The sequence below is a fragment of the Musa acuminata genome, chromosome BXJ3-5, assembly GCF_036884655.1.
Source record: "Musa acuminata AAA Group cultivar baxijiao chromosome BXJ3-5, Cavendish_Baxijiao_AAA, whole genome shotgun sequence".
NCBI classification, from domain to species: Eukaryota; Viridiplantae; Streptophyta; class Magnoliopsida; order Zingiberales; family Musaceae; genus Musa; species Musa acuminata.
In genome coordinates this window covers 16,770,951-16,915,129 of record NC_088353.1, presented here as the reverse complement: position 1 = coordinate 16,915,129, position 144,179 = coordinate 16,770,951, and the positions used below count along the sequence as shown (strand labels likewise).

The 144,179-nt window shown below is 39.2% G+C and overlaps 6 protein-coding genes and 1 long non-coding RNA gene across 8 annotated transcripts in view; 3 read left to right on the top strand and 4 right to left on the bottom strand.

Moving 5' to 3' along the window:
* LOC135638655 (heterogeneous nuclear ribonucleoprotein 1-like) overlaps window positions 1–7,181 on the bottom strand; it is a 12,092-nt gene extending 4,911 nt beyond the window's left edge. The window contains exon 1 of the mRNA XM_065151903.1: window positions 6,852–7,181. Coding sequence (XP_065007975.1) covers window positions 6,852–7,073 — 222 coding nt within the window. The 5' untranslated portion in view covers window positions 7,074–7,181. The remainder of the gene's footprint in view (window positions 1–6,851) is intronic.
* Window positions 7,182–28,428: 21,247 nt separating this feature from the next.
* LOC103985282 (uncharacterized) lies at window positions 28,429–31,036 on the top strand. Its single transcript, XR_010496504.1, has 3 exons — window positions 28,429–29,057; window positions 29,840–29,997; window positions 30,028–31,036. It is a non-coding gene; the product is annotated as an uncharacterized LOC103985282 (long non-coding RNA).
* A 43,870-nt stretch (window positions 31,037–74,906) lies between these two features.
* Window positions 74,907–75,835, bottom strand: LOC103985274 (uncharacterized). The gene has a single exon (XM_009402927.3). It carries the CDS (start codon window positions 75,827–75,829, stop codon window positions 75,005–75,007), a length of 825 nt encoding a protein of 274 aa, XP_009401202.2. The 5' UTR covers window positions 75,830–75,835; the 3' UTR covers window positions 74,907–75,004.
* Window positions 75,836–76,747: 912 nt separating this feature from the next.
* On the top strand, window positions 76,748–78,189 carry LOC135637987 (28 kDa ribonucleoprotein, chloroplastic-like). The gene is made up of 4 exons (XM_065150898.1): window positions 76,748–77,182; window positions 77,256–77,357; window positions 77,460–77,732; window positions 77,883–78,189. The coding sequence occupies exons 1-4, from the start codon at window positions 76,811–76,813 to the stop codon at window positions 77,934–77,936; spliced, it is 801 nt and encodes a 266-aa protein (XP_065006970.1). The 5' UTR covers window positions 76,748–76,810; the 3' UTR covers window positions 77,937–78,189.
* A 1,506-nt stretch (window positions 78,190–79,695) lies between these two features.
* LOC135638653 (uncharacterized) lies at window positions 79,696–86,814 on the top strand. Its single transcript, XM_065151899.1, has 10 exons — window positions 79,696–79,994; window positions 80,082–80,141; window positions 80,215–80,262; window positions 80,410–80,542; window positions 80,626–80,702; window positions 85,416–85,511; window positions 85,595–85,665; window positions 85,883–85,973; window positions 86,077–86,209; window positions 86,639–86,814. Exons 1-9 carry the CDS (start codon window positions 79,737–79,739, stop codon window positions 86,185–86,187), a joined length of 945 nt encoding a protein of 314 aa, XP_065007971.1. The 5' UTR covers window positions 79,696–79,736; the 3' UTR covers window positions 86,188–86,209; window positions 86,639–86,814.
* Window positions 86,815–88,878: 2,064 nt separating this feature from the next.
* Window positions 88,879–92,485, bottom strand: LOC103985278 (uncharacterized). Of its 2 annotated transcripts, none has more exons than XM_009402930.3 (2): window positions 90,962–92,483; window positions 88,879–89,213 (listed from the first exon to the last, which is right to left on the bottom strand). In XM_009402930.3, exons 1-2 carry the CDS (start codon window positions 92,393–92,395, stop codon window positions 89,187–89,189), a joined length of 1,461 nt encoding a protein of 486 aa, XP_009401205.2. In that variant the 5' UTR covers window positions 92,396–92,483; the 3' UTR covers window positions 88,879–89,186. The 2 variants fall into 2 exon arrangements, with proteins under 2 accessions (XP_009401205.2, XP_065009018.1); XM_065152946.1 differs by lacking the exon at window positions 88,879–89,213 and adding an exon at window positions 89,781–90,079 and having other exon boundaries at window positions 90,962–92,485.
* Window positions 92,486–103,137: 10,652 nt separating this feature from the next.
* Window positions 103,138–136,995, bottom strand: LOC103985283 (ammonium transporter 2 member 2-like). Its single transcript, XM_065151475.1, has 2 exons — window positions 136,354–136,995; window positions 103,138–103,269 (listed from the first exon to the last, which is right to left on the bottom strand). Exons 1-2 carry the CDS (start codon window positions 136,993–136,995, stop codon window positions 103,138–103,140), a joined length of 774 nt encoding a protein of 257 aa, XP_065007547.1.
* Between the last annotated feature and the right edge of the window lie 7,184 nt (window positions 136,996–144,179).

Here is a 144,179-nt window from a genome sequence, read left to right as displayed (position 1 = left end):
GCCATTTACTTTTATAAGCAAACTGCCTCTCCTTCTTACTATGCTTTTACTACGCCTACACTCCATGCACTTTCAAAGTTATTACCTTTACGAAACGGTTTTCGTATAAATCAAATTTTATCGTACGAAGGTTTTTCGAACCGACATAATTTTTACCGCTGCACTAATTCACCCCCCCTCTTAGTGCCGACCCTTTCCTAACAGTTGGTATCAGAGCCTTGTTTTCTCATTTGGTAACACTCAAAGAGAAATAACTATTTTCGACTTCCAAGAGGGTCACTCTCTCATTCGTCCTCCCTTTTTCAATGGGATGGACTACACTTATTGAAAAACTCGAATGAGAGTTTTCTTGCTTTCATTGAATCTTGATTTATGACACATAGTCGAATTTGGTTTTCAAATGTCTTCTCTTCCAATGAACCATTGGAATGATTTGAAAAAGAAGACTTTTTCTCTAAATGCAAAGGCTATGAATACCTTGTTTTGCACCTTAGATAAAACTGAGTTTAATCGGGTCCCTCCTAGAAGTTTGCCAAATGGCTTCAATTGTAGATAGATCTTATTCCTAAAGAGATGGAAGCTACTTGCTTATATAGGGCTCCAAACCCTAGCCCTAGGGGCTGCTTCCTAAATGAGTTACCCCTTATGCCCTTAACCCTAACTAACCAACCCAGTAAAAGGGGGCGACGACTAAGAAGCCCAAAGACCCAAATATAAACCCTAGCCACTCTTCTTTATAGGATAGAGACGGCTAGGTGGGGTTTATTATAATCTTAAAGGGTTTTATTAGCTACTTCTTGGTTGATTTTAAACTTTTTAATGCATGATTTTAAACTTTTTCATGCATATGACTCACTCTCGAAATGGCTGGATCTATGTGCGAAACGACTTTTGACATATGGCGCACTCTCGAAATCACACATGAAGGCACTAGCAAAGTTAAAAATTCGAAAATCAACTTTTTAATGCATGATTTTAAACTTTTTCGAATGAAGCCGAACGAAACCATTGTTGACATGTACACCCGTTTTACGGATGTCGTCAATTGTTTAAAAGCTCTTAGTAAAAGTTTTTCGAATCTTGAACTTGTGAATAAAGTTTTACGCTCACTCTCTAAAATTTGGGATTCGAAAATAACTGTTATACAAGAATCAAAAAATTTGAATACTTTTTTGATCGAAGAACTCATCGGGTCTCTAATGACCTATGAAATGATGTGCAATGCACGTGATGAACTCAAGAACAACCTTCCAAAGAATAGGAAGGATTTGGCATTTAGAACACATGAAGACCACTCGAGCATATGCTCAAGTGATGGTGAACTTGAACTACTAATAAAATTTATAAAGTTAATGAAACAAAAATTAAAGAACAAAAAAAACGCAACTACTTGCTATGAACGCAAGAAGAGGAAAGAACTTTGGGATGAATCGAGCTCCTCCGAAGACAAGAAGAAAATCAACAAAGGCGAGGTGGCAAACTACGCCTTAACGGCATTTTACAATGAGGTAAACAACTCAAACGAAACTCCTTTAATTTATTTCGAAATTACATGATGCTTTTAATGAGTTATTTTTAATTTAGTTTAATTATTTTTCTTGAAATTTACATGTTTAATGATGTAATGAAAAATGCAAAAATAAAATAGGATCATGCTTATCATGCTAGTAATTTTAAAAATGATAATGAAAATTACATGTTTTATGTTAAAGGAATAAAATGTTAGATTTAAATCTAATGATAATCCTACGTATGTTTTTCAAGAAGAAATAATGTATATCTTGATGATTTTCGTATTGATTTTCGATTTTGTTTGAAAATGTTTTATGCTCAATGAAACCATGATTGATGAATATGCTTTATGTTTTCTTTGGCTTGTATGCCTTATCATGATGAATGTTTTGAAAATAAATATTTGCATCATGTTTGATGATTTTTATGCATGAGGACTTGAAATAATGATTTGAAATCATATGTTTTGGTATTATATATTACACTTTTTGATCTTGATGATTTTTTATCTTTCCGTTTTAAACGTTGATGTATGGGTTTCATACGAAAAACTTGAGTATGCTTATATGAAATCAATCACTTAAAATGAAACACATAAAAAGGCAAATATATTATCATTGGAATTAAAATGATAAATCAAATCTCTTGTTTAAAGAAGCCTTATGTTTAATATATTATACTTTTTTGGTCTTGATGGTTTTTATAACGAAATATACTTTTCGATCCTAAACGTTGATGCATGTTTTTATTTGACAAAAATGAAAAAGACATACATCTATGAAATCAATCTTATGAATTGAATCACTAAAAAGAAGAAAGCTTTTTCCTTATAAAATTTCTCTACTTTATCGATTTTTAAAAAAGGAGAGACTAATGAACCTATCTTTATTCTTAGAATCTCTTGAAAATGATTTTGATTTGACGATTTGAATTTGAATGAGCTTTATCTTGAATTTTCGAGATTTATAACTTGAGATTTCTTATGCATAAATCAAGATATTGTATCATTTGATCTCCTATGTTTCTTTTTGCTATTTATAAAAAGAAAAGATTTGATTAAATAAATCATGTCTTGTGATATTCATGATTTGATATTATTATCTTCCATGACATGATGTGTAAGATCTAACATGTATTTGTATTCTTCCACTCTATTTCTTTCTTGTCTAAAATAACAAAGGGGAGAAAGAAAATTACTAGCTTAAATGAGAAACTTAGACCTGTTAGATATTTCAAATGCATAAATTCTTCTTATACATTTTCCGGAATATAATCTTGATCTCTTGAATTTTAGACTTGATCGTTCATTTTTTATGATTGAAATAATGATTGAAACATTAATGATATTAATGCATGAAATACTCATGATATTGTTTTGATGCTTTAGAATGATATAAATTTGCTAGCTTATGAGTATCATGTATGATATGATGATTAATTTATTTTTAGTATCATGCATAGGAGTAAGGATGATATGTAAAGTTTTAAAATTATACATGTTGTAAATTAAAACTATAATGATGCACAAACATATTAAAATAATAATTGAAACATTGATGATATAAATGCATGAAATACTCGTGATATTGTTTTGATACTTTAAAATGATATAAATTTGCTAGCTTTTGAGTATCATGTATGATATAATGATTGATTTATTTTTAGTATCATGCATAGAGTAAGGATGATATGTAAAATTTTAAAATTATGCATGTTATAAATTCAAACTATAATAATGCACAAACATATTGAAATAATGATTAAAACATTAATGTAATTATGAATGATGATTTGATATTATGCATGTAACACTTCAACTTATGAAAATGATGCATGCAATGATAAAATATTCATGATGAAAAATTGTTTTGACATTCATAACTTGATTCTTTGATTATTCATCCTTTGTCATGATTTGAAAATTATTGTAAAGGGAAAAAGAGATACAAAACTGTATTCTTCCCTTCTTTTTTACAACAACAAAGGGGGAGAAAAATTGCTAGCTCAAGATACAAAATTTGGAAACTTGCACATTGCAAAAGAAGCAAACTTGCTAGCTTGCTCATCTTAAAAGAGAAGCAAGAAGTGCTATCTTGCAAATCTCAAGACGCACAAATACAAATTTGCAAAATTTGTAATGTTGCACATCATTAAAATTTATGATGATTTAGTGATTATGCATGTTCTAAATGTTGTAAGATTCATTAGCTTGTATGATGTAGAACATGCTATCTTACTACCTTGCATATCTATAACTTGATAGCTTGAATGTTCTAAATATAATATAACACTTGTTAAATTTTCTAGCTTACAAATTGCATGATGATAAAACTTGATATTATATTTTTTATGCAATGATTTGAACTTGTATGTCTAAACATTTAATAAGTAGACTTCTCCTTTTTGTTGATGACAAAGGGGGAGAAGTATGATGATGTTATGCATAAGTTTATGATAACATGTTGTTTGGATTTTTGAATCCAAGAGTTCTATCAATATGGCATATTGATAGGGGGAGTTTGGTTAAACTCCGGGAGTTAAGGTTAACTCCGTCATCAATTGATTGTCATCATCAAAAAGGGGGAGATTGTTGAATCTCGAATTTTGATGATGAAACCAATTGATAGTGTTTATGATTTAATATGGGTTTTGAGTGACGCAGGGTGCTTCGATTAGGGAGAGACAACTAAAGCAGGAAGAATTATGTTGGGCCGGAGAAACATGTCAGAAGATTGGATGTCGGGCTGAAGGATCAGTCGACGTATCGACAGAAGGCTTCGGGTCATGGATTCGGGCATCGGGCTAAGAAGAGCGAATATTGCGCCAAGGATATCAAAGTTGCGGAGGTCAACTGGCCGATTGAGCAATAAGCCACAAAAGAGGACGATGCGCCGAAAAATCGGACGAAGTATCGATGGACCAATGACATGCCGGACGACATGATTTATGCTTAGTAATAATTGTCTAGATCGAAGTGTATTTTTATGTGTGCAGGATTAACTACGAAAGCAAGGTATAAAGCAAAATGAAATCCCAGAGTCAAGAGCGTGATTTTGTTGGAAGTTCGAGAGTTCGTCAAAAGTCGTTCATCGAAAGTTCTGTCGGAATTGACCGAGAAGTCCTGGTGCTTGCTAAAGAACCTTGTCGGAACTCACCAAGAAGATCGTCGTGAAATCTAGGAGCTTGCCAGGAGTCCGCCAGAAAATTGCCGAGAGATCGTTGGAAGTTGGCCAGAAGATCGCCGGAAGAAACCGGACTTATCTTGCTTAGATTATGTCTTAGGAATCGTAGTTAGCACATAATTAGAGTTGTGATTGGGAGGTAATCCCATCAACTCTGTTAGGGGCCAACTGGGCCCGAAGGTGGGTTGGTTTGGGCCGAATTTAAAGCCCAACCAGGGTGCTGAAACCCTGGCCGACGGTGGCATCGCTTGGGGAACATCACCCCAGGAAATCTGGGCGATGGTACCGCCGACAGCAATGCTGCCGATGATACTGTTCGGCAGTGGTACCGCCCAGTAGCAGATCTTGCAACGGTAGTACCGCCCAGGAACGATGGTGGTGTCGCCAGTACCCAGGAAACCTAGGATGAGACCTTTTTAGGCTCCAAGTTTGAATCAACTTGAAGCCTATAAATATCCCTCTCATCCCTGGTTAACAAAGACAAGCACAGAGAGTTTTAATGTGAGAAAACGTTGTAGAAATCACTTGATAAATCCCTCTTCTAGATCTAACTTTAGAATTTCGTTTAGAGAGGAGTGTGTGTTCTTGTAAGGGTTGTCTCCTAAACCCGGTAAAAGGAGAAGAAGGGTGTAAGAAGGAGGTTGATCTTCGCCGATTAAAGGAAGAACGATAGTGGATGCCGGTAGTCTCGACGAAAGAGGAATCGGCAAAGTGAATGTAGGTCATGACAACCGAACCATTACAAAAATCCGGTTTGCCTTTACTTCTTGCAATTTACTTTTATAAGCAAACTGCCTCTCCTTCTTACTATGCTTTTACTACGCCTACACTCCTTGCACTTTCAAAGTTATTACCTTTACGAAACGGTTTTCATAGAAATCAGATTTTATCGTACGAAGGTTTTTCGAACCGACGTAATTTTTACCACTACACTAATTCACCCTCCCCCCCCCTCCTTGGTGCCGACCCTTTCCTAACAAAAGCTAGTTGGATTTGATAGTCTCTTCTCCCTCGAATCTCTTTTCTTTTCCTCTCTAATCTCTTGTCTTACCTTTCTCCCCTAAAATTTCTCTTGGAAATTATCATCTTCCCTTGGTTAAATGTCACTGATGGGAGGTAATAAGTCCTATCAGTACTCTCATCAATATGCATCAAATCCAAAACAAAGAAGTATACTGCCTGATGTGCAAAGCACTATCAAAAAGAAAAGCAACTACACATCATATTCATAAGGGGCATGAATAGAGAGAAACAGCTAAGCTCCATACCACACAAGTTAGTACACATCAAAAGCAACGAGATGATTCATAAGCATAAAGAAGAAATACACAACATTCGAGATTAGCTGCTTTTATTCCTATCCAAAGTTCTACAAACATCCAACAACTTTAGAACCAAATCAACTTCAAACACATCATAAAGGCCATAACAGATATGCCGTGGCCAAGACTTGGACCATGAAAGCTGCAGAAGTACAAAAACCAGCTAGTTTTGTAACATGACAAAGAACAAGAACCCTAAAATCAGTTTATAGCAGACTTCACATATCACTCTGACAGAAGAATTTAGGTAATTGTAATCCACACTAGACAAATAGGCATACCAGAACAGGCAATAACTTTCAGACTCAAAAAAGGTTATAGATATCCCAAAATGTCAGAAAGACAATATAAACAAGAGAAAGACCTTTTTTTGTCAAAAGAACGAAATAAATACTCAATAAACATTACGATTTCGTGGTCCAAAATACTGAAGATACAAAGGAGAAAAAAGCCCAACTTTGAATTTAAAAAAGGAAAGAAAACCAAGAAAAACGTTCATAAATTAACGAGACAGAACCCTAGTTCTCATATCACAAGAGAATTTCATGGCTAGCATGATCAATAACCATTTAACAAAACCCTATTTCGCGCATCCTCATAAAAATCTAAGAAAGGAAAGCATATAACCACCACAAATCATCAAATGATCTACAAATCTAAGCAATGGACAAAGAAGCCAATAAAACCCCTCTCACCAAGAAACATTTTTTACATCGGATACAAACAAGACAAAACCAGAATCAACAAAATCCTTCCAAAACAAGTAAACATTGAAGGAAACAAGAGAAAGAAAAAGGTGTATGGAGAGAAAACAGGGAAAAGGGAGCACGCTTACGGTGCGGCCATCGATGGAGTGCTTGTCCTGGAGGACGCGATCGAGGACGGACGGATCGGCGAAGACGACGAAGCCGAAGCCCCTAGGCCGACCGGTGGCCTTGTCCCTCATGATGATGGCGTCGAGGACCTCCCCGTAGTCTCCGAAGTGATCCTTGAGCTTTTCCTCGGTGGTCTCCCACGATATACCACCGATGAACAGTTTCCCTTCGTCCGAATCCATGTCTCTCTCTCTCTCTCTTGTGGGATAGTGGAGGAGCGGCAGCAGACGGGGGAACAGAAGAGAGACAGGCGACGCCGCCGACCTTGGAAGCAAGGGGTGGAAAAGGGAGCCTCAATGGCGGAGCAAAATATTAGTTTAGTTTCCGATCCGACGGTCGAGATGGATCGACAGATAGAGGCAACAACAGCATCGTCAGGTCTCCATGCGCCCGTAGAGTCGGTGAGAGCGCGCACGATCACCGCGGTGCGACAATTTCTTCTTTTTGTTCTTTTCTTTTGGGATTATCATGGACAGCGGGTTTGGGTTAGAGCGGATTCGGATCGGGTGAACGTCTATTTTATCCGACTCAATCACAGATATATATATATATATATATATATATATTGTTGTTGCACAAACTCAACATCATTAGTTTAATATAATATAATATAATATAATATAATATAATATAATATAATATACTATAATATAATATAATTGTTTGTTTACATTCACAATCATATCCATCATACTTTTCTTCCAGTCTAAGGTGCACCATACTTGTCTTTTAGACTTTATTTTGGGATCCATTAAAATTTTTCATCAATAAATATATGATACATAAATTATAGCTTTTTTTTCTTATTTTCTTAAGAATTAAATCCCTCTTCATCGTTTACATTACTTTTAATTTTTTTACAACTAATTCTGTCAAGTCTTATCATCCAAATATTTAAAGTTGTTTACATCTAAAAATACTATTTATTAAATCTTAATAATACTGAAATATGCAAGAACTCTTGAAAATCTGAATCGATTTTCCAATCAATTAAAGTTTGTGTTTATCGATTATTGTTGTCGTGATCACTTTTGTATTTGTTGTATTCCTTTTTTTATTAGTGATTGTCGCAAAATACTAGAATTAGGTATCATCTAAATCATACCTTCTCTCGGACTATAATAATGTGAAAACTTTAATAATTCATGGGAAAGACACATAAGAAATACAAGAGAGACTGACCTAAAATATCTTTTTGTCACCTCTACATTTTTCTCAAATCATTAATCCCCTATTCTTTCTAAATTTATCTTTCGATTTGCTATCTCATGCGTTTAATAGACATAAGTTATGTATAAGTTTATGTTTTTAACCTAATCCACTTGGACTCTCAAAGCTAATTAAAATTCTAAAATTTTGAATTTAAGATTCCAACAAACATAACATTTCGAGAAAGTGCAAAACAAAATGCAGACACTTTTAACCTCCTCTATACCAAAACCACAGTGAAAACAAGAGAGAAGGGTGTATATATCTACGGTTCTCTCGATCTAATCATAGGTTTAGAATTCTCGATGCCGGTCTTTATTGAGACATCCAAATACTTAATACATTTTTGTGAAGATAATCGGTATTTCTTGACTCACAAAATCATTGGTTAAATCGGACATTTATTTTTTGAAAAAATAAAACTAAATATAGGTTAATTAAATAGTAAAACATGTATCTATTGAATCTCGGATTTTGATGATGAAGTCAATTGTTATTTGTTATCTAATCTATATGTTGAGATAAGTGTACAGGATTAACTACGATGAAAGTAAGATATGTAGCAGGAGTTGCGCCGGAATCAAGACAATGATCACGTTGGGAGTTCGAGAGTTCAACGGAAGTTCGAACAGTCGTCGGAGGTTTTGCGGGAACAAATCCGAGAAGTCCATGAGCTTGCCAAAGAAGCTCGTCGGAACTCGCCAAGTGGATCGTCGCAAGTCTAGGAGTTTACCGGAAGTCCGCAGTGTTAGGATCAAGAGCACTAAGAAGGGGGGGGGGGTGAATTAGTGCAGCGGAAAACCTTTTACGATTAAAATAAATACTGCGTTTGTTCAATAAAAGTGATTTCGATAAGAAAGCCAATTCGTAAATCACTTTAACTTTTGATTAAGCGAGATGCAGTTAAAGCAAGGATATAAAAGGCAGTTTGTAGTTATGATAGAAATCAAAACGTAAGCACAAACTGAAATATGATGATCGTATGATAAAACTGATTTACGTCTAAACGCCGATTCGAAAAGTGCAAAGCTTGAAAACCCGATCGTATATGTGCAGAAAGCAGTAAGCTTTAGAGAAGGTTTGCAGTAAAGATAATATGCTCAAAGTAAATGCAAACCGAGATTTAGAGTGGTTCGGTCAATCTTGACCTACTCCACTTTTGGCTTGCTCCACCGACGAGGTCACTGACATCAACTAGAGGCATTCCTTCAATAGGCGAAGGCCAACCACCCTTTTACAGTTTCACTCCTTTTGACGGGCTTAAAAGACAACCCTTACAGAATTTTCTCTCCTCTCTTTAAAGCTTAGAACTTGGAAGAAAAGAGGGAGAAGAACTTTTGGCATTTACAATAATTTTGAGCTCTAAAAATCATAGAACAAGATCAGGATTTCGGTGTATATTCAGTGCCCTTTCAGTGTTGAATGGGTGGGGTATTTATAGGCCCCAACCCAGTTTGAATTTGGAGCTCAAAATTGGCAATTCCCAGAATTTCGGGATCTAGCGGTTGCACCTCTTGACTGGAGCGGTTGCACCGCCTGGTAGAGCTCGAAGACTGAGCCTTTGGGCGGTGCCACCTCCTGTCAAGGGCGGTTGCACCTCCTGCCAGAGCTCGAAGACTGAGCTCAGGCGGTGCCACCTCCTGACTGAGGCGGTTGCACCGCTCAGCCAGAGCTCGGAAACCGAGCCCAGGCGGTGCCACCTCTGTTAGGGGAGGTTGCACCGCCCAGTCTCGCTCGGAGACTGAGCCCAGGCGGTGCCACCTCCTGGTTGGGGCGGTTGCACTGCCCAGTCTCGCTCGGAGACTTAGCCCAGGCAGTGCCACCTCCTGGCTTGGGCGGTTCAACCGCTTGGCAGAAATCAGGATTTGAATGGGTTGATCCATTCGGCCCAATTTGGGTTTTTCAAGGGCCCAATTGCCCCAAGATTAAGTTAATGGGATCACCTCCCATTTCCAACTTAATCATTGTGCTAACTACGATATTTCCTAAGACATTTACTACAACTTGCTCCGGTGCGTTAATCACTTCTTTCGGTGAGCTTCCGGCGAACTTCCGTCGATCATCCGATGAACCCTCGGTGATGCTCCTACGGACTTCCGGCAAACTCCTGGACTTACGACGATCCACTTGGCGAGTTCCGACGAGCTTCTTTGGCAAGCTCATGGACTTCTCGGATTTGTTCCCGTAGAACCTCCGACGATTGTCCGAACTTCCGTCGAACTCTCGAACTCCCAACGTGATCATTGTCTTGACTCCGGCGCAACTCCTGCTGCATATCTTATTTTCATCGTAGTTACTCCTACACACTTAAAACAAAACTTCGATCGAGACAATTAATCCTAAGCAATTAACCAAGTTGTCCAGCATGTCATTGGTCCCTCGACGCTTCGTTTGATTCTTCAGCGCATCGTCCTCTCCTACAGCTTATTGTCCAATCGGCTAGTTGACTCCGCAACTCCGATATCCTTGGCACAATACTTGCTCCTCTTGGCCCGATGCCCGAGTCCACGGCCCGAATTCTTCTATCGATACGTCGACCGATCCACCGGCCTGACGTCCAATCTTCTGATATGTTCCTCCGGCACAACATGATTTTCCTGCTTTAATTGTCTCATCCTGATCGAAGCATCCTGCATCACTCAAAACGCAAATTAAATCATAAACATATATCAAGTAGTTTCATCATCAAAATACGAGATTCAACAATCTCCCCCTTTTTTATGATGACAACCACTTGATGACGGAGTTAAACTTAACTCCCGGAGTTTAACAAAACTCCCCCTATCAATATGCCATATTGATAGAACCTTGAATTCAAGCTGAATTCAAGTCATTACAATATTCATCATGAATACTTGCAACACGTCATCATGAACTTATGCATAACATCATACTTCTCCCCCTTTGTCATCAACAAAAAGGAGAAGTCCAACTATTCTTGTGTTTGGAATATTAGTTAACTTATTGCATAAAAAACATAATATCAAGTTTTATCATCATGCAGTTTTGAAGCCAGAAAATTCAGCAAATGTTACATCATGCTAAGAACATTCAAGCTATCAAGTTTTAGATATGCAAGTTTTACAACATACAAGATAGCAAAAATTTCGAAAGCAAATGCAAGATAACTTTCTTGTGTAAGCTTATGATTCTTGCTTCCTATTGCAATGTGCAAGTTGCAAGTTTTGCTTCTTGAGATAGGCAAGATAGCACTTTTGCAATTTTTGTTTGGCAAGCTTGTGATATTCAAGATAACAAGCTCTTTATTCTCTTTTGAGAAGTGTCAATTTTGCTTTCTTTGCAAAGTGCAAGCTAGCAAAATGCCAAACTAGCAAGAGATAATGTTTTACATAAGGCAAGCAAACAATTCGGCAAGTGTTACATTTGCATCTTCTCTTTAGAAGAGTGTAATTTTTGCTTTCATCTTGAATTGTGTAAGCTAGCTAGTTTGCTTCTTTTCATGATGTCCACGCTAGAAATTCTTGCTCCCCTTTGTCATTGTCAAAAAGAAGGGAAGACCCCCTTTTTTTTCAATTTTCGGATTATGACAAAGGTAAGTATCAATTTTATTTGTGCATCATTATATATTCAAATTAAAACATACACAATTTCAAAAACCTTATTTTTCATGCATGATACCGAAAAATAAATCAATCATCATTAATGGGTATATCATACATGATACTCAAACATTAAAATTTTTAAGCATTTATCAACATGTTGATCATGATACCAAACATTCATCATTTAAAGCATTCATGATACATATCATATGCAATACATCATGTACATCATTGTCATAAGTATTGTATGCATCATTTCAAATTCATGAATATTTCATCATTGCATGCATCATGCCAAATCATAAAATATACAATCATCATTAGTGCATGATTCCTAATCATCATTTATTTTGTAACATGATGGTACCAAATTTGTCAAATTACATCCTACCATACATGATCGAAACTTCTTATTTGTATACATCAAAACAAATTAATAAATATTTCATGTATTCTTATCATCACATAAGGAATATCAAGAAGAATTATTAGGTGATGAGATAAACATTTCATGAATACAAGGAATTGCATAAAAATCATATCATAAGTATTTCATGTATTCATATTATCACATGAAGCATACAAGACAACAATGCAAAGAAATCTTGTCATGAAGAATATCAATGTGAAAATTCAGCAAAGATCACATGATACAATCGCAAAGCATGATATAATTATGCGATATATCATGAGATGATAATTTATCATATCAGTGAAAGATATCAATGAGGATCAATTGTTAGGATCAATTCGTGAATACCAAAGATATGATTCATGGTTCATTAAAATTCTTCTTAACAAGTTCACGATCAAGATTCATATAATTCATAATAAAGCAAATTGATGTACAATCATCACACAAGACATACAAGGCAAAGAAATCTTATTATTTCTATATTATGAAATATATGATATCAAGGCTCATGATTCATTTGAAAAGATATAGCACAAAGAGCAACTTGAAACATTCTTATCAAGATCACATTTTAAAATATTCCAAGTATCAAGATATCAATATGACATTTCATTGGATTCTGAGAAATCAAAAGACAAGTTATACTTCATTTGAAGAATTCTTTTTGATAAATGTAGGGAGCATAATGAACGATCTTGATTTATAAAGAACTTCATGTTATAATTATCAAGATCATGATTTTAATAATTATTTTCTTTAGCAAAGAATCACAAAAACACTTTATTTTTGCATAAGAAATCTCATTGTATTGTTAGGATCAAGATATGTACGTGAAACAAATCTTTGCAAGTAAAAACACTATCATCCATATTTCAAGATGGAATTTATAAGCAGAAATCATTTCATCAAATCCATTTCAGAAAAATATTTTATAATAAGTGTATGAGAAAATCCGATTGTTAGGATACCAATTGTTAAGCGAATCTGAAAATGAAATTAACACTTTCATGCATTCGGACAAGATTTTGCTATAGATTTTCAAGTTTAATCATGAAGATAAAACATGCTCATGATCATAAAAAAATTTTGTATCCAAAACACATAATTTCCAACATGTTATTAAGGCATGTAATAGTGTAAAATCATCATGGCAATTAAGTGGTTTGAACATTAAATCAAGAAGGTCCAAAAAATAATCTTAACAAGTTCATATATTCGAGCACATTTTTGCCATAGTTTTTCAAATACACTCATGAAAATAACACATGATTATCATCATGTATAGCTTAAAATCTCATGCATAAAATTGTTAATCAAAATATCATTATGCATTTCTTCAAATCAAACATGATTTTTTTAAATCAAAATCGAGAAATAACAATGGAAATCAATGTAATACACATTATTACTTTTTAACCATAATTTCATATTTTCAATCAAGATCATTTTATTTGTTTATCATAAAATATACAATATTATCATTTTCGAAATTACTTAGCATGATCATAATTTTTTTTAAAAACATGTAATTTTTAAGAAAATTAATTCTAAACTAAAAAAGAAAATACATCATGAAAGCATCAAGTAATTTCAAAATAAATTAGGGGGATTTCGATTACCTCATCATTGAAAGCGATTAAGGCGTAGTTTGCCACCTCGCCTTTCTTGATTTTCTCCTCGTCTTTAGAGGAGCTCGATTTATCCCACTTAGTGTTCTTCTTCTTTGGCCTCTTCCTTCGTTCAAGTTTATTGTTTATTTTAGATTTTTGTTTAATAAACTTATTAAGATTTAGTGTTCGAAGTTCAAGTTCATCATTGTCCTCATCACTTGAGTCATCGCTCAAGTGGTATTCATTTGTTCGGAGTTCCAAATCCTTCCTATTCTTTGGAAGGTGATTTTGTTCATCATATTCATCATGTGCATTGTGCACCATTTCATATGTCATCAATGAACCAATTAGTTCTTCAAGTGGTAAGTTGTTTAGGTTTTTAGCTTCTTGTATTGCAGTTACTTTTGAAGCCCACTTCTTAGAAAGAGAACGCAAAATCTTGTTTACGAGTTCAAAATCCGAAAAATATTTTCCAAGAGCTCTTAAACTATTGACGACATCCGTGAAACGGGTGTACATGTCGCCTATAGTCTCGCTTGGTTGTATTCGAAAAAGCTCAAAATTATGCAATAAAATGTTAACTTTCGAGCCTTTGACTCTACTAGTTCCCTCGTGCGTGATTTCAAGTGTTCGCCAAATGTCAAAAGCCATTTCGCACGTAGAAATCCGATTGAACTCATTTTTATCCAAAGCGCAAAATAAGGCATTCATAGCCTTTGCGTTTAAAGAAAAATACTTCTTCTCCAAATCCGACCATTCATTCATCGGTTTAGAGGGAAGTTGAAAACCGTTTTCAACGATATTCCATAAATCCAAATTCATAGAAATCAAGAAAACTCTCATTCGAGTTTTCCAATAAGTGTAGTCCGTCCCATTGAATATGGGTGGACGTGTAATAGAATAGCCCTCTTGGTTTCCAGCGTATGCCATCTCTCTTGGGTTTTAATCCGTTTGAGAGTTAACCCCGCTCTGATACAAATTGTTAGGATCAAGAGCACTAAGAGGGGGGGGTGAATTAGTGCAGCGGAAAACCTTCTACGATTAAAATAAAAACTGCGTTCATTCAATTAAAGTGATTTCGGTAAGAAAGCCGATTCGTAAATCACTTTAACTTTTGATTAAGCGAGATGCAGTTAAAGCAAAGATATAAATGCAGTTTGTAGTTATGATAGAAATCAAAACGTAAGCGCAAACTGAAATATGATGATCGTACGATAAAACTGATTTACGTCTAAACGCTGATTCGGAAAGTGCAAAGCTTGAAACCCAATCGTATATCTGCAGAAAGTAGTAAGCTTTAGAGGAGGTTTGCAGTAAAGATAATATGCTCAAAGTAAATGCAAACCGAGATTTAGAGTGGTTCGGTCAATCTTGACCTACTCCACTTTTGGCTTGCTCCACCGATGAGGTCACCGACGTCAACTAGAGGCCTTCCTTCAATAGGCGAAGGCCAACCACCCTTTTACAGTTTCACTCCTTTTGACGGGCTTAGGAAACAACCCTTACAGAATTTTCTCTCCTCTCTTTAAAGCTCAGAACTTGGAAGAAAAGAGGGAGAAGAACTTTTGGCCTTTACAACAATTTTGAGCTCTAAAAATCAAATAACAAGATCATGATTTCGGTGTATATTCAGTGCCCTTTCAGTGCTGAATGGGTGGGGTATTTATAGGCCCCAACCTAGTTTGAATTTGGAGCTCAAAACTGTCAATTCCCGAAATTTCAGGATCTGGCGGTTGCACCTCCTGACCGGAGCGGTTACACCACCTGGCAGAGCTCGAAGACTGAGCCTCTGGGCGGTGCCACCTCCTATCAGGGGCAGTTGCACATCCTGCCAGAGCTCGAAGATGGAGCTCAGGCGGTGCCACCTCCTGACTGAGGCGGTTGCATCGCTCAGCCAAAGCTCGGAGACCGAGCCCAAGCGGTGCCACCTCTGTCAGGGGAGGTTGCACCGCCTAGTCTCACTCGGAGACTGAGCCCAGGCGGTGCCACCTCCTGGCTGGGGCGGTTGCACCGCCCAGTCTCGCTCGGAAACTTAGCCCAGGCGGTGCCACCTCCTGGCTTGGGCGGTTCAACCGCCTAGTAGAAATCAGGGTCTGAATGGGTTGATCCATTCGGCCCAATTTGGGTTTTTCAAGGGCCCAATTGCCCCAAGATTAAGTTAATGGGATCACCTCCCATTTCCAACTTAATCATTGTGCTAACTACGATATTTCCTAAGACATTTACTGCAAATTGCTTTGGTGCGTCAATCGCTTCTTCCGGTGAGCTTCCGGCGAACTTCCGTCGATCATCCGATGAACCCTCGGTGATGCTCCTGTGGACTTCCGGCAAACTCCTGGACTTGCGACGATCCACTTGGCGAGTTCCGACGAACTTCTTTGGCAAGCTCATGGACTTCTCTGATTTATTCCCGCAGAACCTCCGACGACTGTCCGAACTTCCGTCGAACTCTCGAACTCCCAACGTGATCATTGTCTTGACTCCGGCGCAACTCTTACTGCATATCTTATTTTCATCGTAGTTACTCCTGCACACTTAAAACAAAACTTCGATCGAGACAATTAATCCTAAGCAATTAACCAAGTTGTCCGGCATGTCATTGGTCCCTCGACGCTTCGTTTGATTCTTCGGCGTATCGTCCTCTCCTGCAGCCTATTGCCCAATCGGCCAGTTGACTCTGCAACTCTGATATCCTTGGCACAATACCTGCTCTTCTTGGCCCAATGCCCGAGTCCACGGCCCGAAGCCTTCGGTCGATACGTCAACCGTTCCACCGGCCCAACGTCGAATCTTCTAACATGTTCCTCCGGCACAACATGATTTTCCTGCTTTAATTGTCTCATCCTGATCAAAGCATCCTACGTCACTCAAAACACAGATTAAATCATAAACATATATCAAGTAGTTTCATCATCAAAATACGAGATTCAACACGTAGGAGCATCATCGAGGGTTCATCGGATGATCGACGGAAGTTCGCCGAAAGAAGCTATTGTCCCACCGGAGCAAGTTGCAGTAAATGTCTTAGGAAATATCGTAGTTAGCACAATGATTAAGTTGGAAATGGGAGGTGATCCCATTAACTTAATCTTGGGGCAATTGGGCCCCTGAAAAACCCAAATTGGGCCGAATGGATCAACCCATTCGGACCCTGATTTTTGCCAGGCGGTTGAACCGCCCCAGCCAGGCGGTGGCACCGCCTGGGCTCAGTCTCCAAGCGAGACTGGGCGGTGCAATCACCCCTAACAGGAGGTTGCACCGCTTGAGCTCGATCTTCGAGCTCTGGCAGGAGGTGGAACCGCCTCAGTCAGGCGGTGGCACCGCCTGAGCTCGGTCTTCGAGCTCTAGCAGGAGGTGCAACCGCCCCTGACAGGAGGTGGCACCGCCCAGAGGCTTAGTCTTCGAGCTCTGCCAGGCGGTGCAACCGCCTCAGTCAGGAGGTGCAACCGTTAGATCCCGAAATTTCGGGAATTGACAGTTTTGAGCTCGAAATTCAAACTGGGTTGGGGCCTATAAATACCCCACCCTTTTAGCACTGAAAGAGCACAAAAAACACACCGAAATCCTGATCTTATTCTGTGATTTTTAGAGCTCAAAATTGTTGTAATGGCCAAAAGTTCTTCTCCCCCTTTTCTTCCAAGTTCTGATCTTTAAAGAGAGGAGAGAAAATTCTGTAAGGGTTATCTCCTAAGCCCGTCAAAAGGAGTGAAACTGTAAAAGGGTGGTTGGCCTTCGCCTATTGAAGGAAGGCCTCTAGTAGACGTCGGTGGAGGAAGCCAAAAGTGGATGTAGGTCAAGATTGACCGAACCACTCTAAATCTCGGTTTGCATTTACTTTGAGCATCTTATCCTTACTGCAAACCTCCTCAATAGCTTACTGCCTTCTGCATATTTACGATCGTGTTTTAAAGTTCGGTATTTTCCGAATCAGCGTTTAGACGTAAATCAGTTTTATCGTACGAACATCATATTTCAGTTTGAGCTTACATTTTAACTTTCATCATAACTGCAAACTGCCTTCATAGATTTCCTTTAATTACATCTCACTTGATTACAAGTTAATGAGATTTACGAATCAGCTTTTCTACCGAAATCACTTTTATCGTACGAACACCTTTTTAATCGTCGAAAGTTTTCCGCTGCACTAATTCACCCCCCCCCCCCCCCCCGTTAGTGCTCTTGATCCTAACAGTTGGTATCAGAGCGGGGTTAACTCTCAAACGGATTAAAACCCAAGAGAGATGGCATACGCCGGAAACCAAGAGGGTCATTCTATTACACATCCACCCATATTCAATGGGACGGACTACAACTATTGGAAGACCCGAATAAGGATTTTTCTTATTTCTATGGATTTTGAACTTTGGAATCTTGTCGAAAATGGATTTTCAAAGTTTTCTCTTCCGATGATCGATTGGAATGAATTGGAGAAGAAGGCTATCACTCTTAATGCAAAGGCTCTGAATGCCTTATTTTGTACGCTTGATAAAAACGAGTTCAGCCGTGTTTCGGTTTGTGAAACCACATTTGATATTTGGCACATACTCGAAGTGACTCACGAAGGCACAAGTAGAGTGAAAGAGTCAAAAATCAATCTTTTGATACATTCTTTCGAACTTTTCCAGATGAAACCGAGTGAGACTATTGGCGACATGTTTACCCGTTTCATGGATATCGTCAACGGTCTAAAAGGACTCGGAAAAAGTTTTTCGGATTTTGAGCTCGTAAATAAAATTCTAAGATCCCTTCCTAAGAGTTGGGATCATAAAGTCACTGCTATTCAAGAGGCGAAAGATCTAAACAACTTCCCTCTTGAAGAACTAATCGGGTCATTAATGACCTACGAGATGACTTGCAAAGCTCATGAAGAGCAAGAAGACATCCTTCCAAAGAACAGGAAGGATATGACACTTAGAACTTCAGAAGACCACTTGAGAGAAAATTCAAGTGATGAGGACTGTGATGATGACTTGGCACTTCTAACAAGAAAATTTAAAAAATTCATTAAAAGAAACAAGTTTAAGAATGAAACAAAAAATAAATTTGAACCCAAGAAGGACCAAGTTATTTACTATGAGTGCAAAAAGCCGGGACACTACAAGAGTGATTGTCCCCAAGTCAAAAATAGAATATCAAAGAAGAAGTCGCTCAAAGCAACGTGGGATGACTCGAGCGCGTCCGAAGAAGAGGAGTCCAATACCGAGCTAGTTGCTCATTACGCCTTAATGGCCATCGAGGAGGAGGTAACGAATTTAATAGATGCAGATTTATCATTTGACGAATTATTAAATGCCTTCCATGACTTATTTGATGAATGCAAGATTATTAGTAGAAAATACAAATTGCTAAAAAAGGAGCATGATAGTCTTACATGTAATTTTGATAAGTTAAAAACTGAATATCATGATAGTTTAGGTTCATGCATAAAATGTCATAATCTAGAAACTCTCCAAAAGGAAAACTTACTACTTAAAGACACCTTGAAGAAATTCGAGGTTGGTAGCAAGTCTTTGAACATGATCCTTGCAAACAAGGGTCACGTTCCCAAAAGAAGTGGAATCGGATTTGTGAGAAGTCCTCACCAAAATCCAACCACCTTCATAAAAGGCCCCATCTTACATATTCGACACCAAAGCAAATGCAACCTTTGTTGCAAACTTGGACACAAAACGTATTATTGTCCATTCAAGAAAATTAGTCCGAACAAATTAATTTGGATTCCTAAAGGGACCATGATAAATTCTATGCAACATGATAAACAATGTAGATCTATTTTTGAGGCACCCAAAAGCAAATGGGTACCTAAAGATCATCCTTTCTTGTAGAAACCTATACCCTTGCAAGCTAGGAGCAAGAGATGGTACCTTGATAGTGGATGCTCAAGGCATATGACCGGAGATCCATCTCAATTCTCTAAGCTCACTAGCATAGACGAAGGCTATGTCACCTTCAGAGACAACAACAAGGGTAAAATCATTGGCAAAGGAACCATAGGTAACAAATCCAACTTCTTTATTGAAGATGTTTTGTTAGTTGATAGTTTAAAACATAATCTCTTGAGCATTAGTCAATTATGTGATAAAGGATATATTGTCAGATTCAAATCTAATGCTTGCATCATTGAAAAACCACACAAAAATACGTCTATGATTGCATTAAAACAAAATAACGTATACACTATTGACATCAATGATTTGTGTAATGAAATGTGTTTTTCGATTTTGAATGAGGATGGTTGGCTATAGCATAGAAGATTAGGTCATGCCAGCATGAAACTAATCACTCAAATATCATTTAAAGAACTTGTAAGAGTAATTCCTCATATCAAGTTCATCAAAGATAATGTATGTGATGCTTGCCAATTAGGTAAACAAATTAAGGGTAGTTTCAAATCTAAGAATCAAATAAGCACCTCTAGGCCCTTACAATTGATTCATATGGACTTGTTCGGACCAATCTCTACATCAAGCCTAGGAGGTAGCAAATACGCCTTCGTCATTGTGGATGACTATAGTAGATACACATGGACTTACATCTTAAAATAGAAAAATGAATGCTTTAGATATTTTACCAAGTTTTGTAAACTTGTTCAAAATGAGAAGGGTTCTATGATTTCGTCAATTAGAAGTGATCACGGTGGTGAATTTCAAAACCATGATTTCCAAGAATTTTGTGAACTCAATGGATACAACCATAATTTCTCTACTCCTAGAAATCCTCAACAAAATGGAGTAGTAGAAAGAAAAAATTGAAATTTACAAGAAATGACAAGAACCATGTTGAATGAACATAGCCTACCCAAATATTTTTGGGCCAAAGCTGTAAACACTGCATGCTATATTTTGAATAGAGTTTTAGTAAGACCCTTACTTACCAAAACTCCCTATGAGTTATGGAACAACAAAAAACCCAATGTTTCATATTTTAAAGTCTTTGGGTGTAAGTCTTTTATCTTGAATGAAAAAGATAACTTAGGAAAATTTGATGCTAAATCTGATGAAGGAATCTTTCTTGGTTATTCTTCGGTTTCTAAAGCTTTTCGTATCTTCAATAAAAGAACTTTAATTATTGAAGAATCCATTTATGTTGTTTTCAATGAGATTTTCGAAATCAGGAAAAACGATTTTGATGATGATGTTAATTTTGATTCTTTGAATTTAAATGAAACCCCATCTCCAACTAGCAACTTGGATGCATCCACTTCCGAAACATCCTTACCCAAGGATTGAAAGTATGTAGATGCATCCTAAGGAGCTAATCTTAGGAGACACATCAAAGGGGGTTCAAACACGTTCTTCTCTTCAAAATTTTGGTGCCAACGCCGCTTTTCTCTCCCAAATTGAACCCAAATGTGTTGATGAAGCCATGAAAGATGATTCATGGATTATCGCAATGTAAGATGAATTAAATCAATTTGAGAGAAATGAGGTGTGGAAGCTTGTTCCTAGCCCAACTGACCATTTAGTTATTGGTACTAAATGAGTTTTTAGAAACAAGCAAGATGAATATGGTATTGTGGTTAGAAACAAGACTAGATTAGTGGCCAAAGGTTTCAACTAAGAAGAAGGTATTGATTACGAAGAAACCTTCGCTCCTGTGGCTCGATTAGAAGCCATAAGGATGCTCCTTGCCTACGCTAGTAGTAATAATTTTAAGTTGTTTCAAATGGATGTTAAAAGTGCTTTTCTTAATGGCTTTATTTCCGAAGAAGTCTATGTTGAACAATCTCCTGGATTTGAAAATAATAGCCTCCCTAATCATGTGTTTAGATTAACTAAAACTCTCTATGGTTTAAAACAAGCTCCGAGGGCTTGGTTTGAGAGACTTAGTTCTTTTCTTATTGAAAATAATTTCACAAAAGGCAAGGTTGATACTACATTGTTCATCAAGAATTTTGAAAATAATTTTCTCATTGTTCAGATTTATGCTGATGATATCATCTTTGGTTCTACGAATGAATCTCTTTGTGAATCTTTTGCTAAAACTATGAATCTTGAATTCGAAATGAGTTTAATGGGAGAATTAACATTCTTCTTAGGCTTACAAATCAAACAACTAAGTAGTGGCATTTTTATTAGTCAAACTAAATATGCTATGAATTTGCTAAAAATGTTTAATATGAATAGCTCAAAAGCTATTAACACTCCTATGAGCACCTCCACTAAGTTAGAAATTGATGAAAGTGGAGAAAGCTTCGATCAAAAAACTTATAGAGGCATGATAGGAAGTTTACTTTACCTCACTACAACTAGATCAGATATCATGTTCAGTGTAGGACTTTGTGCTAGATTTCAACCAAACCCTAAGATATCTCATCTCAAAGCAGTTAAAAGAATACTTAGATATCTTAATGGTACCACAAATCTAGGATTATGGTACCCAAAATCAGAGAATCTTCAGTTAATTGCTTATGCTGATGCGGACTTTGCTGGCTGTAGACTAGATAGAAAAAACACTTCAGGAACATATCAATTTTTAGGACATGCCATTGTTTCCTGGTCATCTAAGAAACAAAACTCGGTTGCACTATCAACAACCGAAGCTGAATGTATTGTAGCAAGTGCATGCTGTGCACAAGTTGTATGGATGAAAAACACCTTAGAAGATTATAAAGTTCATCTTAAAAATATTCCCATTAAATGTGATAACACAAGTGTAATATGCTTAACAAAGAATCCTATACAACACTCAAGAACAAAACATATTGATATTAGACATCACTTTATACGAGATCATGTTACTAATCATGATGTAATCATAGAGTTCATTGATACTAAACATCAACTAGCTGATATTTTTACAAAACCTCTAAGTGAATAACAATTTGATTTCATAAGAAGAGAATTAGGAATGTTGATGTGTCCGAATACATAAACTAGTTAAAATTATTTTTCGAACTTTATTGAATGATCAAATCACTTGATTGCCATTACATGCCTAAATAATATGTTGGAAATTATGTGTTGAATACAAACATTTTCATAACAATAAGCATGTTTTGTCTTCATGATTGTATTTGAAAATCTATAGCATAGTCTTGTCCGACTGCATGAAAGTGTTAATTTCATTTTCGGATTCGCTTAACAATTGGTATCCTAACAATCGGATTTTCTCATACACTTATTATATGAAAAATATTTTTCTGAAATGGATTTGATGAAATGATTTGTGCTTATAAATTCCATCATGAAATATGGATGATAGTGTTTTTACTTGCAAAGATTTATTTCACATACATATCTTGATCCTTGTAAAAATGAAGCATGATTTAATCTCTCATCGAGTTTAACTTCACTCAAAGTAAACTTACAAATAGCCTTCCTCCTTCATGCAAAAAGATTATAACAAATAAAAAGGAAAAAGTACTCAAAGCGATCTACATATCATGCTTTCCTTTATATGCTTGTATAATTGATTTCCTATCACTCACTATTGGAAAATAACATGAACCTAGTAAAGGCATGAACAATTATCACACTTATGCTCAAAATTTGCTTATATTATTCTCCCGGTATCACAATTACCACACTTTTTGTTGATGACAAAGGGGGAGAAATATATGAGTATTAATGCTATGCTATGCCTTGTTTGTATCGTGTCAAGATATCAAACAAAAAACTTGCATCGTAATTTTACGTATTGATATATTACTATGTGATGAAATGCAATAATTGCTAAAACATTTGAAATGTGTGCATCATGTAATGATATCAAAATCTTACTTCGCAGTTTTACATGTTGATATCTTACAATATGATGAATTGCTACTATTACCATCATTCAAACTTGTAATGTAAAATTTGAAAATGAATGTCAAGCCTTGACATCATCTTCAGAGAGAAACATCATGATGGGAATCATGATGGGAGTATTGATAAGTTTAAATGATTTTAACTTATCAATATATCTCTTGAATTCAAAGGTTTTGAATTCAAGAATGACTTATCTCAAGTATGGCATATAGACAGGGGGAGTTAAGGTTAACTCCATTATCAATTGATTGTCATCATCAAAAAGGGGGAGATTATTGAATCTCGGATTTTGATGATGAAGTCAATTGTCATTTGTTATCTAATCTATATATTGAGATAAGTGTACAGGATTAACTACGATGAAAGTAAGATATGCAGCAGGAGTTGCGCCGGAATCAAGACAATGATCACGTTGGGAGTTCGAGAGTTCAACGGAAGTTCGGACAGTCGTCGGAGGTTCTGCGGGAACAAATCCGAGAAGTCCATGAGCTTGCCAAAGAAGCTCGTCGGAACTCTCCAAGTAGATCGTCGCAAGTCCAGGAGTTTGCCGGAAGTCCGCAGGAGCATCACCGAGGGTTCATCGGATGATCGACGGAAGTTTGCCGGAAGCTCGTTGGAAGAAGCAACTGACGCACCGGAGCAAGTTGCAGTAAATGTCTTAGGAAATATCGTAGTTAGCACAATGATTAAGTTGGAAATGGGAGGTGATCTCATTAACTTAATCTTGGGGCAATTGGGCCCTTGAAAACCCCAAATTGGGCCGAATGGATCAACCCATTCGGACCCTGATTTCTGCCAGGCGGTGGCACCGCTTGGGCTCAATCTCCAAGCGAGACTGGGCGGTGCAACCGCCCCTGATAGGAGGTTGCACCGCTTGAGCTCGGTCTTCGAGCTCTGGCAAGAGGTGCAACCGCCTCAATCAGGCGGTGGCATCGCCTGAGCTCGGTCTTCGAGCTCTAGCAGGAGGTGCAACCACCCCTGACAGGAGGTGGCACCGCCCAGAGGCTTAGTCTTCAAGCTCTGCCAGGCGATGCAACCGCCAGATCCCGGAATTCCGAGAATTGACAATTTTGAGCTCGAAATTCAAACTAGGTTGGGGCCTATAAATACTCCACCCTTTCAGCACTAAAAGAGCACCAAAAACACACCGAAATCCTGATATTATTTTATGATTTTTAGAGCTCAAAATTGTTATAAAGGCCAAAAGTTCTCCTCCCTCTTTTCTTCCAAGTTCTGATATTTAAAGAGAGAGAAAATTCTGTAAGAGTTGTCTCCTAAGCCCGTCAAAAGGAGTGAAACTGTAAAAGGGTGGTTGGCCTTCGCCTATTGAAGGAAGGCCTCTAGTAGACGTCGGTGACCTCGTTGGTGGAGGAAGCCAAAAGTGGATGTTGGTCAAGATTGACCGAACCACTCTAAATCTCGGTTTGCATTTACTTTGAGCATCTTATCCTTACTGCAAACCTCCTCAATAGCTTACTGCCTTCTGCACATTTATGATCATGTTTTAAAGTTCAGTATTTTCCGAATCGACGTTTAGACGTAAATCAGTTTTATCGTACGAATATCATATTTCAGTTTGCGCTTACATTTGAACTTTCATCATAACTGCAAACTTCCTTCATAGATTTCCTTTAATTACATCTCGCTTGATTACAAGTTAAAGAGATTTACGAATCGACTTTTCTACTAAAATCGCTTTTATCGTACGAACACCTTTTTAATCGTCGAAAGTTTTCCGCTGCACTAATTCACCCCCCCCCCTCTTAGTGCTTTTGATCCTAACAGTATCACATCACATACGCGGAGGATGATAGAATGACAAATGCAACGGAATTTTTATCTCTTTCGCTCTTACAATAAAAATATTTGAATGTTCTTGAGAATTTAATTATATTGAATAATAAATAAAATATAAGAGGATTATTAGTGCTCAAACGATACTAGTGTTTGAGTGTTTGATTTTTCATATTTTATAACTAAAAATGGAAATTACTGCATAAATGAAAAAAAAATATTTAAGCCAAAGGCTAATACATAAATGAAGAATAAAGAAACACTATTACACATAATAAAGTAAAATAAAATTTAAATTTAAAAACATATTTGAGACGATGATTAATGCATAAATTGTGAAAGAAAAAAAATTTACGGAATTAAATTGATTTAAAAAGAATTCAAGCCAAGGCCTTCTAAACGTAAAGAAGATACTCACCTATGTTTAAAAATATTTTTTTAAGATGAATAAAAATAAAATATATCTCCATCTTTTTAAGATGCAAATGGGATCTAGTTCAATTCAAGTTGTATAATTATAATCTTTTAGTTAGAATTCATATTATTAGGTACATTATTTACTATCCGAGGTTGAAACCGATTTAGATCTAATTTGATCCTTTTTTAGACTTGACCTTAGGTTGAACATTATGAATCCTGTGAAACTATGTTGGGTCACTCTTGATAATATTACTTTGATGCTTAAGCTAATAAGTAAGTCGAACAAGTCAAATAGACTTTGAATTTCAATGTATGTTGTGATGTACTCGTGGAACCTCTTTTATTGTGGGTGCTTAATATTGTTACCTCTAAATGGTACGCTATTCATGTGAATATATAACATCATCTCGAGCATAACTATCACCCTACTATGTCGAGTTTGAGATTGCATAACATATGGCATAGATTGGATTGCAGAGACAGCCAATTGGCAGGAGAACATGGATCCATAGGGAGTTAATGTGCCTATCACGTGGAAGTCATCTACCGTGTGTTATGCCATCCTCATGAATCTTGAGACTCGATCATGTGGAATTGAGGTAGTGTTGAGGTGTCGATTATACATATTTAACTTGCTAACAATGCAATGCCACAATGTCTGTTATGTGGCATCGATATGTCAATCAAGTGGAGCTGGAGTGTCAATCTCGTGGGCCTAAGGCACAAGTCACATGGCACTAATGTGTTGTCTATGCAGAATTGGGATGTCAACTAAGTGCAACCAATGTGTTGGTCGCATGGTCCTAGCATGTTGATGGTTTGGTATCAATGTGTCGGCTATATTATGTTGATATGTTAGCCACGTGGCATCGATATAATCCTAACATGTTAAGATATGGTGTTGACATGTCAACTATATTGTGCTGTGACGTCGACACTTCATTTTTTTATAACACATCGCCCCTCCCTACTTCTTGAGTTAAGAAGCATGGCAGAGTTAGATCAGGAAGTATTATTTGGTTTATTATCGATGTCGAGGCCTAGAGAGGTGTTTGTGATTAACAAGGGCTAAGTTGCATGAGACGATGCTCGATGGGCTTATAGTGTCGTGTGTAGTGGGTCGACTAGACCACATATAGCAATGCCAAGTGGACCAACTAGGTCGAGTGTGATAGTGCACACTGGGCTAGGTGTGACGATGCATGATGAGTCGACTAGACTAGGCATGATGGTGCACGATGGGTTGACTAAGCCAGGCATGGTGGCACATGATGGGCTAACTAGGCTAGGCACAGTGGTGAAGTCAAGAGACATGCATGCTCTCCTCCTCGATGGCCATACAAATAGGGGTATGATCTAAAACATAAGCATGCATACGACCACCTATGATCGGGTTGACATAACGTGGTTTTAGTCATTCTAAGTGCCTAGATTATGGCAGATTTAGGGAGATCACAATCATGATCTAAAATTTTTTTTGGCCATTCGGATTGTGCCACGCACCTCTATGCTATCTAGATTGAACCATGTTGCCTCCTTTTGAGGCATTCAAGAGCTGAATGGGTGATCGGGCAAAGAAAACAACACCCTCAATTCCTATAAATAATGGACCGATCAACCTCCAATCCCCACAACTATCCAACTCGGACTCCTCTAACCAAGCATTCGGCTCTTGACTTCTAACTTTTCAAACCTCAAGGTCGATGATATCTTTATCTTTCTCTACCAATAGTTTCTCGAACTCAAATAGGACATTGATCCTATCACCACTCTCGGTGTTGGTAGTAGAATCTTCTTCCTCGATGAGAATCGAGTTGACTACTTCAGTGGAGGTTGCCCCTTCAAAGATGGGGCTTTACACATTTGACAATCCTTTAATTTAGATTCGATCATTTCAAATTTCAACTTAGACATAGCCTTGAAGGTCTATCACATATCGACCAAGTTCAAGGCAATTGGTGCTTAGCCGATGACATAGTCCATAGGACATTGTTTTGGATAGAAAAATAATAGCTTAATTGGCCAGGGGTAGATGGGTAAAGTAGCATAGTAAGGACTTTTTTTAAGAATTTACTTGTGTTTTTATTATATTTTTATAATTTAATATATTTTTACATATTTTAATGATATAAATTGATATATATTAAGTAAATTATTTAGTATAATTTATTTTAAATTGATCCAAGTTTTAGATTGGTTGAATCCAACTAATTGTATAAATTATATTTTTATTGTAAAAACTAAACTTTCTAACAGAATTTTTTAAAATAGAAACACATGGAAATTTCTCAAAAATCAGATTTTTTTTTTCAAAAATTTACTCATAAAATAATTTATGAAATTATCACTCAATTTCAATAGCAACATACTATATTCGGGCTACGTATTGTATGATGGGTTAGTCAATAACCACATGTCACGTTAACTCAAAATGGCGGTCTGCATTTGGCACACTTGGGCGGACATTTCGAGATTGTTGGAAGAACGGATAAGGTTGAGGATAAGATCGACGTTCGTGTCACCCGCTCCCGGCACATAAACTTACATCGCACTACTGTGAGGCCGGTCGATCCTGGCTCCCTCTAGTTCCATCCGTTCTCACCGTCGCATTCCTGGGAGTATTTGTCTCAAGCATTCCCTCTTTCTTCTGTCGTCATATTTGTGAGTTCTGTTCTGGTAGATTTTGATCGTCGAACGAGCACCCGCCTAAAGAGGAGTTTGTCTCTGCAATGAATATTCCAGTAATATTTGGTCATCTTAAATGTGGTTGATGGAAAGTTTAGCACCTTTAATCTCAAGCCTGAAGTTCATATTATGTTTGAGAAAGAGTCGGAAGGATATTCTCAAAAGACACACACACACAAACACAAAAGATACTATTTTGGAATGTTTGTTTTAGTTCAAATTATTGAGCTGCATGCATTTTTTTTCCTGGTAAATTCAGATCAATTTTTTCAGCTATTTTTGGATAATAACTATTATTTTCAGGGAAGAAATGAACCCTTTTACATGACTGTATAACCGATGTGCAATAACTATTCATACAAAAAAGAAAGATGTGTGTAGTTACAGATTTGACACATTTTTGATAATGGATGGTGAGATGCATCATCTGTTATACTTGTGAACCGATAATAAAAATATCTGGCATCCTTTTTTTATTGTTTTTTGGGTAGAGTAAAAGATCTCAGGCTTTGTTCCTTGGCTATGCACATTGTTCTCAGTTGTGGAGAAACTGATGTCATCTTGATTTTGAATCTCATACATCTTGTGTCACCTTCTTCTTGTCTTCTTTACATGCAGAAATAGGTAATTTCTGCTTTCCTACTGGTTGATTGACATGGCTGCTGGGAGAATCATCAGCCAGCAGCTTCTGAGAAAGAGGCATCACATTCAATCATGTGTAAGCATCCCCACCATCCTTGTTCCAGCTACAGATATGTATAGCATTTTCCTGTTTGGAACATCCTGAGGACTCTCGTCGGCTCAATCATAATCATTTTCCTGATAGAGTACTGACATCGAGTATTCGTGTTCTCATCGTGATAGTCATAATGATTAAGATCACTTTTGTTCGATTGGAAATTGCTAATTGTAGAATAAGTGTCACATTTTCTTGCAGTTTGACTTTATAAGTTGTCAGAATTTTGTTGCAGGACCAGTGTGTTTAGTAGTTGATCATTTCTTTCATCGCTTAAACTTGTGTTGACGAGCACAATGGAATAGCGGGCACAGCAGGATATTAAACTTTTAGACCGCAATTGATCTTCTTATTTTGATAGAATGTGTGTATATGATTCACTAAATGCTTTAATCAGATTTTGACGCTTATAGTGGTCCAATGCAATATGAAGTTGCATGTCCATTTAGGAGGATACGAAGTACTCGGATGGCTAAGCCTATAGGCAAAAATTACATATGCATCCCTATAGCATGCTTCGTGAGTAATAAACCATTTTTATTATGTTCACGAGAAAATATTGGCTCACTTGCCATGCTGAATAGATTGATATATTTTCCAATGAACTGCTGCTCTAGAAATATTGTTCAGTGATTGATTGATTGATTTCTCTATTTTGTTAAGGTGAGTTTATTAATTTGTCCGAGTCACATTACGTAATTCAATTTTCATGCAAATTCTGTAATTTGGATATGACATGACATCGTTATGTGTTGATCGAGCAGAATTCGACGTGGCCAACAAGTTTACCAACAATCTTGTGCTTCTTGTCATTCATTTTCTCTGTTTTCATATCGAAATCTGGTCGGTGTGGTATACGCCGAAGAAGAGAGAAAGGGTGTGACTGCTGACATTGAGGTGGTCGACGGACCAAATGATGAAGGTGAGGTGGTCGACGGACCAAATGATGAAGGTGAAGCATTCGTACGTCCTGGCAAACTATGTGACCCTTTCCGTCGGTCACATCAGATTGAACGAGCAGCAATGACTTATAATTCAGACTTAAGCTTCATAAAAATGGTAATGCTTTTAACTATATGCATCTCTTCTTATCATTTTTTTTTTTTTGTCTTTGTTTCTTCTCCAGTATTGCAAACTTGACCTTTTCATAACTATTATCTTTTCCCTACTCGCCGGCTCCCGTCATCCTACCGCAGGTGTCATTGGTAATATTCTTGTTTAAATTGATATTTTGATTGAAAATGACTTCCATTGATGTATGACTTTTGACTTGTCAATGTTCAATTGGAGAGTGCAGTCTTATCTTAAATTATACTATTTTCTGGTGGCTCTGCCGTTATCTTAAATATAGAAAGGAAATATATAGCACTTTTCATCCTTTTATTTGTTTTATCGTCCATATTAGAATTTTATACATTATATTATGATTCCACGTATGACATAGATCCTATCTAACCATTGTTCCGTCATCTTATCTAAATGTTCTTTTCTTCTTTTGACGCTATATATTTTATACTCGATCGACTTATTCTTCTCCCATTCATTGTATTGATTTGTTTACTGTCATCGAACATCTACTATTTTGGAATCTTCACGTTATTCTACTTTCATCTAAGATTCTTTTTATAGTTTCTTGATGATGATTCGTCTAGAACACGTATCTTCAGTGAATATTGCACCTTTAATATATAATCAGGGAGACAATGATTATATTAAGTGGAGATTCCATTTCAGTATCATATAAAAAAAATATTTATCATTATGGCATCTCAGTAATAATGTTGGGATTAGTAATACTGTTGCCCAAAAATATTTATCCCATCAGCGATAACATATTCATCCATCCATCATTCTCTAATAGGTTGAACCATAATCTTTTGTATGCTTTTCACTACACTTAAATTTTCATTTGCTTGAAAAGCGTTGATTAATAATATATGTGGAAATTCAGATTCAAGAGTGCTTGCGGACACAAATGATCCGGTCAATGCCACTCTTGATAAAACGAATAGAATATAAGAAGAATTATTGAAAAAATTTTAGCTTAAATATATTAAGTTATCCCTCTCCTATTTATACAGATTAGTAGGAGGAAGAATTTTTCTCAATTGAACGAAGAATTTTTCTCAACAAAATAAAAATATTATTTACATATCTAATACCACCCATTTTTCTCGTCCTTTTCTTATTTATACAGGAAGGATTTCCCTCGACTATCCAATACCACCCAGTTTGACTTGTCAAACTTCATCAATTATATATCTTATATGCAAACATCACATAAGGAGAAGGGGAAGGATGTTGTGACATTGGCAACAGAACCTGAAATGAAAGAGAGGAGGCTGGTAAGATTCACCTTTTCTTTTTAATTTGTAGAACAATGTCTTGCTCATCACTATACTTATCAAGGTTTAAGAATAGAATGACAATCTCCTTTAATGTCCAGACGGGTTTCAAATGGATCTTTGTGTTGTCGCTTCTTCTTCTCCAAGCTGCTTGTTATCGGCGCTTGAACGGATCAGTTCTCAAGTCGAGAAAGATGGCACTCAATGGTGTTAACTAATCCACTTGTAAATGTAAAACTACGCTTATGAACAAATGCTATGCTGTCAAGCAGTTCTTCCTGGAAGATTGTTGTTTATGTGACTCTTGTATGTCGTAGTTATTGCCATGGGATGATGTCAGTCAAGCAAACAAGTCTATCATTGATTTGTGAAATAGATGTTATTTTTGAAGCACTTGGTACAAAGATGTGTATATATATATATAAAAGAAAATAATAACTTATAACTTGTTATTCCCACTGAGATGTTGCTCAGATAACAAGATCTTGGGATCAAGTCTCTTCATCACTATTTATCATTTATATATATATATATTAAATTCTTCAAACCAAAAATGTTAATTGGTATCACCAAAAGATTTAGTTTTGTTATGATGTTGATTTTCAATGATCCAAACTCCTTTCTTACATATTGTGACATAACACATTATTATTGATGAATACAAAAGACAGACAGATTTATGAGAAAAATGGATACGATGATCCAGAAATCATAGCATAAATATAATATATATATATATATATATATATATTAGGGTAGTGTTTTATTTTGAACATTTAGATTTATATCATGACATTTCTTAGATCTTTTGTCGCTTGAGGAATAATTTCAAAATTGATAAATTTCTTACATCTAACATTTATCATTTGTTAAAAAGTAAATAAATATCAATTAATATAATTAATAAATATATTAATACGAATCATATCTTCATCATTTATTCTTTAAAAAATAACATCACCGAGTTTATGACCATTTGGTACTAAATGGATTTTGGTGGAAGGATCATGGGTATTATGGTAATCTTGGGTGGTGCCTTCAAACTCCGGAAACGCTGCACGCCGACTGCCTCACAAGTCACAAATTCGAGACGGAGACACCGCCCCCTGACCAAGACACTCGGCTTCGCCCATCTACCCTCTGCTGCCAAGATGGCGAAGCGTGGTGAGGAGGGTCTCTCTCTTCTTTACTCGGTTCCTGTTTCATTTATTTCCGTTTCTGTAAATTTTGTGTGTAGCTATAGCGAAGGCTTTGTTGCTGCGATGTTCTTTCTGCTTTTGCGTGAGATCTCATTTCTAGATGTTGCTGTAAATTTCCGTTTTTGTTGCTGCGAACTGTTGGGCTGATAGCCCATATTCAACCCATATGGGCTAGGGTAGCCCACAGCCCACACCCCTTCTTAACATAACAATAATTAGGATTAGGGGGTGTGATGGCTACGTTTTAGAAGTAGAAAAAGGCTATAAAAGGCGGCATCGAGGCAGATCTTGAGTGCCACGGGATTCCAAAGAGAAGAAGGAGAACAAGGCAGAAAAGGAAGAGAAAGAAAGAGAAGAAGACAAGGACAACGCAGAGAAACTGTTCTCAATCATCTAGCAGTGTTCTCATCTCAGGTTAGATCAAATCTACTGTAGACTTTTGCTGTGATTACTTGGGGAGGTTTTAGATATTGTGGGCAGTGACGTGATCCTTATATCCCAGTTATTCTCTTGTAGTTGTTGCTAGGGTTTAGGGCAAGAGATTGAGATTTATATATTCATTATTCTCATAGTGGATTATCTCTAGTTTGCCCCGTGATTTTTACCCTTCACATTGAAGGGGTTTTCCACATATATCTTGGTGTTCTGTTTGATTGTGTTTCTATTTAATTCCACTACGTATTATGGTTTTCTAGTATTTGTTCATATACAAAGGTTATTCCTCTTTATATCTCCATCAACTGGTATTAGAGCGGGGTTTTGGTGATTTAATTTTTGTATTTGAACATGGAGGCCAGTAATATTTCTCGCATGATTAGTTTGAATGGAAATAATTGGATGATATGGAAACCAAGAATGGAAGATCTCTTGCATTGCAAAGATTTGTATGGACCTTTGCAAGGGGATAGTGCAAAACCTACAACTATGACAGATGATGAGTGAAAGAGGTTAGATCGAAAAACAATTGGGTTTATTAGACAGTGGCTTAATGATAGTGTCTTTCACCATATTTCTACTAAAATTTCTGTATATTCTCTTTGGAAAAAATTGGAAAGTCTCTATGAAAGAAAAACAACTAGCAACAAAGTTTTTTTGATCAGAAAACTTGTGAACCTAAAATATAGAGAGGGTGCTTCTATTGCTGAGCATTTGAATGAAATGCAGAGTATTACTAACCAGTTATCTTCTATGAAAATATCTCTTGATAATAAGTTACAAGCATTGTTACTTCTCAGTTCATTACCAGAAAGTTGGGAGACCCTAGTGGTTTCCCTTAGTAATTCTGCGCCAGATGGTATTGTCACTATGAGTCAAGTAACAAGCAGTTTGTTGAATGAGGAGTTGAGAAGAAAGAGTTCAGCAACATCTCAGAATGATTCACAGGCACTTATCTCAAAGAACAGAGGAAGGTCAAAGTCTAGAAGCAATTCACGTATGGGTAGGAGCAAGTCAAGATCAAGAAAAGATATTATTTGCTATAACTATGGTGAGAAAGGACATTACAAGAACCAATGTAAGCAACCTAAGAAGAACAAGAAAAAGGGAAAAGAAGTGGAGTCTACAGAGTCAAAGGATAATACTACATCTATAGTGCAGGGTGGTGATTATTTGATTTTGTCTCCTTCTGATGATATTTTTTCTTGTGTGTGTTAGGATCTTGAGTGGGTGATTGACATAGGTGCTTCTTATCATGCTACACCATGGAGGGAGTTTTTTGCTACATACAGGTCTGGAAACTTTGGTGTTATCAAGATGGGCAACTATGGCACAGCAGACATCATTGGCATGGGTGATATCCATTTAAAGACCAACCTTGGATGCAAGTTGGGGCTTAAGGATGTGAGGCATGTGATTGACTTGAGGCTGAATTTAATTTCAGTTGGAAGACTAGATGATGAAGACTATGAAAGCAGATTTCACAAAGGGCAATGGAAGCTCAGTAAGCGTTCTCTTGTTATAGCTAGTGGAAAGAAATGTCATACTTTATACAGATTGCAAGCTAAAGCTTATGGTGAGCAGTTAAATGCTACAGAGAAAGACTTCAGTATGGAGTTGTGGCATAGGCGATTGGGACACATGAGCGAGAAGGGGCTGCAAGCTCTTTCCAAGAGAGAGGTATTGCCAGATCTCAGAGGTATACATCTGAACCCTTGTATTGATTATTTGGCTGGTAAACAATATAGAGTTTCATTTGCTAGTGCTGCTTTGTCTAGAAAAATGCATGCCTTAGACCGTGTTTATACAGATGTATGTGGTCCTTTGAGGACAAAAACTCTTGGTGGATCTATTGATGTTCTTGGTATAAGTGGTGCACTTTATTTTGTCACTTTTATAGATGATTTTTCCAGGAAAGTTTGGACCTATGCTTTGAAGACCAAAGATCAGGTTATTAATGTCTTCAAAGAGTTTAATGCTAGGGTTGAAAGGGAGAAAGAAAGAAAATTGAAATGCATAAGATCAGATAATGGTGGTGAGTATACATGATTATTTAATGACTATTGCAGGTCACATGAGATCCAACATGAGATGACAGTTCCTGGTACACCTCAGCATAATGCAATTGCAGAGAGGATGAACCGCACCATCATGGAAAAAATTAGATGTATGCTTTCATAGGCCAAGCTACCCAAAAGGTTTTGGGATGAGGCTTTGAGGACTGCAGTTGATGTGATCAACTTATCACCATGTACAACCCTAGATGGTGATGTTGCAGAGCATGTATGGTCAGAGAAAGATGTTTCCTACAGGCATTTGAGAGTATTTGGTTGTCGCGCATTTACACATATTCCAGACAATGAGAGGTCCAAGCTGGATGGTAAGTCTAAAGAATGTATTTTTCTTGGTTACTCACATGATCATTTTGGTTACAGGCTTTGGGATCCAGAAAAGCAGAAGGTATTCAGAAGCAGAGATGTAGTCTTTTTTGAGGATCAAACCTTTGAAGATTTGAAGAAGAAGACACATGCCAAAACTTCTGCAGAAGAATTAGCAGATTGTGACCCAGTTATTCCTCCAATATATCATGGTGATGGGGGAGATGTCCAGGAAGATAGTGTAGAGCTTGATGTTGATCTACCTGCAGGACATGTTGAGCAAGAAGAAGTAGGAGAGCAAGTTTCAACAGAACCTCAGTTGAGAAGATCTTCTAGACAATGTCAACCTTCCAGAAGATACTCTACAAATGAGTATGTGATGCTTACTGATGCAGGTGAACCAGAGAGTTACCAGGAAACAGTTGAAAGTGAGCAGAAAGAGAAGTGGTTACTTGCTATGCAGGAAGAGATAGATGCTCTTTAGAAGAACCACACTTATAATTTAGTGCTGCTACCAAATGGCATGAAGACCTTGAAGAACAAGTGGGTTTTTAGGTTGAAGACTCAAGAATATTGTTCTCAACCAAAGTATAAAGCTAGATTGGTTGTGAAAGGCTTTGGTCAAAAGAAAGGTATTGACTTTGAAGAGATTTTCTCTCTTGTTGTTAAAATGTCTTCTATTCGTGTTGCTCTTGGTATTGTTGTTAGCCAGGACTTGGAGGTTGAGCAGTTAGATGTAAAGACAGCTTTCCTTCATGGTGATTTAGAGGAGGAAATTTATATGGAGCAACCAGAAGGCTTCAAAGTCAAAGGTAAAGATAATTTTGTCTGCAAGTTGAAGAAGAGCTTGTATGGGCTAAAGCAAGTTCCAAGACAGTGGTACAGAAAGTTTGATTCATTTATGATAGAAAATGGATACAAAAGAACGGCTTCAGATCATTGTGTGTACATCAAATGGTTTGGTGAGGATTTTATTATTCTCTTACTTTATGTTGATGACATGCTTATTCTTGGGAAAGATATGTCTAAAATTGACAGGTTGAAGAAGGAACTGAGTGAGTCTTTTGCAATGAAGGACATGAGGCCAGCAAAGCAAATACTAGGCATGCAGATTTCCCGTGATAGGAAAAACAATAAGATTTGGTTGTCATAGGAGAAATACATCGAGAAGGTATTGGAAAGATTCAGTATGAGCAACGCAAAACCAGTTGGTTCTCCTCTTGCAGGTCACTTCAAGTTGTGCTCAGAACAGAGTCCGTCAAGTGACGAGGAGAAGGAGAAAATGCAAAAGGTTCCTCAGTTGGAAGTTTAATGGATGCAATGGTATGTACGAGGCCGGACATCGCATATGCAGTGGGTGTTACTAGCAGATTTCTTGTAAATCCAGGCAAAAAGCACTGGGCAACAGTGAAGTGGATTTTTAGATATCTCAGAGGGAGCTCTAAGGTTTGTTTAAGCTTTGGAGGTGGACCACATGTGTTGACAGGTTACACAGATGCATATATGGCAAGAGATATAGACACGAGAAAGTCTACTTCAGGTTATGTACTTACTTTTGCAGGGGGAGCTGTGTCATGGCAATCCAGGTTGCAAAGGTGTATTGCTCTCTCTACCACAGAAGCAGAATATATTGCTACTATAGAGGTATGCAAAGAAATGTTATGGATGAAAGAATTCTTATAAGAATTGGGGCTGAAACAGAAAAATTATGTGGTGCATTGTGACAGCTAGAGTGCCATCTATTTGTGTAAGAACCCAATGTTTCATTCCAAATCAAAGCATATAGATGTCAGATACCACTGGATTCGAAATGTATTTGAAGAGAAGCAGTTGCAGCTTCAGAAAATTCATACAGATGACAATGGAGCAGACATGTTGACGAAGACCTTACCAAAAGAAAGACAGGAGATATGCCGACAGCTGGTCGGCATGGCTTCACATTGAGGAGTCATGGGACAACCTCCCTTATGGGCTGAAGGGGGAGGTTGTTGGGCTGATAGCCCATATTCAGCCCATGTGGGCTAGGGCAGCCCACAGTCCACACCCTCTCTTAGCCTAACCCTAATTAAGATTAGGGGGGTGTGGTGGCTGCGTTTTAGAAGCAGAAAAAGGCTATAAAAGGTAGCAATGAGGCAGATCTTGAGTGCCACGGGATTCCAAAGAGAAGAAGGAGAACAAGGCAGAAAAGGAAGAGAAAGAAAGGGAAGAAGACAAGGACAACGTAGAGAAACTGTTCTCAATCATCTAGCAGTGTTCTCATCTCAGGTTAGATAAAATCTACAGTAGACTCTTGCTGTGATTACTTGGGGAGGTTTTAGATATTGTGGGCAGTGACGTGATCCTTGTATCCGAGTTATTCTATTGTGGTTGTTGCTAGGGTTTAGGGCAAGAGATTGAGATTTGTATATTCATTATTCTCATAGTGGATTATCTCTAGTTTGCCCCGTGGTTTTTACCCTTCACATTGAAGGGGTTTTCCACGTATATCTTGGTGTTCTGTTTGATTGTGTTTCTATTTAATTCCACTGCGTATTATGGTCTTCTAGTATTTGTTCATATACAAAGGTTATTCCTCTTTATATCCCCATCACGAACAACTTTATACCGTGGCCTTGGGGCCAACGCGGCTAGGTTCGGGTTTAGTCGCACCGGTGGGTCATCGTTTCCTCCGGGAAAGGGGCTCCTCGCTTGAGCCTCGAGTCGAGGGCGCCTCGTCTTCTTACCTGCACACAGGTCGAATCGGGATGCTCGACCCGACCCTTCCGACGATCAAGTTAGTAGATGGTCGCCGAGGGTTTTTTTTTGTCCTCCCTCCTCCCTCGGCAGGCAAGGGGTTTTATAGTGAAGGGTTATCGCTATCCGGTGTGACCGTTTGCAGGGAGCAGTGCTATACTTCTGGTAACGTCTAGCAGCAGCGTTGGCGTGGCGTGTAGGGCCAAGCCCGAGTAGGGTGTTAATGTACCTCGGTTGGTGTTCCGGTCAGTTTGACCGAGTGTTGTCGGGTCGATCGAGGCACGAGGCATCATCCAGGGTAGCTGATGTTAATCAGGTCGTGTCGCCTTTGTTGCCCCTGTTAGAGGGCGTCCTTTCGGTTGACCTGGCTTCCGCGGGATGGCGCGTGTCACCAACTGTAACGCTGTCGGGTCCCCTAGGGTATCCCTCATCACTTCCCCCACCACCCCCCCCCCCCCCCACCGATACAGAGGCGTGTCGTGTGGTTTTTGAAAATTGCGTGGACGAGAGGCGCACCTAGGTCTAGATTCCTCGGACGTGCTGGTCATCTGTAGGGGGGGGGGGGGGGGGGGTGAATTAGTGCAGCGGAAAACTTTCTGCGATTAAAATCGAAAGCTGCGTTAGAACGATAAAAACAATTTCTGTATGAAAGTTGATACTAATCAAGGTTAAAGTCAAACTAAGTAGGCAGTTTGCAGCTATGATGAAAACCAGAATATCGGCGTAAACTGAAATCCGACGTTCGTACGAAGAAACTGATTTACGTCTAAATGCTGATTCGTAAATCACTTGATTAGATAAGATGTAGTTTAAGCAGGAGTATAAAGGCACTGTGCAGTATTGGTAAAGCTCAAAACGTAAATGCAATCTGCATTATGATGATCATACGAAAAAGCAGATTTACGTCTAAACGCAGATTTACGTCAAAATGCAGATTTACGTCTAAACGCATATTTACGTCTAAACATTGAAACTTATTCGTAAAATCGCAGAGGGCAGTAGCTATTGAGAAGTTTGCAGTGAAGGTAAAATGCTCAAAGGAAATGCAAACCGAGATTTAGAGTGGTTCGGTCAATCTTGACCTACTCCACTTTTGGCTTCTTCCACCGATGAGGTCACCAACGTCAACTAGAGGCCTTCCTTCAATAGGCGAAGGCCAACCACCTTCTTACAGATTCACTCCTTTTGACGGGCTTAGGAGACAACCCTTACAGAAGTTTTCTCTCCTCTCTTTACAACTCAAACTTTGAAGAACAGAAAGAGGAGAACTAGCAGTTTTGAGCTCTAAGAACCATAGAAAGACAGCAAGATTTTGAGTGTGTGTTCTGTGTTTTCAGTGCTGAATGGGTGGGCTATTTATAGGTCCCAACCTAGTTTAAATTTGGAGCTTAAATCTGTCAATTCCCGGAATTCCGGGATCAAGCGGTTGCACCTCCTGACTGGGGCGGTTGCACCGCCTGGCAGAGCTCGAAGACTGAGCCTCTAGGCGATGCCACCTCTGTCAGGGGCGGTTGCACCTCTCTGCCAGAGCTCGAAGACCGAGCTCAGGCGGTTGCACCGCCTGACTGGGGAGGTTGCACCTCCTGGCAGAGCTTGAAACTTGAGCTCTGGCGGTGCCACCTCTTGACAGAAGAGGTTGCACCGCTCAGCCTTGCTCGGAGACTGAGCCTGGGGCGGTTGCACCGCCCAGTCTCGTTGGGAGACATAGCCTGGGCGGTGCTACCTCTTGGCTTAGGCGGTTGCACCTCCCACATCAATCAGGGTCCGAATGGGTTAATCCATTCGGTCCAATTTGATTCTTTCAGGGGCCCAATTGCCCCAAGATTAAGCTAATGGGATCACCTCCCATTTCTAACTTAATCAATGTGCTAACTACGATTATTTCCTAAGACATATTCTGCAGCTTGCTCCGGTGCGTCAATCGCTTCTTCCGACGAGTTTCCGACGAACTTTCGTCGATCATCCGACGAACCCTCGGTGATCCTCCTGCAGACTTCCGGCAAACTCCTGGACTTGCGACGATCCACTTGGCAAGTTCCGACGAGCTCCTTTGGCAAGCTTCTGGACTTCTCGGATTTGTTCCCGCAGAACCTCCGACGATTGTCCGAACTTTCGTCGAGCTCTTGAACTCCCAACGTGATCATTGTCATGACTCCGGCCCAACTCCTGCTGCATGTCTTACTTTCATCGTAGTTAATCCTGCACACTTATCTCAATACACAGATTAGACAAACAATTGACAATTGACTTCATCATCAAAATCCGAGATTCAACAATCTCCCCCTTTTTTATGATGACAATCAATTGATAATGGAGTTAACCTTAACTCTCCCTGTCTATATGTCATACTTCTTGAATTTAAAACCTTTATAAATTCAAGAGACATATTCCCATCATGATTCCTATCAAGATGTATCTCTTTGAAGATGATGTCAAGGCTTGACATTCATTTTCAAATATAACAAGTTTGAATGATGGTAATTATAGCAATTCATCATATTGTAAGATATCGACATGTAAAGCTGTGAAGCAAGATTTTGATATCATTACATGATATACACATTTCGAATATTTTAGCAAGTGTAGCATTACATCACATGGTAAGATATCAGTTCGTACGATGCAAATTTTTGTTTGATATCTTGATACAGGGCATATAGCAATCATATATTTCTTGGTGATGCAAGTATAGCCTAATCATAGTAATGATAGCAATCATATATTTCTTGGTGATGCAAGTATGGCCTAATCATAGCATCAGTGATAGCAAACATATCAGCATCAGTGATAGCAAACATATCAATTCATATATTTCTCCCCCTTTGTCATCAACAAAAAGCATGGTAGATGTGATTCCAGGAGAACAATATAAGCAGGTTATCAAGCACATAAAGGAAGGCATGACACGTATAATGCTTTGAATACCTCTTCTCCTTGTATGTTATAATTCTCTGTGCATGAAAGAGGAAACTCATTTTTCCAAAAAAAAATTTACATAAGAGTGTACAGGAAAATCCAATTTTTAGCATTCAAATTGTTAAGCAAATCCGAAAATGAAATAAACTTTTCCATGCATTCGGACATAATTTCCAACATGTTATTTGATCAAGTGATACCAAGGCATGTAATAGTAATCAAGTGATTTGATCATTCAATAAAGTCCGAAAAATAATTTTAACTAGTTTAAGTATTCGGACACATCAACATTCCTAATTCTCTTCTTATAAAATCAAATTGTTCTTCACTTAGAGGTTTTGTAGAGATATCAGCTAGTTGATGTTTCATATCGATGAACTCTATGATTACATCATGATTCGTAACATGATCTCGTATAAAGTGATGTCTAATATCAATATGTTTTGTTCTTGAGTGTTGTATAGGGTTCTTTGTTAAGCATATTGCACTTGTGTTATCACATTTAATGGGAATATTTTTAAGATGAACTTTATAATTTTCTAAGGTGTTTTTCATCCAAACAACTTGTGCACAGCATGCACTTGCTGCAATATATTCAGCTTCGGTTGTTGATAGTGCAACCGAGTTTTGTTTCTTAGATGACCAGGAAACAAGGGCATGTCCTAAGAATTGACATGTTCCTGATGTGCTTTTTCTATCTAATCTACAGCCAGCGAAGTTCGCATCAGCATAAGCAATTAACTCAAGATTCTCTGATTTTGGATACCATAATCCTAGATTTGTGGTACCATTAAGATATCTGAGTATTCTTTTAACTGCTTTGAGATGAGATATCTTAGGGTTTGATTGAAATCTTGCACAAAGTCCTACACTGAACATGATGTCTGGTCTTGTTGTAGTGAGGTAAAGTAAACTTCCTATCATACCCCTATAAGTTTTTTGATCGAAGCTTTCTCCACTTTCATCAATTTCTAACTTAGTGGAGGTGCTCATAGGAGTGTTAATGGCTTTTCAGTTCTTCATATTAAACTTCTTTAGTAAATTCATAGCATATTTAGTTTGATTAATAAAGATGCCATTGCTTAGTTGTTTGATTTGTAAACCTAAGAAGAATGTTAACTCTCCCATTAAACTCATTTCGAATTCAAGACTCATAGTTTTAGCAAAAGATTCACAGAGAGATTCATTCGTAGAACCAAAGATAATATCATCAACATAAATTTGAACAATGAGAAAATTATTTTCAAGGTTCTTGATGAATAATGTAGTATCAACCTTGCCTTTTATGAAATTATTTTCAATAAGAAAAGAACTAAGTCTCTCATACCAAGCCTTTGGAGCTTGTTTTAAACCATAGAGAGCTTTAGTTAATCTAAACACATGATTAGGGAGACTATTATTTTCAAATCCAGGAGGTTGTTCAACATAGACTTCTTCGGAAATAAAGCCGTTAAGAAAAGCGCTTTTAACATCCATTTGAAACAACTTAAAATTATTACTACTAGCGTAGGCAAAGAGCATCCTTATGGCTTCTAATCGAGCCACAGGAGCGAAGGTTTCTTCATAATCGATACCTTCTTCTTGGTTGAAACCTTTGGCCACTAATCTAGCCTTGTTTCTAACCACGATACCATTTTCATCTTGCTTGTTTCTAAAGACCCATTTAGTACCAATAACTAAATAGTCATTTGGCCTAGGAACAAGCGTCCACACCTCATTTCTCTCAAATTGATTCAATTCATCTTGCATTGTGATACTCCATGAATCATCTTTCATGGCTTCATCAACACATTTGGGTTCAATTTGGGAGAGAAAAGCGGCGTTGGCACAAAAATTTTTAAAAGAAGATCAGGTTTGAACCCCCTTTGATGTGTCCCCTAAGATTAGCTCCTTAGGATGAGCATCTACATACTTCCAATCCTTGGGTAAGGAAATCTGGGAAGTGGATGCATCCAAGTTGCCAGTTGGAGACGGGGTTTCATTTAAATTCAAGGAATCAAAATTAACATCATCATCAAGGTCATTTTTCCTAATTTCGAAAATCTCATTGAAAGCAACATGAATGGATTCTTCAATAATTAAAGTACTTTTATTGAAGATACGAAAAGCTTTAGAAACCGAAGAATAACCAAGAAAGATTCCTTCATCGGATTTAGCATCGAATTTTCCTAAGTTATCCTTTTCATTCAAGATAAAACACTTACACCCAAATACTTTAAAATATGAGACATTGGGTTTTTTGTTATTCCATAACTCATAAGGAGTTTTGGTGAGTAAGGGTCTTACTAGAACTCTATTCAAAATATAGCATGCAGTGTTTACGGCTTCGGCCCAAAAATATTTGGGTAGGCTATGTTCATTCAACATGGTTCTTGCCATTTCTTGTAGATTTCGATTTTTTCTTTCTACTACCCCATTTTGTTGAGGATTTCTTGGAGTAGAGAAATTATGGTTGTATCCATTGAGTTCACAGAATTCTTGGAAATCATGGTTTTGAAATTCTCCACCATGATCACTTCTAATTGACGAAATCATAGAACCCTTCTCATTTTGAACAAGTTTACAAAATTTGGTAAAATATCTAAAGCATTCATTTTTCTGTTTTAAGAAGTAGGTCCATGTATATCTGCTATAGTCATCAACAATGACAAAGGCGTATTTGCTACCTCCTAGACTCGATGTAGAGATTGGTCCGAACAAGTCCATATGGATCAATTGTAAGGGCCTAGAGGTGCTTATTTGATTCTTAGTCTTGAAACTACCCTTAATTTGTTTACCTAATTGGCAAGCATCACATACATTATCTTTGATGAACTTGATATGAGGAATTCCTCTTACAAGTTCTTTAGATGATATTTGAGTGATTAGTTTCATGCTAGCATGACCTAATCTTCTATGCCATAGCCAAGCATCCTCATTCAAAACCGAAAAACATATTTCATTACACAAATCATTTATGTCAATAGTGTATACGTTATTTTGTTTTAATGCAATCATGGACATATTTTTATGTGGTTTTTCAATGATGCAAGCATTAGATTTGAATTTGACAGTGTATCCTTTATCACATAATTGACTAATGTTCAAGAGGTTATGTTTTAAACCATCAAGTAACAAAACATCTTCAATAAAGAAGTTGGATTTGTTACCTATGGTTCCTTTGCCAATGATTTTACTCTTGTTGTTGTCTTCGAAGGTGACATAGCCTTCGTCTATGCTAGTGAGCTTAGAGAATTGAGATGGATCTCCGGTCATATGCCTTGACCATCCACTATCAAGGTACCATCTCTTGCTCCTAGCTTGCGATGGTGTGGGTTTCTATAAGAAAGAATGATTTTTAGATACCCATTTGCTTTTGGGTGCCTCAAAGATAGATCTACATTGTTTATCATGTTGCATAGACATTATCATGGTTCCTTTAGGAACCCAAGTCAGTTTGTTTGGACTTATTTTCTTGAATGGACAATAATGCGTCTTGTGTCCAAATTTGTAACAAAAGTAGCATTTGGTTTGGTGTTGAACATGTAAGATGGGGCCTTTTATGAAGGTGGTTGGATTTAGGTGAGGACTTCTCACAAATCCAATTCCACTCCTTTTTGGAACGTGACCCTTGTTTGCAAGGATCATGTTCAATGACTTGCTACCAACCTCGAATTTCTTCAAGGTGTCCTTAAGTAGCAGGTTTTCTTTTTGGAGAGTTTCTAGATCATGACATTTAATACATGAATTTAAACTATCATGATATTCAGTTTTTAACTTATCAAAATCATAAGTAAGATTATCATGCTCCCTTTTTAGCAATTTATATTTTCTATTGATAATCTTGCATTCATCAAATAAGTCATGGAAGGCATTTAATAATTCATCGAAAGATAAATCAGCATCTAATAAATTCGTTACCTCATCTCCGATGGCCATTAAGGCGTAATGAGCAACTTGCTCGGTGTTGGACTCTTCTTCTTCGGATGCGCTCGAATCATCCCATGTTGCTTTGAGCGCCTTCTTCTTTGTTGTTCTCTTTTTGGCTTGGGGACAGTCAGTCTTGTAGTGTCCCAGCTTTTTGCACTCATAGCAAATAACTTGGTCCTTCTTGGGTTCAAGTTTATTTTTAGTGTCATTTTTAAACTTGTTTCTTTTAATGAATTTTTTAAATTTTCTTGTTAGAAGTGCCAAGTCATCATCACAGTCCTCATCACTTGAGTTTTCTTTCAAGTGGTCTTCCAAAGTTCTAAGTGCCATATCCTTCCTGTTCTTTGGAAGGATGTCTTCTTGCTCTTCATGAGCTTTGCAAGTCATCTCGTAGGTCATTAATGACCCAATTAGTTCTTCAAGAGGAAAGTTGTTTAGATCTTTTGCCTCTTGAATAGCAGTGACTTTAGGATCCCAACTCTTAGGAAGGGATATTAGAATCTTATTTACGAGCTCAAAATCCGAAAAAAATTTTCCGAGTCCTTTTAGACCGTTAACGATATCCGTGAAACGGGTAAACATGTCGCCAATAGTCTCACTCGGTTTCATTCGGAAAAGTTCAAAGGAGTATAACAAAAGATTGATTTTTGACTCTTTCACTCTACTTGTGCCTTCATGAGTCACTTCGAGTGTGTGCCAAATATCAAATGCAGTTTCACAAATCGAAACACGATTAAACTCATTTTTATCAAGTGCGCAAAAGAAGGCATTCATAGCCTTTGCATTGAGAGCGAAAGCCTTCTTCTCCAAATCATTCCAATCGATCATTGGAAGAGAAGACTTCGAAAAACCATTTTCGACAAGATTCCAAAGTTCAACATCCATAGAGATAAGAAAGATCCTCATTCAGGTCCTTCAATAGGTGTAGTCTGTCCCATTAAACATGGGTGGACGCGTAATCGAATGGCCCTCTTGGTTTCCGGCGTAAGCCATCTCTCTTGGGTTTTAATCCGTTTGAGAGTTAACCGGGCTCTGATACCAATTGTTAGGATCGAGAGCACTAAGAGGGGGGAGGGGGGGGGGGGGGGGGGGGGTGAATTAGTGCAGCGGAAAACTTTCTGCGATTAAAATCGAAAGCTGCGTTCGAACGATAAAAACAATTTCTGTATGAAAGTTGATACTAATCAAGGTTAAAGTCAAACTAAGCAGGAAGTTTGCAGCTATGATGAAAACCAGAATATCGGCGCAAACTGAAATCCGACGTTCATACGAAGAAACTGATTTACGTCTAAATGCTGATTCGTAAATCACTTGATTAGATAAGACGCAGTTTAAGCAGGAGTATAAAGGCAGTGTGCAGTATTGGTAAAGCTCAAAACGTAAATCCAATCTGCAATATGATGATCATACGAAAAAGTAGATTTACGTCTAAACGTAGATTTACGTCAAAACATAGATTTATGTCTAAACGCAGATTTACGTCTAAACATTGAAACTTATTCATAAAATCGCAGAGGGCAGTAGCTATTGAGAAGTTTGCAGTGAGGGTAAAATGCTCAAAGGAAATGCAAACTGAGATTTAGAGTGGTTCGGTCAATCTTGACCTACTCCACTTTTGGCTTCCTCCACCGATGAGGTCACCGACGTCAACTAGAGGCCTTCCTTCAATAGGCGAAGGCCAACCACCTTCTTATAGATTCACTCCTTTTGACGGGCTTAGGAGACAACCCTTACAGAAGTTTTCTCTTCTCTCTTTACAACTCAAACTTTGAAGAACAGAAAGAGGAGAACTAGCAGTTTTTAGCTCTTGAACTCCCAACGTGATCATTGTCATGACTCCGGCCCAACTCCTGCTGCATGTCTTACTTTCATCGTAGTTAATCCTGCACACTTATCTCAACACACAGATTAGACAAACAATTGACAATTGACTTCATCATCAAAATCCGAGATTCAACAGTTTGCAGTTAAGATAGAAATCAAACGTAAACGCAAACTGAAATATGATGATAGTACGAAAAACATATTTACGTCTAAACGCTGATTCGGAAAGTGCAAAGCTTGAAGCCCGATAGTATATGCGCAGAAAGTAGTAAGCTTTAGAGGAGGTTTGCAGTAAAGATAATATGCTCAAAGTAAATGCAAACCGAGATTTAGAGTGGTTCGGTTAATCTTGACCTACTCCACTTTTGACTTCCTCCACCGACGAGGTCACCAACGTCAACTAGAGGCCTTCCTTCAATAGGCGAAGGCCAACCACCCTTTTACAGTTTCACTCCTTTTGACGGGCTTAGGAGACAACTCTTACAGAATTTTCTCTCCTCTCTTTATAACTCAGAACTTAGAAGAACAAAGGGAGAAGAACTTTTGGCCTTTACAACAGTTTTGAGCTCTAAGAATCATAGAAAAAGATCATGATTTTGGTGTAAGTTGATTACCTTTCAGTGCAGAATGGGTGGGGTATTTATAGGCCCCAACCCAGTCCAAATTTGGAGCTCAAAACTGTCAATTCCTGGAATTTCGGGATCAGGCGGTTGCACCTCTTGACTAGAGCGGTTGCACCGCCTAACAGAGCTCGAAGACTGAGCCTCTAGACAGTGCTACCTCCTGTCAGGGGTGGTTGCACCTCCTGACAGAGCTCGAAGACCGAGCTCAAGCGGTTGCACCGCTTGGCAGAGCTCGAAGACTGAGCTCAAGCGGTGCCACCTCTTGTCAGGGGAGGTTGCACCGCCCAGTCTTGCTTGGAGACTGAGCCCCAGGCGGTGCTACCGCCTGGCTGGAGCGGTTGCACCTCCCAGTCTCGCTCGGAGACTAAGCCCAAGCGGTGCAACCTCCTGCCTTGGGCGGTTCAACCGCCTGATAGAAATCAGGGTCCAAATGGGTTGATCCATTCGGCCCAATTTGGGTTTTTTAGGGGCCTAATTGCCCCAAGATTAAGTTAATGGGATCACCTCCCATTTCCAACTTAATCAATGTGCTAACTACGATTTTTCCTAAGACATTTACTGCAACTTGCTCCGGTGCATCAATCGCTTCTTCTGGCGAGTTTCCGGCGAACTTTCGTCGATCATTCGATGAACCCTCGGTGATGCTCCTGCGGACTTCCGGCAAACTCCTGGACTTGCGACGATTCACTTGGTGAATTCCGACGAGCTTCTTTGGCAAGCTTATGGACTTCTCGGATTTGTTCCCGCAGAACTTCCGATGACTGTCCGAACTTCCGTCGAACTCTCGAACTCCCAACGTGATCATTGTCTTGACTCCGGCGCAACTCCTGCTGCATGTCTCACTTTCATCGTAGTTAATCCTGCACACTTATCTCAACATATAGATTAGATAACAAATGACAATTGACTTCATCATCAAAATTCGAGATTTAACAATCTCTCCCTTTTTGATGATAACAATCAATTGATAATGCAGTTAACCTTAACTCCCCCTGTCTATATGCCATAATTTAGATAATTCATTCTTGAATTCAAAACCTAAGAATTCAAGAGACATATTGATAAGTTAAAATCATTTGAACTTATCAATACTCCCATCAAGATTCCCATCATGATGTATCTCTTTGAAGATGATGTCAAGGCTTGATATTCATTTTCAAATATAACAAGTTTGAATGATGGTAATAGTAGCAATTCATCATATAGTAAGATATCGACATGTAAAGCTGTGAAGTAAGATTTTGATATCATTACATGATGTACACGTTTCAAATATTTTAGCAAGTATTGCATTTCTTCACATGGTAAGATATCAACTCAAGGCATAATACAAATTAATGTATGACATCTGTTCATATATCTCTTGGTGATGCAAGCATGGCATAATCATAGCATCAGTGTTTATAGCATTAATTCATATATTTATCCCCTTTTGTCATCAACAAAAAGCATGGTAGTTGTGATATCAGCAAATTATCAAGCATATAAAGGAAGGCATGATACGTAAATTGCGTTGAATACTTCTTCCTCTTTTCTGTTATAATCCTTTTTGCATGAAGAAGGAAAGCCATTTGTGATACCAACTATTTGTGAGTTTACTTTGAGTCAAGATGTGTGTGTGAAACAACTTTTTTGCAAGTAAAAATACTATCATCCATATTTCAAGATGGAATTCATAAGCAGGAATTATTTCATCAAATTCATTTCAGAAGAAATATTTTTCATAAGAATGTATGAGAAAATCCGATTTTTAGCATTCCAATTGTTAAGCGAATCCGAAAATGAAATGAACTCTTTCATGCATTCGGACAAGACTATGCTACAGATTTTCAAATACAATCATGAAGATAAAACATTTTTGTATTCAACACATAATTTCCAACATGTTATTTAGGCATGTAATGGCAATCAAGTGATTTGATCATTCAATAAAGTCTGAAAAATAATTTTAACTAGTTTATGTATTCGGACACATCAACATTCCTAATTCTCTTCTTATAAAATCAAATTGTTCTTCACTCAGAGGTTTTGTAAAAATATCAGCTTCTCAAATTATATTTATCATGGAAATCAAGGCACAAGGTTTTCAAAACATTTAGTTTCAATATAAAATCTGAGATAAACAATGAGAGATGTTTGTAACTCTACATATGCTCACAAAATAAATCAGGTAACCATATCAAGGATCAAGGCAAAGCCCATCATGGTGAGTAACATAAGGAGTTTACAATAACAACAGATGATTGTGTTCATACAAGCTCATTCATAAGGTGAAAAATTAAAGTGCCTAAATAAAGAGTCAAATTGTCGATGAATTTGCTGCAGCTCAGATAGGATTTGATCTTGTCGATGTTCAAGCCGTTCTTGTCTTTGTTCGAATCGGTCCATCCGAATCCCAATATCTTCGACAGATGATGTATGAGTTTGCTTAAATGGATGTGTTTCCTCAAAGGGACGGATCGGAGGAGATTGGGTACCCCTAAATACTGGTGTTTCCGGTTCTGGTTCAGATTAAGGGGGATCGGTTCTTCTAGGCATTCTAACCCAGTTACCGTTTCTATAAAAACATCTTAATCGATGAAGTAGATTTTTATTTATTATGCTAAACCTATCTACTTTTATTACTTCTTCTTCCGGTGGTATTAGAATATCGTAGGCTTTCATTATTCTAGTGATTATACCACCATATGGGAGCATCATGTCTTTCTTAGATAGTTCTAACATGTTTTATTGGATAAGATAACCAAGACAGATGTTATGTCCTTTCATGATCAAATACATAGTTCCTAATTCTAATTGGCTTACTTCATCATGATGGTATTGTTTAGGGAGAATGATGCTAGTTAGGATATGATGAAGTACCTTAGTGTTTAGAGGTAGTAGATGTTCACAACTTTTAGGAACAAATGCTAAGTTGGGATTGGCAAAAATTGTTCCTAAGGCTTCAACATATGTTGTTCCAACAGTTTCATCATCCCATGATCCTCTAAAGTAAAGTCCTCTACTTTTTATGGGAATGCCTATCATGTCGCAAATGAATTTATCCGTAATGGAGATGTGTTGTCATAAAAGATAGGTAGACATTCTTTCTTCTTCATCTATTTGTATGTTGTTGTAAAACAATCTAACAAGTCTTAGATAGATGGGTTCATTAATTTGCAAAATAGGGAGTAGATCTAAGTTTGCAAACCATTGGATTGTCTCTAAGTCTCTTAGTTCATTTAAATCTACATATTTTCCCTTATTGACACTCCTAAGTTCGAAAGAGGAAAACTTTTTAGCATGGTATTTTGAATCGAAAAGGGTGAGATCAAAATCTTCTACTAATCTCCTCTTTCCTTTATCCCTTGAGGATCTTCTAGATCCCATAACTACTGCTATTTAGAAGAATAGTGATGAGCAAGAGTAAATGAATCAAAGACAGAATTTAAGGGCTTCTTAGAGAATACCTTAGTGAGATCTTCAAGAGAGGGAAGGATTGTTGATGTTTTGCTCCGAAATGAGGGGTATTTGGGATGCTATGAGGGGAGAAATGGGAATGGAGGAGCTTTGGAAGAGTAAAGAGGGGAAGGGAGTGAGTTGGGGTTGGTTTCACCACCGGCCCTAGCTTGGGTTAAAAAGGGTAGAGTTGCGGGCGGTTGCACCTCTGGCTGGGGCGGTGCAACCGCTTGCAACACGTGACAGCCGGAGGTGCTACCTCCAGCTGGGGCTGTGCCACCACCTGCAGGCGGTGAGCACTTGTTTTGATCGCAGTGTGATCTGATTTGAGAGTTTTTGTCTTGAGAAGAAATTTCATTCAAAGCAATCAACTTTACTTACGTAATTACGTAAGAGTTTTCTTTTTAAGACGAGAACTTTTACACGATCAAGATGGGTTCGAAAATCCAAAGGATATATGAATTGAGAATCATGCATTTCTAATTCTAAAAAATCAAATAGGATTGTATCTAAATCGCATTTGTGATTTCTAATCTTTATCGGTTATTTAGGCCAGAGAGCATTGCGAGTTATTTTTGGATCTTGGGTCATGAATATCGAGAATCCAAGGAGCAGAATATTATGTCTTGCTCCAGCTTATAATTTTTTATGTCTTTATATGAAAGGATGATTTTTAGGTACCCATTTGCTTTTGGGTGCCTCAAAAATAGATCTACATTGTTTATCATGTTGCATAGAATTTATCATGGTTCCTTTAGGAACTCAAATTAATTTATTCGGACTAATTTTCTTAAATGGACAATAATGCGTTTTGTGTCCAAGTTTGCAACAAAAGTTGCATTTGCTTTGGTGTCAAACATGTAAGATGGGGCCTTTTATGAAGGTGGTTGGATTTTGGTGAGGACTTCTCACAAATCCAATTCCACTTCTTTTGGAAATGTGACCCTTGTTTGCAAGGATCATGTTCAATGACTTGCTACTAACCTCGAATTTCTTCAAGGTGTCCTTAAGTAGCAAGTTTTCCTTTTGGAGAGTTTCTAGATCATGGCATTTTGTGCATGAACTTAAACTATCATGATATTCAGTTTTTAACTTATCAAAATTACAAGTAAGACTATCATGCTCCTTTCTTAGCAATTTATATTTTCTACTAATAGTCTTGCATTCATCAAATAAGTCATGGAAGGCATTTAATAATTCATCAAATGATAAATCTGCATCTATTAAATTTGTTACCTCCTCTTCGATGGCCATTAAGGCGTAATGAGCAACTTGCTCGGTGTTGGACTCCTCTTCTTCGAATGCGCTCGAGTCATCCCATGTTGCTTTGAGCGCCTTCTTTTTTGATGTTCTCTTCTTAACTTGGGGACAATCACTCTTGTAGTGTCCCAGCTTTTTGCACTCATAGCAAATAACTTGGTCCTTCTTGGGTTCAAATTTATTTTTTGTTTCATTCTTAAACTTGTTTATTTTAATGAATTTTTTAAATTTTCTTGTTAGAAGTGCCAAGTCATCGTCACAGTCCTCATCACTTGAGTTTTCTCTCAAGTGGCCTTCTGAAGTTTTAAGTGTCATATCCTTCCTGTTCTTTGGAAGGATGTCTTCTTGCTCTTCATGAGCTTTGCAAGTCATCTCGTAGGTCATTAATGACCCGATTAGTTCTTCAAGAGGGAAGTTGCTTAGATCTTTTGCCTCTTGAATAGTAGTGATTTTAGGATCCCAACTCTTAGGAAGGGATCTTAGAATCTTATTTACGAGCTCAAAATCCAAAAAACTTTTTTCGAGTCCTTTTAGACCGTTGACGACATCCATGAAACGGGTAAACATGTCGCCATTGGTTTCACTCGGTTTCATCCGGAAAAGTTCAAAAGAATGTAACAAAAGATTGATTTTTGACTCTTTCACTCTACTTGTGCCTTCGTGAGTCACTTCGAGTGTGTGCCAAATATCAAATGCGGTTTCACAAGTCGAAACACGGTTAAACTCGTTTTTATCAAGTGCACAAAATAAGGCATTCATAGCCTTTGCATTAAGAGCGAAAGCCTTCTTCTCCAATTCATTCCAATCGATCACTGGAAGAGAAGGCTTCGAAAATTCATTTTCGACAAGATTCCAAAGTTCAAAATCCATAGAAATAAGAAAGATCCTCATTCGGGTCTTCGAATAGGTATAGTTCGTCCCACTAAACATGGGTGGAAGTGTAATAGAATGGCCCTCTTGGTTTCCGGTGTATGCCATCTCTCTTGGATTTTAATCCGTTAGAGAGTTAACCCCGCTCTGATACCAATTGTTATGATCAAGAGCACTAAGAGGGGGGGGTGAATTAGTGCAGCGGAAATCTTTCGACGATAAAAAACGTTCGAACGATAAAGACGATTTCGGTGTGAAAGCCGATTCTAAGATTACTTTAACTTAAGATCAAGCGAGATGATGTTAAAGTTAATCTATGAAGGCAGTTTGCAGTTATGATGAAAACCAGAATATAAGCACAAACTGAAATACGACATTCGTACGAAGAAACTGATTTACGTCTAAATGCTGATTCGTAAATCACTTTGATTAGGCGAGATACAACTTAGGCAAGGATATAAAGGTAGTTTGTAGTTAAGATATAAATCAAACGTAAACGCAAACTGAAATATGATGATCGTACGAAAAACAGATTTACGTCTAAACGCTGATTCGGAAAGTGCAAAGCTTGAAACCCAATAGTATATGCGCAGAAAGCAGTAAGCTTTAGAGGAGGTGTGCAGTAAAGATAATATGCTCAAAGTAAATGCAAACCGAGATTTAGAGTGGTTCGGTCAATCTTGACCTACTCCACTTTTGGCTTCCTCCACCGATGAGGTCACCGATGTCAACTAGAGGCCTTCCTTCAATAGGCGAAGGCCAACCACCCTTTTACAGTTTCACTCCTTTTGACGGGCTTAGGAGACAACTCTTACAGAATTTTCTCTCCTCTCTTTACAACTCAGAACTTGGAAGAACAAAAGGAGAATAACTTTTGGCCTTTACAACAGTTTTGAGCTCTAAGAATCACAGAAAAAGATCAAGATTTTGGTGTAAGTTGATTACCTTTCAGTGCTGAATGGGTGGGGTATTTATAGGCCCCAACCCAATTCAAATTTGGAGCTCAAAACTGTCAATTCCCAGAATTTCGGGATCAGGTGGTTGCACCTCCTGACTGGAGCGGTTGCACCGCCTGGCAGAGCTCGAAGACTGAGCCTCTGGGCGGTGCTACCTCCTGTCAAGGGCGGTTGCACCTCTTGACAGAGCTCAAAGACCGAGCTCAGACGGTTGCACAGCCTGGCAGAGCTCGAAGACTGAGCTCAGGCGGTGCCACCTCCTGTCAAGGGAGGTTGCACTGCCCAGTCTCGCTTGGAGACTGAGCCCCAGGCAGTGCCACCGCCTGGCTAGAGCGGTTGCACCTCCCAGTCTCGTTCGGAGACTGAGCCCAAGTGGTGCAACCTCTTGCCTTGGGCGGTTCAACCGCCTGACAGAAATCAGGGGCCGAATGGGTTGATCCATTCGGCACAATTTGGGTTTTTCAGGGGCCTAATTGCCCCAAGATTAAGTTAATGGGATCACCTCCCATTTCCAACTTAATCAATGTGCTAACTACGATTTTTCCTAAGATATTTACTACAACTTGCTCCGGTGCGTCAATCGCTTCTTCCAGCGAACTTCCATCGATCATCCGATGAACCCTTGGTGATGCTCCTACGGACTTCCGGCAAACTCCTAGACTTGCGACGATTCACTTGGCGAGTTCCGACTGTTGAATCTCGGATTTTGATGATGAAGTCAATTGTCAATTGTTTGTCTAATCTGTGTGTTGAGATAAGTGTGCAGGATTAACTACGATGAAAGTAAGACATGCAACAGGAGTTGGGCCGGAGTCATGACAATGATCACGTTGGGAGTTCAAGAGCTCGACGGAAGTTCGGACAGTCGTCGGAGGTTCTGCGGGAACAAATCCGAGAAGTCCAGAAGCTTGCAACCGCCTGAGCTTGGTCTTTGAGCTCTGGCAGAGAGGTGCAACCGCCCCTGACAGAGGTGGCACCGCCCAAAGGCTCAGTCTTCGAGCTCTGCCAGGCGGTGCAACCGCCCTAGTCAGGAGGTGCAACCGCCTGATCCCGGAATTCCGGGAATTGAAAGATTTGAGCTCCAAATTTGTACTGGGTTGGGGCCTATAAATACCCCACCCATTCAGCACTGAAAGCACAGAACACACACTCGAAATCTTGCTGTCTTTCTGTGGTTCTTAGAGCTCAAAACTGCTAGTTCTCCTCTTTCTGTTCTTCAAAGTTTGAGTTGTAAAGAGAGGAGAGAAAACTTCTGTAAGGGTTGTCTCCTAAGCCAAGTAGAGTGAAACTGCATTTGATATTTGGCACACACTCGAAGTGACTCATGAAGGCACAAGTAGAGTGAAAGAGTCAAAAATCAATCTTTTGTTACACTCCTTCGAACTTTTCCGAATGAAACCGAGTGAGACTATTGGCGAAATGTTTACCCGTTTCACGGATGTCGTCAACGGTCTAAAAGGACTCAGAAAAAGTTTTTCGGATTTTGAGCTCATAAATAAGATTCTAAGATCCCTTCCTAAGAGTTGGGATCCTAAAGTCACTGCTATTCAAGAGGCAAAAGATCTAAACAACTTCCCTCTTGAAGAACTAATTGGGTCATTAATGACCTACGAGATGACTTTCAAAGCTCATGAAGAGCAAGAAGACATCCTTCCAAAGAACAGGAAGGATATGGCACTTAGAACTTTGGAAGACCACTTGAAAGAAAACTCAAGTGATGATGACTGTGACGATGACTTGGCACTTCTAACAAGAAAATTTAAAAAATTCATTAAAAGAAACAAGTTTAAAAATGACACTAAAAATAAACTTGAACCCAAGAAGGACCAAGTTATTTGCTATGAGTGCAAAGAGCCGGGACACTACAAGAGTGATTGTCCCCAAGCCAAAAAGAGAACAACAAAGAAGAAGGCACTCAAAGCAACATGGGATGATTCGAGCGCATCCGAAGAAGAGGAGTCCAACACCGAGCAAGTTGCTCATTACGCCTTAATGGCCATCGGAGATGAGGTAACGAATTTATTAGATGCTGATTTATCTTTCGATGAATTATTAAATGCCTTCCATGACTTATTTGATGAATGCAAGATTATCAATAGAAAATACAAATTGCTAAAAAGGGAGCATGATAATCTTACTTATGATTTTGATAAGTTAAAAACTGAATATCATGATAGTTTAAATTCATGTATTAAATGTCATGATCTAGAAACTCTCCAAAAAGAAAACCTGCTACTTAAGGACACCTTGAAGAAATTCGAGGTTGGTAGCAAGTCATTGAACATGATCCTTGCAAACAAGGGTCACGTTCCAAAAAGGAGTGGAATTGGATTTGTGAGAAGTCCTCACCTAAATCCAACCACCTTCATAAAAGGCCCCATCTTACATGTTCAACACCAAACCAAATGCTACTTTTGTTGCAAATTTGGACACAAGACGTATTATTGTCCATTCAAGAAAATAAGTCCAAACAAACTGACTTGTGTTCCTAAAGGAACCATGATAAACTCTATGCAACATGATAAACAATGTAGATCTATCTTTGAGGCACCCAAAAGCAAATGGGTACCTAAAAATCATCCTTTCTTGTAGAAACCCACACCATCGCAAGCTAGGAGCAAGAGATGGTACCTTGATAGTGGATGCTCAAGGCATATGACCGGAGATCCATCTCAATTCTCTAAGCTCACTAGCATAGACGAAGGCTATGTCACCTTCGGAGACAACAACAAGGGTAAAATCACAAATGCGACCTAGATACAATCCTGTTCAAAATTAGAAACGTATGATTCCCAAATTCGCATATCCCTAGATTTTCGAACCCATCAATTTCATCCGTTCATAACCTTCGAATTTAACTCTGCATCATGAAATGACTAACTCTGTCATGAACTTGCAAGACTTATCAACTTGAAGAAACTATCACAAACATGTGTACGACATTAAGAATGTGCACGTTAAAAATCTACCTTGATCGTGCAAAAGTCCCTATCTTAAAATGAAAATACTTACGTAATTACGTAAGTAAAAGTTGATTGCTGTGAATGAAAATTCTCCTCAAGACAGAAAAATTCTCAGATTAGAACAAATGTTCACCAGGCGGTGGCACCGCCCCAGCTGGAGGTAGCACCTCCAGCTGTCACGTGTTGCGAGCGGTTGCACCGCTCCAGCCAGAGGTGCAACCGCCCGCAACTCTGCCCCTTTATAACTCAAGCTAGGGCCGACGGTGAAACCGACCCCAACTCATTTCCTTCCCTCTTCTACTCTCCCAAGCCTCCTCCATCCCCATTTCCCCCATCTTAGCATCCCAAATACCCTTCATTTCAAAGCAAAGCATCAACATTCCTTCCCTCTCTTGAAGATCTCATTAAGGTACTCTCTAAGAAGCCCTTAAACTCTGTTTCTTGATTCATTTACTTTTGCTCATCACTATTATTCTAAACAGCAGTAGTTATGGGATCTAGAAGATCCTTAAGGGACAAAGGAAAGAGGAGATTAGTAGAAGACTTTGATTCCACCCTTTTCGATTCGAAATACCATGCTAAAATTTTTTTCTCTTTTGAACTTAGGAGTGTCAACAAGGGAAAATACATAGATTTAAGTGAGCTAAGAGACTTAGAGACAATCTAGTGGTTTGCAAACTTAGATCTACTCCCTATATTACAAATTAATGAACCCATCTATCCAAGACTAGTAAGATTGTTTTACAACAACATACTAGTAGATGAAGAAGAAAGGATGTCCACCTATCTCTTAGGACAACACATTTCAATTACGGATAGATTCATTTACGACATGATAGGCATTCCCATGAAAAGAAGAGGACTTTACTTTAGAGGATCATGGAATGATGAAAATGTTGGAACAACATATGTTGAAGCCCTACAAACAATTTTTGTCAATCCGAACTTAGCATTTGTTCCTAAAAGTTGTGAACATTTACTGCCTCTAAACACTAAGGTACTTCATCACATCCTAACTAGCATCATTCTTCCTAAACAATATCATCATGATGAAGTAAGCCAATTAGAATTAGGAACTATGTATATGATTATGAAAGGACATGACATCTGTCTTGGTTATCTTATCCAACAAAACATGTTAGAACTATCTAAGAAAGACATGATACTCCCATATGGTGGAATAATAACTAGAATAATGAAAGCCTACGATATTCTAATACCACCGGAAGAAGAAGTAATAAAAGTATATAGATTCAGCATAATTAATAAAAATCTACTTCACCGATTAAGATGTTTTTATAGAAACGATAACTGGGTTAGAATGCCAAGAAGAACTGATCCCCCTCAACCTGAACCAGAACCGGAAACACCAGTCTTTAGGGGTACCCAATATCCTCCGATCTGTCCCTTTGAGGAAACACATCCATTTGAGCAAACTCACACGTCATCTGTCGAAGATATTGAGATTCGAATGGACCGATTCGAACAAAGACAAGAACGGCTTGAACATCGACAAGATCAAATCCTAGCTGAGCTGCAGCAAATTCATCGACAATTTGACTCTTTATTTAGGCACTTTAACTTTCCACCTCATGAATGAGCTTGTATGAACACAATCATCCGCTATTGTTATAAACTCATCATGATGGACTTTGTCTTTAATATGATATGTTGTAAACTCCGTATTTACCTTGATCTGTGAGCATATGCAAAGTTACAAACATCTCTTGTTGTTTATCTCGGATTTTACATTGAAACTAAATGTTTTGAAAACCTTGTGCCTTGATAAATATAAAGTGACATACCAATGTAGTTGATAAGTCAATAATATGACATTGATACGAAACTTCAATTTTTTACAAAACCTCTAAGTGAAGAACAATTTGATTTTATAAGAAAAGAATTAGGAATGTTGATGTGTCCGAATACTTAAACTAGTTAAAATTATTTTTCGGACTTTATTGAATGATCAAATCACTTGATTACTATTACATGCTTTGGTATCACTTGATCAAATAACATGTTGGAAATTATGTCCGAATGCATGGAAAAGTTTATTTCATTTTCGGATTTGCTTAACAATTTGAATGCTAAAAATCAGATTTTCCTGTACACTCTTATGTAAATTATTTTTGGAAAAATGAGTTTCCTCTTTCATGCACAAAGAATTATAACATACAAGGAGAAGAGGTATTCAAAGCATTATATGTGTCATGCCTTCCTTTATGTGCTTGATAACCTGCTTATATTGTTCTTCTGGAATCACATCTACTATGCTTTTTGTTGATGACAAAGGGGGAGAAATATATGAATTGATATGTTTGCTATCACTGATGTTGATATGGTTGCTATCACTGATGCTGATATGTTTGCTATCACTGATGTTGATATGGTTGCTATCACTGATGCTATGATTAGGCCATGCTTGCATCACCAAGAAATATATGATTGCTATCATTGCTATTATTAGGCTATACTTGCATCACCAAGAAATATATGATTGCTATCATTGCTATGATTAGGCTATACTTGCATCACCAAGAAATATATGATTGCTATATGCCCTGTATCAAGATATCAAAAAAAAAATTTCATCGTACGAACTTATATCTTACCATGTGATGCAATGCTACACTTGCTAAAATATTCGAAATGTGTCTATCATGTAATGATATCAAAATCTTGCTTCACAGCTTTACATGTCAATATCTTACAATATGATGAATTGCTACAATTATCATAATTCAAACTTGTTATATTTGAAAATGAATGTCAAGCCTTGACATCATCTTCAAAGAGATACATCTTGATAGGAATCACGATGGAATATGTCTCTTGAATTTATAAAGGTTTTAAATTCAAGAAGTATGGCATATAGACAGGGGGAGTTAAGGTTAACTCCATTATCAATTGATTGTCATCATCAAAAAGGGGGAGATTGTTGAATCTCAGATTTTGATGATGAAGTCAATTGTCAATTGTTTGTCTAATCTGTGTGTTGAGATAAGTGTGCAGGATTAACTACGATGAAAGTAAGACATGCAGCAGGAGTTGGGCCAGAGTCATGACAATGATCACGTTGGGAGTTCAAGAGCTCGACGGAAGTTCGGACAGTCGTCGGAGGTTCTGCGGGAACAAATCCGAGAAGTCCAGAAGCTTGCCAAAGGAGCTCGTCGGAACTTGCCAAGTGGATCGTCGCAAGTCCAGGAGTTTGCCGGAAGTCCGCGGGAGGATCACCGAGGGTTCGTCAGATGATCGACGAAAGTTCGCCGGAAACTCGCCGGAAGAAGCGATTGACGCACCGGAGCAAGCTGCAGAATATGTCTTAGGAAATAATCATAGTTAGCACATTGATTAAGTTAGAAATGGGAGGTGATCCCATTAGCTTAATCTTGGGGCAATTAGGCCCTTGAAAGAATCAAATTGGGCCGAATGGATTAACCCATTCGGACCCTAATTGCTGTGGGAGGTGCAACCGCCCAAGCCAGGAGGTAGCACCGCCCAGGCTATGTCTCCCAGCGAGACTGGGAGGTGCAACCGCCCCAGCCAAGAGGTGGCACCGCCCCGGGCTCAGTCTCCGAGCGAGACTGGGCGGTGCAACCTCTTCTGTCAAGAGGTAGCACCGCTAGAGCTTAAGTTTCGAGCTCTGCCAGGAGGTGCAACCGCCTAAGCTCGGTCTTCGAGCTCTGGCAGAGAGGTGCAACCTCCCCTGACAGAGGTGGCACTGCCTAGAGGCTCAGTCTTCGAGCTCTGCCAAGCGATGCAACCGCCCCAATCAGGAGGTGCAACCGCCTGATCCCGGAATTCCGGGAATTGACAGATTTGAGCTCCAAATTTGTACTGGGTTGAGGCCTATAAATACCCCACCCATTCAGCACTGAAAGCACAGAACACACACTCAAAATCTTGCTATCTTTCTGTGGTTCTTAGAGCTCAAAACTGCTAGTTCTTCTCTTTCTGTTTTCAAAGTTTGAGTTGTAAAGAGAGGAGAGAAAAATTCTGTAAGGGTTGTCTCCTAAGCCCGTCAAAAGGAGTGAATCTGTAAGAAGGTGGTTGGCCTTCACCTATTGAAGGAAGGCCTCTAGTTGACGTCGGTGACCTCATCGGTGGAGGAAGCCAAAAGTGGAGTAGGTCAAGATTGACCGAACCACTCTAAATCTCGGTTTGCATTTCCTTTGAGCATTTTACCTTCACTGCAAACTTCTCAATAGCTACTTCCCTCTGCGATTTTACGAATAAGTTTCAACGTTTAGATGTAAATCTGCGTTTAGACGTAAATCTGCATTTAGACGTAAATCTGCTTTTTCGTATGATCATCATATTGCAGATTGCATTTACGTTTTGAGCTTTACCAATACTACACACTGCCTTTATACTCCTGCTTAAACTGCATCTTATCTAATCAAGTGATTTACGAATCAGCATTTAGATGTAAATCAGTTTCTTCGTACGAACGTCGGATTTCAGTTTGCGCCAATATTCTGTTTTTCATCATAGCTGCAAACTGCCTGCTTAGTTTGACTTTAACCTTGATTAGTATCAACTTTCATACAGAAATTGTTTTTATCGCTCAAACGCAGCTTTCGATTTTAATCGCAGAAAGTTTTCCGCTGTACTAATTCCCCCCCCCCCCCCCCCCCCCCCCCTCCCTCTTAGTGCTCTCGATTCTAACACCGACGAGCTTCTTTGGCAAGCTTATGGACTTCTCAGATTTGTTCCCGTAGAACTTCCGATGACTATCCGAACTTCCGTCGAACTCTCGAACTCCCAACGTGATCATTGTCTTGACTCCGGCGTAACTCCTGCTACATGTCTCACTTTCATCGTAGTTAATCCTGTACACTTATCTCAACATATAGATTAGATAACAAATGACAATTGACTTCATCATCAAAATCCGAGATTCAACACCGACAAGTCGCAAGTCGGAGATCGAACTGGAGCGACTCGGGCTATGAGACGAGCCGGCGAGTCGCAAGTCAGAGATCGAACTGGAGCGACTCAGGCTATGAGTCGAGCCGGCGAGTCGCAAGTCGGAGATCGAACTAGAGCGACTCGGGCTATAAGTCCAGCCGGCGAGTCGCAAGTCGGAGATTGAACTGGAGCGACTCGGGCTATGAGTAGAGCCGGCGAGTAGCAAGTCGGAGATCGAACTAGAGCGACTCGGGCTATGAGCCGAGATGGCAAGTCGCAAGTCGGAGATCGAACTGGAGTGACTCGGGCTATGAGTCGAGCCGGCGAGTCGCAAGTCGGAGATCGAACTGGAGCGACTCAGGCTATGAACAAGTCGGAGATTGAATTGGAGCGACTCGGGCTTGTGGTCTAAGTGAGCGAGGAGTTGCATCACGTTGGGGTTTCGTGCCATGTGGCGCTCTGAGCGGGGCGACGCCGGTCTTGGGGATGGGGCGCTTCTGGGCGGGATCTCCGAGATCAGCGAATCTAGGGGCCCTAAGGAGTCCTTATGGTTTCGAGAGCCGCGATTCACTTTTCTTTCCTCAGGAAGCTCGATCGTTGCCTTCGACTTATTCTATATAAGCTTCCCCCATAAGGGTTTTCCTTATCTTTGTTTGGTCGCTGTCACTTCGTCTAGCCACTGCTACCCCTCGTTTGTTATATCCCTCAACTCAGCCTCTTCCCTACTGCCTCCATAAGTGGGGCATATCACCGTCTCAGATGGCGCCAAACTCCTGGCGCTATTTGGTCATCTTCCTCGGGGAGTGTCGTGCGGCCGAGATAGAACCGTCCAAGGCTCTATTTCTGGCTTGCTTTCGATTGTGTAGAGGTCGAGGCGGTTATTACTTGGCCGCCCGTAGTGGGTTCAAGATCAGCGGCGCCCCTTCCAACAACAAAGGTTGGAAGAGCCGCTTCTTCTTTGTCAGTTGCAGTCAGGGGTGGGGCTTCAGCACTGGATGGACTTCCCGTACTATCGACAATGTCCTCCCGCTGCTTTTAGGCAAAGAGTCAGTGGATGTGAATCGTCTGAGGAGCATTTTGTCTTCTTCTCTGGCGATCGGAGAGATGACCGAGGAGTGGCTTGTCGATGCGGGGTTGAGCCCAGTTGCTGGGGGTATGGTTGTCTTCATGCCATACATTGTTTTTTGTCCCGAGCTATCTGACTGATTGGGTTTCCTTTTGCAGAGATGGTGAACTTTCAGTCTGTGAAGAAAGCGCCTCACACCAGACCTACTACGGCCCCATCTCGGGGTGGCAACGGCTCCGGAGATGTCCCGAAAAGGGGCGCGTCTGAGGGTGCGTCGGGTTCTCCGAACATGAGTCGGCCTGCTAAGAAACTGAAGACTGCGGTTAGGAAGGTGTCTGCGAGGTCAGTCGCTCACGAACGTGACTCCACGGGACTGACGGGAGCTGTTCCACCGGGTGAGGGCTCGGGGAGCGTCAAAGGCAAGGAGGCGATTGACCTATCTGGTGGTGACCCCGCCTAGAGGGCATCGGCGCGCCCGAAGTCGATGCGGGACTTGTGCTGCGTTAGTCGGCTGGAGGGCGAGGGGTACCAGGCCTTGAGCATGACCAACCTTCCTGCTGGCGCGGCGGGAGCCCCCTATGCCCCTCGGTGGCCCGACCTCAAAGCAGACAGCCGCGTCTGGGCCGATGGGTCGACGGCCCAGGAGTTTATCCGGGGGGCGCTGCACCCAGCATTGGCTAAGGAACTTTACGGTTCCACCTCGGAGGTGCTGGCAGATTGGGCAATCAAATCATTGGTCTGGGTGAGTAGTGGCATTCCTCCCTTTATCTGCCCGCTATCTTATGTGGGTCTTGATATTGATCCTGGTGTAGGGTCAACACTATGCTATGGCATTGATCGACCGAGTCCTTGACGCCGGGCGGGTGATCGAGCGACAATCGGGCACCTACATCGCACTTCGCCTCGAGAACCAAGAGCTGAGGAAGTCGTTCAGCCCGGAGGCCGTAGCAGCGGTCGAACAGCGCGCCTCGGCTTTGAACGAAGAGGTGAAGCGCCTAAAGGCCGAGTTGGAGAAAAGCCAGGTTCGCGCCCGAACGCTAGATGATGAACTTCAGACGCTCTCAAACGACATTGAGTCTGCCCGGTCTTCCGCTTGGGCTACCGAGGAGGCCTTGAAGGAGGAGCAACAGGTGCTGCCCGAGCAGATAGAGAGGGTGGTTGCCGAGTACAAGGCGTCTGCAGGGTTCGAGCGTGGCTTGGTAAGGTCGGGACGGGCGACGTATGAGTTCGGATATCGGGTGTCCTGTGCCCGCGCCCGGTCGAATCATTTCGAATGGGAGCTAGAGCCGGATCCCTTCGCCGACCACCCTGCGGATGACACCGTGGATATGCCGGTAAGTGTTCCCTTCGATGACGGGCCTGAAACCCCTCCCCCGTGCTGACCTGTATTTTACCTTTCTTGTTTTTGGTCGGGTTGGCTCTCGGTCTTTGTATCGCCCAATCATTGCATGTAAAGATCTTTTATATTGGAGATGGTTCATTTTGGCTATTGTCGTGCGCGTCTTCCCGTGACACATGCCTTGTCCGACTTTCTTTATGGGTAGAACTTCTTCAGATTTGCCGCATTCTAGGTCCTTGGCAGGTGGTTTCCCTCCATAGTTTCGAGTCGGTAGGTCCCTTCTTGGACCATGTCGTAGACTCTGTACGGGCCTTCCGAGTTGGGCGCGAGCTTGCCTCCCGCTCGGGTCGGGTTGGTTACCTCTGCCTTTCGGAGGATGAGATCCTTGATCTTGATTGGACGGGGGCGGACCCTTCGGTTGTACATTCGCACCACAACCTTCTTGTACGCTAGGGCGCGTAGGTGGGCCCCGGCTCTCCTTTCCTCGAGGAGGTCTAAGTGCGCTCTCAGGCCCTCCTCGGAATCTACTTGCTTGTAGCCTAAGGTACGCAAGGTCGGGAATACCACTTCGGGCGGGAGGACCACTTCGGTTCCGAACGCAAGGCTGAACGGGGATTCGCTCGAATCAGTCTTTGGGGTTGTCCGCATTGCCCATAGAACGCTCGGCAGCTCTTCCACCCAGGCTCCGTGCGCGCCCATGATTCTTCTCCTGAGGCCCTCTAGAATTGCCCGATTCATTACCTTGGTTTGTCCGTTGGTTTGGGGGTGTGCCATTGAGCTGAACTTCAATTGTATTCCATACGACCAGTAGTAGGCTTTGAATTTGGCGTTGTTGAACTGAGCCCCATTGTCGGTGATAATGGCCCTTGGGATCCCGAACCGAGTGATGATGTTCTTCCAAGTAAAGCTTTGAACTTGCTTCTCAATGATGGAGGCCAAGGGTTCGGTTTCAACCCATCTCGTGAAGTAATCGACCCCGACTATGAGAAAATGTCGTTGCCCCGAAGCCGGAGGGAAGGGGCCAAGGAGGTCGAGTCCGCATTGGGCGAAGGGCCAAGCAGCTTCCATCGGGGTGAGAGGGACCGCTAGTTGGTGTTGCAGCCGGGCGTGCTTTTGGCATTGTTGGGATTGTTGTACATACGATGCGGCGTCTCGGCGCATCGTTGGCCAGTAATACCCTTGTCGGAGAGTCTTGAAGGCTAAGGTTCGTCCTCCGATATGTTCCCCATAAATTCCCTCATGGAGTTCGGCGAGGACGGTTTTGGCTTCGGGCGGTGCGAGGCAGCGTAGGAGAGGTTGAGAGAAACCTCTGCGGTATAGCTTTCCACCAACCATGCAATACCAGGCCTGGGTTCGCCTTAGTCGCCTTGCGATAGTCAGGTCGTCGGGCTCCGTTCCGTCTTTCTTGAAGCGGAGTATCTCCTCCATCCAGTCGGGCGAGGTTTGAGTTTCGACGACGCCGTAAGACGGTATGGTTGGCGCCGTTATGGGCTCGGCCGCGGGGGTTTCTTCCAAACCTCGGGCGGAAGCGGCTTTTGCCAAGGCATCGGCCGATGCGTTCTAGACCCGGGGTATCTGAGTGATCGAAAACCGGTTGAAGAGGCGGGCGAGCCGCTGCGTTTCTACCAGATATGACGCCATGGTCGAGTCTCGGGCCTCGTAGTTCCCGTTTACGTGTCTTGTCGCCAGCTAGGATTCATTGAATACCTCGAGGTTGTCCACCTGCATCTCCAGGGCGAGGCGTAGGCCGTGTAGTAGCGCTTCGTACTCGGCTTCGTTGTTAGTGGCTCGGAATCGTAGCCGGATAGATCTCTCGTAGGTTTCTTCGGTTGGACTTTTGAGGACGAGTCTGATCCCGGCTGCCCCGGTGATGGCCGAGCCGTCCACGTGCAGGGTCCACGAGTGGTTGGTATCTTTCCGTTCATCTGCACGATCCTCAGGTGTTAGTTCGGAGATGAAGTCGGCCAGTACCTGGGCTTTGACGGCGCTCCTAGGAAAATATTGAATGTTGAATTCGCCGAGCTCGACCGACCATCGTAACATTCGGCCTGATACGTCGAATTTAGACAGGATTTGTTGCAGCGGCTGGTCGGTGACGACTTTGATTGTGTGGGACTGGAAGTACGGGTGCAACTTTCGTGCTGTCTTTATCAACGCCAAGGTCAGCCTTTCGATTGGGGAGTACCGCACCTCGACTCTAGCGAGGACATGGCTGACATAGTAAATAGGCTGCTGCTTCGGCGGTGTTTCTCGAACCAGTACCGAGCTGACTACCCGTGTTGATGCCGCTAGGTAAAGACCGAGGGTTTCTCTAGGCTCAGGGGAAGCGAGTCGGGGCAAGTGGGCAAGATACGCCTTTAGGTTTTCAAAAGCCTCTCCACACTCCGAGGTCCAAGCGAAGTTGTCGGCTCGTCGCAGGGCTCGGAAGAGGGGAAGACATATGTCGCCCGATCTTGATATGAATCTATTGAGTGCCGCCAGCTTCCCGGTAAGGCGCTGCATCTCCTTGATTGAGCGGGGCGGATGCATCTCGGAGATGGTGGCTGGAGGCTTCTCAATTAGCGACCAAAAGAACCTTGAGGGCTTCAGCCCCGTCAGGAACGTCTACATGATCAAAGAAGGGTGAGCGTCTGGATACCCACGGATCTCCGTGGCAAAGCGTGTTACAAACTGGGAGAGCGTCTCCTCCTCGTGCTATGATAGCGCGAGCAGGGTGGCCATGGAGGGCCGAGGTCGCGTGCTGATAAGGAAATTTTGCTCGAACTCCCTGGCGAACTAGTCGAAGGATGAAATTGAGGATTGGCGCAGCCGGCTAAACCACGTGCGTGCTGGGCCCCTAAAGGTGGTAGGGAATGCACGACACATCAACGCGTCGGACGTACCATAAAGGGCCATCAAAGCCCTAAACGTGGCGACATGCTCCGTCGGGTCGGAGCCGCCATCATATGTTTCCAAAGCCGGCACCCTAAAGTTGAGGGGAACGGGCTTTTCTTGTATTTCCTGAATAAAGGGGGATCCGCTCGAGCCGCCCTCGCTTGATTCTACCCGCGATTTCTGAAGTTCGCGTCGGAACTCATCCAGGCGGCGGTTAACTCGGGAGGGTTGCACTTTAACAAAGCTGTCCGCCGAGTCAGACGATACGGTGTCAGGCTCAGAGCGGGGTTGTGCAGCTTGGAGGGGCGCGGGCGAGTTGTGTGTGGGCGAACCCCTTTGGTCCGTAGCTCCATCTCGAGTTTCACCTGTCGCGGCTTGTTCCGGGCTTGGCCTTTGTTGCATCGAGTCGGTCAAAGCGTCCGTCAGTCGCATGATTTGGGGAATAGGTGGGACAAAGGTCTGCATCATCTCCGCCATTGCCTGCACTTGCTTAGTGAGGCCGAGAAATGCCTCGGGAGGCACGGCCGGGGGGCCCGCGGTGGGTTCCGGGGGCGACAACCCTGGGTCGTTGAATAGGCGCCAATAGCGATCTGGCGTTGACGTCGGGATTTCTCTATCTCCGTGGGTAGGGGGCTGATCTCCGCGCCCAGTAGAGGGGTGATTGATTAGTGGTTCCCCCTCGGGGGGGACTCCCGCAAGATGTCCTAGCGACATGCCCTCCTTCTAGCGCCAAAATATTTCTGCGAACAACTTTATACCGTGGCCTCGGGGCTAATGCGGCTAGGTTTGGGTTCAGTCGCAGCGATGGGTCACCGTTTCCTCCGGGAAAGGGGCTCCTCGCTTGAGCCTCGAGTCGAGGGCGCCTCGTCTTCGTACCTGCTCACAGGTCGAGTCGGGATGCTCGACCCGACCCCTCCGACGATCAAGTTAGTAGATGGTCGCCGGGAGTTTTTTTTTGTCCTCTCTCCTCCCTCGGCAGGCAAGGGGTTTTATAGTGAAGGATTACCGCTATCCGGTGTGATCGTTTGCAGGGAGCAGGGCTATACTTCTGGTAATGTTTGGCAGCGGCGTTGGCGTGGCGTGTAGGGCCAAGCCCGAGCAGGGTGTTAATGTGCCTCGGTTGGTGTTCCGATCAGTTTGACCGAGTGCTGTCGAGTCGATCGAGGCGCGAGGCGTCATCCAGGGTAGCTGATGTTAATCAAGTCGTGTCACCTTTATTGCCCCTGTCAGAGGGCGTCCTTCCGGTTGACCTGGCTACCGCGGGATGGCACGTGTCACCAACCGTAACGCTGTCGGGTCCCCCAGGGTATCCCTCATCAGTTTTGTCACTTGATACACTGACTATTATGGTCGCTTATCTTGTGCTAGAAAGAGACGGTTTTCTTGTAAACGGATCGTTCACATGAGGTTCCAGTTGTTTAGGGATGCAAGATTATTGCCACTCCGTTAATTTTTGATACGATTTGGTAATTATGATGCACAAGACGGAGAGGCTCCGTGCGAAATAATTTCCGCATGTCGCTGGGTCTTCTGGTTCTCTGTGAAAGGGATCAAGAGCTGGCAGAACGTCTCTCCTCTTATTGTGTCGGGGTATGGTGATGGCCGCCGTTAAGAAGGGTTAGCCAGACCTGAGGGACAAGGCCCCTGAGGCAGTGGAAGCGGCGGTTCCGAGGGTATCAACTTCATTTATGATTCATTCCTTACTTCTTTATAATCATCATTGATTTATCCACTTATATTTTTAAAATTTTTCTGGCTTTTATACCTCCGCACACAATTCAAGCAACAGGTTTCATTATTCTTTATGGTTTATACTTCATGTCACTTGCATATTTATCTTGATGTAACTTTTAGCACATTATGCTTCCATCATGCAGTAATAGATTTTGTCCTTTTATGCACAATCTGTTGTAATTTATTTCAGTTTTATGGTGGCGTATATGGCATTGGCAAATCATTCCTGATGCAGCATATCGTTAACTTTTCTTTTACTGTAGCTAATATAATACGTCCCAAAAATTTGTTATTTTCTTTCTGTTTATATTGGTGCTCCTGAGGGGGTTCTCTGGATTTTAAGCTTTCTGACTTTGGTGGTTATAATCGAGCATCAAAGACGAGCCTTTTGGAACTCAAGTTTTGCATGAATGTCTCTGTAAGGAAAACACATTTAAATCCCTAGTTAGTACTATTTTCATTATGGTAAAAATTCTGTTGTGTCTTCTTGTGATGCACATGTACTTGTGGAGCAAATGCATGACTTCTTATTCTTTATGCAAATAGTACTGGTTGGAGCAAACCAGTTATACTGCTGAAAATTCCAAAGTAAATGTCATAAAAATGTTGATGGCTTTTCCTGAACAAATCTATGCAAGTATTTCTTCCATCTAGTGGTGCTCTTCTATTCCACATACATTAGCATTCCATTTTTCTGGTTTATATCTGACCATCACCCCGTTAACCCTAGAGACTGGCCATGTGAAGATGGTGGTTAATAAGTGTCTTATGTCTGTGTAAATTCACTAGATATCCTCTAGTAAGTTTCTAAACTAGCCTCTGGAATCGCTTTAATATGTTGGAAGATACCGATAGTGTATTACATCTGTATAATTTGTAATTAGTCTTCATACTAGTTGACGGAGGAGATTTTTCTAGGTGAAAATCTCCTAAATTTTCTTGGAGCAAACCAATTATGTTTATAGATTCTCAAGTAAACGACACAAAAAGTCTTTGGATGTTGATAGCTCTTCCTGATAAATTAACCTTTGTAGGGAGTTCCTCCATTTTGAGGCGATCTCATATTCCATCGCCTAGAGGAGCAGCATCACTGCCATTACCTCTTGGGACTGGTCATGAGACATAAATATAAACTTTATTTAAAGTGAGAATGGTATTTAATTAATGTGTATTAAATTTTATTTAAGGTGACATCTGCATAATTTACAGGTTGCTATCTTGTAGTTTGTTTTTATATTTGTTGATGAAGCAGACTCTTTTGGGTGAAAATCCCCTTAACTTTCTTGGTGCAAACTAATTATATTTGTAAATGCTCAAGAAGATGTCACATGGAAAGTCTTTGGATGTTGATGGCTCTTCCTGAAAAGTTAACCTTTGCAAGGAGTTCCTCCATTTTGAGGTGGTCTCATATTCCATTGCCTAAAGGAGTAGCATCACTGCCATTTGCTCTTGGGACTGGCCATGAGACCTACATTGAAGTTCAAAGTGATTCTCTAAATCTATGTTTTTGCCCTTTATATGATCGCTTACTATGATTATATGTTCTTCTTAGACTTTACAATTGCCTCAGTCATTATTGATGAATTTTTTAATACATTTTCATACCTCTGCCCCTGTTCACTAGAGGCCCCTGCCACCCCGCCCCCCACCCCCTGCCCCCTGATCCCTCTTCTCCTGTTGCTACAGCTCACCCCCTTCCTCGGACCATAACCCTCTTCCCTTGTTGCTGCACCTCTTCTCTTGTTGTCACAGCTCCCCTCTTCCCTCTTCCCTTGCTGTTGCAGCACTCCCTATCCAACAATCACCCTAGTTGTTGCAGCTCCCCCTATCCAACAGTCACTGCTAGCATATTTTCAGTCATCGGTAGCCATCCTCCTCCTATGTTAATATTTTTATTAATATAACATGTAAATTTTGTAATTGTTAGTATTTGTAATTAGATTGTTGCTGCAACTTTAGAATCATGATATATAATTTATTTTTGTTGGTGTTAGTATTTATTTTAGTTTTAGTTTATTTTTATTCATCATGATATATAATTTTTAAATTATAATATTCGGGAGTGTCTCGCTTCGCTCGGATGAGCACCTTGCATCTCGGGTATTTTGGGATCATTTTGACGCCTAACATTTTTGACAACATTGGGTTATATAATTATTTTGGACTTAGACATTGGGCTCTCAGTAATGTGAAAGAATTTTCAGAGTTATAGTTTTATCTTTTTTTTTTTTTTTGGACAATGACTCTATCTTGTGATCCTCTAATTATCTGACAAGACTTCTCTGTCATAAGTCAGTGCATTCACAAAGTGGCCTCTGTTTGTGGGAGACAACTTGGAATCTATCAATCACAAATGCAGCTGACTGTTTGTTTGGACGTATAGTGGAAGACTGGCATTCTGGTATGTGATGTTGTTTTGTTCTGGTTATGGTTGCCAGACAGCAGTGATTTGGTCCATTAGATACAAACTTGTAAGTTCATGCAGCCTCCTCAACAAGGGAGGATGTCTTTTTGATGCTTGATGGCATCACCACATGCCAATTTATGATGCCGTTCTGAAGTATCAAAATGGTGATGGGGCTGCAGTACCAATGCTAGAACATGTATATCTTAGAGGTTTGGCTCATTCCTAGAAGCACGTGTAAGGTGGGCACCCTATATGTGCTCAAAGCACCTGTATTGGATGCCATTTCAAGGCCATTATACTAAGTTGAGAATGGATCATAGCTCGGGCCAACTTTGGGACGTGAGTTTGAGAATATCGTAGACTATTGCAATGTTGCCTATTTTGCTTCTGAGCCAAGTGTATCAGTCTTGTAGAAGCACATTTGCTGGTGAGACTGTCTCGTAAGTGGTAGTTTATAGAAAGAGATATGTGTGGTAGGAAATGTTTTGTCATAGTTATCAGATGGTGGTCGGATTGAAAAATTCAGGAATTAGACTATTAATTGGTGTCATTCACAGAATGGATTGATTGTGTCCAAACAAGAATGAACTGGTCGACCAGGTTTGATTTTGGTGAATCTGCATGACTCGACCATGACTTGATTCTGTAACGTTATGTTACTTAAATGTATTTTTAATTTAAATTGTTTTATTATTTGTTTCATAGGATGTTCATGTTAATTTTGAGAAACTGTGTTTGATCAAGATCGTTTTGTTGGTTCAGTTATGACAACTGTGTTTTGCAACAATCCCTGCTTTCAAATCTATCGTGGAAAATTTTATTTCTTTCTTAAATTTGTATGAGAAATGGAAGGTGTTAATTTTAATTGAAGATCCTGGCACTTGTAGAATATCAATCTTAATAATTCAACATTGAAATAATAATTAATCCAGTGAAATAATCTTCCATTAATTTTGTGTTGCAGCTTGGAAGCCTAATTGGTCACCCTCTTGGTGGATTATAGAATATATGGTTCTACATGTTGTCATTGCTTTGTGGTAGATAAGGGATTGAGAGTAGAGTGATGGCAGAATCTTTAATCAAGAAGTAATCATAATCATATTCTTCGATCTCTATTAAAATTAAGACTGGTTTCAGGTTTTCTGTTCACGTGCGAGCATCATGAGTTATGTTATTTAATATAATGAATTCATGTCTCCTTTTCCTGATTTTACAAAGCTTATATAATTCACCATTGCTCTTCATTTTTTTTGAAGTGAAGCCTTAAAAAGTATTACTTAGAGGAGACTGTAAATAGGTCTTTTATGTGAAACATGGGTATTGTAATTAGGTCTTTTATGTATCCTCCAGGCAATCAATTCAATTATTGACTTGTTAATTCTATGTTTATTTATTTAAATTGCACATTGAGTTATTGAGATAATTTCTATAATTTTTATTACTTGCGAGGTAAATCCCAGGGCATAACGATCTCGGTTTAATTTTGAATTATTAATGTTTTCTTTATGATCTTTTTTCCAGACACTTGCTCTGTATTGGCTAATGACCAACTAGTTGTTTGGTTACACCTTAGAAAACAAAGTAAATTCCTTGAAAAAAAATTGGCATTTGTAATAGAATCCAATTAATTGGGTGAAACTCAATCTTTCGTGCAAACAAGAGTTTGGAGGTTTGCCGAGTTGATGCTTAATCTTTTTTTGCTGTATGTTCGATTTGTTTTGTTTCGTACGCCTTGATCAATTATAAAATTTTGATTTATAGTAAAATATGTGTCAATTTTCTTCTACAGATCTCTAATTGTATAATCAATCAGATCATTGTCATCAACAAAAAATCTTTAGCATGTTTATTATGAAAAAAAATTCAAAGTTGCATAACTCAATAGAATAGTTGTTGAGTTTTTAATGTCAACGTCACCGACGTTTAGATCTCCGGCCATCAATAGTTGGAGATCTTCTGTTTTAAACATAAAAGAACATGAAATTTAATCTCTTAAGTATTCTAAACCGAGTTCTAGGATCTGCAAAGGTCAGGATTTGACTAAAAGAGCTTGGTTGATTCTTAGAGCTATCAATTTACTGTCTATGACCTGTCTCAAAGGAGATATATGGTATTCAATGGAGTAGGATTAATCCTTCATCCATGTATTCCAAGACTATATATTATAAGCTATAAACTATGACAAGGGTGTGAGTGTGAAGACTTTTAGGAGATTGTGTTACACTCTATCAGTAGAAATGTCATTTTGTTTTGTGTTTTTGTTGAGAGGTGCTTCACCTCCTCATGCTTTGTCTGAACACTTTTTGAATTATCAGAGTTCCCTTTCTTTGAAAAAATATATTAAAAAAGTCATATATAGATTATATAAATTGCATAGTTATGGTGCTTTTAATGCAAGATAAAAGATGTAGGAATTCGAACATGGGAGGTATGTTTTGGTGGATGCAATTAAATCCTAGATAAAAGCTGTTGGGGAAATGAGCTTATTGCTTTTTCTATAAAATTAGAATAAAATTTTTATTTATTAAATGATGTGTATAATGCTTATCGTGGATTCGAATATGAATCTATCACGTTGTGTAATAATGTACTAACCAATTTGGATGTGGAGGATGTGAGACGTATGAGTTTATTGTGATACTTACTATACTTTTCGAGAAGATATATAAAAATTATTAGTGGAATTTAATGTTAAATTACTAGTTAGGATTTCACATAACAAAGAACAAACATTACGGTGTGTTTTGAACTATAATAAAACCACTTTTAATTTTGTGAAACATTTTGAAGATCATTAAATTTTCTAGTCTATAAAAGGAGACGTTACATGCGCCAAAACTTCAAAACTAGATGGCTATGGACAAAAGATTGATCCATCGAAAGGTGTTTCCTTTTGTGCTCTAAGGAACATGGAGTAGTTTGGTACCATAATGTTAGCTTTGCTGTAATATCGAATATTGTTTTTGAAAAATAAAACAAAAAAAGTCTGCAACTTCACCAAGTTTTTCACATTATATTAATAAATTATTTATTTTAAAAATAAATTGTGAATTATTCCATTTAAAATTTTATATTTTTCATTGTTAAGACTCGGAAGTCAAAGGATCAAAACCATCCTCATCACTTGTTATTTATAATTTCTTTTCATTAAATTTGATTGGGACATTACTTCTATAATGCATTTTCAGCACACTCTCATATTAGGAGAGTCAATATGAAATTTTTATCTTTCCTTTTTCTTGACATTTTTGTTAGATCGAGTAAAGTCAAGTCTTGGTTTAGTTTAAATTTGTTTATCCTGACATTATTGACTACACTTGTGTTCCAATTTATTCAATGTTGTGGAATAAAGATAAACCTCTTATATATGCACTGTACGATTATCTACACTCGTGTTTCTATTTTCATTTTCTGAAGTTGCATCGAAGAATATTTTAATCTATTATTAGGTGACAATGTTCTCTAATCTTCTTTTTTCTTAACAGAAAATTCTATTTTATCTTATGGGAGCGCCTCTAAAAATTCATTATTTGTTACGGCAGCAAATGCTTTTTACCATTTCATTTCGTTGATTATTATTATTATTATTATTTTTATTTTTTTCTGAATATAATAGTTTCAGCTTCTTTGATGATCGTCATAGCTACATTGCAGACCCTTCAGCTCAGCTGGAAGCATAGAGCTTCTTAGAAAGCTCATTTCAACCAACAAAAAGTACCAATGGTAACCAGCGGAAAGGAAACTAATCAATCCATCACTTCGCCGGTGTAGGAGAAGCAAGACAGCCGCCCGCTGCTCCCCCTCCTCCTCCTCCTCTTATCGCTATCCCTGCAGTTCGATCGGTCGTCCGCCTCATGGTCCGGCGTCACCTCGGCTTTCCACATCTCCAGCTTGCTCCTCAACTCCTCCCTCTCCCGCTCTTCCACGCCACTCGCCATTTCCACCGACCCGTTCCTCTCCGGCTGCCAACCGTCGCAGTCAATGGACGGCCACCTCGGGCCGTTGGATTTCCCCCGTTTTGCACCGATGAGATCCTTGTAGGCGAAGGCCGACTTGGAGTTGAGGTCGTAATACAGCGGCATGTTCTTCGCAAAGGAGTCGAGGATGGCGACGCCGAGGTTGAGGATGCCGTGGGGGCGGAGGGAGGACGGGCGTCGCACTTGGAGGGCGACGCAGCGACGGGGGCCAGCGGCAGGGCCGAGGGCGCTGAGGACGACGCGGACGGTGCCGAGGAGGTGGTCCGGGAGGGGGCTGAAGCGACCGCGGGTGGCGTGGAGGTGGACGGTGACGGCGGCCATGTCGGAGCGGAGGAACGCGTCGTCGACGCGGAAGACGAGCTTGTCGTTCCAGGTGGGGTCTGCGTGGCCGGCGCGGTCCACCCGGGTGTACAGCTTGTGCTCCGGGTCCACCCACGCGGACGCGTACGTCTTCAAGCACCGGACGGCGGGGTAGAGCTCCTGGGCGGAGATGATGGTGATCTCCAGGAGGTGGAAGGGCGTGTCCTCCGGTGTTGTCGAATGGCTGTGGCTGTCGCGGTGGCGGTGGGGAGCACCACCGTCCACCGGCTTCATGGTGGGGCTTCCGCTGGAGGAGGCACGGGTGGGCGACCGCCAGAATTGGAGTTATATTTGGCAAGGAACGGCGAGGGAGATGGTAAATGGTTGGTAACACGTGGGCGGTGGTCAAAGATTGCTGACCAAACTCGATTCCTCCTTACTTGTACCGTTTTCTTGTACCCGCTCGGTCACCTCAATGCGCTGTAGATTGGCTGGGACCGTGTCGGAAATCACGTCGCTGGTTGGTAGGTATGCCGAAATAGTGAAGGAAGGTGAGTTATTTGATTTGTTACGGAGGCTTGCCTTCGAGGAGGCAAATCGGATTTGGGTTTGGACAGAATCAGGACAAACTGCGGACTTCGCAGTGCAAATCCGATCCGACCTCCAATTTCTGTTATGGCAAGCCCACGTTGAACTCGACTCTTCTTGTTTTCACTAATAATTATTTTTATCCTTCATCAAACATGGAAGATTGGAATCGATCTGATCCATCAAGGCTTCGATGGACATGTTCCGAGGCCTTATACATTAGAGGTCACTTTTGCAAATGTAAATTAATTCTGTGCAAGGAAGGCTACAGAATGTGGGATTTCCTCCAAAATTGTTCATTCCACTTTTTTTTTTTTTTTAAATCTACTCGATCGATCGTATATGTAATAAAAAATAAATATCATTAATTTTTTTAATATACTCAACTAAGCTGCTTGCTTAACTCATTCAAATATCAAATAATTGATTCTATCAACAAAATAAATATATAATTATTAAAATTAAAATTAAAAAAAGGGTGAGATGCGTGATTTGGGAAGAGCTCTAGTATTTTAGTATCATCAAAAGCCTCTCCAAGGTGGAAAACTAACCTTATCCCTTCTCTTCTCTTCGTTGGATTTCAGCCCCTCCACGTCATGTTAATTATCACATCTTCCATTTCCTTCTTCTGTTCATGACCCTCGACTCTCTCTCTCTCCCCCTTACAGGACTCGAATCGCACTCCAAATGGCATCTGCGGCAGCCGTCTCCTGCTTCTCCACCACCATCCCCCCACACCTCGGCTCCAAGCTCGTCTCCTCCGACATCTTCCTTCGCCTCGCCTCTCCTCGTCCTCCACACCTACGGCAGTACTCGTCTCTAACTCTTGTTAGAGAGAGTTTCTATGCGCTCGTCCCTTCAAATAACCGGAGGACCTTCGCCGCGGTGGCACAAGATGAGGCCACTGCGGCAGTGGCAGCCCAAGAAGAAGAAGAAGACACGGTGGCCGCGGCTGCCCCTCAAAACACCAAGCTCTACTTCGGGAATCTGCCTTACAACTGTGACAGCGCGCAGCTGGCCGGGATCATCCAGGAGTTCGCCAACCCGGAATTAGTGGAGGTCAGCCTTCATCTTTGCCACGATCATTAATTGCTTGTGTCTATCATGTTTTAACACTTGAATCATGATTCAGGTGCTCTATGACAGGGAGACCGGAAGAAGCAGAGGGTTCGCGTTTGTGACCATGAGCACCGTGGAAGACTGCGAGGAAGTGATAAAAAATCTTGATGGAAGCGTAAGGACATTGTTGATCTCCATCGATCAAACCCCGTGCTTTATAGATCACAAACAAACATGATGAGCATCATTTGTATATCTGTGTGTCTGTGCGTTGCAGCAATATGGTGGGAGAACACTGAGGGTGAACTTCTCGGACAAACCCAAGGCTAAGGAGCCACTGTACCCGGAGAGCCAGCACAAGCTCTTCGTTGGCAATCTGTCATGGTCAGTGACAACGGAGAGCCTGACGCAAGTGTTCCAGGAACATGGAAACGTGGTGGGAGCTCGTGTTCTTTACGACGGAGACACCGGTCGATCCCGGGGTTATGGTTTCGTGTGCTACTCCACCAAGGAGGAGATGGATAACGCCATGGAAACTCTCAACGGAGTGGTACTCTTTCTCTTGTTTGTTTAAGCCTCTCCTCCAACACTCCCAAACCTTAAAAAGACTCTTTACGATGTCTCCATAAATTAACCTGCTTGATTGCAAATCAACAAGATACAGCTGACTTGTTAGTTCTACTTGTTCCAAAATGTGCAGGAGTTGGAAGGTCGAGAAATGCGGATTAGCTTAGCTCTAGGCAAGAAATCTTGAGGATGGCCACACATGTTTTGGTCAAGAAATTTATTTCGATAGACTTCAAGTTCTTCTAACATGTAAGGGCTGCAGAGAGATTCCTCTGCTCTTCTTTCAAGTTTGCATTTGTCATGTTCCAACACTGAGATTACACACTGCAAAAGCTACAAAAAAAACAAAAAGGGTACAATTAGCTTGTACGGAGTGAGGATTGCATATGGTTTGAATTACTATGCTTCTATTTTATGCAAATACATTATGTTTGTTTGGATGGAGTGAGGCTTGCATTTGGTTTGAATTAGTACGCTTTCATGCAAATATACTATTTTTGCATTCAAAATGATATATGGCCTCACTTTAAAGGAGAATTTTGTTGGATCCTATCTATCCTCTCTAATGGGGGAACTTTTCTCCCCTTAACTTAATAAGAGTGAGGTGAGATTCATCCATTCATTTTCTAATGTGAGAATCATACATTCATCAAATTTGGAGTTTTGTTTGGAACACTATGCGGAAGAGGAGAGACAATTTAATATTTACCTGACAAATCTGAATCTTGTGAAACTAATTTTATTGAAAGACTAAGTAATACCCCTAATGCAATCTCACATCATTGATATACTATTATTTAATCTCGACTTAAATATTTTAGACTAATAATTCAAAAATATATTATAAGTTAATGAATCAGTTATATCATCAAATTGGACCGTGATAATTTAGATAAAAGAGCTTATATATAGTTTGAAGGGACACAAAGTAGTAACGTCTAACGATATCTTTATTTCAACAATTCCATTGGGAACCTCATCTTTCTTCTGTCACTATCTTTTTCTTTCTTTCTCAATCTCTCCAATCTCCCTTAAAAAAAAAAGGATTATTCTATCAATTGAATATTAAAGCTTGATGACATTCTCAATCAGATATTTGTCAAAGATTCAAGTACAAACAATGGAGATAATAGTGATAATGGTAGACATTTATATATACATACACACGCATATTGTTACTAAAGTTTTTGGGATGCTATGATTCAACAACAGTGATGCTGATACGAATTTATTTCTTTGGGAAGAATTTTTTATGTTAGAATGCACTAATTTCATAATGAACATAACATATGGCCCTGGCCAGTCAAAAGAACAAGGATAATAAATACTCTTGAGACAAGTCTTCTCTTGTAAACACCTTTCGATGAATGCATTTCTTCCTTTGGACATTAAATCGAGATGAATTTATGTATAATGTCAAATGGATATCACATTAGTGTCATCGCATCAAAATGCTTATAAAAACATCTACTTGCAAACCAATCCATGTAGTGAATCACTAATAGAATTTTTTGAGAAATTTTGAATATACATAATATATGTGACTTGTAGTAGCACTAATTTTAAGAAGATCTCAAACTAAATTCAAAAATAAAGCATATGTATAATTAATTAGTTTAAATTTAAATAGCATGGAATATATTTGAATTAATTAAATTCAATTAAAAGATTTTCCTTTTGAAACAATATAAAAAAGAATTGAGTTCTTGAAAAAGATGGAGGAATGATTACAGTTACCTATTATTTTCACAATCTTTTTGATATTTAATTAGAATATCTTCTGAATTAATTATAAAAAAAATAGTATCTCGAAACAAATTAATTAGAATATCTTCTGAATTGACATAACAGAAATTATATATTTCTTTTTGAGGAATTTGCAACAATTCTAAAGGGAAAAAAAAAGGCGTGTAGAGTACAACTTATAAATGGATTGGGAGCGGAGCGTTTGCTTGGCTGGCGTCGCGAGACCAAAAGAGAGCTCCCAATGGCTTCTCTCCTCTTCTCCCCTTCTCGTCTTCCCACATCGCTCTTTTCCACTCTCGCCCTATTCATCTATTCCCCAAATCCCCACCGCCACCATTCCCAATCCCTTTCTTCCAATAAGACGCCCACGAAGGACCGCGCCCTCATCGTCTCATCCGCCCTCGCCGAGTCCAATTCTTCCAAATCCCTCGACGGCGGCGGCCGCGGCGAAGGCGGAAGCGACGACGATGATCTCCTCCCCCTCCTCCGAGAGCTCTCCGTGAGAGATATCCTCCCCAACCTTTTCCTTTATTCAGGCTTTCGGTTCTTTAGATGATGTCGTCTTCTGGTGGTCGATGCCCTGCAGGATTGTCTGCTTCTCCCTCCGGATTATCTATCCAGTCTTCCTCGCGATCTCCGGCTTGATGTAAGTGAGGGCGATTTGTTCTTGAGGTCAGATAATGCAATGATCTGTGTGCTGGTTTTTCTTTTTTGTGAAGTTGAATGATGCGGCATTTGATCTCTCCAACGGGCCTGTCTTGGATGACGTAAGTGGTTCTCTCCAGTGTGTTAGAGTTAGGTTTTCTCTATTCGCTTTATGTTTAAGGATGATGCCGCTGTATGTCGAGTGTTCGGAGAATTGTTTGAATCGACTCAGGGAAAAAGGCCATAAATGTTCTAAACCAAAATGACAGTGTGGTGAGGTGGTGGGCGACTTGCTTCTAAATCTTTCCAGAGCATGGGAACAAGCTGACACTTCGACTTCAAATAGCCTAGCGAGGCAGCTGCCGTCAATGGAGAGCTTTTTGACAAAAAATGTCAAAGCATGTATGGATAGTTAGTGTTTCTGAATTGTTTATTACCCCCTTTCTTTTTCACGGTTTGTTATGTTCTCCTTTTGTTGGGTGCAGCACTTGGCAAACGCTTGGTATCCGCTGCAAGGAGATTTCAGGCAATGGGACAGTATGCTGATGGAGAGCCACAAAAGGTTAAAGCTTAGATTGTGAATTTATTTTTGATGCTTCCAAGTATAGTCATCAGCAACCAAGTTATGAAAAATAGTCTTGTATGAATGGCCATGTTCCACATGTAGTGCCTAAGATTAATATTGGGGTTGGAACAGATAGAGGCATCACATTAGGGATTGGCAGAATTTGTCAAACTGATTGATGGAGTTAGAAATATTTTCAAAAATGCTTTAGTTTCAAAGCATAAAATGGAGGAACACATAAAAACATACAATACACCTTTGATAGAATAAAAATACTGTACACTAAAAATTTGTTTTTCTTTGTTCCAAAGAAAATCAAACTGAAATACAAAAGATAAAACATTACATGAAACTACTATGCAATTACTAGAATATAAAGTATAACCATATTGTATAAAGATGGAGTTTGGAGTTGAAGTCCATAGCTAGTGTGTTAAGAAGGATGAGACTGCCCATGGATTAGAGCTAGAATAAAGGAAGGTTGAGAAAGGAGGCATGAAGAGCAAAGATGGAATTTGCAGTTGAATTCCAAAAGAAATGAAAGTCCAAATGCAGGTTATTACTATTTATGGATTCCAAGATTGGAAGAGGAGTAAAAGATGAGTAACCCCTTAGCTTTCTTTGAAAAGAACTTAAAGATGAATCTGTCTTTCATTTCTATTCAAGAAATGTGGAAGAATGCCTACCAATTCAGTTGATGCTAAGGGTAAATGTAGTTAAAAACATCATGTGCCAAAAAGCGCTAAGGTCCCAAATTGTTTGAGCCTTTGACGCGCTAGGCACTTCCATGAGCAAAGTGAGGTGCTTCCGAATATTATAATTTTAAAAATATATATCATGATTGATAAAAATAAACTAAAACGAAAATAACACATTAATGTTGCATTCATTTAGAGTACTAAACTATATTGTCCATATCTAAGAACAAAAATAGCAAAATAAAACAAGATTAATATCAAAGATCGTTAAAATTTAGTTCATCGTCTTTTCTTCTGCCTCGTCAAGTGATTTATATTCCTTTTGTTCATCTTCATTATAATAAGTTTCCTCCTCTTCCATAATTATAGGCAATGAGCTTGTGGCTTTTGCATTATCTTTGTTCCGTAAATTATCTTGTGTATGTTTTTATTTCTCCAATGCCTGAAGCTCTTGCTACATTTTCCCATGTTAAATTTTCATTATAGAAAACAAGATCATCTTCGGTATTTTTTAAATTTGTACCCATATCTCATCCAATCAAATTATAATGAGATTTTTATGCTTTATTATACTTAATGTACACAAGATCATGTAATTGTTGATGCACCAGTCGATTTCTTTTCTTTTTATGAATCTATCATATCATACAAATTAAAGATCCATTTATTTGTATCAATCTCTAAAAAAGAATAAGTTATTTAAACTTAAAGTATTATTATATATTTACATTCTCGAAAACACCCTAGTTTCGCTCAAAACCTATAGCGTTGCTATAAGTCAAACTCAGAATTTTTGTAGCAAATTGCTACTAGTTTGATGTTTTACTTCTAAATAAGCCCCACCAAATAGTTGCAAATGTAAATTCAACTATTAATAATAACATACTTTAAAAATTTACATAATGTCAATTATATGAAATTATAAATGCCTAGGGACTTAGTAACCCTCGATCGAATTGCCTTGGGAATTCTAAACAGACCCTTAACATTCTTATATAAAGATAACTCATTTGTGATTTTGTCTTGAACTTCAATGCTGAGAACCATTCTTGCAATATGCTGATATAACCTAGATATAACTTTTGTATCAAACTTTATATCAAACTCAATTGTAGGGTTTTCTTATAAAATAATTTTGGGTTTAAATCAAGGATTGAAATATCATACCGTACCGGAGTTTCGACATTCGCTCGGTACGGTACGGTATTGTATACCGAACGGTATACCATTCGATATATATATATACATACATACATATATATACATACATATATATATACATATATATATATATATACATACATATATATATATTCTCTCTTCTCCCCCAAGCGGGGCGATGTCCCCTATATATATAAAAGTAAAAAAACTATTATATATATATATATATATTTATATATAAATATTTATCTATAAATATATATATTTACATATAAAAGATTTTTTATATATAAATATTTTTATAAAAGACGACATCGCCCTGTGTGGGAGAAGGGAAAGGCGACGTTGCCTTTTATTTTATATATATATATATATATATATATATATATATATATATATATATATATATATATATATATATATATATTATAAAAGGCGACGGGCAATCCGTGTATCGGTCTGCTGACGGACTGGTATGTACCGCCCGTATCGGATGGTATTATTCGAAATTGAAGACCTTGGTTTAAATAATGTCCTACTGCATGGAGTGGATGATGAAGTCGACATTCCCATCTTCTATCAATGATTGCAAAGATATCAGTGTATTTTTCTTAATTTTCATCAAAAGATTGTTGAATTGTTTCTCTAGCTCTATCCATAACCTCATAAATATATTTTATTATTGGCTTTTTCTCATTATCTATGAGCTGAAGAACTCAAACAAGACGGCTCATCATTTTTAATGCATAAGCTATAAGATTCGAAAATGATAGCATCGGGATGATAACACTTGCTCTCTTACATTTTGCTTCTTTTGCCTATTGTGTTTTTGCCAATGAATACTTTGCAATGTTAGAATGAAGTAACAAGTCATGTGACACCATATCTCATCAATTCCGTATTAATTGCAAATTCTCTTATCATATTCAAAGCCCTGGTATAATTATATATAAACCTATAACAAAGATTGCATTCTCTAATGCCTCATTGATATCTGAAATCTTCTAATATTCTCTAACATAAAATAAATACAATGTGTCACACGTGGAGTTCAATACAAGTGTGACCTTTTTGCTTGTCATAATTTTCCTAAAAAAATAAAAATAAAAATGATAATTATTTCAAAACATAAAAGTAATATAATCAAAATATTTTAAAATATCATATTTGCTAAAACATAATTGCTTCCATTGTCTGTTATAACTAGAATCACATTTTGCTCTCTAATTTCATTAACAAACTTTTCAAGTAATTCAAATGGTGTTTCTTCATATTTCATGAAAGATGATGCATCAATTGACTTAACAAACATTGTTCCCAGTGAATAATTGATTAAAAAATTAATTATTTTTCTTTGTCTCCTATAGGTCCATTTATTTGACATAATTGAACAATGATGTTTGGCCCATGCTTCCTTATGTCTCTTCATTAGTCTATTTGTGTAATCCAAGTCATTTTTCAAATATGAAACTCTTGACTCATGGTAACTTGAAAGCTTTAACTTAGAACCATATCTTCCAATTGCTTCAATCAGATGCTTAAAACTGTCTAATCAGGCTTTATTGAAGGGAATACATAAAGGAAGCAAGCAATGTATTGATTTGTTCTAGCTCTTGCTTCCTTATTATAAGCATCATGTATACTTATTTGTCTTAACTTAGGTCCTTTTTGACTTTGCACTAATTATCTGGTTCTTGAAACATATATAAATCCATTGGTCCTTTCGTTTGTGGAATTTTTGGGTTAGCAACAATAATTTTGTTTCCTTTTTTACCTGATGTTCTCTTACCACTGACATTTACCTTGTCCACAGAATCAGAATCTTGAGCTTGGTTGGATGGCTGTCGGATGGTTGTCGATGATTGTTGGATGATTGTTGCTGACTGTTGGATGAGAGGAGCTTGGTTGCATGGTTGTTTTGTTAGGTGGTTGGGAAAGAGGGACGATAGGGGGCTGTGGTCTGAAAGCAGGGGCAGGGAGAGCTGCGACAATAGGGTGAAGAGGGATCAGGGAAAAGGGGGCTGCGACGAGGCGGGAGTTTGTGATGAACCGGTGTAGAGGTAGGAGGAGGAGAAAGAGAGAAATATTGGGAGGGAAGAAGCTGTTGCCGTTGTTCACCTATGGATAGGAGGACGCAAAGCTCAGATAGGAGGACGCAAAGCTCATTGGAGGAAGACGCTGTTGTCGATTGAGATGAAGTTAGTCGTCGTGCATCGAGGAAACGCTAGGGAGAAAGAGCTATTCTACATTTAGGGCATAGGTCGAGTGGGGGGGTGGTTTGGGGTGTTTAAGCGTGAGACCATTTGCTTCAATTGAACCATAGATCAATCAGGTAGGCGCCTAGTGCTTGGGCCCAAGTGAGCACTTGGGCCGCGCTTGATTGAACTTGCCCGCCCATCCCACTAATTGGGTGCTTGGGCCACATCTCGCCTAGGCGCCTAGGCGAGCACCGGGTGACACCATTCAATAGTCTATTGCTAGTTTTGGTTATCATGAACATTTTTGAATAGACAAAATGAATTACTTTTAAATATTGAAGCCTTTGTATCTTATGCTTTATGGTATAGGAAGCTTATTATGTCAACAGAATGCATTTATGGTAATTAAATGGAATACAAATCTGCAATGCTGACATGGCTCTTCTTATGATTTTCTTTCTTTTTGGTAAATTATTAGATTTCCACAAAACAGAGGGAGTACCAAATTGTATAATGACATTATTAAGTAATATAGCAACACCTTTCTATAATTTTTATTAATGTGAGATGTCATTAACCATTCATATATCTCTCACCTTGTTGTTGGTGCCAATTCTATGATAATGGAAGGATCTTGTAATGAAGTTTTGCAGATTGCCACAACAATGATTAAAATTGGAAAGCAGCTATCTAGAGGTCCAGTGGTTACAGGGGATGTGGAGCCCAAAATGGAAACCAGGACCCTGAAGGTAACTGGTTATGTAGCAAATTTACCCATCTAATATCTGTATGAAATGGTGAAGAGTAGCTATCTATAATTCTGTTTTTTCAGTTTGGTGAATTGCAGGTTGAGTTGACTTCGAAAAAGGCCTTTATTGGTGCTGGAATTGGTTTAGTGTTTGGGTAAAGTTCACAACTTCATTGTTTACACAATATTAGTAGCATTATCTTGGGACTCTTGTGATGCAAGTCCCACTGTTCAGCTATCCATCGGTAGCCTCCACCTATGCGGTGACCACATCTAACAGCTGTTTTGTGGGATTCATGATCACTTCATCAAGTGCAGTTATACTTTATTTCAATCAGTTCTATTGCTTTTAATTTTTGGATATTATTTTAGGATCCTCTCATGGCAAATAAGTCGGGGCATCGAAAACATACCAGAAAGCTCCTTAGAATATGCCAATGATAATGCATTGTTACTGGCAAAGGTGCTTGATATGCCAATTTTTCTGTTTTGTTTGTACTTGGACTTCCCGTCGTTTGATAATATGTATGAGACCTGATTCTGTTGAATTTGGTTTATGCATTCAGTCACTAAGGGGAGCTCTTCTTGCCTTATTCTATTCATCTGCGGCTTTATCAGTATTTACTTCAATAGGGCTTGTTTTGTTAGGAAGACAACTGAGCTCTGAAAGCAAATGACAGAAAATGTTGTTGCTTAGAGGTACGCAGTTAATTTCATATGATTCCACTACCAGAACCTTGTCTTTTTGGTACAACACAATCTTGAATGAAAAATTCATATCTTTGCTCTCTCTAGGTGTACATGTATCAGTGCTTTACAATCCTTTTATGTACATATACATCTTTACATAAGTGTTGAAGACTGCTCTGCTCACATTTATTAGCATGATTTCCTTCATCACTTTGCATGATGTACTTTACCGAGGACCAAAATGTTAGGTACTAGGGATTTCAGAAAATTATCCTAAAACATATCTCCTACCATCGCCTATCATTTTTCTTGCTAATTAGCATTTATTTCAATCAGTAGAATTTTTCTAAATAGTATTAATTTCTGTGTTATATCACAAGTTTCTTTTGACTGTTTTTGAAGAGTAATAATTTTAAGTGACTTTGCTTTCATTTGCAGATGGTATTAGTCTCTCACCTCCAAGTGCATTCTTAGTGAACCAATATGTAGGAGTTGTTTGCAAACGCAGGTGGCGAATCAAACATGTCTAGGACTTTTATTGGGTTTATCAAACTACTGTGGAATTACTCAATGTAAGTGGCAAACATCTGATATGTTATTGGTCACTTCCTCTAGTAGACTATTATTTTCTTTAGTTTCTTAACTGAATTTTTTTCATGGTAATGCCTTCCAATAATTATCTATTTTGATTCTTAGTCTATAATTGGCTCACTTTTTTTTTCCTTAATGATTCAGAAAAACAATTCAAGGGAACATTTTATAGGAAAAGTCAAATGTATTTAAATTACACAACTCAAATTGTTGGCTGTGATGGTCAAGAAGAGCCAACTCAACAGAACAATTTTTTCATCCAAGTTCAAATACGGCAAACCATAATTCTCATTTTCTAAGGAATAAGCCATATAATCACATCAGCTTCCCACGTGGCATGGTCCACCAGCAGTTCTTGTATCCTTTCATTAGATAGCGGAGATCATCTTCAACTTTCCCCATTACCTATGTGTTTAGTACTTTTAACTTACCCATCATTGGCCTTTGAAGCCTGCAATAACAAATTTCTTCTACTATCAGTGATCCTTGTGTTTCATGATGCCCTATTAAATAAATCTTCTGTTGTACATCATGTGTGTGTAAGTTTCCAGGAATTTCAGATATTGTTCGCTTTATGGAGGCAGTTATCACTACTCCGAGGAAGGAATGATTACGGAAGAGTAATAAAGTGTATTTATTCTTCGGAAGTAGTTTGGATCATTTTATGGGTGGTCAAATGAAATCCATAGCTTGTTGCTTACTTATTTATGCACAAGCTTTTTATGGCTTCTCTTTATATTTTTTTTCCAAAGTTCTTTTCTCTCTCTTAAGGTTGATGTTACCCGCCATTGTTTTGATGCAAGAGTCGTTGAGATGCTTGTGTTTTAAAGTAGTTTAGTTCAATAGACCCACAATTTGGGGATGAATAAAATGGGTTTATTTTTTCAGTGTTATCACTGATAGGATTGATAATGTTGACTTGATGCTACATTTTGCCTGTATGTGGTGATGATAGAGCGTCCATGATGATATGTGAACCACAGGCTGCCGTAATAGTTGTCGCAAAGGTGACATAGGATGAAGGCTCGAGTACAAATGCAAGATTGCTCCAGAATTGTAATAAAATCAAATCAAATCAGTGTGCAGGTAAGTGCCTCAGCTTCTTTTAGATGACCCACTATTGGAGGTAGATGTTTGAGGCCAACTGTTGGACAAGCATTGATCAATGTTTCAGTAATGTTCGAATGATATTGGTGGCAGGCCACGAAGGATTGGTTATTCCTCTTAATATTTGTTTTCCTATATCTCAATATTTGTTTTCTCCAAATGGTTATGTATGTTGGTTGTTCTTAACATAATTTTGTTAGGTCTTCTAAGTGTTTTTATGTGTGTTTGTCTCATTTTGATACTAAATGTCATGAACTTGCTATAATCATATAGTATTCTTGGGTATTCGTTTGCAAAAGTTAGTTTTTTTGAAAGCTCCTATGATCCCTTAAAACATATAAAAGATAAAATATGTTAGATAAAATGTTTCATTCGGATCCACAAGTAATCATTTTAGTAGATATTTTATAACCATTGTAAAGTATAATCATAAACCTAGTTAACCAACTCAATTTGATTTGAACAATTCAATTTGATTTGCATAACCTATGCTATGAGTTGTCTTGCTCGAGGTGTTTCTGGAGTCTTTGGGATCACTCGAGGTGCTTCAAAACATCCATTTTGATGCACAAGTCCAACTCTCGAAATAGATTAGATGATGGAGAGAGAACGAGGTTGATCGTGCCTACGCGAGTTGATTAGAGAAATATTTCAAGTGTTGAAATATTTATAACTGAGGATGTTGGTTGATACAGCATAGTTGATTGGAATGTCACCTGTTGATATAGCGTGACGTATATTTCACATTTAGAGTGCTTGGTTACGCCGATTAGTATGTCTCATGTATAAGTTTAGGTTGAAATCAAGTCAAAAGTTTGGTTACACTTTCATGGTATTCTTAATTTATTAGTTTGGGGAGGGAGATTAAGGTGAATGGAAAATAAGGTTCATCCAAGCAGTTAGTCTTCTGACTATGATGTATCGGACTCAGCTTCCCTTCACTACTTACCACTTTAATAAACAATTTTGAAATGCAACAGTAAACAAAATGTGCAAACTTTTATTTCTAAACAATAATAACAATCCCTACCTTATAAAACTACAAGAAATTCCAATGAATCCTCAGATGTAGAAATGGAGGTCCAACGTTGATATATGGATCTTCGATGCATCGAAAACTTTCACAGGCCGATGGGAGAGCTTTTGCGGTAAAAAAAAAAAATATTTTGGATCCCAGCATGATGGGTACTTCCACACCTACTACCATAGTTTGTTCTAACATCACCAAGTAGATCTTCCCAGCATTTCAATCCAGATACAATGCGCGTGAAACTAATTGCTGGCCATCTCATGTTCTCAATTCCAATTGACCCCCCTGTAACACAGTTTGCCAATAAAGTAGGGGAATGAACAATGAGAAGCTACATATAACAATTTAGCAGAATTCGGGTTGCTCTGTGTGCTTAGGAATGCCATGCATGCATTACCGAAATGTCAGGAAAAAAAAACAGAGATCCTGCTACTTACATCACCAACTCACAGAGAAATAAAAATCACAAATATAATAGTGATTTGCTTTTAAATGTCGAGGTTTTCATAAATCACTTGTCAGAGTTGTATGCATAACAAGTAGCTATAGTAACTAAAAATAATTTTCTAATAGCTATTTTGGAGTACAATCTTCAAACAGGGCTGCTCATCACTAGCTGACTTACAAACAGAAGTAAAGAAACATATTCATTTAGTATGAGAAGCATATCTTCGTATGCATGGACCAAAATCAATTTCATTTTGTATCTCTAATTACGCACTGCTACAGATGATTATTTTACAAAACAAACTGTGCTTTCAGCTAATTTTTCGGAATCATGTGGCATGCCTCAAAATATTTTTCTTTTTGGCGTGCAGTCCTCAAAATATTAGTGAACACCAACACCACAGAAAAGTAAAATTTAAGGTCATTGCATGGATCCTGCTGAAGTACTCAGATTTGATTTACAGGGAAGAGTCTCACTAATAAACTCTGACCATCTCTTCAACTAAAATAAAAAAGAAAACAAAAATATCTACGAGCGCCATGCATCACCAAAGTGCCACAGACATAGAGATCTTGCTAATATCCAAGGATAAGATTTTCCTTTTTCTCATAAACTCAACTTTCAGCACTAAGGTAGCAATGGAGTTCTATCCTTATATTCCATTCACAAAGACAGTGAGCACCAACATGCATTCCCATGCAAACTGCAATCATTTATAAGTGATGAGAGGACTAGAAAACCAAATCAAATTACTTATTTCTTTCTGTGGAAGCTCAGTTGAATAAGATTTTGAGATTCATAAGCGTGATCTATACACAAATTAACCCTAAAGATCTGAAGTGTGAATGCTATAACAAAGGGTCACCAAAAGGTAACATGCATTGGCAACAGAATAAGATCGATGGAGGACACGGAGTAGAAGTGTGTCCAAGTACTGATATCATAGAAACATTATTGGGTATCAATAGGAATTTAGCAAGTGTAAAGCTGCCAGAATATAATGTTCCTAGTAAAAACAAGAACTTGAATTGGACTTGAACAAGAGATCAGATGTAACCACACATAAAGGAACGACAAAAGAATAAGTTCAAACTACCAAAACTTGGATAAAATCATCAAGAATTGTGTGGAAGACAAAACATGCAGAAGCGTTCACAAAGGTCTGGATTTTCTCACATAGTAAATGGAGCATTTTATAGATGGTACGGTTACTTGAAAAATGCGGCTAAACTATGAAAAAAAAAACCATATGTGGTATTCTCGAGAGTGCAAAATTTCAAAAAGGAATGAAGAACCAAATTGGATAATATCAAAATTATAGAAACAACTAACTCATATCTGCCGACCACAATTGATGTTTCAGATCAGACTTGGCACTAACTAAAAAACGTTCATGTATCATGAAATGTCATTTCTATAGATAATAGTATATGGGTTGTGACCAATGTTGGTAGCCACCGTAGGCCTTTGTCTCCTGTCATTGTTCGGAAAAATGTCCATGGAGCTAGAATTAAGCATGGGTTTCAACCAAAACTATGAGGATAAAGAAATTAAAAATACAAAACATGCTAATACCAAGTTTTACCTTATTCTGCAGCTTTGCCACACTATTTTGAGGTTTCCTTTTGGCATATGAGCTATTCCAGTCCCCTCCATCTTGTGAATAATAATCCATTGGATAATCTGCTTGTAGATCATCACTCTTGCAATTGCAACCGGATGAATTAGCCCGACAACAACCAGAAGTTGAGCAAGTCTCCTCTTTCCTAGCGACTGGCTCACCATCAAAATTATCTGATACTCTCATCCTTTCCTTCTCCCACCAACCTGGAACATATCCCAGCGCAATGTCTAACTCAAATGTTGTCAGCATTGGCTTGGTGAATCCCTCCCCCCAGTCGATCGAAAGCCTAGGACATGCAATTTGCACCCAAGCATCCACGGAGTCCCCAAATAGAGCAATCCTCGCAGGTGAAATCTCCGACATGAGTACCACGGTCCACTCCAGTGCCTTCTCCTCCATGTGCTCCACCACTCTGTCCAAGACTCGGGAGTTGCCCTGCCTCCCGAGCGTCCCAAGTATGACACCCCACCGTTTGGCTTCCCGGGCTGCCAAGATTGCGTCTTTCCTTGCTGTCTTCATGCCCTTATGGTCGTACTCCTCAAGAACGAGGATCCCAAGATATGGGTCGTAGCGGAATGCCGGGACTCCAGGATTTGCAATCATGAACGCCTCAAGGTGGAACCGGCCGTCGGCCACAAACACGATGGCCTCAATCCCCTTGGATCTGGGGATTGTGGGGGCTGTGCACCCCAGAACCTCACCGGCAGAGAGCGGCTTGGCCTGCGGAACCGTGATATCAAAGCCCTCGGCTGAAAGGAGGGATTTTGCGGCTTGCACGGCGGAGACAAACTGGATGGTGCCAGCAAGGGCGAGTTTGGAGGAAGCGGGGAAAGTGGAGAGGACAGCGTCGACGAGCCGATCGACGTCGACGCGAATGCTAACAAAGACGTAGAGGACGGGGAGGCGAGAGGAGGGAACGGGGACGAGGCAGGAGTGGCCGTAGTGGATGAGCTGGTCGGCGGCGAGGGCGGAGGCGGCGTAATCATCAAGGCAACAGGCGCCGTATGTGGGGTCAGCGAGGATGAGGACGTCGTCGAGGCAGAGAGTGGAGGCGGAAAGGAGGATGTCGGCAAGGGGAAGAGCGTACATGAGGAGGCCATCGGGGAGCTGGAGGGCGGGGCGGCGCGAGGCGGCGGATGCGAGGCGGTGGACGGTCTTGTGGACCTCGAAGTCGTAGTTGGAGGGGAGGATGGCAGCAGCGGAGTTGATGGCGGGATCGGAGAGGATCGACTCCGGTATCTGCGACTTCACGAAGCGCTTCGGAGCGGCAGCGGCCTTTTTCCGCTTCGAGGCGTCGACAGAGACATTAGAGTTGGAGTTAGGGTTCGAAAGGTTGGAGAGGGAAAGAGAAGGAGGAGCGGCGGCGGCGGATGAGGACACGTCGTCGGTTTCCATACCCAGGCCGCCAGTGACGAAGGGTTGCAGCGACGGACTAGGGGATCGAGTTCGGGGGTGTTGGGAACAAGTAAGCGTGAGGGTTAGGCGTGGGATCCACTCCGGCCTGTACAATAACCACACGGACACGAAGCACCAGGAAAGTGGATCAGACGGTGGCCAGCAGCGTTATCATCGAATTCTAAATAACAGTAAGTGATTGATTTCATACTCATACGTGGGGATCACACAGGCAAGACTACCTATCAAATTCACGTTTTGGTCGGTATAAAACGTGTTGTTACGCGTAGCCATCCAAGTTTTGAGAAATTTTAACAGAGAGTTTCTTATTTAAAAAAAAATTCTTAAAACATCTCAACTATCAAACATTTTATAGATAATCCTAAATTTTCAAAATAGCAAAAGAATCCCCCAACGAGTTTTATCTTTTTTTTTTCTTCCTTAAAAATAATTATTTTTCTCTCCTTAAAAGTTAAGTTACTATTTTTTTTTCTATCCACCTTTTTAATAAACTAACCCATATAACTAAATTGGTTCAATTAATTAATCTAAGACGTGAAAAGGTTCAAAATATTTACTAATATATATCGATTAATTTTTTTTTAATAATAAATTTAAAACTAATTTACCTAACTATAAAGTTAAAAGTAATATAATAATAATATTTATCCGTTTTAAAAAATAATATTTAAAAATATTTAAGAAAATAAAAAATAAAATTGAAAGGTCCGATCATTATTTTTATTTTTATTTTTTTAAAAATAGTTTAATTACTAATTTTAACCCTTAAAAAGTTAAATTTATACAAAAAAAATCAGAAAATATATATCATCCTAATATCAAAAATAAATTATATTAAATAAATTACTGATATATCATTTTTATTATTAAAATAATAAATAAATATAAAATATAGTAAATTATAAAATAATAAAAATAAAAATTATAGTTAATACATTTAAAATTAACTATAAAGTAAATAATAATATAATTATAATAATTATATATTTTAAAAATAAAATATAAAGGGCTTAGAAAATTTTTAGGAAATTTTGTGAACCAAATTTTTAGGATAGTTTTCTAATCGATTTAAAAATATTGTGTGGAGAGATCATATTTTTGTTATAATTAAAATTTTTTAAAAGATTAGAAAAAAAAATTCAAACTATTCAGATGCTGAAAATAACAAAAAATATAAAAAAAAACATAAAATAGAAAAAGTGTTATGAACGTGATTCTAGGTGTCATTCGAAGGTTTCATGAAAACTTCACAGCATTTTTAGGCTAAATTTTTACCAAAGATTATTCTTAAGCATCAAAAACATTACATAGATTCAACATATTCCGATGGAAATAAAAAAAAAGAGAAAATAGGAAAACCATAAACTTTTCAGATTCTAAATAAATAAAAAATAAAATAATTTTAAATAAGAAAAATATGATAGATGTTCATCTAAGAACAATGCAATGCTTTCGTAAAACTTTTAAGAGTATTTGGATCTGAGTGATACACTATTTTGATTTAAACCCAAAAACTGTGCATTAGATATCATAACTTAATTTTTTTTTTACCAAATTTTTACTATAGATTGTCTATTTATTTTGAAGTTCAAATATCAAAAGAATATTACATAATTTATTCAAATAAATCAAAAAATCTTTAAAATTATTAAAACTATAATAGATATCCATTTGGGTCCAATTTAAAACTTTCGTAAAGATTTCAAAGTATTCGAACCATCCTTTTATGCGATACACTATTTTTTATTTAATCCAAAAAAAATAATATATCAGTTATCAATGTAACACCTTGCTCGTAAGCTCACCTATATCATCCTTATATGTGTAAATAAAGTAGAATGTTACTTTTCAGTTCTTTTATGATAATAGGAGTGTAGGAAAAAAAGCATGCATGTACAATATGTCTAAAAGTTATATATATACAAATGTCTATAGGTCATCGTATATATCTACACTAGCATGAGTTTACACATGCTCACTTTCCGACCCAATCACTTGAATGAGATACTAATATTCTTATATGCAAAATAGAGTCTATAGTGAGTAATTATTCAGCAAGTATAAGCTTTTATAGTTTTATTTAGGTGAGTATTTATCATGTCATAGATATAATATTTTATAATCATTAATATAAAATATTTAATGGTAAACACCTTGTCCTATATCTTCTTTAGCAAGCATAACCCTACGACATAACATATGCAAAATACAAAAATAAAATTTTATGTCAAAATAATTATATGCATATGTAAGAAACATAACAAATTCATAGATTTCTATATTTATATCTATTTCTATACTTAGAGGAGGGAATTTCTAAAGATATTGCAGCAGCGTTTCTTTGCTTTTAGACTCTCTATGCTTGTGTGTTTTAACCAGGGATGAGAAAGGTATTTATAGGCTTCAAGTTGATTTAAACTTGGAGTCTAAAACTTTTCCATCTCGAGTTCTCTGGGCACGAGCGGTACCACCGCCTGCGCTGGGCGGTACCACGGCCCAGTGTTAGTCTGACACTAACACTGCCTTGGGCGGTACCACCACCCATGTCTGGTGGTACCATCACCTGGGGGGCAGTGCTGGGCGGTACCATCACCTAGACTAGTGGTAGCACCGCCTAACACCTTGCTAGGGGTGGTACAACTGTCCAGACTAGCGGTACCACCGTCTGACACAATCTCGAAGACTATGCCATGACGATGAGACTTCTTGGGGCACTGTTTGGGTCTCTTATTGGGCCCAACATAGTCATTACATGGGCCTAGCTGGCCCCTAATTGGGTTAGCCTAAATCTAATTACGTGCTAACTATGAAATCTAAGACATAATTTGAGCTAAACAAGTCCGTAAGTCTATTCTTCCGGCGATCTTCCAGCGAACTTCCGACGATCTCTCAGTAATGTTCCGGTGGACTCTTGGTAAGTCCTGGACTTTGTGATGATCTTCTTGGTGAGTTCCGATGAGCTTCTCTGATAAGCTCCGAGACTTCTCGGCTGGTTTCGCCAGAACTTCCGACGAATGTCCGAACTTCCGACGAACTCTCGAACTCCCAACAAAATCGCGTCCTTGACTCTGGGACTTAATTTTGCTACATACCTTGCTATCGTAGTTAATCCTGCACATGTAAAACACACTTTGATCTAGATAATTAATACTAAGCATTAATCAAGTTGTCCGGCATGTCATTGGTCCCTCGACGCTTCGTCCGATTCTTCGACGCTTCGTCCTCTCTTGTGACCTATTGCTCAATCGGCCAGTTGACTCCGCAACTCCGATATCCTTTGCGCAATATCCACTCTTCTTGGCCCGATGCCCGAATCCACGGGCTGAAGCCTTTTGTCGATACATCGACTGATCCTCCGGCCTGACGTCCAATCTTCTGACATGTTTTCCCCCAGCATAATATGATTCTTCTTGCTTTAATTGTCTCATTCTGATCGAAGCATCATACGTCACTCAAAACGCAGATTAAAACATAAATAATTATCAATTGGTTTCATCATCAAAATTTGAGATTCAACAATCTCCCCCTTTTTTATGATGACAACCAATCAATGATGGAGTTAATCTTAACTCTCGGAGTTTAAACAAACTCCCCCTATCAATATGGCATATAACTCTTGGATTTAAAAATTCAAGCAAACATGTCATGATAAAATTATGTATGATATCAACATACTTCTCTCCCTTTGTCATCAATAAAAAGGAGAAGTTCAACTATTCATGTGTTTGGAAATATAAGTTCAACTCATTGCATGAAAAACATAATATCAAATTTTATCATTATGTAATTTAAAGCTAGAAAATTTAATAAGTGTTACATCGTACTTAGAACATTCAAGCTATCAAGTTTTAGATATACAAGTTTTACAACATACAAACTAGCAAATTTAAAGATGTACAAATTGACATATTTACTTTTCTTTGAGATATGCAAGATAGCATTTCTTTATAATGTTCAAGATTGCAAGTTCTACATCATGCTAGCTAGCAAATTAGAGATGTTTAAGAAAGCAACATTTACTTTATGAAATATGTAAGTTTTACAACATAAAAACTAGCAAATTTAAAGATATGCAAGTTGGCATATTTGCTTTTCTTTGCGATGTGCAAGATAGCATATTTTTGCATCTTCTTGAGATTTCAAGCTAGTAATTCTTGGTGATGTTCAAGATAGCAATTTTTCTCTTTTGAGAAATGTAATTTTTGCTTTCTTCTTGAATTGTATTAGCTAGCAAATTTGCTTTCTAGCACATTTTGCTCCCCCTTTGTCATTGTCAAAAAGAAGGGAAGACCCTTTACATCAATTTTTAAATTATGACAAAGATAAATAGCATAGATGAAAATTCAAGTCATGAATGTCAAAATAATTATTTTATCACAAATATTTCATCATTGCATGCATCATTATCATAAGTTAAAGTATTACATACATAATACCAAATCATCATGTATATAAAATATAAAATCATCATTACATGCATGATTCCAAATCATCATTCTAGAGTATTATTTCAGAAAATGATAATTATTGATTTTCACATTATTTTAAAAAATCATAGTGTTGCATATATTTTTATCTAAGGGAAAAATCATAGTGTTGCATGCATCATTCCAAAACATTTCAAGTCATACAAGCCATAAATAGAAAGACATCATATCATGAAAGATAAGACCTCTTAAATTACAAGAAGAGATCTTTAAAAAAAAATCTTAAATAAGTCCAAGAGATCAAGATCATGATTTGAATAAAAACTCATTCAAATTCAAATCGTCAAATCAAAATCATTTTCAAGAGATTCATAAAAGCATAATATACATGTTTTCATTAATCTCCCTTTTTTTGGAAAAAAATCGATAAAGTAAGAAAAATAAATTTTTGAAGGAGAAACCTTTCATCTTTTTAGTTGTTTCAATTTATGTGATCTATTTCATTCAAGCATGTCCTTTTTTATTTATATCACATAACAACATGCATCAATTGTTTAAAAATTGAAAAAGAATTTTCATTGCAACAAAGATCAATAAGACAAAAATCATCGTGCATAATTTCGAAATAGAAACTCATTAAGCATAATTTTAAATTAATATACTCAAGTTTTTGTATGAGAACCATCCATCTTGTTTAAAACCGAAAAAGTAATATTTCATCATGAATAACTTCAAAGTCTCATGCATAGTATAAAATCATCTAGCATGATTTCATTAAACATAAATCATCTTTAATCAAAATCATGAAATCATCAAGATATACATTAATGCTTCTTAAACTAATATTGTTAGGTGTACAAGCATTAGATTTATATCTAACCTTTTATTGTATTATTACATCATTAAAACATCATGATTTTATATTTTCAATCAAAATTGTTTTGTTTATCATAAACATGTAATTTTCATGATTATTTTCAAAATTACTAAAATGATAAGCATGATTCCTAATTTTTTTATTTTCATTATTAAACATGTAATTTTTAAGAAAATTAATTCTAAACTAAATTTTTAAAAAATGAATCATGAAAAGCATCATGTAATTTCGAAATAAATTAGGGGGATTTTGATTATCTCATTGTCGAAAGCTGTTAAGGCGTAGTTTGCCATCTCGCCTTTGTTGATTTTCTCCTCATCTTCGGAGGAGCTCGATTTATTTCATTTGTGTTCTTCTTCTTGCGTTCAAAACAAGTAGTTGCATTCTTTTTGTTCTTTAATTTTTATTTTATTAATTTTTTAAATTTCTTAGTGAGTTCAAGTTCACCATAACTTGAGCTTATGCTCGAGTGGTCTTCAATTGTTCTATGTCCCAAATCTTTCTTGTTCTTTGGAAGGTAGTTTTGTTCATTATGTTCATCTTGTGCATTGTGCACCATTTTATATGTCATCAATGAATTGATAAGTTCTTCAAGTAGAAAAATATTTAAATCTTTTGTTTCTTGTATTGCCCTTACTTTTGAATCCCAATTCTTATTAAGAGAATGTAAAATTTTGTTTATAAGTTCAAAATCTGAAAAACTTCTACCAAGCACTTTTAAACCATTGACAACATATGTGAATGGGTGTACATGTCTCCAATAGTTTCTTTTGGTTTCATATGAAAAAGTTCAAAATCATGCATTAAAAGATTAATCTTCGAATCTTTTATTCTACTTGTGCCTTCGTGTGTGACTTCTAATGTGTGCCAAATCTCGAAAGCCGTTTCACAAGTAGAAACCCCATTAAACTCGTTTTTGTCTAAGGCACAAAATAGAGCGTTCATAGCTCTAGCATTTAAGGAAAATGTCTTCTTCTCCAAATCATTCCAATGGTTCATTGGAAGAGAAGACATTCGAAAATCAAATTCGACTATGTGTCATAAATCGAGATTCAAAGAAAGCAAGAAAACTCTCATTCGAGTTTTTCAATAAGTGTAGTCTGTCCCATTGAAAAAGGGAGGACGAATAAGAGAGTGACCCTCTTGAAAGCCGAAAAGAGTCATTTCTCTTTGGGTGTTAAACCAAATAAGAAATAATGAGGCTCTGATACTAATTGTTAGGATCAAGAGTCGGCACTAAGAGGGGGGGTGAATTAGTGCAGCGGTAAAAATTACATCTTCAATAGTCTCGTTTCGATAAAACCATTTATGTTGAAAACCGATCTCAGAAATATCTTAACTTGAAACACGTTCATAAATGAATTGAAAGCAGTAAGAACTTAAAGAGGTTTGCAGTAAGGTAATAGCAAGAATAAAATGCAAACCAGAGAACACGGCAGTTTTAGAGTGGTTCGGTCAACGTGACCTATATTCACTTTTGACTTCCTCCGCCAACGAGGTCATCGGCTTCCACAAGAGGCCTTCCTTCAATAGACAAAGGCCAATTACCTTTTACCCTCCTCTTCTCCTTTTACCGGGTTTAGGAGATAACCTTTACAAGTACTCACTCTCCTCTCTTAAACATAATTCTAACACTTAGACTTGGAGGAGGGAATTTCTAAAGAGATTGCAGCAGTGTTTCTTTGCTTTTGAACTCTCTATGCTAATGTGTTTTAATTAAGGATGAGAGGGGTATTTATAGACTTCAAGTCGATTCAAACTTGGAGCCTAAAACTTTCCAATCCCGGGTTCCCTGGGTACGGGCGGTACCACCGCCTGGGGGCAATGCTGGGAGGTACCATCGCCCAGACTAGTGGTACCATCGCCCAGACTAGTGGTACCACCGCTCAGACTGGCGGTACCACCGCCTGACACAGTCTCGAAGATTGTACCACGACGGTGAGACTTCTTGGGGCACTATTTGGGCCTCTTATTAGGCCCAACACAATCCTTACATGAGCCTAGCTGGCCCCTAATTGGGTTAGCCCAAATCCAAATCCAATTACGTACTAACTACGAAATCTAAGACATAATTTGAGCTAAACAAGTCCGTAAGTATATTCTTCTACCGAGCTTCCGGCGAACTTCCAACGATCTCTCGACAATGTTCCGGTGGACTCCCGGCAAGCTCATGAATTTCACGATGATCTTCTTGGCGAGTTTCAATGAGCTTCTTTGGCAAGCTCCGAGACATCTCGGTTGGTTTCGCTAGAACTTCCTACGAACGTCCGGACTTCCGAAGAACTCTCGAACTCCCAACGAAATCGCGTCCTTGACTCCGGGACTTCATTTTGCTACATGCCTTGCTATCGTAGTTAATCCTGCACATGTAAAACACATTTCGATCTAGATAATTAATACTAAGCATTAATCAAGTTATCCGACATGTCATTTGTCCCTCGACGCTTCGTCCGATTCTTAGGCGCATTGTCCTCTCTTGCAGCCTATTGCCCAATTGACCAGTTGACTCTATAACTCCGATATCCTTAGCGTAATATCCACTCTTATTGACCCGATGCCCGAATCCACGGCTCGAAGCCTTCTGTCAATATGTCGATTGATCCTCCAGCCCGACATCCAATCTTCTAATATGTTTTCCCCCGGCACAACATGATTCTTCCTGCTTTAATTGTCTCATCCTGATCGAAGCATCCTGCATCACTCAAAACGCAGATTAAAATATAAATAATTATTAATTGGTTTCATCATCAAAATCCAAGATTCAACACCTATATGTAGAAAAAAACTCTCTCCGTAGTGTAGCATGATAAGAAGCGCCTATATCAATCATCCACTCAAGATCCTGACACACACAAGAAAAAAATATCATCAGAAGGAGACAAAATCAAATAATCACCACCCTGCACTGTAGTTGTAGTATTATCCTTTGACTTTGTAGACTCCACTTCTTTTTCCTTTTTCTTGTTCTTCTTATGTTGTTTATATTGATTCTTATAATATCCTTTCTCACCACAGTTATAGCAAATAATATCTTTTCTTGATCTTGGCTTGCTTCTACCGATGCGTAAACTGCTTCTAAACTTTGACCTTCCTCTGTTCTCTGAGATAAGTGCATGTGAATCATTATGAGATGTTGCTGAATTCTTTCTTCTCAACTCCTCATTCAACAAACTACTTTTTAGTAACAATGCCTGCAACTCATAATCAAGAGATGTTTTAATAGAGGATAACTAGTTAGTGATATACTCTGCATTTCATTCAAATGCTTAACAATAGAAGCACCCTCTCTATATTTTAGGTTCACAAGTTTTCTAATAAAAAAAGCTTTATTGCCAGTTGTTTTTCTTTCATAGAGGCCTTCCAACTTTCTCAAAAGAAAATATACAGAACTTTTAGTACAAACATGGTGAAAGACACTATCATCAATCCACTATCGAATAAACCAAACTGTTTTTCAATCTAACCTCTTCCACTCATCATCTATCATAGTTGTGGGTTTTGTATTATCCCCCTGCAAAGGTCCATATAAATCTTTGCAATACAAGAGATCTTTTATTCTTAGTTTCTATATCATCCAATTGTTTCCATTCCAACTAATCATGCGAAAAATATTACTGGCCTCTATGTTCAAACACAAAAGTTAAATCACCACAATCCTGCTCTGATACTAGTTGATAGGATATAAAGCGAAATAAACTTTTATATATGAACAAATACTAGTAGGTCATAACATGTAGCGGAATTAAATGGAATTACAATCAAATAGAATACTAAGATTTACGTGGAAAATCTCTCCAAAGTGAAGGGTAAAAACCACAAGGCAAACTAGAGATAATCCACTATGAGAATAATAAATATACAAATCTCAATCTCTTGCTCTAAACCCTAGCAATAATCACAAGAGAATAACTGGGATCCAAGGATCACGTCACTATGCACAATATCCAAATTCTCCCTTAAGTAATCACAGCAAAAATCTACTATAGATTTAATCTAACTTGAGATGAAAACACTACTAGATGATTAAGAATAGTCTCACTACGTTGTCCTTGTCTTCTTTCCTTTCTTTCTCTTATTTTTCTGTCTTGTTCTCCTCCTTATCTTCGGAATCATGTGGCTATAGTATTCTCCTCATTACTATAGTTTTTTCTCCTCTTTTTGCAGCCCCCATACCCTCCTAATATGATTTAGGATTAGGTTAAGAGAGGAGATGGGCTGTGGGTTGTACAAGCCCACTATAGGCTGAATCTAGTGGGCTATCAGCCAACAACCTCCTCCTTCAGCCTATAAGGGAGGCTGTCTCATGACTCCTCAATGTGAAGTCATGTCGACTAGCTATCGGCATATCTCCTGTCTTTCTTTTGGTAAAGTATTTGTTAATATGTTTGCTCCGTTATCATCTGTGTAAATTTTTTGAAGCTGTAACTGCTTCTCTTCATGTATATTTCGAATCTAGTGGTATCTGACATCTATATGCTTTGACTTGGAATGAAAAGTTGGGTTCTTACACAAATGGATGGCACTCTGGCAGTCACAATTCACTACATAGTTTTTCTATTTCAACCCTAATTCTTGTAAGAATTCTTTTATCCATAACATTTCTTCACATACCTCTATAGTAGCAATATATTCTGCCTCTATGGTGGAGAGAGCAATACACTTTCGTAATCTAGATTGCCATGACGTAACTCCCCTACAAAAGTAAGCACATAACCTGAAGTGGACGTCCTCATATCTATCTCTTGCCATATCTGCATCTGTGTAACCTATCAACATAGGTGGTCCACCTCCAAAGCTTAAACAAACCTTATAGCTTGCTTTGAGATATCTAAAAATCTACTTCACTACTACCCAGTGCTCTTTGCTTGGATTTGTAAGAAATATGCTAGTAACACCAACTGCATATGCGATGTCCGACCTTCTACATACCATCGCATACATTAAACTTCCAACTACTGAAGCATAAGGAACCTTTCGCATTTTCTCCTTCTCCTTATCACTTGATGGACTTTGTTCTCAGCACAACTTGAAGTGACCTGCAAGAGGAGAACCAATTAGCTTTGCATTGCTCATACTGAACCTTTCCAATACCTTGTCGATGTATTTCTCCCGTGACAACTAAATCTTTTTGGTTTTTCTGTCACGGGAAATCTGCATGCCCAGTATTTGCTTTGTTGGCCCCATGTCTTCATTGCAAAAAACTCACTCAATATCTTCTCCAACATGTCAATTGTAGACATATCTTTCCCAAGAATAACCATGTCATCAACATAAAGTAAGAGAATAAAAAAATTTTCACCAAACCATTTGATGTACACACAATGATCTAAAGCCATTCTTTTGTATCAATTTTCTGTCATAAATGAATCAAACTTTCTATACCACTGTCTTGGAGCTTACTTTAGCCCAGACAAGCTCTACTTCAGCTTGTAGACAAAGTTCTCTTTACCTTTAGCTTTCAAGTCTTTTGGTTGCTCCATATAAATTTCCCCCTCCAAATCACCATGAAGGAAAATTGTCTTCATATCTAACTGCTCAACCTCCAAGTCCTAGTTAACAGTAATACCAAGAGCAATACAAATAGAAGAAATTTTAATTATAAGAGAAAAAATATATTCAAAGTCAATACATTTCTTTTGACCAAAACCTTTCACAACCAATTTAGCTTTATACTTTGATTGAGAACAATATTCTTAAGTCTTCAAACTAAAAACTCACTTGTTCTTTAAAGTCTTCATTCCATTTGGTAGTAACACCAGATTATAAATGTGGTTCTTCTGAAGAGCATCCATCTCTTCCTACATAGCAACTAACCATTTCTTTTTCTGCTCACTTTCAACTATTTCCTAATAATTCTTTGGTTCACCTGCATCAGTAAGCATCACATACTCATCTGTAGAGTATCTTCTAGAAGGTTGACGTTGTCTAGAAGATCTTTTCAACTGAGGTTCTACGGGAAGTTACTTTCTAACTTCTTCTTGCTCAACATTTCCTACAGGTAGATCAACATTAGGTTCTACACTCTCTTCCTGCATATCTCCCTCATCACATTGATATACTGGAGGAGTAACTGGGTCACAATATGCTAATCCTTTTATAGAAGTATTGGCTTGTGTTTTCTTCTTCAAATCTTGAAAGGTTTGATCCTCAAAGAAGACCACATTTCTACTTTTGAACACCTTCTGCTTTTCTTAATCCCAACGCCTGTAATTAAACTGATCATACGAGTAGCCAAGAAAAATACATTCTTTAGTCTTACCATCTAACTTGGACCTCTCATTATCTGGAACATGTGCAAATGCATGATAACCAAAGACCATCAAATGCTTGTAGGAAACATATTTCCCTGACCATACACACTCTACAATATCACCATCTAGGGTTGTACATGGTAACAAGTTGATCACATCAACTGCAGTCCTCAATGCCTCATCCCAAAACTTTTTGGGTAGCTTGGCCTGTAAAAGCATACATCTAATCTTTTCCATGGTGCGGTTCCTCCTCTCTGCAATAGCATTATACTGAGGTGTACCAGGAACTGTCATCTCATGTTGGATGCCATATGATATGCAATAATCATTAAACAATCTTATATACTCACCAACATTATCCGATCTTATGCATTTCAATTGTCTTTCTGTCTCCCTTTCAACTCTAGCATGAAATTCTTTGAAGATATTAATAACCTGATCTTTAGTCTTCATAGCATAGGCCCAAACTTTTATGAAAAAATCATTTATAAAAGTGATAAAATAAAGTGCACCACTGATACCAGAAACAATAATAGATCCACTAGGAGTTTTTGTCCTCAAAGGACCACATATATCTGTATAAACATGGTCTAAGGCATGCATTTTTCTAGATAAAACAAGACTAACAAATAAAACTCTATGTTGTTTACCAGCCAAACAATCAATACAAGAGTTCAGATGTGCACCTCTGAGGTATGGCAATATCTCTCTCTTGGAAAAAGCTTGCAACCCCTTCTCGCTCATGTATCCCAATCGCCTATGCCACAACTCCATACTAAAGTATTTCTCTGTAGCATTTAACTACTCACCATAAGTTTTAGCCTACAACCTGTATAAAGTGTGACATTTCTTTCCACTCGTCACAATAAGAGAACCCTTACTAAGCTTCCATTACCCTCTGTAAAATCTGCTATCATAGTCTTCATCATTTAGTCTTCCAACTGAAATTAAATTCAACCTCATGTCAACCACATACCTCACATCCTTAAGCACCAACTTACAACTAAGGTTGGTTTTTAAATGGATATCACTTATGCCAATGATGTATGTCATGCCATAGTTGCCCATCTTGACAATACCAAAATTTCCAGACCTGTATGTAGAAAAAAACTCCCTTCATAGTGTAGCATAATAGGAAGCACCTATGTTAATCACTCACTCAAGATCCTGACACACACAAGAAAAAATATCATTAGAAGGAGACAAAATCAAATAATCACCACCCTGCACTAATTGTAGTATTATTCTTTGACTTTATAGACTCCACTTCTTTTTCTTTTTTCTTGTTCTTCTTAGGTTGCTTACATTGATTCTTGTAATGTCCTTTCTTAGCACAGTTATAGCAAATAATATCTTTTCTTGATCTTGACATTCTTCTAACTATGCGTGAACTGCTTCTAGACTTTGACCTTCCTCTGTACTCTGAGATAAATACATGTGAATCATTTTTAGATGTTGTTAAATTCTTTCTTCTCAACTCCTTATTCAACAAACTGCTTATTACTTGACTCATGGTGACAACACCATCTGGCATAAAGTTACTAAGGGAAACAATTAATGTCTCCCAACTTTCTAGTAATGAACTAAGAAGTAACAATGCATGCAACTCATCATTAAGAGATATTTTCATAGAGGATAACTGGTTAGTGATAGTCTGCATTTCATTCAAATGCTCAGCAATAGAAGCATCCTCTCTATATTTTAGGTTCACAAGTTTTCTGATCAAAAAAGCTTTATTGTCAGTTGTTTTTCTTTCATAGAGATCTTCCAATTTTTTCCAAAGAGAATATGCAGAACTTTCAGTGGATACATGGTGAAAGACACTATCATCAAGCCACTGTCGAATAAACCCAACTATTTTTCGATCTAACCTCTTTCACTCATCATTTATCATAGTTATGAGTTTTGCATTATCCCCCTACAAGGTTTATACAAATCTTTACAATACAAGAGATCTTTCATTCTTGGTTTTCATATCATCTAATTATTTCCATTCAAACTAATCATGCGAGAAACATTACTGGCCTCCATGTTCAAACACAAAAATTAAATTACCACAACCCTACTCTAATACTAATTGATAGGATATAAAACGAAATAAACTTTTGTATATGAACAAATACTAGCAGGCCATAACACACAACAAAATTAAATGGAATCACAATCAAATAGAACATCAATATTTATATAAAAAACCCCTTCAAAGTGAAGGGTAAAAATCACGGGGCAAACTAGAGATAATCCACTATCAGAATAATGAATATACAAATCTCAATCTCGTGCCCCAAACCATAGCAATAATCACAAGAGAATAATTGAGATATAAGAATCACGTCACTGTGTATAATATCTAAATTCTCTCCCAAATAATCGTAGTAAGAATTTACTGTAGATTTGATCTAACATGAGATGAAAACACTACTGGATGATTGAGAACAGTCTTACTATATTGTTCTTATATTCTTTTCTTTCCTTCTCTTGTTTTTCTGTCTTGTTCTCCTCCTTATCTTTGAAATCACATGGCTGCAGTATTCTCTTCATTACTGTAGTTTTTTCTCCTCTTTTCGCAGCCCCCCACACCCCTCTAATATGATTTAGGGTTAGATTAAGAGAGGAGATGGGCTATGAGATGTACAAGCCCACTATGGGCTGAATCTGGTGAGTTGTCAGCCCAACACAGACATCTCTAATCGTTTGATGGCTCTTTATCTGCATACGCAAACCTGCTAAATGCAACATAAGCTTCAAATTCATTAATTACTAAACCAATTATTCTAATTTTTATAAGATAGCTGAAGAAGTTTGAGATACTCTTCTTGTAAACCAACGTGGATGGTTTTGCACTCCTATATTTATCTTTATACAAAAGCTGAAAGAGATCAAAACCAAATTAAAGATATTGACACACAAGCTCGTCAACCACAATTTTTTCTTTCTTTACTTATCAATCAGCAATATCTCAAGGCTAAGCTACAATCGTTATTGGGGGAAGAGGAATTTGCTTTAAGATGAAAATTTAGATATTTGTGACTTACTTTAAGTAATTTTAATAATACTTATTTGTATATGTCATTGAATACTTGATGCAACAAAAATAATATTGTATCTGCCGTAAATGTGAAAAGCTAGCTTGTTTAGAGTGAGCTAATGCATGATGTGGTAACATTATTCTTTCAGAATCTACTTACCCCTGCTATTGTTGATATCTTGTATGGTTCTATTTTTATCTCTAAAATTATTTCTACAACTTTTTACCAAATTCTCTAAAAGCTTGTTTCCGACTTTAATATTAAAGATGTTGTATTCAACTTAAAGCCAAACAAATATCGAAGTAAATGGTTTTAATATCTTTTTTTAAAAAAATTATTAACATATAATCAAAACGATCTTGTGGTCGCTATTCAGATCTTTTTCTTTGGTGAGGTTAACACCACCTCCTTTTTTTATATATTTTACTAGGATTAAGATTTTTTTATTTAAATTCTCTTCCAATATTTTGACATTGTTGTCATCCGCTATCTGTGCAATATTCTTGTATAAATGATGGAGTTTATATAAATAATAAGAGGCTATGAGGTCTCTGACGACCAAACCACTGTGTCTACTCTAACAAAGTTATAGGTAACTTTAGTAATTATGTTTTGCTCTATCAAAAATTAAAACTGCAAAAATAAAATTGGTTATGGTATGTTCAAAACTACTATTGTACTCTAACTGTCCTTCTTTTTGACAAAAAGGTGTCATAAAGATGCGTGTTGGCCTCTTAAATAATAGCCCTGATACAATTAGTATATTGTATGATCTATTCATTCATTTTATGTGATAAGCTTTATTTGGCAACATTCCTCGACAAAATATTGATTAGAAAATATATAAATAAATTTTCAAACAAAATTTTTCAGAAGAAAATCATAGTGATATGCAACTGCATTAGTTTGTTAGGACCAAGTCGACACTAAGAGGTGCGGTGAATTAGTGCTTTCGTAAAATCACGTCGATTCAAAACTTTGTTTGATGAAATCGTATCAGAAAGATGTTTAAATTTAAAATGTTTGTAAGAGTAGTATTGAGCAGATAAAGCAGTAAGAAAATAAGTAAACAAGTAGAGAAAGGGAGGCACACCAATTTTATAGTGGTTCGATCGTTGTGACCTACATCTACTCCCGATTTCTCTTCACTCGATGCTATCGGCTTCCACTACCGATCTTCTTTCAACGGGCGAAGATCAACTACCCTTACAACTCTTTCTCCTTTTCATAGGTTCAAGAGAGAACCTTTACACTTCTCTCTTTTATACTTAGACCTCACTTCTCCCTTTAGAAAAACTTCTAAAAGGTGATTCTATACTAAGAGAGATTTACAACTTTTTTTCACAAGGATTCTTTCTCTCATTTTCAACTCAATTTCATGCTGCACCATGCAGAAATATCTGGGGTATTTACTACTACTTACAGCATTGATACTGAATGAGTTAAACAACAGGCCCAATTTAGCCCTGATTTAGGCCTAGTGGCTCCCTAATTGAGTTGACCTAATTCCAACTCAATTACAACTTAAAACTATTTCGATCTAGACAATTATTACAAACCATTAATCACATATTGTCCGCCATGTCATTGGTTCATTGATGCTTCGTCCAATCCTTCGGTGCATCATCCTCTTTTGGGGCCTTTTACCCAATCGGCATGTTGACCTCCACAACTTCGATCTCCTTTGTGTAATGCCTGCTCTTCTAGGCCAGATGCCCGAACTCATAGCACAAAACCTTCTGCTGACATGTCGACCGATCATCCGACTCAATGTCCAATTTTTTGACACATTTAATTGAAGCAAAAAAGAGAAAAACATGTTATCTTGCACATTTAATGGAAGTTTGCTAGCTTGCATACTTCAAGAAGAAGGAAAAAGTTGCTAGTTTGCACATCATAAAGAGAAACAAAAAGCTTACTCATCTCAAAAGATACAAAAATTTTATCAATTTTCATATGTGTAAAATTTGCTTGCTTGCATGTTCCAAAATTATGTAAAACTTACTAAATTTGCTAGCTTACAAATTATATGGAGAAAGAATTGCTAGAAACACAAAAATGCTAGGTTGCACGTTTCAAGTAGATGCAAAAAAGCTTGCTATCTTGCCTATATCAAAAGGTGTTAAAAATTTTACAAAAAAAATTACTAGCTTGCATGATGATAAAACTTGAGATTATGTTGCAATGATTTGAAATTATATCTCAAAAAATTGGCTAGATGCACTTCTCCTTTTTGTTGATAATAAAGGGGGAGAAGTTATGTTGATGATATGCATATAATGTGTTGCAGATATTCATGATGAAATTTACTTTGACTTGAATTCAAGGTTCAATCAATATAGTATATTGATAGGGGGAGTTAAGGTTAACTTCGTCATCAAATTAGCTGTCATCATCAAAAAGAGGAAGATTATTGAATCTCATATTTTGATGATAAAATCAATTGATGTGTTTGTCATCTAATGTGCATTTAAGTGACGCAGGACTAGCTTTGATCAGAAAAGATAAATCGATTTAAGCAAGAGGAATCAGACGTTGGGCCAGAGCAAACATGTCAGAAGATTAGACGTCGGGCCGAAGGATCGGTCGACGTGTCGACAGAAGGCTTCAGTCCGTGAATTTGGGCATCGGGCCAAGAAAACCGGACATTATGCCAAGGAGATTAGATGTTGCGAGAAGACAATATGCTGATTGGGTAATACGTCGAAGGAGAGGACGATGCGTCGAAAGATTGGAGGAAGCGCCGAAAGAACCAATGACATGCCGGACAACATAGGATTCGCTTGTAATTGATTATATCTAGATCGAGTTAGTTTATAGTCTAATTAAGTTGGTTTAGAATATAATTAGGTCAACTTAATTAGTGGTCAACTAGGCCCAAGTTTGAGCTATGTTGGGCCAAGTGAAAGGCCCAAATAGTAACCCAACAGGTGGCACCATCGTAGCATAGTCTCCAAGACTATGTCAGGCGGTGGTCCCGCCCAGACTCGATCTTTGAGACTGTCAAGCAATGGTATCGTCAGTCTAGACGATGGTACCATCCAATGTTGGTGCTGCAAGCGATGGTACCACCCAGCACAAGTGGTGGTACCACCAGGACTCGGGAAACCCAAGATGAAACCTTTTTTTGCTCCAATTTTGAAGTCATTTGAGGTTTATAAATATCCCAACTATTCCTACATGGAATACAAGAATTGAGCATGAAATTGAGTTAAAAAAGAGGAAAAGAAAAATTAAAAACTCTCTTAGGATTTAGAGTCCCTTCTTCCTAATATTTAGAAAGTTCTTCTAAAAGGAGAAGTGAGGTCTAAAAAAGAGAGGTGGTAAGGGTTGTCTCCTAAATCCGTGAAAAGGAGAAAAAGTGTAAAAGGGTATTTGATCTTCGCCCATTAAAGGAAGATCGTTAGTGGATGCCGGTGGCCTCGACGGAAGAGGAATCGACGGAGTGGATGTAGGTCACGATGATCGAACCACTATAAAAATCTGGTTTGCATTTCTATTTGTGCAATTTATCTTACTACAAACTTTCTTACTTGCTTTACTTTCTCATTACACTCTTACGAACACTTTCAAGTTTAATATCTTTCTGAAATGAGTTTAATCGAAACGAAGATTTTTGAACCGACGACGTTTTTATCCGCTGCACTAATTCAAACACCCCCCCCCCTCCTTAGTGTTGTTCTTTATCCTAACATGTCCACTCCGGACCAACATTGATTCTTCCTACTTTAATTGTCTCTTCATGATCGAAGCTAGTCCTGTATCACTCAAAACGTAGATTATATCATAAAATCTATCAATTGATTTCATCGTCAAAATTCGAGATTCAACAATCTCCCCCTTTTTAATGATGATAACCAATTGATGATAGAGTTTAACTAAACTCCCCCTATAAATATGTCATATTGATAGAACCTCAACATGTCATATCAAAATAATTATGTGCAGCAAGTCATTACACCCATCATTGCATACATCATTCGAAATCATGAGTATTGCATGTATAATACCAATTCATTATATATATTTTCAAAATCATCAGTACATGCATGGTTCTAAATCATCATACATAATTTCAAATCATCATTTTAGGCGTAATATGCATGATTATCATTATATCTTCTCCCCTTTTGTCATCAACAGAAAGGAGAAGTGCAACTAGCAAGTTTTTAGATATACAAGCTAGTAAGATAACAAGTTTTAAATATGCAAGATAATAAGTTTTTTGCATATGAAAGTTAGCAAATTTTTGTATCTTTCAAGATGTGCAAGATAGTATGTTTTTGCATCTTCTTGAAATGTGCAAGCCAGCAAACTTTGCTTCTTTTTTTAGATGAACAAGCTAGCAATTTTAGCAAATTTTACATCATTTTACAACATACAAGCTAGCAAATTTCATATCATTTTAGTGTTGAATCTCGGATTTTGATGATGAAATCAATTATAAATTATTTTAACTAATCTATATGTTGAGAAAAGTGTGTAGGATTAACTACGATAGTAATAAGACATAAAGATGGTATTGTGCCGGAATCAAGATCGAGATCTCGTTGGAAGTTCAAGAGTTCGTCGGAAGTCCGGACGTTCGTCGGAAGTTCTGCCGAAACCAATCGAGAAGTCTAAGAGCTTGCTAAAGAAGCTTATCGGAACTCACCAAGAAGATCATCGTAACGTCCGGGAGCTTGCCGGGAGTCCGCCGGAACATTGTCGAGAGTTCATCAGAAGATCGCCGAAAGCTTTCCGGAAGATCAATTTACGTACCAGAACAAGAATGCTTTGTCAATTATTTTAATTATTATAGTTAGTCTATAAATTAAGTTAGGATTAGGAAGTAATCCTACTAACTTAACTAGGGGCCAACTGGGCCCTTAATAGGGCTGAATTGGGCCATATTGAATAGCCAATTCCGCCCTTAAAAATATGGTCAGCAATGGCACCGCTTGGGAGACCTAGTCTCCCAGGTGGTCTGAGCAGTGGTACTACCAGAGCTCGGTCTCCGAGCTCTATCATGCGGTGGTACCGCTAGCATCCCGAAATCCAAGGATTTGAATTTTTTGGCTCCAAATTTTGAAGCCATTGGGGCCTATAAATATCCCACCCTTTTCTATATGAAAGGGCAACAAAGTGCTATCATATGTGTGAAAAATTCTAAGTGTTTGGGGTGTGAAAAGTGTTGTAAAAGTGAGAAGAGTTCTCCTCCTCCTTCTCTTAGCTTTATAACTATCCAAGAAAGAGGAGTGAAACTTGTAAGGGTTGTCTCCTAAACCCGACAAAAAGAGAAAGCACTGTAAAAGATGGTTGGTCTTTGCCTATTGAAGGAAGGCCTTTATGTTGAATCTCGGATTTTGATGATGAAGTCAATTGTCATTTGTTGTCTAATCTATATGTTGAGATAAGTGTGCAGGATTAGCTACGATGAAATTTAGACAAGCAGCAGGTGTTGCGCTGGAGTCAAGTTCATGATCAAGTTGGGAGTTCGAGAGTTCGACGGAAGTTCGGACGATCGTCGGAGGTTCTGCGAGAACAGATCCGAGAAGTCCAGAAGCTTGCCAAGCGAAGCTCGTCGGAACTCACCAAGTGGATCGTCGCAAAGTCCAGGAGTTTGCCGGAAGTCCGCAGAAGAATCACCGAGGGTTCATCGGATGATCGACGGAAGTTCGCCGGAAACTCGCCGGAAGAAGCGATTGATGCATCGGAGCAAAGTTGCAGAAATTGTCTTAGATTTAATCATAGTTAGCATGTTGATTAAGTTGGAAAATGGGAGGTGATCCCATTAGCTTAATCTTGGGGCAATTGGGCCCCTGAAAAGATTGAAATTGGGCCGAATGGAGCTAACCATTCGGACTCTGATTGCACCAGGAGGTGCAACCGCCTAGGCTAGGAGGTGGCACCGCCTGGGCTAATCCTCCCAGCGAGACTGGACGGTGCAACCTCCCCAGCCAGGAGGTGGCACCGCCTGAGCTTAGTCTTCGAGCTAGACTAGGCGGTGCAACCTCCCTGACAGAGAGGTGGCACCGCTTGAGCTCAGTCTTCGAGCTAGACTGGGCGGTGCAACCTCCCTGACAGAGAGGTAGCACCGCCTGAGCTCAGTCTTCAAGCAAGACTGGGTGGTGCAACCTCCCTGACAGAGAGGTGGCACCGCCTGAGCTCGGTCTTCGAGCTCTGCCAGGCGGTGCAACCTCTCCAATCAAGAGGTGCAACCGCCTGATCCCGAAATTTCGGGATTTGATCGTTTTGAGCTCCAAATTTGAATTGGGTTGGGGCCTATAAATACCCCACCCATTCAGCACTGAAGGGATACAGATCCACACCGAATTCTTGATCTTTTCAGTGATTCTAAGAGCTCAAATTTGTGTAAAGTCCAAAAGTTCTCCTCTTTTCTGTTCTTCAAGTCTTGAGTTGTAAAGAGAGGAGAGAAAGGATCTGTAAGGGTTGTCTCCTGAGCCCGTCAAAAGGAGAGAAACTGTAAAAGGGCAGTTGGCCTTCGCCTATTGAAGGAAGGCCCCTAGTTGACGTCGGTGACCTCGCCGGTGGAGGAAGCCAAAAGTGGAGTAGGTCAAGACTGACCGAACCACTCTAAATCTCTGGTTTGCGTTTATTTTGAGCACTTTATCATTACTGCAAACCTCCTACATAGCTACTGCTCTCTGCGCTTTTACGAACAAGTTTCTAAGTTCTAATCTTTCCGAATCTGCATTCAGACGTCAAAAGGTGTTTTCGTACGATCTTTACATTGCAGCTTACATTTACGTCTTGAATCTGTTTATAACTGCGAACTGTCTTCTGCGCTTTTACGAACGAGTTTCTTTGCAGTTTACATTTACATTTTGATTCTATTTATAACTGCAAACTGTCTTCTGCAATTTTACGAACGAGTTTCAACATTTAGACGTAAAACTGCATTTAGACGTAAATCGGCTTTCCTCGCACAATCATCAGATTTTAGTTTACGTTTACGTCTTGATTTCAACTGCATACTGCCTTCTGCGAGTATACAAACGATTTTAAAAGTTCAGACGTAAATCTACGTTTAAGACGTAAATCTGCGTTTAGACGTAAATCTGCGTTTAGACGTAAATCTGCTTTTTGCATATTACTTTTTGAGCTGTACAATAGCAGCACATTGTCTTTATACTTCTGCTCAAACTACGCTTAGACGCAATCTAAGTTTAGACGCAATCTGCATTTAGACGCAAACTGCGTTTAGACGCTAACTGTGTTTAAACGTAAACTGCACTTAATCATAAGTAATCTTAGAATCGGCTTTTGCATCAAAATAATTTTTATCGAACGAACGCAGCTTTTGTTTTTAATCGCTGAAAGATTTCCGCTGCACTAATTCACCCCCCCCCCTCTTAGTGCTCTCGATCCTAACAATTGGTATCAGAGCAAGGTTAACTCTCTAACGGACTAAAACCCAAAGAGAAATGGCATACGCCGGAAACCAAGAGGGGCATTCTATTACGCGTCCACCCATGTTCAGTGGGACGGACTACACCTACTGGAAGACCCGAATGAGGATCTTTCTTATTTCTATGGATTTTGAACTGTGGAATCTTGTCTAAAACGGATTTTCGAAGTCTTCTCTTCCAATGATCGATTGGAATGATTTGGAGAAGAAGGCTTTCGCTCTTAATGCAAAGGCTATGAATGCCTTATTTTGTGCACTTGATAAAAACGAGTTTAACCGTGTTTCAACTTGTGAAACTGCATTTGATATTTGACACACACTCGAAGTGACCCATGAGGGCACAAGTAGAGTAAAAGAGTCAAAAATCAATTTGCTGTTACATTCTTTCGAACTTTTTCGGATGAAACCGAGTGAAACCATTGGTGATATGTTTACCCATTTCACGGATGTCGTCAACGGTCTAAAAGGACTCGGAAAGAGCTTTTCGGATTTTGAGCTTGTTAATAAGATACTAAGATCCCTTCCTAAGAGTTGGGATCCTAAAGTGACTGCTATTCAAGAGGCAAAAGATTTGCAAAATTTCCCTCTTGAAGAACTAATCGGGTCATTAATGACCTACGAAATGACTTGTAAAGCTCATGAAGAGCAAGAAGACATCCTTCCAAAGAATAGGAAGGATATAACACTCAAAACTTCTGAATGCCACTTGAGAGAAAACTCAAGTGATGAGGACTGTGATGATGACTTGGCACTTCTAACAAGAAAGTTTAAAAAGTTCTTTAAAAGAAACAAGTTTAAGAATGATGCAAAAAATAAACTTGAACCCAAGAAGGACCAAGTAATCTGCTATGAATGCAAAAAGCTGGGACACTACAAGAGTGATTGTCCCCAAGTCAAAAGGAGAACGTCAAAGAAAAAGGCGCTTCAAGCAACATGGGATGACTCAAGCGCATCCGAAGAAGAGGAGTCCAACACCGAGCAAGTTGCTCATTACGCCTTAATGGCCATCGAAGATGAGGTAACAAATTCAATAGATGCAGATTTATCATTCGATGAATTATTAAATGATTTCCATGAATTGTTTGATGAGTGTAAGACTATCAGTAGTAAATACAAATTGCTAAAAAAGGAGTATGATAGTCTTATTTGTAATTTCGATAAGTTAAATGCTGAACATCATGATAGTTTAAGCTCATGCATAAAATGCCATGATCTAGAAACTCTCCAAAAAGAAAACTTGCTACTTAAGGACACCTTGAAGAAATTCGAGGTTGGTAGCAAGTCATTGAACATGATCCTTACAAACAAGGGTCACGTTCCCAAAAGAAGTGGAATTGGATTCGTGAGAAGTCCTCACCAAAATCCAACCACCTTCATAAAAGGCTCCATCCTACATATTCGACATCAAGACAAATGTAACTTCTGTTGTAAATTTGGACACAAGACACATTGTTGTCCATTCAAGAAAATAAGTCCAAACAAATTGATTTGGGTTCCTAAAGGAACCATGATAAACTCCATGCAACATGATAAACAATGCAGATCTATCTTTGAGGCACCCAAAAGCAAATGGGTACCTAAAAATCATCCTTTCTTGTAGAAACCCACACCATCGCAAGCTAGGAGCAAGAGATGGTACCTTGATAGTGGATGCTCAAGGCATATGACCGGAGATCCATCTCATTTCTCTAAGCTCACTAGCATAGACGAAGGCTATGTCACCTTCGGAGACAACAACAAGGGTAAAATCATTGGCAAAGGAACCATAGGTAACAAATCCAACCTTTTTATTGAAGATGTTCTGTTAGTTGATGGTTTAAAACATAACCTCTTGAGTATTAGTCAATTATGTGATAAAGGATATACTGTCAAATTCGAATCTAATGCTTGCATCATTGAAAAACCACATAAAAATATGTCTATGATTGCATTAAAACAAAATAACGTATACACTATTGACATCAATGACTTATGTGATGAAATGTGTTTTGCGGTTATGAATGAGGATGCTTGGCTATGACATAGAAGATTAGGTCATGCTAGCATGAAACTAATCACTCAAGTATCATCTAGAGAACTTGTAAGAGGAATTCCTCATATCAAGTTCATCAAAGACAATGTATGTGATGCTTGCCAATTAGGTAAACAAATTAAGGGTAGTTTCAAAGTTAAGAATCAAATAAGCACTTCTAGGCCCTTACAATTGATCCATATGGACTTGTTCGGACCAATCTCTACATCGAGTCTAGGAGGTAGCAAATACGCCTTTGTCATTGTTGATGACTACAACAGATATACATGGACCTACTTCTTAAAACAGAAAAATGAATGCTTTAGATATTTTACCAAGTTTTGTAAACTTGTTCAAAATGAGAAGGAATCTATGATTTCGTCAATTAGAAGTGATCATGGTGGAGAATTTCAAAACCATGATTTCAAAGAATTCTGTGAACTCAATGGATACAACCATAATTTCTCTACTCCAAGAAATCCTCAACAAAATGGGGTAGTAGAAAGAAAAAATCGAAATTTACAAGAAATGGCAAGAACCATGTTGAATGAACATGGCCTACCCAAATATTTTTGGGCCGAAGCTGTAAACACTGCATGCTATATTTTGAATAGAGTTCTAGTAAGACCCTTACTCTCCAAAACTCCTTATGAGTTATGGAATAACAAAAAACCCAATGTCTCATATTTTAAAGTCTTTGGGTGTAAGTGTTTTATCTTGAATGAAAAGGATAACTTAGGAAAATTCGATGCTAAATCTGATGAAGGAATCTTTCTTGGTTATTCTTCGGTTTCTAAAGTTTTTCGTATTTTCAATAAAAGAACCTTAATTATTGAAGAATCCATCCATGTTGTTTTCAATGAGATTTCCGAAATTAAGAAGAATGATCTTGATGATGATGTTAACTTTGATTCTTTGAATTTAAACGAAACCCCGTCTCCAACTAGCAACTTGGATGCATCCACTTCCTTACCCAAGGATTGGAAGTATGTAGATGCTCATCCTAAGGAGCTAATCTTAGGAGACACATCAAAGGGGGTTCAAACACGATCCTCTTTTAAGAATTTTTGTGGCAACGCCGCCTTTCTCTCGCAAATTGAACCCAAATGTGTTGATGAAGCCATGAAAGATGATTCATGGATTATCGCAATGCAAGATGAATTGAATCAATTTGAGAGAAATGAGGTGTGGACGCTTGTTCCTAGGCCAAATGACCATTTAGTTATTGGTACTAAATGGGTCTTTAGAAACAAGCAAGATGAAAATGGTATCGTGGTTAGAAACAAGGCTAGATTAGTGGCCAAAGGTTTCAACCAAGAAGAAGGTATCGATTACGAAGAAACCTTCGCACCTGTGGCTCGATTGGAAGCCATAAGGATGCTCCTTGCCTACGCTAGTTGTAATAATTTTAAGTTATTTCAAATGGATGTTAAAAGCGCTTTTCTAAATGGCTTTATTTCCGAAGAAGTTTATGTTGAACAACCTCCTGGCTTTGAAAATAATAGTCTCCCTAATCATGTGTTTAGATTGACTAAAGCTCTCTATGGTTTAAAACAAGCTCCAAGGGCATGGTATGAGAGACTTAGTTCCTTTCTTATTGAAAATAATTTCACAAAAGGCAAGGTTGATACTACATTATTCATCAAAGACTTTGAAAATAATTTTCTCATTGTTCAAATTTATGTTGATGATATTATCTTTGGTTCTACGAATGAATCTCTTTGTGAGTCCTTTGCTAAAACTATGAGTCGTGAATTCAAAATGAGTCTAATGGGAGAATTAACATTCTTCTTAGGTCTACAAATCAAACAACTAAGCAATGGCATCTTTATTAGCCAAACTAAATATGCTATGAGTTTACTAAAGAAGTTTAATATGAATAACTCAAAACCTATTAACACTCCTATGCGCACCTCCACTAAGTTAGAAATTGATGAAAGTGGAGAAAGCTTCGATCAAAAAACCTATAGGGGTATGATAGGAAGTTTGCTTTACCTCACTGCAACTAGACCAGACATAATGTTTAGTGTAGGACTTTGTGCTAGATTTTAATCAAACCCTAAGATATCTCATCTCAAAGCAGTTAAAAGAATACTCAGATATCTTAATGGTACTACAAATCTAGGATTATGGTACCCAAAATCAAAGAAGTTTGAGTTAACTGCTTATGCTGATGCGGACTTCGCTGGTTGTAGATTAGATAGAAAAAGCACATCAGGAACATGTCAATTCTTAGGACATGCCCTTATTTCCTGGACATCTAAGAAACAAAACTCGGTTGCACTATCAACAACCGAAGCTGAATATATTGCAGCAAGTGCATGCTGTGCACAAGTTGTTTGGATGAAAAATACCTTAGAAGATTATAAAGTTCATCTAAAAAACATTCCCATTAAATGTGATAACACAAGTGCAATATGCCTAACAAAAAACCCTATACAACACTCGAGAACAAAACATATTGATATCAGACATCACTTTATACGAGATTATGTTACGAATCATGATGTAATCATATAATTCATTGATACGAAACATCAACTAGCTAACATCTTTACAAAACCTCTAAGTGAAGAACAATTTGATTTCATTAAAAGAGAATTAGGAATGTTGATGTGTCCGAATAGATAAACTTGTTAAAATTATTTTTTGGACTATATTGAATGATCAAATCACTTGATTACCATGTTTCCATGATTATTTTTGAAAATCTGTACCATGCTTTTTGTTGATGACAAAGGGGGAGAAACACATGAATTGATAAAAACTGCCATGATCATGTCATACTTGCAAAATACTTGAGTGATGCTATAAACAATATTATGATTATGCCATCCTTACATCACCAAGAGATATATGAACGTGTGCTATAGTTTGCATTATGCCCTGAGTTGATATCTTATCATGTGAAGAAAATGCAAAACTTACTAGAATATTTCAAATATGTGCATCATGTAATAGCGCTTCACAGCTTTATATGATAATGTTCAAACTACATGATGAATAGTTACAAACACAATCATACAAACTTGATGATGTATGTCAAGCCTTGACATCATCTTTGAAGAGATACATCATGATGAGTATCATGATGAGAGTATTGATAAGTTTAACTGATCTATCTTATCAATACGTCACTTGAATTCTTAGGTCTTGAATTCAATGTTGACTTATCTCAATTATGGCATATAGACAGGGGGAGTTAAGGATAACTCCATTATCAATTGATTGTCATCATAAAAAAGGGGGAGATTGTTGAATCTCGGATTTTGATGATGAAGTCAATTATCATTTGTTGTCTAATCTATGTGTTGAGATAAGTGTGCAGGATTAACTACGATGAAAGTTAGACAAGCAGCAGGAGTTGCGCCGGAGTCAAGTTCATGATCACGTTGGGAGTTCGAGAGTTCGACGGAAGTTCGGACGGTCGTCGGAGGTTCTGCGAGAAAAGATCCGAGAAGTTCAGAAGCTTGCCAAGTGAAGCTCGTCGGAACTCGCCAAGTGGATCGTCGCAAAGTCCAGGAGTTTGCCGGAAGTCCGCAGAAGAATCACCGAGGGTTCATCGGATGATCGACGGAAGTTCGCCGGAAACTCGCCGGAAGAAGCGATTGACGCATCGGAGCAAAGCTGCAGAAATTGTCTTACATTTAATCGTAGTTAGCATGTTGATTAAGTTGGAAAATGGGAGGTGATCCCATTAGCTTAATCTTGGGGCAATTGGGCCCCTGAAAAGATTGAAATTGGGCCGAATGGAGCTAACCATTCGGACCCTGATTGCACCAGGAGGTGCAACCTGTTGGGAAATCATAGGGGGCGACATCATATGCGCAGCGGAAGAACAAGAAAACAAAAATCCCCGATTCCCAAAAGGATGTTCATCGTCGTGCGAAGATTGGTGCGCAAAATCCGCAAAAACACAAAACTGCGTATAAAGATTGTGTTACCTAGGGAGATCGTATATCCCTGTTTCCTTGCAGATCCTTAGGAGAGGGTGAAGGAGGTCAAGCGTCCTCCTCTCTAGCGGTGATCCACACAGCAGGGTTGCGACGACGCTCCTCAAAACTCCAGGCCTACTCTGAGGTGGAGAGGGAGAGGAGAATAGGAAGGGCAAGCAAAGACTCTAGCCTATGAGGCTGTGAATCCCTCCTATTTATAGAGATCCCGTGTCAAAACCCTAATGGGTCCTTTCCCTAGTGGGTATTGGATCTGCATCCAATAAGACAAGGGCTCCGTCGGATATCTCATATCCGAACCTCTACTCATCGCAATGCCTACCATATGTGTGTGACCCTCTAGGCCCAATATCGAGCTGGCCGTGAGTCATACTTGTCAGAACTCCTTCTAACTCAGTGAATTATTATCTCTGTAATAATTCACTCGACTCATCGACTACGGAAGTACTAGGCCACTACGCCGTAGTCCCCAGACGATACAGGGGAATCCAATCCATTGGACCTGTCTGTCCTCAGTTACCATGTACCTATAGTCCCTCATCCATCTAATATCCCAGAGACCGTATATCGAGCATGGTGCTGTCAGACCCATACGGTTTCTACTCGAGTCTCGCTCTAATCGGATTCTCCCGGAGAACTCTTTCTCTCTCAACCCGAATGACCCTGGCCAGGGATTTGTCTGAGCAAGAACACATGGGATATTCCTCTCATGATACCGAGAGTGGATGATCCTCTATCGACACTCAATAGCCCTCGTAAGGTCGACTACCACTCCCAATGACCAGCTGTACTAGATCTGGGAACAGCCAAACCTATAAGTCTGGTATCAAAGAGTGGAGCACTCATACAGGACATCCTTGGTGTCTCAAGTCTAAGAACCAGATACACCACTAGGACTACGGAATCGTTGTCTGACAATAAGGCATCATCAACCATCCAGCATTCCGTAAGCGGATCAATCAGTGAACTCATTCTCCAATGAGCACCTGTACTGTATCCCTAGTGTCCCTACACGAGCAGCTATGAGACCAGCTGCATCCATCATATGGACGGGTATACAGCACACCAGTCTATCCGGTTATCACGATGTCCCTCTCGAGTAACCTATGACCGGGATTATTTAGGATATGTGTTTAAAGGTGAATCGATCTCATTATCGTGATCTCATCACGATCCGATTCCCATTGCACAAATCCAAGGACATCACAATATATATGCATTTATGCAATAGTTATAAAGTGATATACGCCAAAATATAATAAGCAAAAAGATTCTGTATCAAGTCACACGTGCCATCACTCACGTGATTGGCTTGCTGGGCACTTATGACTAGCAATCTCCCACTTGACCTAAAGCCAATCACCTATGTGTCTGATCCCCATCAGACCCCTGTGACGCTCAAAGACAATCTGAGACAATGGCTTTGTTAGTGGATCTGCAATGTTATCTTCGGATGGAACTCTTTCCACTGCTACATCTCCTCGGGTCACGATCTCTCTGATAAGGTGGAACCTCCTCAGAACATTTCTGATAAGACCCGGGTTCCCTTATTTGAGTAATCGCCCCATAGTTGTCGCAATATAGGGAAATCGGCTCCTCACTATCCGGCACGACTCCCAAATCTGTGATGAACTTCTTCAACTAGACTCCCTCCTTTGCTGCATCTGATGCAGCAATGTACTCCGCCTCTGTGGTCGAGTCAGCAGTGGTATCTTGCTTGGAACTCTTCCAGCACACTGCTCCTCCATTCAAGGTGTACACATACCCTGAATTCGACTTGCTATCATCGACATCAGACTGAAAACTTGAGTCAGTGTAGCCTTCAACCTTAAGGCTATTACCTCCATATACTAGTAAAAGATCCTTAGTCCTTCTCAAGTACTTAAGGATACACTTTACTGCTTTCCAGTGCTCCAAGCCTGGATCCGCCTGATACCTGCTCGTGACACTCAGAGCATGCGCTATATCAGGCCTAGTACATAGCATGGCATACATGATATACCATATTGCTGAGGCATAAGGTATCATATCCATGTTCGCCCTTTCTTAGAATTTTCAATGCCAAACATTTTGACAATGGTTTCTATGTACCTGGACTGGGACAAGCCAAGCATCCTCTTGGATCTATCTCTATAGATTCTAATCCCCAAGATATAGGATGCTTCCCCTAAGTCCTTTATGGAGAAGTGTCTAGATAACCAAGTCTTTACAGTGGATAGCATTCCTACGTCATTCCCAATGATGAGGATGTCATCCATATATAACACCAAAAAGGTGATAGCGCTCCCACTTACCTTTCTGTATACACAAGGCTCATCTTCGTTCTTAACGAAGTCATAAGATCTGATTGCCTCATCAAATCTTATGTTCCAACTTCGGGAAGCTTGCTTTAGTCCATAAATGGATCTAAGCAACCTACACACCTTATCTGGGCAGTTCTTGGACACGAATCCCTCAGGTTGCATCATATACACCTCCTCCTTGAGGTTCCCGTTGAGGAATGCGGTTTTCACATCCATCTGCCAGATCTCATAATCATAGTGTGCTGCAATAGCCAATAGAATTCTGATGGATTTTAGCATTGCTACGGGTGAGAAAGTTTCGTCGTAGTCAACACCTTGCCTTTGACGATACCCCTTAGCCACTAGCCTTGCTTTATAGGTCTCTACCTTTCCATCTACTCCGATCTTTTTCTTAAAGATCCACTTGCAACCGATGGGTACAATACCTTCGGGTGCATCAACTAGGTTCCAAACCTTATTGGAGTACATAGAATCCATCTCAGAATTCATGGCTTCTTTCCACTTCCCGGAGTCTATACTCATAATAGCCTCCTCGTAGGTCTGAGGATCAATATCCTCTACATCCTCTGCTCTAATATGTCCCACATATCTCTCAGGAGGATGGGATACCCTATCAGACCTGCGTAAAGTTGAAACTTGTGTATTAGATACCTGAACAGACTCGGGCTGTAGAGTGGTGCTTGAGCTCGGTTCTCCAACCTCGCTCAATTCTATCATTCTCCCACTGTCTCCGTCAAGAATGTGTTCCTTCTCAAGGAACACTGCTCTCTTAGCTACAAAGACCTTTTGGTCCTCGAGATGATAGAAGTAATACCCACAAGTTTCCTTGGGGTATCCCACAAATTTACATCGCCCTGTCCTTGATTCTAACTTATCGGGGTTGTGTCTTTTAACATGGGCAGAGCAGCCCCAAATCTTAACTACTTTAAGATCAGGCTTCTTCCCTTTCCATATCTCATATGGTGTAGACACCACCGACTTAGTTGGAACTCTGTTCAGAAGGTAAGCTGCGGTTTCTAGGGCATATCCCCAGAATGAGATGGGTAGGTCAGCGAAACTCATCATGGACCGTACCATATCTAATAATGTACGATTTCTCCTTTCAGAGACACCATTGAGCTGAGGTGTATAAGGAGGTGTCCATTGGGATAATATCCCATGGTCCTTGAGGAACTGAGTAAACTCTGTACTTAAGTACTCACCTCCTCGATCTGATCGAAGAGTTTTGATACTCTTTCCAGTCTGGTTCTCCACCTCATTCTTATACTCTCTGAATTTCTCAAAGGCCTCGGACTTGTACTTCATTAAGTACACATATCCATACCTTGAGAAATCATCAGTAAATGTAATGAAGTAGGAGTAACCTCCAATGGCATGAGTTGACATGGGTCCACATACATCACTATGTATGAGTTCCAACAACTCAGTGGCTCTCTCTCCAATTCCACTAAATGGAGAGTTGATCAGTTTTCCACGAATGCAAGGCTCACAAGTTACATATGACACATAGTCGAATGGATCTAGATATCCATTATTTAGCAACTTTTGAATCATTCTTTCATGGATGTGACCTAGCCTACAATGCCATAGGTATGCACTGTTCACCTCATCTCGTTTCCTCTTAGACACTTACATTCATGATATGTGGAGTAGTGTCTTGCATAAACAAACCTTTATGCAATATTCCTCTCGTCAATCTCCCCTCGGCTTTGCTAGAATTTATAATAAATTGTAGATGTAATAAGCAATACTGGTATCCAATACCAATGCACTATCACAAAAATCTGCCAATTGGAGATTGATCATGAATGTACCTGAAGCTTCACCAAGCTTCTATTTCGCCCTTTCTACAAGGTACTCTTTGTAGTTCCTCTTCCATTGCCCATCTTTACCACAGTGGAAGCACTGGCCTTTGTCCTTTGTTGGGTCTTTCTTAGCAACCTTTGCTTTACCTTGTTTGCCCTTGCCCTTTCCCTTCTTAATGGACCTTTCTGCTTTCCTTTTCTTTCTGGTCTCACCAGTGTAGAGAACTGGCTTCTCTTTCTTAATAGTACTCTCTGCCTCCCTCAACATATTGAGGAGCTCTGGGAGAGTCACCTCAAGCTTGTTCATATTAAAGTTCATTATGAACTGTGAAAAGGAATCTGGTAGGGACTGAAGCACAATGTCCACACACAAGTTATCCTCTAGGACCATTCCTAGACCTGTGAGTTTCTCTATCCACTCAATCATCTTTAGGACATGGTTCTGAACCGGTGTCCCCTCAGTCATCCTAGCGCGGAAAAGGCTCTTGGATATCTCATATCGTTGAGTCCTTCCCTGTTCCTCAAACAATTTACGGACATGTAGGAGAATGGATCTGGCATCCATCTTTTCATGTTGTCTCTGTAACTCTGGAGTCATAGAGCCCAACATATAGCACTGAGCAAGAGTGGAGTCATCAATGTACTTCACGTAGCGAGCGATCTCATCCTCGCTTGCCCCTTCTTCGGGCGTAGGCATCACTGTATCAAGGACGTACATGATTTTCTCCGCTGTGAGAACAATTCTCAAGTTACGGAGCCAATCCGTATAATTTGGACCAGTGAGGCGGTTGACATCAAGTATGCCACGTAAGGGATTTGAAAGCGACATTTTCTGAAAATAAATATGTAGCAAAAATGAATAACATGCAGATTTTGCAAGAAATAAACTATCAAGATATGGACTTCTATCTTAATATGCTCCCACTATTTTACTAACGAGTCACGCGACACCCTCAGCACGTGAAACGGAAGTCTCCGGCAGACTTCTAGTGGGGATCAGGATCCAATCAGCGTCTTAGTGTAACCTCGAGGGACTCGACCAATCACACTAAGCCTAAAAGGTAGACAACTCTTGCCGATCACAACTCCTTGTGATTCCTGTCCTGTTCGGCCTCCGAATCACCATGGCCTCGAGGGACTCGACCAACCATGATGCTCGGTTAAGTCAACACCTTCGTTACAAGATGAGTCTGATTTGATGATATACCCTCGAGGGACTCGACCAAGCATATCATGCCCTCAGGTCACCGGTGACATCTCTATGTCGTAAGCAAGATAGCGAATCGCGATATAGGTGAGTCTCGAGGGACTCGACCAACTCAACCTACACCGGGATTCGGTTCCTACTCATAACGATGGAAGGCCACGTGGGTCAATCTAATTGCCTCACGTTTACCGACTTAATTTTATCGAGAGATGTTTCTTTGATTTGGTCTCCTAATATGACATGTCACACATATACATATTTAATATATATCTACATCGCATGCAAATATATATACATATCTAGTATGTGTATAAGCAATCACACCAGATGATCATGGACCACAACCTAATATGATTAGGCCCGAGCCAGTAGGCCTAATCACTCACATCAAGATCTATGTGTGCAACGGTGCATCTCCATGCCTTGTGATCGTCCATCTCATCCTCGTCGGTTCCGTCGACATCTTGATGCATCTCCATGCATCACGATCGTCCGTCTCGTGGGTCCCGCTACGGCATCCACGCTCCCGCTGCGCCTCCTCATGTGATTACAACTTAATCATAGGCACGCAGGCCCGACAATAAACGAGAAATATAATGGAGGTTCGCAGACCTCAATAATAATAACCACAAGTACACACATCACACGGTCCATGATCATCCGTCCACTCATCATACATCACATGTATAAATAATCATCATCATGTAGGACTACTAGATAATAATAAAAATAATAATCAACTAAACCTTTTAATTAATTAATATTTTCTGAAATCAGGGATATATAGGGAATTTCTCAATTCCTAAGGGTATTTTCATAATTTGGACAAAAGACAGAAACTGGAATTTCTCAAATTCCGAGGGGCAAAACTGTCTTTTTCCCAAAAAACCCTAATGCCCTTTCCCCTTTTCGCTGCTGCCGCCGTCGCCACCCTGCCGGCGGCGGCCTGTGCGGCGAGGGGCGGGGCGCTGCCCTCGCTTGCGGGCGGCACGCCCGCTGGCCCCCGCGGGCGTCGCCGCCTCCGCGGGCAGTTCTGCCGGCGAGGCAGCGCCCGCAGGCAGTGCTGCCTCGCTGGCGGCCGCCCCTGCGGGGTTTTTGCCCGTGGGAGCAGCAGCCACAGGCGCCGCTGCCCTGCGGTGCCTCAGCCCGCGCTGCTGCCCCGCGGCGCCTCTGCCCGCGGGCTCAGTGGCCGCAGGCGCTTCTACCGAGCGGGCTGCCAGCCCCGCCGCCGCAAGCCTGCTGCAAGCAGACCGCCGGCCGGCTGCTGCAGGCACAGCGCTTGCGCATGCGCCGGCGCTGTGCTGCCTGGCTGCGGCTGCGGCTGGCTGCAGGCATGCAGATCGAGGGCAGCAACTGTTGCTGCCCTTCCTTGCTTTTGCGTCAACGATTTTGACGTCAATATTCTTCCTAAACACAACACACGCAGTTCAAAACTGTTAGGATCGAGAGCACTAAGAGGGGGGGGGGGTGAATTAGTGCAGCGGAAATCTTATATTAATTTAAAAACCAAAAGCTGCGTTCGTTCAAAAACTATTATGATGCAAAAGCAAATTCTCAGTTTGTATCTAGGTGCAGTTTGCGTCTAAGCGCAGATTGCATTTAAGCGCAGTTTTGCGTCTAAGCGCAGTTTTGCGTCTAAACTCAGATTTACGTCTAAATGCAGATTTACGTCTAAACGCAGATTTACGTCTAAACGCAGATTTACGTCTAAACGCAGATTTACGTCTAAACGCAGTTTTACGTCTAAACGCAGTTTTACGTCTAAACGCAGATTTACGTCTAAACGTAGTTTTACGTCTAAACGCAGATTTACGTCTAAACGCAGATTTACGTCTAAACTTTGAAACTCGTTTGTATACTTGCAGAAGGCAGTATGCAGTTGAAATCAAGACGTAAACGTGAACTGAAATCTGACGATTGAGCGAGGAAAGCCGATTTACGTCTGAATGCAGTTTTGCGTCTAAATGTTGAAATTCGTTCGTAAAATCATAGAGGACAGATTGCAGTTATTAATAGGATTAAAATGTAAGCGTAAACTGCAAAGAAGCTCGTTCGTAAAAGCACGGAAAACAGTTCTGCAGAATCAAACGTAAACGTAAACTGTAATGTATGAAAATACGAATTTACGTCTGAATGCAGATTTGGAAGAACAGCACTTAGAGTTTGTTCGTGAAAGCGCAGAGAGCAGTAGTGATGAGGGAGGTTTGCAGTAATGATAAAGTGCTCGAAAATAAACGCAAACCAGAGATTTAGAGTGGTTCGGTCAGCCTTGACCTACTCCACTTTTGGCTTCCTCCACCGATGAGGTTGCCGACGTCAACTAGGTGCCTTCCTTCAATGGGCGAAGGCCAAACTTCCCTCTTACAATTTCTCTCCTTTTGACAGGCTTAGGAGACAACCTTTACAGACCTTTCTCTCCTCACTTTACAATTGAAAACTTGAAGAATAGAAGGAGGAGACTTAAGGGCTTTACAACACTTTTGAGCTCTTAGAATCACAGAAAAGATCAAGATTTCGGTATTGGTCTGTATCTTTTCAGTGCTGAATGGGTGGGGTATTTATAGGCCCCAACCCAATTCAAAATTCGAGCTCAAAACGATCAAATCGATCAAATCCCAGAATTCTGGGATCAGGCGGTTGCACCTCTCAACTGGAGAGGTGGCACCGCCTGGCAGAGCTCGAAGACTGAGCTCAGCCGATTGCTCTTCTCTGCCAGAGCTCGAAGACTGAGCTCGATGGTTGCATCACCTGGCAGAGCTCGAAGACTGAGCTTGGTGGTTGCATCACCTGGCAGAGCTCGAAATCTGAGCTCGGTGGTTGCATCACCTGGGAGAGCTCCAAACTGAGCTCAGGCTGATGCACCTCTCTGCCAGAGCTCGAAGACTGAGCTTGGTGAATGCATCACCTGGCAGAGCTCGAGACTTAGCTCAGGCTGATGCACCTCTCTGCCAGAGCTCGAAGACTGAGCTCGGTGGTTGCATCGCCTGGCAGAGCTCGAAACTTGAGCTCTGGCGGTGCAACCTCTTGGCTGGGGCGGTTGCACCTCCCAACCCCACAGCCCAGGCGGTTGCACCTCCTGGCTGGGGCGGTTGCACCTCCCAACCCCACAGCCCAGGCGGTTGCACCTCCTGGCTGGGGCGGTTGCACCTCTCAACCCCACAGCCCAGGCGGTTGCACCTCCTGGCTAGGGCGGTTGCACCTCCTGGTGCAATCTGGGTCCGAATGGTTCACTCCATTCGGCCCACTTTGAATCTTTTCAGGGGCCCAATTGCCCCAAGATTAAGCTAATGGGATCACCTCCCATTTTCATGCTTAATCATCGTGCTAACTACGATTAACTCTAAGACAACTTCTGCAGCTTTGCTCCGATGCGTCAATCGCTTCTTCCGGCGAGTTTCCGGCAAACTTCCGTTGATCAACCGATAACCCTCGGTGATCCTTCTGCGGACATCCGGCATACTCCTGGACTTTGCGACGATCCACTTGGCGAGTTCCGACGAGCTTCGCTTGGCAAGCTTCTGGACTTCTCGGATCTGTTCTCTCTGAACCTCCGACGACCGTCCGAACTTCCGTCGAACTCTCGAACTCCCAACGTGATCATGATCTTGACTCCGGCGCAACTCCTGCTGCTTGTCTTACTCTTATCGTAGTTAATCCTGCACACTTATCTCAACACATAGATTAGATAACAAATGACAATTGACTTCATCATCAAAACCCGAGATTCAACAAAAACCAATCATTCGCACGAACAACCTGGCTCTGATACCACTGTTAGGAAATCATAGGGGGCGACATCATATGCGCAGCGGAAGAACAAGAAAACAAAAATCCCCGATTCCCAAAAGGATGTTCATCGTCGTGCGAAGATTGGTGCGCAAAATCCGCAAAAACACAAAACTGCGTATAAAGATTGTGTTACCTAGGGAGATCGTATATCCCTGTTTCCTTGCAGATCCTTAGGAGAGGGTGAAGGAGGTCAAGCGTCCTCCTCTCTAGCGGTGATCCACACAGCAGGGTTGCGACGACGCTCCTCAAAACTCCAGGCCTACTCTGAGGTGGAGAGGGAGAGGAGAATAGGAAGGGCAAGCAAAGACTCTAGCCTATGAGGCTGTGAATCCCTCCTATTTATAGAGATCCCGTGTCAAAACCCTAATGGGTCCTTTCCCTAATGGGTATTGGATCTGCATCCAATAAGACAAGGGCTCCGTCGGATATCTCATATCCGAACCTCTACTCATCGCAATGCCTACCATATGTGTGTGACCCTCTAGGCCCAATATCGAGCTGGCCGTGAGTCATACCTGTCAGAACTCCTTCTAACTCAGTGAATTATTATCTCTGTAATAATTCACTCTACTCATCGACTACGGAAGTACTAGGCCACTACGCCGTAGTCCCCAGACGATACAGGGGAATCCAATCCATTGGACCTGTCTGTCCTCAGTTACCATGTACCTATAGTCCCTCATCCATCTAATATCCCAGAGACCGTATATCGAGCATGGTGCTGTCAGACCCATACGGTTTCTACTCGAGTCTCGCTCTAATCGGATTCTCCCGGAGAACTCTTTCTCTCTCAACCCGAATGACCCTGGCCAGGGATTTGTCTGAGCAAGAACACATGGGATATTCCTCTCATGATACCGAGAGTGGATGATCCTCTATCGACACTCAATAGCCCTCGTAAGGTCGACTACCACTCCCAATGACCAGCTGTACTAGATCTGGGAACAGCCAAACCTATAAGTCTGGTATCAAAGAGTGGAGCACTCATACAGGACATCCTTGGTGTCTCAAGTCTAAGAACCAGATACACCACTAGGACTACGGAATCGTTGTCTGACAATAAGGCATCATCAACCATCCAGCATTCCGTAAGCGGATCAATCAGTGAACTCATTCTCCAATGAGCACCTGTACTGTATCCCTAGTGTCCCTACATGAGCAGCTATGAGACCAGCTGCATCCATCATATGGACGGGTATACAGCACACCAGTCTATCCGGTTATCACGATGTCCCTCTCGAGTAACCTATGACCGGGATTATTTAGGATATGTGTTTAAAGGTGAATCGATCTCATTATCGTGATCTCATCACGATCCGATTCCCATTGCACAAATCCAAGGACATCACAATATATATGCATTTATGCAATAGTTATAAAGTGATATACGCCAAAATATAATAAGCAAAAAGATTCTGTATCAAGTCACACGTGCCATCACTCACGTGATTGGCTTGCTGGGCACTTATGACTAGCACAACCGCCTAGGCCAGGAGGTGGCACCGCTTGGGCTAAGCCTCCCAGCGAGACTGGGCGGTGCAACCTCCCCAGCCAGGAGGTGGCACCGCCTGAGCTCAGTCTTCGAGCTAGACTGGGCGGTGCAACCTCCCTGACCGAGAGGTGGCACCGCCTGAGCTTAGTCTTCGAGCTAGACTGGGCGGTGCAACCTCCCTGACAAAGAGGTGGCACCGCCTGAGCTCAGTCTTCGAGCAAGACTAGGTGGTGCAACCTCCCTGACAGAGAGGTGGCACCGATTGAGCTCGGTCTTCGAGCTCTGCCAGGCGGTGCAACCTCTCCAGTCAAGAGGTGCAACCGCCTGATCCCGAAATTCCGGGATTTGATCGTTTTGAGCTCCAAATTTGAATTGGGTTGGGGCCTATAAATACCCCACCCATTCAGCACTAAAGGGATATAGATCCACACCGAATTCTTGATCTTTTCAGTGATTCTAAGAGCTCAAATTTATGTAAAGTCCAAAAGTTCTCCTCTTTTCTGTTCTTCAAGTCTTGAGTTGTAAAGAGAGGAGAGAAATGATCTGTAAGGGTTGTCTCCTGAGCCCGTCAAAAGGAGAGAAATTGTAAAAGGGCAGTTGGCCTTCGCCTATTGAAGGAAGGCCCCTAGTTGACGTCGGTGACCTCGCCGGTGGAGGAAGCCAAAAGTGGAGTAGGTCAAGACTGACCGAACCACTCTAAATCTCTGGTTTGCGTTTATTTTGAGCACTTTATCATTACTACAAACCTCCTACATAGCTACTGCTCTCTGCGCTTTTACGAACAAGTTTCTAAGTTCTAATCTTTCCGAATCTGCATTCAGACGTCAAAAGGTGTTTTCGTACGATCTTTACATTGCAGCTTACATTTACGTCTTGAATCTGTTTATAACTGCGAACTGTCTTCTGCGCTTTTACGAACGAGTTTCTTTGCAGTTTACATTTACATTTTGATTCTATTTATAACTGCAAACTGTCTTCTGCAATTTTACGAACGAGTTTCAACATTTAGACGTAAAACTGCATTTAGACGTAAATCGTCTTTCCTCGCACAATCATCAGATTTCAGTTTACGTTTACGTCTTCATTTCAACTGCATACTGCCTTCTGCGAGTATACAAATGAGTTTCAAAGTTCAGACGTAAATCTGCGTTTAAGACGTAAATCTGCGTTTAGACGTAAATCTGCATTTAGACGTAAATCTGCTTTTTGCATATTACTTTTTGAGCTGTACAATAGCAGCACATTGTCTTTATACTTCTGCTCAAACTGTGCTTAGACGCAATCTAAGTTTAGACGCAATCTGCATTTAGACGCAAACTGCGTTTAGACGCTAACTGTGTTTAAACGTAAACTGCACTTAATCATAAGTAATCTTAGAATCGGCTTTTGCATCAAAATAGTTTTTATCGAACAAACGCAGCTTTCGTTTTTAATCGCTGAAAGATTTCCGCTGCACTAATTCACCCCCCCCCCCCCCCCCCCCCCTCTTAGTGCTCTCGATCCTAACACTTTAGTGGACACCAGTGACCTCGACGGAGGAGGAATCTGAAGTGGACGTAGGTCTCATTGACCGAACCACTCTAAATTCTAGTTTGCTTTTCATTTTATGCAATTTACTTTACTACATATCTCCTTGAGCTTCTCCTTACATTCTTACGAAAGTTTTAAGTTCAACATCTTTTAAAAACGATTTGAATTGAGATGAACTTTCTACGAAATCGAAGAATCTTTCGCTGCACTAATTCACCACCCCCCCCCCCTCTTAGTGCCGCTCTTGATCCTAATATTTAGAACATACAAGCTAGCAAGTTTTCTTCTCTTTGAAATGTGCAAGCTAGCTAATTTTACATTATTTTACAACATGCAAGCTAGCAAATTTCACATCATTTTAGAACATGCAAACTAGTAAGTTTTCTTCTCTTTGAAATATGCAAGCTAGCAATATTTTCTCCCCCTTTGTTATTGTCAAAAAGAAGGAAAGAATACAATAATCAAATCATCATATGAAGAATATCAAAAAAATTAATTTAGTGATGAGATATACACTGGAGTACTAAAATAACTTTCAAGTTGTAAATCAAATATCGAAAAAAATCAAGAGAAAAATTATGATTCATTTGGATAAATCAAATAGCGAAAAGAAGAATAATAGTAAACGATCTTGATTCATATAAAGAAAATCTCAAGTTATACTTTCGAGAAAATAAGATCATGATTAGATTAATAACTCATTTAAATTCAAATCATTAAATCATCAAAATTACTTTCAAGAGATTCAAAATGATATAAATAGATTTATCAATCTCTTGAGATACTAGAGATTTTCTTTCTTCCCTTTGTCATTGTAAATAAGAAAGAAGAAGAGAGGAATCATATAATTATCTAATTCATTTCCCTTTATATCAATGCTCTACTCATAACATAAAGTTTACAACCATAAATATAAATGAATTATTCACAGTGAGAATCATGTCACGAAAGATAATGTCAAAGATCATATAAATACTAAAAGACATGATTTATTTTAATAAATATACTCTTAAATAATCAAAAAAAATATTATGAGATCAAATAGTAAGAAAAATATTAAGTCATGAATTCTGAAAACGATATTCTCTTTAGTAAATAGTGAATAGAATCATAGGAGATCCAATAAGAGATCTTGATTCACATAAAATAAATCTCTAATCATTAATGTCAAGAATTGAGATTTGTTTAGATAAGTCTTCTCTCCGAACATAAAATCATATAAGAATGAAGTATGAAGTGATTCATATAAAATACATCTCATGTCAAATAAATCAAGTGTTTGGATAAATGAGAAAACAAATTGTCAAATCCAAAATCATCATGAAAATCAATTTTTTTTTTCATTCGAGAAATTTATTGAAAGTAAGGTAGATTGATTCATATAAGATTAAAAGTAGCTAAAGTTCTTTTAGTTCCAAATTTTATGATTAATTTCATGCTCTAGTCTTCCATACAAAAGCCATGCATCATCATTTAAAATAAAAAAGCAATACGAAAATCATAAAGATATACATTATTGCTACTTAAAACATACACAGGTTTAATCTTATTAGATGTATAAGTATTGGATTTAAATCTAACATTTTATTCCTTTATCATAAAATATGTAATTATCATAATCATTTTTTTTTAAATCACTAGAAAGAGAAGCATGATCCCCTCCGGGTTTTTTTTTCTATTTTATATACTAATTTAAAAATAACTCATGAAATGCATCAAGTAATTTTATAGTAAAATAAAGGGGTTTTGGTTAAGTCACTTATCTCGTTGTCGAAAGTTACCAAGGCGTAGTTGTCAAAAGCCACCAAGGCATCCCAAGTCACCTTGAGTGTCTTCTTCTTAGGTAACTTCTTCTTCAATTTTGTACCCTCATCTTTAGAGTGCTCCGGCTTTTTGCATTCATAGCAAGTGGTTGTATCCCTTTTTAGTTCATTTTTATTTTTTAATTCTTGTTTTATGAACATTTTAATTTTTTTTGTCAAAAGTTCTATGTCACCACTTAAGCTTTTGCTCAAGTGGTCTTCTTTTGTTCTAACTATCAAATCATTTATGTTCTTTGGAAGATTGTTCTCACGTTCGTCTTGTGCCATACAACTCATTTCATAGGTCATTAAAGACCCGATAAATCCTTCAAGCAAAAAATTATTTATGTTCTTTGCTTCTTGAATGGTAATTACTTTTGGATCTCAGCTTTTACGAAGAGAACGTAAAATTTTATTAACAAGTTTAAGATTCAAAAAACTTTTACTAAGTGCTTTTAAACTATTGACGGCATCCGTAAAACGGGTGTATATATCTCCAATGGTTTTGCTTGGTTTCATACAAAATAATTCAAAATCATGTATCAAAAGATTAACTTTAGAATCTTTAACCCTACTTGTGCCTTTGTTTGTGACTTCAAGAGTATGCCAAATGTCATATGCAGTTTCACAAGTCGAAATACAATTAAACTTGTTTTTATCCAAAGCTCAAAATAAAGAATTCATAGCTTTCACATTAAAGAAAATATTTTTTTCTTAAAGTCAATCCATTCATTCATAGGTTTAGAGGGGGTTTGAAAACCAAGTTCAGCAATATTCCATAAATCAAAGTTCAAAAAAAGCAAGAAAACTCTCATCCGAGTTTTTCAATAAGTATAGTCTGTCACATTGAATATAGGAGGATGGGTGGTAAAAAGACCCTCTTGAAAGCCAAAATAAGCTCTCTTTTGGGTGTTAATCCAATCAAGAAAAACTTGGCTCTAATACTAACCGTTAGGACCAAGTCGGCACTAAGAGGGGAGGGTGAATTAGTGCTTTCGTAAAATCACATCGATTGAAAACTTCATTCAATGAAATCGTATCAGAAAGATGTTTAAACTTAAAACATTTGCAAGAGTAGTATTGAGCAGATAAAGCAGTTAGAAAATAAGTAAACAAGTAGAGAAAGAGAGATACACAAATTTTATAGTGGTTCGGTTGTCATGACCTACATCCACTCTTGATTTCTCTTCACTCGAGGCCACTGGCTTCCACTATCGATCTTCTTTCAACAGATAAAGATCAACTACCCTTACAACTCTTTTTCCTTTTCACAGGTTCATGAGAGAACATTTACACTTTTCTCTTTTACACTTAGACCTCACTTCTCTCTTTAGAAGAACTTCTAAATACTATGAAGAGGTGACTCTATACTAAGAGAGATTTATAACTTTTTTTCACAAAGATTCTTTCCCCCTTTTTTAACTCAATTTCATGTTGGGCCAAGCAAAAATATTTAGGGTATTTATAGACCCCAAATGACTTAAAAAATGAAGCCAAAAAAGGTCTCATCCTAGGTTTCCCGGGTCCTAGCAGTACCATCGCTTGTGCTGGGCGGTACTATCATCTACAGCACTAACACTAAATGGGCCAAACAATAAGCCCAATTTAGTCCTGATTCAGGCCCAATGGCTCCCCAATTGAGTTGGCCTAATTCCAACCCAATTATAACTTAAAACTACTTTGATCTAGACAATTATTATAAAGTATTAGTCATATGTTATCCGGCATGTTATTGGTTCATCGGCGCTTTGTCCAATCATTCGGTGCATCATCCTCTTTTGTGACCTTTTGCCCAATCGACATATTGACCTTTGCAACTCCAATCTTCTTGGCACAATGTCCGCTCTTCTAGGCCCAATGCCCGAACTCATGGCATAAAGCCTTATGCTGACACATCAACCAATCCTCTGGCTTGGCACAAAGCAACTATCTACAGCTCTATAGGAAAACTCGTTGTTGTTCAAACCGTAGGTGTTTCATTTTTTGTAATTTTTTAATTATATATAAATATAGCTGTTATTGAATGAGTTATACGTAAATAATGTATTACCCAGTAGGCAGCCGTGAATCCGGCGACCCCAGAAGAAAGATGGATGACGTAGCCGCCGGAGTAGTCGATGACTCCCCAGTGGTAGAGGAATCCTCCTCCCCAGAGCGTGAAAGCACCGACGGTGTGGGAGAAGAGCAGCCACAGGGGCACGAAGGCCATCCAAGCCTTGATGTTCATGCGACCGAGAACCGAGCCGGCGAGGAAGATGAGCGTGATCGCCGCGAACATGAACTCGAAGTAGACGAGGGAGGCCATGCTGTAGAACGGCTCGATCATCTCGTTCTCCATCGTGCCATTGCGGAAGAAGTGGGTAGTCGCCGCCAGTTTGGCGCGGTGGAGGAGGTAGTCCTGGCCGAAGGCGGGGCCGGCCTTGCCCCAGAAAGGGAGGAGTCGCTCGCCGAAGGCCATGCGGAAGCCGACGAGCTCCCAGATGATGAGGGTGGCGGCGAAGGCGTCTAGGGCCATGAAGGCTGAATTTACAGCCCACTTTTTCTTGACAATGCTCCCGTAGAGCACCACCAGCCCCGGCATGCTCTGCAGCCCCACCAGCGTCGCCGCCGCGAGCTGCCACCCGTTATCGCCGTTGTTGAGCCATTCTGGCGCCGCCGGGAGATTTGTCTGGTAGGCTAGCGGAATGGCCATGCTGGTGGTGACAAAGGTTGAAGGCAGGATTATACATAAACTAGTGGGACTTGGACGACGAGAAGCTGAAAAGAGATTTATATAATACATAGCCAGGACATAGTTATCAATCAGGTCAACAAAACCGTGGGTTTTGGTAGGCTAATTGTGTGGCATGATGTGAGACTTGATACAATATTAATGTGCGCAGGTTTGATGGGGTACGCGGTTACTCGACGGTGGCGATGTTGAGCCATTAGATTACGGCGAATGCAAAAGCCGTCTTGTTGATTGGGAGTATAACAAATATGGCTATTCACGTGGGTGGGCGTGGCGATGTTGAGCCATTAGATTACCGCGCATCTTGGGGTGTGCATGCAATTTGGCGGACCCACGTGCCCTGGCGAAATAGACTCGCTCACGTCGAATCTTGTGAAAGATTGGCAGCACTGCGTGCCGGGGATCAAGGCACACGCCAAGAGCATCCCAGTACTTGATAGGATCGTATCGAAACTCGCGTTAGGTTTCATGACACCGAGGTGCGTAAGGGGATTACTTGTTTTAGATAAAAGGGTTAGGCCGATTTTAACACAGTCATTTTAGTCAACTTACAATAAATTATTTTATATCATAAGTGTTAAAATTATTTTAGAAACACTTAGTTAACTTATAATAAATTATTAAATAATAATAATATAATTTAAATTAAAAAAAAAATTAAGATTCATTTTTGTTCCTATGGTTTTAGTCATGGACCACCAAAGTCTTTATGGTTTACTCATGCTTAAAATAATTCTTATATTTTAAAAAACGTAGCATATAAATCATTTCCGTCAAGTTTGAGTTAACATATGTCTAAGATTGCTTACGTGGGATGTTGACTCGTAATAAATCATTAATATAATGATGCATATAATTTAAGTTAAAAAAAACTAAAATCTTCATCAATGACGAGAGGAGACGTCGTTGTGAAAGCGACCACCTACAGCAACATCGAGTCGCTATTACCTAGCAGGGCGTTATAAACTCATAACCTCTCCCATGCTAACTATGAGCTTAGGAGCTTCCGATCCTATCTTAGGTGGATGTGTGTTGATCAGTCTGACTCTAGGCATGCAATACTCTTTTGGTCTCTCTTTCTTCTCATAGGCATCTTCATCCCCATTGTCTCTCATTTCATCCTCCCCTGCACCCCCACTCGCCGCATCTACGACGTAGTGGTCTAGCTTTCTCTCGTCCTCATCCTCGACAAGCTGGTCGGAGAGAGAAAACGGGTGCAAAAGGGCTATATAGACTATCTTAATTGCTCCTGTCACCCATTCTCCATCTTCGTGATGTCATGTTTCGTGAGAGAGGTGACCTACAAGGTATAGTGGTACTCGTTGGGATCGAAACGGGTGTCATTCACAATGGCAGGCAACATCATAGTGGGCGACATGGTGACATACGTTAAGAGCTAGATCTATCATATGTCACTTGTCATTGTAAGTTATCATTTAATATCTTTCGATCATCATTCTTCTATGACGATACTATATATATATATATATATATATATATATATATATATATATATATGGGCTCATAAATATGAATGAACACTTTCACGCTATTTGGGGAACACAAGGAATGATGTGAAAGGGCACGATGGGTGGCTAGTGGTGACCGAGAAGGCACATGGAGGCACGCGGAGGATGTTGGCAAGGCCCCTTCCTTCGAAACACAAATGAGTACTTGTTCAAATAATTATGGCAATTTGCATCGGAGCTCGATAAGTTCGATATATAAATTAGCCTCAGAGTGTTGAGTTGAATGTGTTAGGAATGGGGTCGACACTAAGAGGGCGGGGGGGGGGGGGGTTGGGGAGGTGAATTAGTGTAGTGGTAAAATCACGTCTTCAAAAACTTTCATATGATAAAATCTGTTTATGTTGAAAATGATTTCAGAAACTTAAATTTGAAAGCATACGTTTATGAAGTGAATACAGTATGCAAGTAAAGATTCAGTTTGCAGTATGTAAATGACAGGAAGTAAATGCAAACAAGAGAACACACCAATTTTATAGTGGTTCGGTTGTCATGACCTACATCCACTCGGCTGATTCCTCCTCCGTCGAGGCCACCGACATTTACTATTGATCTTCCTTTAATAGGCGAAGATTGACCTCCTTCTTACACCCCTCTTCTCCTTTTACCGGGTTTAGGAGATAACCCTTACAAGCACTCACACTCCTCTCTTACATAATTCTAAACTTAGAGTGGAGGAGGAAATTTCCAAAGAGATTACAACAGCGTTTCTTCACTTTTAAACTCTCTATGCTTGTGTCTTTTAACCAGGGATGAGAGGGGCATTTATAGGCTTCAAGTTGATTCAAACTTGGAGCCTAAAAACATCTCATCCTAGGTTTCCCGGACACGAGCAGTACCATCACCTACGCTGGGCGATACCACCGCCAGTGTCAGTCTGACACTAACACTGCACTGGATGGTACAATAACCCAGTCTAGCGGTACCACTACCTGACACAGTCTCGAAGACTATGCCACGACGGTGCCACTTCTTGGGGCACTATTTGGGCCTCTCATTGGGCTCAACACAGTCCATATATGGGCCCAACTAGCTCCTAATTGGGTTGGCCCAAATCCAAACTCAATTACTATTGAATCTCGAATTTTGATGATAAAATCAATTGATAGGTTAATTGATCTAATCCATATTATTGAGTTAAGTGTATAGGATTAACTATGATAACCATAAAACATAAAGCAAGAATACCATAGTCAAGTTCGATGGACGTTTAAGAGACCGAAGAATCGTCGGAGATGCTGCCGAAACCAACCGAGAAGAAATCGGGAACCTGTCGGAATTTTCGGAAGTTCGCCGAAGAGATCGTCAGAGGTTCGCGGAGATCACCGAGAAGGCTCGGCTACTCGTTAAAGTCATCACAAGATCGGGAGCTTATTGGGAATTCGTCGGAAGAAGTTCGTCGGAAAGCTCGCCGGAACAAGACTCGACGTTCGCGGTTGAAAACTTGCTTATGATGTTTTTAGTTATGTAATTCATATGTAATTAGGACTAGGATTAAGAGATAATCCTATATCCTGGTTAGGGGCCAACTGGGCCCAAAATTAGACTTGGTTTGGGCTAAATTTAAAGCCCGACCAGTGAACCGAAGGGTTTGGCGGTGGCACCGCTTGGCTGGGCGGTGGCACCGCCAGTCCACTGTCAGTGTCAGACACTGACAGGCGGTGGCACCGCCAACATCGGGAACCAAAGAGAATTCAAATTTTGGAGCCCAAATTTGAATCCTCTCGAGACCTATAAATACCCCTCAAATCTCAGTTGAGATAACAACTTTTTGAGAAGCAATTGATTGAGAGAAAAGTCTTAGAAAAGTCGTAGCAAGTCTTGGTTTCAATTTGCTAGAGTGTTCACCTCCTTCTTTCTTACTAAAAATTTGTAAGAGTGTGAACCGCTTGTAAAGAGTTGTAAGAGGGATATTTGCCCTTCCCCTTCAAGATATTTGCTAGTGGAAGGTGGGAGCCTCATCGAAGAGGGCCTCGCAAGTGGATATAGGTCATTTGACCAAACCACTTTAAAATCGGCGTGATCTCTGGTTTGCATTTCATTATTTCTATTTACATTACTGCAAACCTTCTTACGTGCTTCATTTCCTCATTACCTTTGCTTCACAACTTTACGAATACGCTTTCAAGTTAAGCACTTCCGAGTTCGATTTTTATCGTACGAAAGATTTGTCAAAACCGACGTTTTAATCCGCTGCACTAATTCACCCCCCCTCTTAGTGCCGCTCCGATCCTAACAATTGGTATCAAAGCCAAGCTCACTCTCATATTTGGTTTGATACCCAAGAGAGATGGCTTACTCTGGCATACATGAGGGTCATTCTATCACACGTCCACTTATGTTTAATGGGTCGGATTATACTTATTGGAAGACTTGTATAAGGATCTTCCTCATTTCCATGGATTTCGAGCTTTGGACTATTGTCGAAAACGGATTTAAAAAATCTTCTCTTCCGATGAGCGAATGGAATGAATCGGAGAAGAAGGTTTTTGCTTTAAACGCAAAGGCTATAAATGCCTTGTTTTATGCACTAAACAAAAATGAATTTAATCGTGTTTCAATTTGTGCTTCGGCTTTTGATATTTGGAGAACTCTTGAGGTCACTCATGAAGGCACTAGCCGAGTGAAAGAGTCCAAAATCAATATCCTTGTGCACTCTTACGAACTCTTCCGAATGAAACCAAGTGAGTCCATCGGAGACATGTACACCCGGTTCACGGATGTCATCAATGGACTCAAAGCTCTTGGTAAAGATTTTACTAACTTTGAACTAGTAACTAAAATCTTAAGATCCCTCCCTAAAAGTTGGGATCCAAAAGTTACGGCCATTCAAGAGGCCAAAGACCTTAAAATATTCCCTCTTGAAGAACTTATTAGGTCTCTAATAACCTACGAAATGACATGTCAAGCTCATGACGAGCTTGAGAACCCCCTTCCAAAGAACAGGAAGGATATGACACTCACATCACAAGAAGATCACTTGAAAGGAACATCAAGTGATTAGGACTGTGGTAATGACGTTGCACTTTTGACTCAAAATTTTTAAAAAATATTTAAGAAAGAATAAATTTAAAAATAATACAAAAAATAAATTTGAACACAAGAAGGACCAAGTGATTTGCTATGAGTGTAAAAAATCTGGACACTACAAGAACGATTATCCTCAAGCCAAAAAGAGAACATCAAAGAAGAAGGCGCTCAAGGCAACGTGGGATGATTCAAGCGCGTCCGAAGAAGAGGAGTCCAACACCGAGTAAGTTGCTCATTATGCCCTAATGGACATCGGAGAAGAGGTAACAGATTTAATTGATACATATTTACCTTATCATGAATTATTAAATGCCTTCCATGAGTTATTTGATGAATGTAAGACAATTAGTAGAAAATACAAATTGCTAAAAAAGGAGCATGATAGTCTCACTTGTGATGTCGATAAATTAAAGACTGAATATCATGATAGTTTAGCTCCTTGTATAAAATGTCATGATCTAGAAACTCTCCAAAAGGAGAACTTGCTACTTAAGGACACCTTGAAGAAATTCGAGGTTGGTAGTAAGTCTTTGAACATGATCCTTACAAATAAGGGTCACGTTCCTAAAAGAAGTGGAATCGGATTTGTGAGAAGTCCTCACCAAAATCCAACCACCTTCATTAAAGGCCTTGTCTTACATGTTCGGCACCAAAGCAATTGCAACTTTTGTTGCAAATATGGACATAAAACTTATAAATGTCCATTCAAGAAAATTAGTCCGAACAAACTAATTTGGGTTCCTAAAGGAACCATGATCAATTCTATGCAATATGATGAACAAGTTAAATCAGTTTTTAAGGCACCCAAAAGGAAATGGGTACCTAAAAATAATCCCTTCTTGTAGAAACATACACCATCACAAGCTAGGAGCAAGAGATGGTATCTAGATAGTGGATGCTCAAGACATATGACTGGAGATCCATCTCATTTCTCTATGCTCACTAGCAAAGAAGAAGGGTACGTCATCTTCGGAGACAACAACCAAGGCAAAATCATTGGCAAGGGAACCATAGATAACAAATTAAAATTTTCTATTGATGATGTCTTACTAGTTGATGGATTGAAACATAATCTCTTGAGTGTTAGTCAACTATGCGATAAAGGTTATATCGTTAGATTTGAATCAAATGTGTGTATTATTGAAAAACCAAACCATAACATAACTATGATTGCATTAAAACAAAATAATGTCTACACCATCAACCTTGATGAACTAAGTAATGAAATGTGCTTCTCCGCTTTAAATGATGATGCTTGGCTTTGGCATAGGAGACTAGGCCATGCAAGCATGAAACTAATATCTAAGATCTCATCTAGAGAATTAGTACGAGGAATTCTAAATATAAAGTTTATTAAGGACAAAGTATGCGATGCATGTCAACTAGGTAAACAAATAAAAACTAGTTTCAAACCAAAAACTCAAATTAGCACCACTAGACCATTACAATTGATTCATTTGGACTTATTTGGACCAATTGACACGACAAGTCTAGGAGGAAGCAAATATGTGTTTGTAATTGTGGATGACTATACTAAATACACTTGGACCTATTTCTTGGCTCACAAAAGTGATTGTTTCAAGTGTTTCTCTAAATTTTGTAAACTCACTCAAAACGAAAAAGGTTTCATGATTTCATCAATTCGGAGTGATCACGGTGGCGAATTTCAAAACCGTGACTTTCAAAATTTTTGTGAAGTTAATGAATACAATCACAACTTCTCTACTCCGAGGAATCCCCAACAAAATGGAGTAGTTGAAAGAAAAAATAGAAACCTACAAGAAATGGCAAGAACGATGTTAAATGAACATAGTCTACCCAAGTATTTTTGGGCCGAAGTCGTAAATACGACTTACTACATCATGAATAGGGTTCTAATAAGACCATCCCAATCAAAAACTCCCTATGAATTATGGAACAACAAAAAACCAAATATTTCCTATTTTAAAGTTTTCGGTTGTAAATGCTTTATTTTGAATGAAAGGGATGCCTTAGGAAAATTTGATGCTAAATCCGATGAAGGTATCTTTCTTGGTTACTCTTCCGTTTCTAAGGCTTTTCGGATTTTTAACAAAAGAACCTTAGTAATAGAAGAATCTATTTATATAGTTTTTAATGAAGTTTCTGATTTAAAGAAAAATAATTTTGATGATGATCTTGGTTTTGATAATTTGAACTTAAATGAATCCCCTCCTCAAAATAGCAACTTGGATGCACCTTCTTCCGAAATTTCCTTATCCAAGGAATGGAAGTATATAGATGCTCATCCAAAGGAGCTAATCATAGGAGAAACATCAAAAGGGGTTCAAACTCGTTCCTCTTTCAAGAATTTTTATGCTAACACCGCATTCCTTTCTCAAATCGAACCTAAATGCATTGACAAGGCCTTAAAAGATTATTTTTGGGTTATTGCAATGCAAGAGGAATTAAATCAATTTGAGAGGAATAAGGTATGGAAGCTTGTTCCTAGACCCAGTGACCATTTAGTCATTAGTACTAAATGGGTCTTTAGAAACAAGCAAGACGAAAATGGTATCGTGGTTAGAAACAAGGCTAGATTAGTGGTCAAAGGTTTCAACCAAGAAGAAG

What these genes read in the sequence shown, in the direction of transcription:
- LOC103985274 (XM_009402927.3), bottom strand. Translation starts at nt 75,829, where the DNA reads ATGAAGCCGGTGGACGGTGGTGCTCCCCACCGCCACCGCGACAGCCAC.
- LOC135637987 (XM_065150898.1), top strand. Translation starts at nt 76,811, where the DNA reads ATGGCATCTGCGGCAGCCGTCTCCTGCTTCTCCACCACCATCCCCCCA. An exon ending in TAAAAAATCTTGATGGAAGC is followed by an intron (nt 77,358 to 77,459) that starts GTAAGGACATTG and finishes TGTGCGTTGCAG; the next exon opens with CAATATGGTGGGAGAACACT. An exon ending in TGGAAACTCTCAACGGAGTG is followed by an intron (nt 77,733 to 77,882) that starts GTACTCTTTCTC and finishes CAAAATGTGCAG; the next exon opens with GAGTTGGAAGGTCGAGAAAT.
- LOC135638653 (XM_065151899.1), top strand. Translation starts at nt 79,737, where the DNA reads ATGGCTTCTCTCCTCTTCTCCCCTTCTCGTCTTCCCACATCGCTCTTT. An exon ending in CCCTCCTCCGAGAGCTCTCC is followed by an intron (nt 79,995 to 80,081) that starts GTGAGAGATATC and finishes GATGCCCTGCAG; the next exon opens with GATTGTCTGCTTCTCCCTCC. An exon ending in TGGAAACCAGGACCCTGAAG is followed by an intron (nt 85,512 to 85,594) that starts GTAACTGGTTAT and finishes CTGTTTTTTCAG; the next exon opens with TTTGGTGAATTGCAGGTTGA.
- LOC103985278 (XM_065152946.1), bottom strand. Translation starts at nt 92,395, where the DNA reads ATGGAAACCGACGACGTGTCCTCATCCGCCGCCGCCGCTCCTCCTTCT. An exon ending in TGGCAAAGCTGCAGAATAAG is followed by an intron (nt 90,080 to 90,961) that starts GTAAAACTTGGT and finishes AAATGATTGCAG; the next exon opens with TTTGCATGGGAATGCATGTT.
- LOC103985283 (XM_065151475.1), bottom strand. Translation starts at nt 136,995, where the DNA reads ATGGCCATTCCGCTAGCCTACCAGACAAATCTCCCGGCGGCGCCAGAA. An exon ending in GATTCACGGCTGCCTACTGG is followed by an intron (nt 103,270 to 136,353) that starts GTAATACATTAT and finishes ACTGTTAACTAG; the next exon opens with GACTTGGAGGTTGAGCAGTT.